The sequence below is a fragment of the Dicentrarchus labrax genome, unplaced genomic scaffold, assembly GCF_905237075.1.
Source record: "Dicentrarchus labrax unplaced genomic scaffold, dlabrax2021, whole genome shotgun sequence".
NCBI lineage: Eukaryota > Metazoa > Chordata > Actinopteri > Moronidae > Dicentrarchus > Dicentrarchus labrax.
The window spans coordinates 14,555,299-14,699,477 of NW_026136713.1; the positions used below are offsets into that span (position 1 = coordinate 14,555,299).

Below are 144,179 nucleotides of genomic sequence, written 5' to 3' on the forward strand. Positions count from 1 at the left end.
AGCTCCAGTTTCACAGGCTCTGAGCACATGTACATGTTGCTTTGTTTGTTTGTAGATCTGTGTGAAAAATGCAATAAAGAGATTTTGGGGGGAAAAGGAAGCTCCAGTTAGAAAATGCTCTGTTTTTTTGTACAGTATGAGCTTAGACTAGACACAAGAAAATCTACCTTTTAGATAGATAGATAACTTTATTAATCCCACAATGGGGAAATTCACTTGTCACAGCAACATTTGAGTGAAATAAATAACAAAAATACAAAATATTATTTACTTAATTAAATAATTAATATTTAATAATTTGTATTATTTACAAAATATAACAAATATTCTGCGCAATACTTGAGTGATTTAGTAAAAGACAAAATATTATTATTGACCTCTTGTCTATTATTTAATAGTTGCTTGAAAATTAAATCTTTAATCTAAATAATTTGTTTGCAGTGAACAAAAAAAAATGCTGTTTTATGGTAGTTAAAGCAAGGTTGGTTTTTGATACATTTTGATAAATTTGGTTATAAATTTTGACATGGCACAGCTGGAAATTCCCCCCACAACGATAAATAATTAAAATCCTTATATATAGATAAAGAGATATTCAATGTGACAATGTGATGCTTTGTATGTTGCCTAATAAGATGAGCCCTGGATCAGACACCAAAGGTTTTGGGGCAGTTTCCTCTGTAGTAACCCAATGACCAAGTGAATTTGCTGCTATCCGGATTAAATTAGCTATTGAATTATCTTTAATCTACCAAAAGCATGTGAACTGACATGAACCTATTCTATACTAAGAGTATAGGCCTCATCTGACCATATGATTTAACATGCACGGCCTCCAAATAACAAACTTCAGGATTTGTTTAGTTCTTTAGACCAACTGTAAAAAAGAAAAGAAAACAAGAAGTACAACCGGTATCCCGGACCACGGTCGTACACTAACTTCATGGAAGCAATAATTAATCCATATATGGGCAAATACAGTGAGCGCCACGCCCAAAACACCTCCTCGTTTTGCGGGCTTGCTGTGTCCTGTGGTCGCCCTTCCCCACTGCCAGGAAGTTCAGGAACTCGGTCACCGCCCCAGCAACCCCCCCCCCGGTCCCCGGTCCGTCTCATCCATTGTTGGGCAATAGTCTGCGACATCGAAACCCTCCTAACCGAAACTTTTCAGGTAACTAAAGCGAGTTGAAGATCTTTTAAAACACCGAAGGTACTTTTCGATTTATATAGTTTATTTCGGGGGGGGGGCGAAGGAAGCGCCGTGTTAGGCCGTCAGCTATAAGGAGGACCTCTAAACTGAGTCGGTGAGAGGAGGAAAAGGGAGGAAAACTTTTCAGACAAGGAACTCCGTAATTCTCATTCCTCCATTTTGAACTTTTAAACTCCAGTTTTTTTTTCCTAGTGGATTGTTTTTCGGTAAGTTTAAAACGTTTTCTTTAACCAACATATAAGCTTAAACCGCTATTAACCTTACATGGGATGTTTAGTTGGACAGCTTGTTTACAGTTTAAAAGGGTTTATTTTTTTTCCTCCGTAGTATTTTCCGCAAGCTAACGGAGCTAACGTTAATGTTTGTTGTGTCGGCTAGCATTAGCGTTAGCAGGTAGGTTTGAGCTATGTTTGCTTAAATGTTTTAAGGTGACCCTTTTTAACCTCGACGACACGGTTTTTAAAGTCTGCATAATGTTAAAGCGTCTGTGAACTTTAATTTAAAAAAATAAAACTACACCTACAACAGGTGCCACTTAAGCTACTTAACTAGTGTTAGCACCTAGGTTATATTTAGCTCACCAGGTGTTAGACGCACCCTGTCTCTCATCCGCTTGTAATTAGAGTTAAATGTGTTATTATTTTAATTTGGATGTTGGGATATGATAGGGTGTTTTTTAATTAGCAGAAAATCCTGTCGTCCCTTTGGCCAAAATAGTTTAACGTGAGTTTACGGAGAGTTATTTCACTTTTAATAACTTTAAAAGTAACGTTATAGTGGTATCTAGCTATGTGTGTCGTTTTGGTTTAATTCGACATGTTTTTTTAAAATGTCTGCGTCTGAGACTTCATCTGCCACACCCATAGTGCAGAGGAGGTAAACGGGATTTCACATCCGCTGTCCCAGGTACTTGGTGTACTCAATAGACCAGTTTTTAATGGAGATAGAAGTAGGTTCAATACACACAGTCCACCACCACAAGTATCTGTGAAAGAGCCTTTCCCTCTGAGGTCTTTAAAAGCAGCTTTTCAATGCATTGCACACCGCAAACAGCTTAATTAATTTATATTGTTTCAGGCTGGCCCCTGATGTTGTAGCAGTAGAGATCTGAAAACCTCAGCAAATGAAACTGAAACTATCTGCATGGTAGGGAAAGTAGTTTTCAGTGTTTGTGTGAAGTGACCTTTTGACATTCTAGTGGATGTGAAACCTCTCAGTGGTTGATAAATAATTGTAGATTAATGCCTCTGTGTGTAGATTAATGCCTCTGTGTGTAGATTTGTGCCTGTGATAAAATAAGTTACAACTGTGACAGACAATCTGCATCCAAATGTAAACATTTGCCAGGATTTTTGAAGGCAAAATTGAAAGCACATGCACCCAATGAATAACAGGTCAATATATAACATTAAGTTGTCATCACTCAAATGTTCCTCTGGCGTTTTCTGATTTTTATTTTAGCCTCTTTTGTTTACAATGTAGGCTAAAAGCTGTCTACGGCATTGTTCTCACAGCTGACCAACTTTTCAGTTGAAGCCCCTCAGCCCCCCGGGCTTGCTGATTATCCCTGCCCCTCCATGTTAGATAGCTAATCAATGGAGTTGCAGTCACTGCTTGAAAGGAGAAATCGAAATTGGACCACAGTGTTGCTGTGCCTTTGGCAATCATTCTGTGAGGGATGGAGCATTGCTGGCTCCAACAAGGACCTTTTATTATTTTGACTGTTGTACAAAAACTTTAGAGACTAACTAGTCTGAAAATCACATAGGAAGCTTAACTTTGTTGTTTACTTTGATAATTGTGTTTTTTTTATCTTGGCCTAACCATCATATAATAACAGGTATTCAGTGTTATTTAGGACAAATATGTTGATACAGTTTAAATTGTATTTCATCATTGCATCTGGACTATGAAATGATTATCTGTTTTAACTTTTTTCCTTGACCACACTTTACACTTTCTACCCCCAGAATTCCAGACACCATGACAAACATCAACACAGCCAACATCAACTTCAAATGGGACCCAAAGAGTCTAGAGATCCGTACTCTGGCAGTGGAGAGGCTGCTGGAGCCCCTGGTCACCCAGGTAATGTAAACACTGTGTGCATTTTAATTTAGAATAATAGGTCAGGTTCAGATAGCCTATGGACTGTGGAATTGGTGCAGAGGTTTTATAAGAAAAAATGCTCGGAAATACAATTTCAATGTGATACTGAAGCAGAGTTAATATTAATAGTATAAAAAGGAGCTTCTAATCAGCTACATATTCTAAAACAGTAGCATGTAGCGTATTATATCATCAAATGAAACATTTTCCTTGCATCAAGTATTAAGCATATATATATTATATATTATTTATTGAGGGAGCTGTTGGCATAACGGTCTTCTGCCATGTACATTTAAGGCCCTGAAGCAGCTAGTTATGTTGTTGAACCATTTTCTATCCCTTCCATAGGTCACCACCTTGGTAAACTCCAGCAACAAAGGCCCATCTAACAAGAAGAAAGGACGCTCCAAGAAGGCTCATGTTTTGGCAGCATCGGTGGAGAATGCTACCCAGAACTTCCTGGAGAAAGGAGAAAAGATTGCAAAGGAAAGTCAGTTCCTTAAGGATGAGCTCACTGCTGCTGTGGAAGATGTCCGCAAGCAAGGTATATTGAAAATACATATTGCAACAGTGTGTGGTTTCTGGCTTGTACAGAGTGCTTCTTAAGATAGGAGGAATGATAAATAAATCATAAGCTATGTACATACTGTATCATCTGCCCCAGTGGAAGAGCTTGAAATAAGAATATGTTTTGAGCCTGATAGATTTCCTTTTGCTGTGGGGTTTTCAGGGAGCCCATTCATAGACTTTTGATTTAAGTATGCAGACGGTTCACACTCATATCATTTGGACTGTCATCGCCTTGCCTTACTGGGATCCAACTAGCCATGTTTCTAAATGGTTTTGATTAGGAATGATCCGATCTCAATGATCCGTATCAGCACCAATCACATAATTTTTTAACTCATAAGTATTGGCTATGTCGAGAGGCTTATTGAGCCGATCTTTTGTTGTTCGTCAGTTGTCACACAGCTCTTTTTACCCATGAAGCGTTCATGCACGGTGCAACCATCGTCAACTCTCTCCTCTACTCTGTGTGTGAGAGCAGGAGCAGCCCTGCCCTCTACAGAGTTTCACCACGGGCGGGGCTGCCTGTGTACAGAGAGAGCGATAGAAATACACGACCACGCTCAACACACCACTGCAAGTGCAACACACGTCCTCCGAACAAAAAGCCAATAAGAGTAATTAATGAATTTAATCTGCTCACACATACAGACAACGGAAATAAACAACAGAATACAGACAGTTTATTCAGACAACTCAGGCTGCACTGAAGCACCAAACACTGGAGAGAGAAACTCCCTCCAGACAGCAATAAGGCCAAAACGGCTACAGGGTTTATTATTTTATACTTTATTATGAAAAAAAATAAACAGTGGCGGTTGCTAAAGAGGTTATTGTAGATATTGCTTACATCAATTATATCAGAACTAGAGAGTATTCATTGAGAAGAGCAAAGAAGGCTTTTTTCAATTGAAAATATGTTTTTGCTTTTCTCCCAGCTTACTTTGGTAAGAGTTTGACTACGGGATTGACGGGTGGTTCATTCCATTACCTGGCCTGTATTTTCTGAAAGTTCCTGCCCGTTTCCAAACAGTCTGTGTAACAAACCATCTGGCGCTGTCAGGTTAATATCGAGAACCAATCCGATACACATGCATTAGTATTATTATTATTATTATTTTTTTTTCTGTAGACTAGTAACCCTTTAAGCTTGCTCTTGTTGTATGACCTGGTTCAGATTAAACCCATTGTAAAATGTCAACAAAAGCATACAGAGAATGAATGGTGCAGAACTTCAGCATTTTATGCTGTATCAGAGGCATAACTAATACTCGCATTAGTATCAGATCAACCCTACGTTTACCCTCAGAAGTGTGTGTGTTCTTCTAGACCAGTGTAAGGTTGCTCAGAAACTATTATCTGGACATGACTGTCTTCTGTGACAAAAAGTGAAAGATGGTTAATCAAAGACTTGCGTTTAGACCATTAGACAGAAATGAGACCATTTTGGTAAATACTGACTTCATCATACGTGTTGCTTTATGTAACTAGAGTTCTACAGTACTTTTAGAACAAAGTGCTTTATCTAGCTGTCTACAAGGATGTATCATTTCATGGCAAACATTTGATGGACCCTTGTTAGGAGCAGGAGCATATAGTCAGCATGATGCACTGTGTTTTGTTGTTCACACCAGTACAAAAATTGGACCTTCCTGGATCTTTGTGTCAGCCTGTAAGATGTATTAGTTTGCCTCAGCAGCCAAAGTTGTCTATATTTATGATGACAAAATGAAAAGTGAATCATCACACACCAGGGGCCCTGTCTTGTCTATGTAGATTATTGAGGGGGCATGGTGTTGGCGATTTGTCTGGCATTCTGTGTAGAACATATCTGCTCAGTTGCTTAGTGGATTACCATTGTTGGATAGAAGAACACACATGCTATTCAACAACTTGTGCATCCCGAGGCAGGAAGCTACCATCTACCAATTATCAGACATTTAAATTACCATTTGTCTTGTGATTCCATCATCTAACAACCACACTTTCAAGTCTCCGTTATTACTTTTTGCTATGGATGTCTGACTGTATTTTGACAGACTAGCAGACCATTGAGACCAGGGAGCTATGACTCGAGGGTGGCTGTTATCACCTTGTGATGCGACATCTGTGTCACTGTGTCTTTTCTCCCCAGATGCCCAGCGAGTTAGATGTCCCCTGCTCTCCCTCTGCTCTGAGTAGTTGGGAGGTAAATGACATGTCGCTAGATAGCCTGTGCAGTGCTCAGTGCCCAGGAATGTTACTGTAGTTGTGGTAAGCTGTCACTGGACTGGAATTCAGTGACTGTTGTTAGCTGGTGCCTAGGCCTGGCTGTCAGCTATGCCATGCTGCTCAGTGGAGCGTGCCTAGACTGATAATACGGCTATTGAGTAGGGTAACACCCCCCCACCCCTCTGGATTCAGAATGCATTTTCCACCCAGCTGTGGCTTACCAGCTGTTTAAAATGAGAGGAAAAAAATCTGACATGATCATTAAGGATGACGGTGCATACAGTGCGTGTTGAAGTGGCTTGCGGACCAAATCTTGTTCTTCCTAAAACTATTCTAAATGATTAATTTAGTGCATGTTTTCCTCCAGTTAACTTGTTCTCTGAATACTTTAAATCATATTTTATTTACCTTAGGCTTCGCTAAAATCATTAGACATTTCTTACCCTTTAAAGACCCTTTCTTTTCTCCGTCTTGCCCTTCCCTCCCTGCCTGTGTCTTTGTTGTCCTGCTGTTTGGAGGGGATTATTGTGTGATATACATTTTAATCACCTCATCATGCACTTGGTGGGCCGCAGGTGAGCGTTAGATAGATGGAAGTTTATTAAAGAAGCACTGATCACTATCTGCCCCCTGAAAATGGCCTTATTGATTTTGTTCACAGGGGGGAATAACAGCCTGAAGGTGCGGGCTGTGTTTGAGATCTGTTTTGTCGATCATTTGCACAAAATGCTTTGGTTCTCTGTTGGAGTAAAATGGTCAGAATCTGTGTGAGACTTTTGTTGTACATGTTTGATATGAAAAGTACCAAAAAACATTTGAATCTTTGTATTCGGTACTCTTTTTCATGTCACTGTAATTCAAATACCATTGTGTCTTTTGACTATTGATGTATTTTAGAGCTGAAGGTTGAAGTTGATTCATCAATTAGTCAGCTATTTTTCCCCCCTATTTTGATTGTCGAGTAATTAGTTCAGTAATTTTTTTAAAGAAAAATCGTTCTTATCTTTGGGTTTTCCACCAATGTTGGTCTGAAACATTCGCAGTTTTAGCGGTAGACTAGCCAGGCAAACTGCTGTATACTGGGTGGAGGTTTCTTTCTTTCTTTCTTTCTTTTGATGATATGATAACCGTTGCTGCTGACGTGGTACTGCTGAAGCCACAGTCACCTCGGCCCTCACACCCGTTTTACAGCTGTCTGATGGACTAGATATGCTTCTTTGTTGCTGAACGAAGATGTCTACACTGGCCCCGTAACAAAGTGTCTTTGTAAGCTTCGAGTCTGTTCTCTTTAAAGTAACAACATCGATTTTGTATTGGGCTTGTGAACGTGCTGCACAGCTGTATTGTGGCTGAACAGATCTGTGACACTTGCAAGAACACCTATGAAAATGGCATTTTACTACATAATGGCCAATCATTACAAAGGTCCAAGAGTTCATTATTTTTCTGATATTGTGATGGCCCCTGAGTTTCAAAAGCTTGTGCAAGTGCAACACTACAACTAAAGATGTTTTTTTCTGTGATTGGTAGTCATGCTGGCGCACATCTAAACTAGGGATGAGCATTTTATCAATGCAAGTACTTGCACTGAAATGTTATTGACTCTTATTTAGAGGTGGCATGAATGCAAGTCATTCAAACACAGATTTGAACATAGACGACCAGAAGCAGATTCACTCTAGATACTGCAAATTACATCTGCTCAAGTTGAAAATGTTTCAACTCTAGTGTAAATATGTAGTTATTCTAAGTTGCCTGACTCAATGAATGAAAAGCAGCAGGGGCAGAAAGGAGATGGTCTGGAGGAAAATAAGAGGAATTGGAGTTCTTGATAAATGTGAAAATCAGTCTGTCTGAGCTGATACACATACAGTTGCCTTTTGTTCTCACAGCAAACATCACTTGGGGAACTCATCCATTGACCGCCTGTGGCCACAACACATTTTAGTGGTCATAGCCAAGAAGTCACTTAACTTTGTATCTAAATACTGCTTGCTCGTTATCTAGGAGTGAGCGAGTATGCTGATGCTTTGACTTTGAACAAAAAAAAAATACACTCAGGCCACACACGGCACTCAGCTCTTACTAGCCAGTTTAAAAGATTTAGTTGATATTACAGTCCATTTTCAGTGTTGCCTTTTTGTTTTTAATGAAATACCATGCCACAACGTTTTGTTACATCCCTACTTAAAAATTATTGTTGTCTTTGAAAATATCCATAATTGTCTCAACTGCTTACCCTGTTTAGATTAGCAGTGGCTGGTGTCAATCCCAGCACACATTGGGTAAAAGGGGAAGTACAACCTCTATCGTAGCAAGGCATTGCAAGCAGTTTTGTCAAAAGAATGGAGCTGCTCTATCCATGACTGTCATGGAACAAGTATTTAGCAAGATGGTAACAATTGATGAGCATGAACCCGCTGCTAAATTAGTTTTGAGTTGTCTTTTCCAGTGAACATGTCATTGGTGTGAGAACATTATTCATGTTGCTGCTTGTCATCTGTTTTAGTCTCAGTCTCTTTAGAGCTGTACACATCATATGAAAGTGGGCAAGTTAAGTACTTGTCTTTTTGTTGGCTTTGGATTTGTAATGCAGACATAACTATTATAAGGCATTTTTTGAGTTTGAATTTGGTTGTGCCTTGACCGAAGTAAACTAATTATGGATTTACTGTCTTGTTCATAATGTGAGCCTACAAAGTCCATTTGTGTGTCCAGTCAACTGTGCAGGCCCATCCAATGTAGGACAAAGCACGGTGCTGGACAAACCAGACAGTGAGCCCTTTGTCGTGGATTTGACCTCTTTCTTTAGAGGGCTATGTGTGCATGTACGTGTCCATTATTACTGGACATTGAAGAGGTGTGTGTGTCTTTGTCACTCTGTGTGACACGTGCTGACCGTAAGCAGGCAGGGAAAATGCGTCAGACTGTTTCCTCTCTTCTGCACACTCCTCTTTGTCTCATATGAAGACTTCTGACGCAATTAACTAGTAGCCTGGAACTGACTGTGACTGCTCTCAGACATCTGCTGTCAGCTCCTGTAGACTACTACTACTACTACTACTACTACTACTACTAATAATAATAATAATAATAATAATAATAATAATAATAATAATGATAAGAAATAGGTTTTACACATGAACATTTGGCTGTTTTAATGGATAACTGAGGAAGGCAGCTCATTGCATTGAAAACAATTATTTTATGTGATACATTGATGTATATTTATGGAATATTTCCATATCAGAACCTGTTGGTGAGGCGTATGTCTAGGAAATTAAACTGTCAACAGCTTGATGGTAGGCTATTTGTTCTTTCTTGATGGCAAAAGAGGATCACAGACAATTAGATATTAAGTACACCGTAAAAGCTAGTTCATCGTGGTTCAAAACAGTGGGTGTTTTTGAACAGTTGCTGGTTCAAAAGTCTGTTTTTCAACGAATTTTCATTTGAAGTTTCAGTTTAAACCTTGGAGTTACAGAATATGTTTTATTTTGTTTTGTCACACATTTTCAGGTGAGTCAATGCGGCAGGCTTCTGGAGAATTTGCAGAAGACCCCTGCTCATCTGTGAAGAGGGGCAATATGGTTCGTGCTGCCAGAGCCCTCCTGTCTGCAGTCACACATCTGTTGGTGCTGGCAGACATGTCTGATGTCTACAAACTTCTACTGCAACTTAAACTGGTGAGATAGTTACATGTGTCTGCATATTATACATTACAAACTAGCTTAATTGGAATTTAAGAAAATATAATTATTCCATTAAGCAAAAAAAAACATACTGTATCTGCTCTATCAAGAACAGTATTGCCAGCAAGACACATTAAGGTATTAATTTGATTTAAAAGTATTTACATGAGTTGGAGTAATCCAGTCCACTCAGTAGTGCAGGTTTACATGCACCGTCTAATATTGTCCAGAAAGATATGTAGTAATGTATTCTGAGTCAAGACTAATCTGGAAGTTGTACATACTTTCTGTCTTTGTGATGCTATAAGTAACTCATTTTTAATAAATAAACAGAAATTAAGAATTCTTCTGGTAAAACCCAATTTAAATGTATCAAAATAAACATTGGTCTTTGGTGTGTCTATTTAATCTTTTATTTAATTCCAAATTGATGTCTTTTTAACCAGCTGGAACTTTTCACCACTTGAAACTCAACGTGACAGGCTACACCTTATTAAAACCACATCAGTTGATTGGCATGACTTGATTGCAATTTTGAAAATTGCTCTTAGAAATCTTGATGGCCTCAGCCTGAGCTCACACCTGACCATGATAAAACAATGCAATACATTTTCCTAATTTGTCTATTTTATGAGTATAGGTTAGTATTGTCCACTTTGATCATTAAATGAGTTAAAATCTGCTAACTTACAGAAATATACTCTAAAATATGCTTTAAGTATTATCTAACTTTCCATCTGCCTGGCTCAGGTGGAGGACAATCTGGTGAAAGTGCGTAATGCAGGAACAGAGCAGGACCTTGGGATCCAGTATAAGGCCTTGAAACCAGAGGTGGACAAGCTGAACATCATGGCTGCCAAGAGACAGCAGGTAATGTACAGATGGCAAAAAAGAGAGACAAGGTCAAATCATGGGAGCAGAGGAGCCTGGTGGATTTAATTGGGTTGGGAGGTTATCAAGTGAATGCGTGTTAGTGGTCTTGTTACTCATAACAAACATGTTCTCCAACCTACATGGCAAACAATAAGTAAAACAATAGGAGGTAGTAAGCAAGAAGAAGTGCCTCATCCTTTAGCTGGACGATTAGATGCAGTAAGCATGAACAATCTTCTTATTACCAGTGAAGTGGGCTGGGAGTGAAGGGAAAGAAAAGCATAAAGGCTCGACTCTAAATGTGACAAAAATCCATTTCCTTGTGATGAGAAATGGCACATCGTTTTTCTCCACTATAGTGTAAGTGGTAGTCAACAGTGAAGTGCATTTCCTGATGCATTTTCCAAATGAAACAACTTCATATGGTTCTTGGTGCATATCCAGGAGATGCACACAATGCTAATTACTGGAAGTGAAGAAAGCTGAGTGAATGGTGTTGTTATTTTGAGAATATTTACCTTTTCTTTTGCGCCTTATTTGTTGAGATTGTCTTCAAACGACTGACAAAGGAAGTAGTATGCATTCACAGCTACGTTCACACTGCAAGCCTTGGCACTCAATTCTGATTTATTGCTCGGATCAAACTTTTTTGTTGTTTTTGTTTGGCTGTTCACATTACTTTTTAAATATGGCCCATATCAGATTCCAGTGTGAACAGTTCACGGTCCTGAACTGACCTGCATGACAAATGTCAGTCTAGAGTGATATAGAAATCCCATGAATTCTCATATGACTGTTCACACTGAGGTCACATTGCAAAGAATCAGACCTGAATCTGATTAGGACCACATATGAATATGACCCAAATCAGAATTGAAAGGATTAGATTCCATAGTCACAAAAATCTGATCTGGGTCACTTTGGCCTGCAGTCTGAATGCGTCCATAGTGATGATTTTCAGCTATTCTTAGCTGGAGGTAAAGGTCATGTATGAATGTTTTACGTTTTTCAAAACACAGCCACAGTGAATGGTGGTAGGACCAAAATGTAGTAGAAGAAGTATTACACAATAGTGCCACCAACATCATGAATTTGGATAATACACGTTTCTAACATTTATGCACCTCTCTATGCTGTGCACACTGTCTAAACCATCAAAATCAAATATTAAGTGTGTAAAAAAGTTTTTAATACTATCACTGATCAGCTACACTGGACATAGAATATCTTTTGTACCGTTTGTACCAATGTACGAGCTTGAAGAAAACACGGATTTAGAGAAGTTAGATGATTGATATAATAAGGCTTTTCACATCACACTGGAAAATGAATGATGCAACCGCATCATGTCAAAAAGTTGTACCACTGAAGCATACTAGCTTTATTTGTCAAAAGTAAATACCATCTCAAAATCCACCCAAATACTAGACAGTTCTTGTTCTCCATATTGCCACCTCTTCAAATGGGAAACTTGCCAAAATGATCACTGATGGTTTTGTGAAGAAATTACTTTTACTTGTAATTGCACTTTCTTATGGATAGCAAAATGTGTTGAACCAATTGAATGCAGGAAGTAATGGGGCTTATAGGCGGTTTTTTTTTTCCAGCATGTCTCAACAATAGTGGGGGGAAAAAGCCCTGGGAGCATTCCATTTGGAGGGGAGGCTTTCGTTTTGTGTATGCAAGCTGTTTTTTCTTATGCCATAAATCTATGCCGCGATCACTATCTCCTCTCCTCCCTCCTATGAAGATGTAATTGCAATATAATGCTGAGGTCTGAATAGCAACGCATTAAATTGCAAAGGCATATTATAATGGCCTGATTATGACTCTGTTGTGTTACTGCAGGGGACAGAAATAAATCTGGGTCATCCAGAACAAACTCTGTCACACTTACTGTCTCCATAAGGGTATGACAGGCCCATTTTGAATCTAATATACATTACCACCTAAACCCCTATTCCATCTTTGAGTTTAACCCTTTTTTCCATCCATTTTTTACGTTCCTTTTCATCTCATTCTGCTAGGAGCTAAAAGATGTTCACCACAAGGACCAAATGGCTGCTGCTCGTGGTGTGCTACAGAGGAACATCCCCATGTTGTACACAGCGTCCCGTGCCTGCCTGCAGCATCCTGACGTGGCAGCCTACAAGGCTAACCGTGACCTGATCTACAAGCAGCTGCAGCATGCAGTCTCCGGCATCTCCAACGCTGCCCAGGCCACTGCCACTGAAGACTCAGCACTCAGTCATCCAGCAGGGGGTGGAGAGCTTGCCTACGCCCTCAACAATTTTGATGTAAGTCAAATGAGTAGTTTACAAGTCACAGCCCACTTGACTTTTCTGATGCATACAGCCAGAGATCCAGGTATCTGCCAAGTTTATAAAAAAAAACATGAACTTCAAGATCATATTTTTCCCTACAACACTAAGTCTCAGTTCCAAAGGTTTCATAAAAAATATGCATTTATTAACAGAGATAGATGAGGGCTTGTTGACAAAGGGTATCGTTAGGTCAGACGTTCAAATTATAGAACTAACCCAACTGAATCATAAAATGACCAAAACCCTTGAAGGGCTCGGGGTCGAGGTGGAAATTAGGATGGGATATGTGGACAAACTGGGACATGGCTTTGGGGTGCATTGAATATGTTCTTGAGTCACAGTCGTTCCTTGAATTGCTTCTGTCTCTAGGTCAAATGAAGAATATTTACACATCTGTAGCATTTTATTTTTGAGTCATCTTTATTAGAAAAGCATGCCTGAAAAAATACCTTGATATCTACATTTGCAGAAGAGGTGAGAACATGCAGCCACAGTCCTTAAGTTGCAAACAAAGGAGTACTTTTAGCACAGGGAGGAACGTTAATCTTCTAAAAACACTTTGCATGTTGCTGTCTAGTCCCTCATATAAATGCTTAAAACCTGTATATCTCTGAAAGTCAGTTACTGTTATCCAGTGTTTACTCAAACTATATCCAGCATGTTCCTAAAATCCACAGCTGACTCAGACAAACTAGTTTATTTATTTCTCTGGAAATGCAGTTGTTCATAGTCAGCCTCTGAAATTTTAAGACCTTATTCAATAAAATATTGCTTAATATTCATTAAAAATAGGAAAATATATATGTCATATATGAATATATGACATACTAGTCATCATAATATTTACATGAAGCAACATCGAGATAACAGCTGGATAAAGCATTGAGCTAATCATCTTAATGCTGCCTGGAGTGATAAATGCAAAGATGATTAACCTGTAATTTTTTCTTCTGTCAGACTTGCAAAGCCCCTTTGATTTTTTCATTCTCAGACAGCTTCCAAAGGCATTGAACAGATCCACAATGACAAATTCAATCTTGTTCATGAGCTTTATAGAAGTACAGGTTTCCATTGTGTCCTGTTTTGCTAGACACATCACTCATCTTGTGTGATCTGTTATTTAGTCATGTAGGAAGAAGCAGTGTGCAACTTGATGTGTTGCTCCTGCAGTGACATTGTTTACCCACGTGATCGATGCAATCTGCATGCTTATGTTTTACATGCCTGTGGCCATATGACGCACTGATTAATTACTCATGGCCTTGTGCAAGAATCACAAGGGTGGTTATTGTCAACCAAGGTTTTCCTGTTGATAGAGCATAGGATGCAGGTATTAGAATAGATGTGTATATAATGATTACGAAATGATAGGATCTCATGCACCCCCACCTTTTTAGATAACCCATTTGAGTCAGCAGCTCTTAGCAAGACAAATGAAAAATTTACTCAAGCTAAGCTTTTTAAGTAGCAAATGTGGTACTTCCTTCATCAAGTGAGCACTGCTTTCCAAAGTAGTCTCAGTACTGTGTATATAAAACCATGCCCTTTCTGCTTTCAACAAATTTGGATTTTTAGGGCAATAGTACCTGATGGCTAGAAGAACAGAAACTTTGTATCACAGTTCACTCACTAGATTTTGATGTGTTGAAACCCCAGTTTTTCACGTTTTTGTGTTCAGGAATAGACTAAATGGACTCTGGGTAAGTGGATTACAGCCATGGGAATTTATGTTAAACTATTACAAAATATAATAGCATTTGTCGCTAATGACAGATGGCATGACAAATGATTAATCTCCATCAAACGAATATCTACAATGCAGTCTCTTAGATCTGTTGCATCAGTGAATATTTTACAGGTAGTCATGCAAAACGTCACTCCCCAAAGAACTGGTTTGCATGCCTTTTCCAGACTACTTTCTGATGCCCAATTTCAAATGAAAGGCAAAATTAGCAAATGAGTCAACACCCCCAATTCTCTCTCTCTCTCTCACTCACTCTCTCTCTCTCTCTCTCTCTCTCTGTTTCCTCCTCCGTGTCTCTCTCGTGTGCCTGTTGCCATGGTGATATGACACGCAAGCAGAGGAGGTCAGATGAGACGGAATGGAGGGGGCTGGAGGTGGCTGTGATAGAGGGCGGGCTGCCTAATAAACCGCAATTCTAACAGCTGAATTGCTGAATATGTTTTAGCAATAAGGTATCTGCGCAAGTGCAGAGTTTGTTTGTCGTTGTGGAAGTTGGCTTTCTTTCTTTAGCCGCCACAAGTGTCATTTGTGATACCTTAACCCTCAGCAGTGTCTCTCCAGCATGTCAACTAGTTGCCTCTCTCAGCAGGCTTGCCCCTGTGAAATCAGACATTTAAGTGTTCTCTCTCATCCTGTAGATATAAAAGAGAGGAGAGTGGGTTACTATGGTACTTCTGTGACTCAAATGTAAGGTAGAAAAATAAAATCCTTTCACAAAAGGGATTATATATTTATATATATGATTACATATTTATAGGCTCATCTGTTGTGTGAAATGGATCTTGTAGTCTACATTGCAGACATTGTACTACAGTTTTTTTGTTTTTTCTTCATTCATTTGGTCCCTAGAAGAACCTTTCTGTTTTGTGTTTTTGCCCTTCCAGATGATTTGTTGTGTCACATGTTGTGACTTGTTTTCTCTGAGAAAGTGCCTTTTTGAAGTTGTATTCATCTCGAAAAAGTCAAAAAACTGTGTCAGCAGAGCAGAGGAGCAGACCTAGTCTTAGAGGATATAGAGAAAAATGCCCTCACCAACTTAATACCTTGTAAAATGGACAGTCCCTGACTAAAGTTTCTGAATAAGTCGTTTTCTTTTTCTGTGTGTGACGCAGATGAGAAGAGGACACTGCTGAGTCCAATTTAGAAAAACCAGGTTTTTGCAAAAGCCAATCAAACAGTTTTTCAGTTGAGTATGTACACCTTGCAAGGCGTTGCATTAAAACTGAGTAATCTTGGAAGCCTAAAGTACTTCTCAGAACTGCATTATTCACGCTTTTCTGACTGGAACTAGAACTTTTGGTGAAATAAGGATGGTCCTTGTTTTGAAATGAACAGAGCACAGTTTCAGTTTTTCCCTTTTTCCAACATTGTGCTCTATTACAGAAAATACCACGAGAATAGGTTGACATGGTTATTCCTCTAACTTTTTTCCATTAAATTTTAAAATTTGAAACTCTTAGTATCAAAATCCTTTTGTATTTCTCTATTATCCACAGTGGACTGGTGTCATCACTTTTTCAAGTGTGGGGAAATTTTTATTGAATTGAAGACAAAAGTGACCTTAACTGGTCACTACTTTATAAGTGATGCAATACCTAGTCAACATATCATTAAGTAAAAATAGGCACATTGCTCAAATCCTGGAACTGGAGAGCAAGTGATGAAAAAGACAGCTTAGCACATTCTTCTCTTTAGGTTTTTCAGTCAGCCTGTCAGTCTGTCACTTGACTGCCAGATTTCTCTCTTTGGGCTCTTGGAGAGGGAGATATCAATGTTAACATGATGACTTTTAGCATTTTTTCTCCCTGTGTAATTTCCCCTCTACCCTTTCCTTACAGAAACAAATCATCGTGGACCCCCTGGCGTTTAGTGAGGAGCGCTTCCGTCCCTCCCTGGAGGAGCGCCTTGAGAGCATTATCAGTGGTGCTGCCCTCATGGCTGACTCTTCTTGCACACGTGATGACCGCAGGGAACGCATTGTGGCTGAATGCAATTCTGTGCGCCAGGCTCTTCAGGACCTTCTTTCTGAGTATATGGGCAATGTAAGTGTCTCATCTACTCATTTCCTTCCTGTTGGCACCACACCACCTTCTAATCATTACCCACAACACAACAGCTCTCAATTTATTTTTGTATTTACATTTTGCCTTTATTGGACAGTGGGAAAATTCATAATGGTTTGATTTGTCATCTACCTAATCACTTTCATTTGCTTTATGTCCTGAAGGAAAATATGAAGTAATCTCACTGAAAACAAATTCAGTCTCTACGCAATATTTACTTGTGTGCTGAGCGACAGAACACCTGCAACTACTTACTGTCCTTACTTTGACTTAACGTGTTGAGAGAGTTAATGTTGTGTTCAAAAACAAATGAAAGTCCTTCTCTCAGGCCATTGTCTTGATGATAGCACCATCCTGCCTATTACATGATTAATCTGTGGAAATTAACACTGACACTGTGGCTAGAGGTAAATTGAATACATGGGCCTGCAATCAACAATGTCTCTTGTTAATCAGGTCCTTGTAGTTAACATATACTCTAAATTGACCTAACTTTTCAGTCATTGTACATTGTAATACAATGCCTGTAATTATGTCTGTGTGTGCTGACCCCTACAAGCTCTACGTATCAAATGCTTTATGCTATGGATTGTTAGGTTAGGGCCATAGCTGGAGAACCTCTGAAGGAAACAAAAGCCCTAGGCACACACACTTACTGCCTCTGTGACTTTGATCAGACTGGTAGGCTATGTGATGTGTGTGCTTTGGTTTTGATGTGGGCAGTTGGATTGCTTCATCAGGTTGGATTTTAAGCTTCAATGTGGTAGTACATCTTAAATTGAATGGCTGCTGCTGTTGTGGTTTTGTACAGTACGTGAATATGTGTCCTGTAAAAGTAAATGACTAGCTAGATACAGGATTTTCAATGGCAAATTTTCCATTACACTTGTCATTTCAAGTGCCTCGTGCTCACATAGAATCCAGATCGTACTAATGACACTTTCATTTACACTTCAGACTTCAGATCAGCCAAACACTACAGCCTCTCGGGGCTCCTTTCATTTGATCATATGTGTAGAAATCATTGGAGCCGGTTTTCCTCATTGCTTTAATGACACAGAGAACAATGGCAAATTTCAGAGCTATTGTAGTGTAGCTGTAGTGGCCATTATCCGAAAGACAGAGGAGACAGATCATGGATGTATTGAGAAAATCAGACAGTGAGTGACAATTTCCATAGACTGCTTACCGACATAGTTCTGGGTAACACAGACTTTGTGTTCAGTAACTGAGCAACTATCCAATAACATAAAATGCTAGGTATCATAGTTTCCCTAGTATAGTACTAAAAAATCATCGTATACTCCTTGTAGCACTACACATTATGCAGAAATGCAAAAGTAAATAGCTATTTTACTTACATTACACTTTAGATTATAAAATGATAACAGATGTTTTAGGAAGTAGATTGTTAGCTTCACTTGTATAAATTGTTTAACAAAAATATTTGATCCAAAATTTACAAGTGATGCAGTCTCAATCCATCCTACACAGTTAAGTCCACTTAGATTCCAGCTAGATTTGTTTTCAGCTGTTGCTGGCTGTGAAGGCAGTAAATTTGTTTTCTTCAAATAATAGCTCCACAAAGTCAATGTTCATTGTTTAATCAGAGGATCAGTGAAGTATCTAGATGTATTATTCTCATATCTCTTTAAAAATACATTCAGTATTGCTTAACAATTTAGTTTCAGCAGCAGAATATGTGATCGTTTGTTGTCACTGTATTTAATTGGGAACTTTATCATGTGGATATTGAGGCATAAACTTGTAACTAGGGATGCACCGATCCACATTTTTTCACTTCCGATCCCGATACCTGAATTTGGATATTTGCCGATACCGATACTCTTCTGATACCAGAGCTCTGTTTGCTTTAATATTATTATTATCATTATTGTTGATTTTATATGAGGCTGAAATAAACTCCTCTCAACAGGCAAGTATGATATGTACGTATGTATGCATGTATGTCCCAAAAGGCAACTTGAGGTAAGTATAAGGTCAGAAAAGGAAGTCAGAAAAACAGGAAATCCTGTTAACAGGAAAATCCCATCCTGAAAACAAATATGCAACTGTTAGGGTTTCAGATTTACTGTCATGTCAATATTTATTAAATTCCCAAAATGTCAAATATTGGAAATATAAGAAAAGTGCAATAAGTGTAAACATCTTACACTCACACACTAATCCCTTTAGTTTTCACGTTGTCTGCCTGGAGTTTACCTTGTTTTTGGAATGACTCCAGAAGTGATTCCTGACAGCTCCTTTCTGCCCCCTGGCTAAAAAATCCTTGTTTTCTTTCGTGTGGTGCTTTTAAATGTTTGATTGCGTTCGTAGTGTTGTACGACGCGAGGGAGCTTCCGCCTCTCTGAATCACAGCTTTGCTAGCTGACTGCCGAATTGATTTCCTGAGCGGGGGCGTGTCTCATAACTCCTTGTCTCCTTGAGCCGCGCCTCCATTCAGGAAATCCATTCCGCAGTTTGCAGCCAGCTAGCAGACTTGCCGGCAGGAATCACCTGTGGAGTCATTTCAGCAGACAACGTTACAGCGCAGACATGGCTCATGGATCGGATATCTCTGCAGGTTGGATCAGGAAATTCCGATCCGTGAATTACGCTGGAATCTCTCCCTATACCGGTACTGGATCGGATCGGCCCCATTCCTACTTGTAACCACCCTAGGTAACAACAGAAAACCCTGGCTTTAGTTCAGAAACTGTGCTGTGCTGGTGGGAAACAAAGTCTTGTTTCCCACCAGCACCAGCCCATGTATTCACTGTAAAACATTCTAATTTATTGTTTGATTATAAATTCATCTTTAATTGAATCATTTCTAGTTTCAGGGGCCTTGAAAGGCAGTGCATCATTTTTTAATTTTATTATTTAAATAATAAGGGCTGTGTCTGTTACTACAACCACCCCAAGAGATAATTTCAGTAGAACACATCTTGTTGTCTGTGCTGTGGTGGGAGCAATGAAAGTGAAAAAATCCTGTCACTTTTCCATTCTACTCTTCAGCTATTCTAATTTTCTTTTACATTACGTTCCTGTCGGATTTTTCTTTTCTATTTTTGGAAACGCTCGGTTTAACCACTCCCAAATATCCTCCTTGTAACAGCAGGATTTCAGTGTGAGCCAGTCACCCTAGAGAGATTTCATTGCTGTGGTAATGCATTGTTTATTACTGTCTATGAGCTTGAACTTTATCTGTTTTCTGCTGTTCTTGCTGACTTCTGGAGTTAAAATCATAAACTCCACAGCTTGCCCATTTCAATTCTCAATTGTTACAGTGGTCCTTTGGCTGTAATGGATGTCTGGTCAGGCAGTGGTACAGATTATAACTCTTATCCACACACACACAAACACAGCAGTAGCTCTGTCAGAGTACACATATCTTAACAGTGCAAATTATGCAAATGGTTTTTCCAATTTGTCCAAGTATTTACTATAGATTTAAAAGCTTCTAATTTTAGCATGCCAGGCTAACTATCTTAATACCTATAGAAATAACCTTCCTGAGCTGAGGTTATCTAACACTTTCTAAATACAATATTTTGTAGGTTACATCATAAATAAGGTCAATTTAGGACTGGCACATCTGCTGCATGGCTGCCGGGCCAGGGTATTTACCATAACAGAGAATTGGGTAATGGCCTAAGCCCGCCTGCTTAATAAGTGGGTAAATGGGCGTTCTATCTGCACCCAACAGTAATCTGTGTTGTCTTGGCATTTGGCCCAACTCTGCATGCAGTATCACTGAAATCGTTGATGTAGTTTTTGAGGGAAACAACCTTAAAAATACAGAAATGATAACTGCATATCAACGTGGTACTTTATACTTGAAAGTGCTGCTGTTTCAGTATGGTAAAGTAGTTATCTGTAGTAGTACAGTGGAAGTTCAGTTCAGTGCGATGAACCTTGAGCACAAGTAGCTGTTACTAAAAGGAGGCACAATGACTAAATTCCCCTTTTTTTTGTCCATATCCTTTCCCTCAGTACTGATATTTTGTGATTGGAATTCATGGGATACATTGGGCACAAGAAGTGGAATAATGTAGTTATACAGACTTTTAATGTCTGTTTTCTATACTATGTTCCAAAAAGGGTTGTGGAGAATTATCACATAAGCCAGCCTTGAAATACTTTTTTTAAAACATTGAAGGGTTAGTGGATATTACATTGGCAACCTGACAATTGGCACAAAAAATAATTGATTTGGGGCTCAGTTTCAAAACCCTTTTTCGTGTGTGTTTTGAATAGGTTTTCAGTTGACAGACAAAATGATAAGCAGTCATATGTCAACTAAGTTTACGTGTCATTTTCTCTCAATACTGTCCTGTCCATCCTCAGGCATTACAGCTATGGTTTGCTCTCATGGCTCATCCAGTAGACTGCCAGTTTATTTTAAGGTTCAGGCCATTCATGCAGCATTTCTGGTTTGCTTCAAAACAAGTTTTCTACTTCACTGGACTCCTCCATGCCACTCATGTTGCCCTGTATGACTTGAGAACTTTGGTTTGCAGAGGTAAACATCTCATCACTGCAGTGATGATGAGTGGACATGACAGCGATTTGGCTACTCATTTGGCCAGATGAAGGAAACTGATGAGAAACATAATATGTCATTGTCCTTCTTGTGCGTTTAATGGCCCAGCATAGCCTCTGAGAACTGTGGCTGACAAGTAGTTAGCGCAGTGAGATAGCCAGTGTCTCGACCTGATGTCTTAAACCAATGGCAAACAGTTTGACAGGTAACCTGACTGCCTCTGTTAATAAGCTTGGCAGACTAAACAAACCTCACAATGGCTTGATGACGATGTGTGTGCTGTCATTCTAAAGCAGAGTTGTAGAGGTGCTATGATATATGTAATCAATGCAGAAAAGGAAATACCCGCCTTGAGAAGATTATACACTATAAACTTATACTTAACGCTGATTTTGCTGGGGTCCATGATTTTGTCCGCATATTATTCTGATTGTAGATAGGGCAGTGCAAGTCATTAAACCGCATGTTACCATTACAGCATATGGGTTTACACTCACAGCTGAGGCTGTTGGATGGACTCCTAACTCATTCTCTTTTTCTCTCCCTTCCCTTCTGCTTCTTCATTCCCTCTAGCTACAAGTTTGTTTACACCCCCTTCTCAATTTTTCTTCTCCTACAGACTCTTTGACAAAAAGTCTGGCGGACGTTCTTACCTCACCATCTTCTAGTAAGAAATATCAAGGGAACTTGGAGTTGTTCAAAATCATTCACGAGCAACTGTATAGTCTGCCTTTTAGCATATGTGCCATAATTAAATTTTTTTGTTTTTTTTTTTATAGATAAGAGTACTCTATACAGTGAACTCATACAGTAACTTCAAGTACACTAAAGCAAAATAATTTTTTTAACTATTAAGCAAGCAGTGGTCACCATCCAAGTGCCAACTACCATCATCTATCATATGAATGCAAAAAAACATTAAATTAAGATTTCCATGCCAGAATTTAGGCTATGTCAAGACCACGAACAGATAAGGAAATTTTCTGCACAGAAAACAATCACACAGCGGACGAAAAGATGTAATTTTCTTGTCATGCATGTCAAAAAATATTATTTTTTCATTGACTTATGTGGTTTTTTTTTTAATTAGGCATACTACAAAGGCTTAAACCCTTATACCAGTCTAGGAATAAGCAGCTCTGTAGACATGTTAAAACAAGTATTACATTGATTATTAAAATAAGTTCTCTCTGCACTGAAATACAGTTCTCTGTGATTTTACACAGAACAGGGATTACAATAATAAAGGCAATTAGCATAGTGGCTAAAAAGCTTAATTTAAGTCTAACACACTGTGGAACCTTGTTCCATTTTGTTTCAGAGCTCAGATGTCGTGGTTTTTATTAACACAATTGTTTTAAATTTAACGTCACCTTTATTTGTGATTTGTTCTTTTGAACTTCCAAAGTGGTGTGTTAATGCATTCCACAGCAGCTAATTTACTTCACTGTCAGTTTGTGTCAGTACAGCTATAACAGCAGTTTAAGCAGAAGTAGAATGCATTAGTTAATTTAAAAAAAACAATAACCAAGCAGGTGTTTAATGGCATTGCAATTTATGTTCATGCAAGTTTTAGTTAACAACATCCCTGGGTAAACGGTAGATACATTTTTGGAAAACGTATGCAACCTATTCAAGTCATTTTTATGAAAGCAGCTAAAACTTTTATACAGCACATTGATTGGAAAAGCAGCAGTAACCTTGGGGTAAACCTCTTATGAGGGAAAGGAAGACTGCCTTTGAGATTTGGGAAACAGAAATGTGGCGAATGTATTTACACAATACAATATGTGGTTGGATTACTAGTGTTTTTTTCTCTCTGTTCTTGTAGCAGAAATTGTGTACAGTGTTATGAGGATTATTTAACAAGACTAGAGCTTGTCTACTCAGCCAGTGAAGGGGAAAGGCGGGTGGGGGTAATGTTGCCCCAGCACTGCCACATAGTGTGACCTCAATTATTCTATATTGTCATGACAGTTTGGCATGGCACATGTTGAGTGTAACTGTTTCTGCCACTTTTTATTAATAATGCATCTCTAGGTCCCAGCATCTGTCAGTGTTTTGTTTCACATAAGAGAGTGATGCTAGGTTGCTTTGACATATTAAGCTACTGACATTTAAATGTTCCTTCAACTTGAAGTGATACATCATCATTGGACCTGTATAAAAAGGACATGCCTGGCCACTGCAGTGCGACTCGTGCCTCTCCCTCAATATAATCTTCCCACTCTGCACTCTTAAACATTTCTCTTACACGTTCTCCTTGCTGAATCCTCTTTTCCGGTTTCTTTGTCTTTGTGGTGCTTCTCTCCCTGTTTGGGTCCCTTTCTCTCTCGACAGCTCACTCTTTCCCTGACTCTCTTTTTGCCTTGGGCATCTACAGTGAGTGGCAGAATTTTGCTTTATCCCTGTTCCTCTGTGCCTGCATAGTTGCCTTTCATTTTAAACACATTTTAGGTTGAGTGAGTCTTGGACCATCTACGCTGTCTAACTGATCCTATTATGGTCTATGTGTCACTGAACAGAGACAATTATGATAGGTTTCAAGTTAAAATCAACTGCACACCATTAATGGGAATACCTGTCTGCATTTTATATGACTTTTTATCATTGCTGAGAATATAATGTACTTCCAGAGCAAGGGAACCAATGGACAATATAGTGAAATGGTCCAAAATGTTTTTTCCCCCATTATTTTGAAAAAAGTAGAAGGTTCAAAGGGGCTAGACCTAATGGACAACCACTGTGAAAGCATTTCAATTTATCTAGTTGTAATCTCATCTAAATGCATAATTAAACCAAATTACACTCCATACAATGTAACAGGGAAAAGATTTAGTGTCCCCAAGGCTTTTCGTATATTTACAGCCTCCATAAAACACTGGTCTGTCAGTAACAGGCTGTCAGGCAATGTTTCCCAGACCTGGCCCTTGATCTTTTGCTGGTGAATTCTAGGCTTTTTGATTGGCTTTACTGACAGGTAGATGTGATGCACCCTTTTTTCCACAACAATTAAGCAGGATAAAGAATGCCATGGCCTCAAATTTTGTAATGCTATGACTGAAGTCTAAGTTTCCTCTTTTTCAAAATTACATGGGTTAAAAAACTTAACCCATAGGAAACATTCTTGCTGTTTTCAGAAACTCAGTTGCAGCTTTTGGTAGTAGATGATTTCGTTGGTAAATAAAACAACCTTTGTCACTAAAGGTTATAGCATATTTATTTTATGCAGATGAATATTTAATTTTTTGCCTGTCCAATCTTTTTTTCTTTAGTAAAGGCACAATGTGTTGTCACCGCATAAAGCTGCAGTGTAAAATTTGCCTTTTACCCTAAAACACTCTTTTGGCCATTGGGATTACTTATTTAATCAGAATATCACTTTTGTGCACGCATGGCAGATGCTGCAGAAGAGTCTTATCTAAAATTCTTGTTTTGAGTTGGGAGTTTTGTTGCTCCCAAGAGCATCGAAACAAACTTGTTACTCAATGACATTGGCACTGTAAAGCAACAGTGAACACACCATCTGTGTGTATTGTCATTACAAGTGCGCACTCGTTTGCCTCACACATACTGACATACAAAGGTGGCAGCTAATAATGCACAACTTTTGAGTTAGATAGGCAGGGAAAAGTCTGAATAATTTGTTTTGGCACGGAAGTTTTTTCGGAAATTGTTAATATAAAAGTATTAATATAGTCACTTTAAATAAAGAGAGAGAGAGAGAGAGGTGTGCTTTTTGTTCTACCGTCTTAGCAACATTGTAATACATTTATTTAATTATGACATGCACAAATAAAAATCAATAAAACATTTTTATGCTTAATGTTATAACACCGTTTGAGTCTGATAAGCAGTTGTCCTCTAGCCAGTGCATAAATGTGGTGACAAGTGACAAGAAAACCAGAATTAGAATCTGCTGTTTGCAGGTGTGTTTAGCCACATAATTACATTGGCTTGAAGGTGAGAGAGCTAAATTGAAGTGAATTGAGCTGTGATAAATGTATCTCAGTGGGATGCAAACTACATCTATGCATGTTTTAACATGTGCACACACATTCGCAGAGATGGTCAGCTGTAGCAAGTCCCTTTGTTTTTGCCAGACATGCCACTGACCTTAGCAACAGGAAATTACTGTTCACAACTCTGATATTAAATGACAAAGGCGAATAGAGATTACTATACTTTATTACATTTTTAAGCACAACAAAAACCTCATTTTAGAAAGTATGCACATTTGCTTTCCCGAATGAGTACGTTCAACACATACTCTATTAATATAACTATTTGTTAAAGCATTTTACAATATCCATCCATCCATCCATTATCTTCACCTTATTTGCTATTCAGGACCCAGGGGACTGGAGCCTATTCAAGCACACATTCAGTGAGATGTAGTGTACACCATGGACAGGTCACCACTGTATCACAGGACTAACGTACATGAGCACAGACAAACACTTTCGCACCTGCAGGTAGTAGGTGTTTCCAGTTCACCTGACCTGCATGTCTTTGAACTATGGTAGAACTGAAGCACCTGGTGGAAACCCCACCGGACATGGGCGGAATATTCAGAATTCCCATAGAAGCACATCTACTCTTTCTTGGAAACAAGAAACAAGAAAATTCAGCCATACCCTACACATTGAGCCTCGCTCAGTATTCGACTCAGATAAGGAGTCTGTTGCGCACCAAAATCAGCAGCTAGCATTTGTTCTATTTGTTTATATTTTTTGTTGTCGCTGTTATGAAACATGTAATATCTACTACAATGTTACAGTGTGCTCACATTGCCACATTGTTATTATGTAGTAGATAGTGGAAGTGAATCGTCTGCTCTGTCCTGGGGGTTTCAAGTTTCTGTGCTGGTGGCATTTGCGATTGGCTTTTGAATTTATTAAGTACCAGCTCTATGATCTGGAGTATGATTGAATCTCAATACAGACTTGATACTTACAGGAATGTGAAAAGACCTCTCTAATGACAATCTTTTGCTTTAATGATGTAACACATTTTGAACAACTATAAGGACCAGTGAGTAGGATTTAGTGACGTCTAGTGGTGAAGTTTGAGATTGCAACTAAACTGAACACCTCTCGTGTCTGTATTTGATGACCTGGGGATAAGACCAGGCTGTGAAGTGTGAAAGAGAAACAATGTTGGCCATGGAACTTCTGAAAAAAGCAAAAGGTCCTATCTACAGCCAGTGGTTAGTATGTCTGTTGTGGGCTAAACATGGCTGTTCAACATGGCAGACGTCTGTCAATAAAAGCTACTCTCTCTCTCACTCTCACTCAAGATCATCAAAAGGGAACGATTCCTATTTTCAGGTGATTCTACACTAATTAAAACATACCTGTGAACATAATATTCCATTTCTGACAATGGATCCACCTAAATGTTACACACTGGACCTTTAAGAGCAATCCTTTCTAGTTTGGGGGCAGCAATAGACGACTTGCCATCTGGAGTGCCTGCTTTGTTCTTATTTGGCTGCTTTCTAACTGAGCCAATGCATCACAAACGGGGAATAAAAACATTGAATAAATCCAAATAATTGGTGTCTGTGGCTCTGACAGCTGACCTGAGTGAGCGAGCCACTGGCTGATGCTGTGAGTTACAGATGCCTTCAGTATGGCTGCAAAGTGAGAGCAATACAGTTCTGCAATTGGCTCATTAGGTTTTGTTTTCGAATGTTTATATTTAGAAGATTGTTCGCTTAATATCTGCAATTTGCAGCATTAATATTTAAAGTTGTATCAATATGGCCTTGCTTGAAAGACTGTGAAGCTTGTAAATGTCACTTCTATTGGTCCTTAGCTTAACAGTACTTGCATCAACACCTTTTTGTATTTTCTGTAATTCTGTAGAGTTTCTTAAAATTATGTATAGTGGTGTTCAAGAATAGTTTTGTGGCGCGGTCTGTGGCAGACGTAATGAAGATGTAGATGACCAAAATGCTCTTTTGTTTTGTGTATGAAGCAAGTTGCCTTCTTCTCCAAGAAGATCAACAGGAAAGTCTTGTCCACAGACACTGAAAGGACTTTTAGGTTGCTTTGCTGTTGTTTTCACTTGGAACCCCCAAATGATAATGTTGAGGAATTGCTTTAAATGTGTTAAGCAATAAATATATTAAGGATGTATTTGCTGATGAGAGGCCAGATCAATATGTCCTTCCTAGTAAGCATTTTCTAGATTTATTGGAGGTCTCATAATGAATACAAGAAGCATACATGGGCTCTGAGTCCTTGAACCTGCAGATTACTGAGGCCATGCAGTCAGACTCATCAGTTTAGTGCCTCCCCCAACTGGGTACACTCTGTACGTTAATTACTGACGCCTGCTTTCTGTAGACATCATCAAAATAGAGCAAGTAAAATTGAAGCAGTTCGTATGGTCCGATAGCCATGTCAGCCTGTATTCGTCACAATGTTCTTTCAAAACCCCAAACTGCTACATAATCACAGTAAGTTGCATTCAGATAAAATATACATCTCAGTGAACTTGTCTTCCTGAAAATGTCTATCTTAAGCCTCAAAGGGATTTTTTTTTACTCTTTCTGTAAAATTGGAAAAACTTTAATCAAAGATTTCCTGATATTTTTGGTCCCCAATCTGATCAGTCATTAAGTATCTGTATCTGTACCAAGACCTGATCTGATATAAACCATAAACCATACATTATACATCTTCACCGTATACATTAAAAGTCCTGAAGCCAATTCAATTCAAAAATGTTCAACAGAAGAACGACTCTGCTGTAAGAAAAAAGTGGGCTGGATCACAACTTTTAGAGGTTTCTTATTACATTTTTTATACTACTATCCTATTGGGGGGGGTGTAAACTAAATATTGCACCATAATATTTCTTAGTATGACATTGTGTCTCCACAGCTACTAATTGTTTTTGGTTGTCTGTAGAAGTAGTGCGGTGTTTGTGAACAGCACCACCAACATTGGGGATGGGTTCAGTCCTACAGCATCCCCTTCAACACCCAAACTCCCACTTCAATAAGTTGTTGGTTGAATGCTTTACTTTTAACTTCTGCATATAGCTTTGTTATTGTAGAACACATTCTCTGATAGTATGTGTTATGCATTTTTGTTTAAAACAAAAACAGAAATAACATTATATAAAAGTTTAAAAGATTTCCTCTGATGTACATTGAACTCAGATTTGAACCAGTTTTGCAAGGTTTATCACTCATTTCCTCACATAGTTTTAGTTCACTAATATTAATAGATTGTCCAGTGAGCATCATGGAATCGTACATAATCTGCTCTTAGTCTTCATTAGATGTCTTAATCTATGAATTGTGTATTCTGAAAAAATATGTCACTTGGTAAAAGATATCTGAAGAGTTACTTTGACTTACCAGATAACGTGGGCACAGTCCAAATCCTAAGTAGGCGAATAAAATAAATGAGGTCAGCTGGTATTGGTGGGTTGCTGAAATTGGCAATGCAATGTGCAACCATCAGTAATTGTATCGCAGTTCACTGATTGACCCTCACTGATTTTCTCGGTTATCTAGCTAACTCAGTTTATCCATTGGTAGGACTAAAAAATGTCGTAGACGCCATAGTAAATGCATGAACAGGAACTTTGTATTTCTCTTCTGTGACAGTGGATACAAAAACAACTTTCAGTAACTATTATGCTTATCTAGCCACACTACAGCCAATTGGAGTAACTTAACTACCCCTTATAGCATGCACTTCACTGTACTTCTTTTTGTTAAAAACATTGTAACTATATAAATTTATATAATAGTGTTGTCTTGATAGAGTAAAAGTATCCACTTGAAAACGAGATTGTTAATCTCAAGGGGTTGTTACTAATAAAAATAGTAAGTGCTCATAGCCTTAAGTAAAAGTAGTAATACTACACTGTAAAAATACTCTGTTACAAGTAAAAGTCCAGCATTAAAAATGTTACTTAAATAAAACATAAGTACAATCGGAAAAATGTGCTTAAAAATATGCATTAATGTAAAAGCAGTGTTTTACTCTTGTAGTTGGTTGAGGTGAAGCTGATTTTTAACTATTGTGCATCAAACTGCCACTAATGATCATTTTTAGAACATTTATAAATAGTAAGAAATGGCATCAAAGTGACACCTTCACAATGCTTGTTTTGTCCAACCAATAGTGCAAACCTCAGAATTATTAAAAAATAAATTAAAATTATTAAAGTAATTAAAAAGAAAAGCAGCGGATCCTCACATTTTTGAAGCGAGAACTATTAATTTTTAAAGTAGTTGCAGGTTAATCCCCTATCAGATTCAGTGTGTGGGTAAGATAAAATTCATGCTGTGGTTAAGAATATATCCACACCTGTATGGCAAAATACTGGACTTCTATGACATTCCTGGTGGATATCATAAAGCTTCCAGCTGCTTTTAAAATATCCTTTGCGCCTTCATAGCTCCGAAAACTCAATGGGCAATGAATGTGTTATCTCTTGCTCTGGGTCATTTTTGGTCTTACTGGGTTGCTGAGATTATTTGCTTGTCTGTATTTATTACTGGACTGACATTTGCCTCCCAATACTTTAATTGAGTAAATCAGGTTTCATTTTGCTAAAACTTTAAAATGTCAGTGAAACAACTAAGAAGAAATATAACTGACCAGTATTGATGTTAAATGGCCAATTTGTCTAAGATGCTATTGTTAATATTATTCTTCAACACCTCGGCATTCCAGATCCTATACAAGGGAACAAAGTCTTATTTTGATTGTACCCGAATTTATATAAACACAATGTTCTCACACAACAACAAACAAACAAAAATATGTAATGTGTATCTGAAGCTTGATGTGTCTGTGGCAACACTCCAAATATAGTTTCTTTTTCCTGCATGACAAACTCTGTTTGATTGTTCAATACAGTCCTTTATCCAGCAGAAATGCCTAAAACATTAGCTGCTTCCATCTTCTCAAATGTGAGGATTTAATTCTTCTGTTTAAATATCTTTTTAAACATTGTGGACCCTGGAATGACGAGTTTTGAATGAATGGGTTTTTATCTTTATCAACTACATGTTCTAATTATTATGTTGACATGCTTGATGGAAGGGAATTGGATTTGAATGAAACCCTCAACCTTAAGTGCTTAAAGTTTCTCGCAAACATTACATTTGAAATTGTATTATAATTGACATTTTCAGGATTTTCACAATATACTGGTGCATATCGACTTCATCGAGAGTTGGTTTTTGTTTGGTTTGCACAACCAAAATGTAATGAAAGACCAAACCAAGTTATGAGCATCCATCAGTTAGCAAACACTGTAAATTATAACCATTTTATTTAAAAAATATATGTTTTGAGGGGAAAATGTTTTTTTTTTTTTTCCAGTTTGGCACATCTTATCCACTATACAGATATGAAATTGTACATAATACAATACAAAAGGAAAATGGGAAGAGAAAAGCATTCATTTTGCACAAAGAGGTTGGGTAAGAGAGAGGGGATTGGTTCACTTGTTTTTTTTTTTTGTTTTTTTATTTTTAGGCAGGGTGGGGACCAGGGCTAGAGGATGACAAGAGGAAACAAAAACAGTTTACAAAGAGCCAGAGTGCAAAGGGATGCATATTTCTACAAATTTTGTGGATTTCCAGTCACTTAGTACAACCGTAGTCTTAAACAGTGAAATGTCAAATGATTGGCAAAACTTTATAGGAATTCCACATACGTCCCCATTCTTGGTGTAATCAAAAATGAGGTGTCTCCATAATGTTTGCTGAATGACATTAAGAAATATTCAACTCAATTTTGACTTTTGAACATGCAAGACAGATTAGAAGGGCAATAGTAAAAGCAGTGCGAAGCTGGAAGAAAACAAAATTAGAAACAAAGTGGAGGTGCTTGGCTTTGGAAATTGGTATGATCAGTGAATGCAATGTTTTTCTTTAAATTCAAACGTGAAGTGTAACAATTTTTGGTTTACACAAACACTTTCTTAGAAGTTGTTGTAGGCATCCTATGAGCATGTGCAGAGAGACATTGACACAAGCATCCATTTAGAAGTTCAAAGCCAATTTTTGACAGGCTCAGTAGAGAAACAAAGCCACAAATGGTACCTCCTGGTTACCACTAGGGGCAATATCCATCGAACTGCATCCTAATTTCTCCAAACCATATATCTTGCTATGCTATGCTATCAGAAGTGTCTTGTTGTTTAATTGCTGAACATAGCCTAAAGTTGAACTGTCAAAAAAATTGCCATATATTGATTTCCTTTATGATTATTCCCTCATTCCATTATGGTTTCCAGTGTTAAAAATTTGAGAAATTGACACTCTGATTTCCAACTTAAAGGATTTTACTTCAGTTATTCACTGGTCAAAGACTGATTAGCCCATCAGTAGACATGTAATGAAATTGTTGCTGCTGTGTGGTTAGTGTGCATTTAAAACCCAAGGTGCTGTCAGTCAGTATTTATTTTTCCATTATCTACTACCGTTACTTGGCCTGAAAGATTGGTTGGTTGGTTTTAATAAAAACATTACCCCGTAGTTGCCCCTTTCCATCGTCCCATCAATTCCTCTCAATCCCTCTCTCTTTCACCCTGCCCCCACCACCAAACTGAACACAAAGAAGTGCGGAGCTGCGGCAGCAGCTTTAGTCTGATGCTAATGCACATCCTCTCCCTGCTGCATACAAATGTCTCCTGACCCAGGCTTGCTGTTTGCTTATCACTGGATCTCCATTTGCTTTCAGGGTATTGACCGCAGTTTAACTTGACACTTGTGACTGCTAACCAAGGAACTGTTGTTATAATAATTATTACTGACTGTAACCCTGTTTTTAAGACTGCAAATGACAACTCTGTATCCCTAACAAGAACAATGTCTTAAAGTAAGAGGTTCAATGATGTTTTTGTGTGGTGCAGAGGATGATTTTGCTAGAAATATTTTTGAGTGGCTGAACAAGCTAAATGTTGCTGGATCACTGGTGTGGGTGACAGAATATTAGATTCTTTTTGCCTTGCCTTAATTGGTTCAATCTTGAGCCTGTCAGTCCTGATTAGTGTGTAAGCAGTAAAGAGCCTAGGCTACTGGGAAAGGTTTTATTTTCAGAATGAAATGCTCTCCTGTCTGGCATTTGCGCTGTTCATTACCCTTTTACTTGCTACCCTCACACTAGCTCGTCTGTGTATTGATCCTGGTATATAATGGCAAATCAGCAAACTGTACTTACTAGGTTTAAGCTGTTGGAAATATTATGGTCACAGTGTGAATGGCATTTGGGTGCTAGAAAATCCATGTACAGGTCATTGTACATTTGAAGGGTCTAATAATTTTGTTCTTGATGTCCAAGTGAGGACGACATCTATGTGGTTTTGCTAATCAGTGCAGTATATTTGAGATTAACCACAGATAAACAATGCTTAGTGTTTCCCACAGGTTGAGAATTTATTTATGGCGTTCGGCCCTTGTGGGTGGGAGCTCTAACATCCAACAACTTGGGTCTGCTGCAAACAGCATTGCATTTACGTGCTAAGTTCTGATTAAAGAGGTAATTTTTTCAATATATAAATTAACATAAATTCACTCTTTTGGCAGTTAGTAGTATTTCCAGAAATCCAAATTTCCCAAAACAGAAAACAATCCCTTTTTTGCTAAGGAAAGGACAGCTGTTTTTGGGGTGGGCTGCCCAAATAAATTCTGTAAACAGGAAACGCAGAGTGTTTTGATCTGATGGAAGGCTGTAGACTTTCCTAATTGACTAATGTTTGATTTGGTAAAAGTGATATCATTAGTGTATACTGAACAGGATTTCAGGGTTTTTCTCTCCTCAACAGAGAACTCATTTTTAGTTGTAAAATAATAACAATAATGACATTTATTTTTATTTATAATTCGGAGTTAGATTTTGGTCTTGGTGGCCATATTGAAAACAATGAAACTATAAATCAAAAACATTCTGATAATTGATCCAGTTAATTTGCCCCAGTGATTAAGTGATTGGCTTGAACTGCCTGTGGTGCAGATAGAAACATGATTTCAAATATTTACTTTTTAAAAGAAATAAGACATAAATCACATTTCTCCACATAATGTATTCCGTTAGCAGAGGGCCATTTGGCTAAATATTTTCTCTGTGCTGCAGAATATAGAGACAATGTGGAGACAAATCTCACAGTTTACAATTTTCTTGTTTAAAATGATTGCCCTTGCCTGATATGAACAACCTTGCATTCATAGAAAAATAAATTTGTGACTATCTCATCATCATCCCTAAACTGTCATGTCCAACCCCTGTCATTGTTGCATTCATCATTTCTCACATATTCTCAAATCTCACTTGTAGAAATTATGCTTTTTACATAAACTGGAGGGGAAAAAAAGCAAAAAAGCAAACCCTGTATCATCTGAAATGGTCAAATGGCAAAACCATATGCTCTAGGAATAAATAAGAGTTCATACTTCACACTCTTTGTAAGGCAGTTGCTGACACTTGCACTGCCCATAGCCATTGATGATCACGAGTGCCCCTTCTTCATGGCTGGGCTCATACTCATTATAGGGTACCTGTGTAGCTAGATCTGCCATTGGCTGCCGCTGCTGGGTCCTCATCTGTCTGCGGTTCTGAATAGCCGAACAGTGGCGTATCCGGCGCAGGGTGGGAGGGCAGCACTTCCGTGAGATATACACAACGAAAATGATGAAAAAGAATGAAAATAGAAGGGCCATAGTTCCAATGATAACCCTATGAGTCATAACAGTGTTGTCCATTGCCGTGGAGTCATCCGTTACAGCTGCCTCTTCAAATGTAGCAGTAGTTGCTTGAGCAGTGCGTGGTGTTTGTGTTGTGGTTGTTGTGGTAGTGACTGTGGTAAAGCTCCCAAAATCCTCTGCATAGTCCTGTGTGGGGGTCGGCTGCATAATTCCAAACAAGGAGCTTGTTATCTCTGCAGCTATAGTAGCGTCTGTGGTTGTACTAATGGTCTGAACAACAGGCGCTGAAAAATTCTGGCAAAGCTGGAATCCATAAACAGCATCAAGTATCTCCTCACCTTGGGCATATTCAGGACTATGGCAGAGAATGGAATGTTCCCACCTTCCCTTAAAGGTGCTTAGCCAAGTGGCCAGAGAGCAAATCCTTTTGGTACATTCCCAAAGGTTGCTAGACAGCCCAATGGTACCCAGAGACTGCCACATATCCATGACTTGAGGATCCAGACTGCTTAGTTTGTTGTTATCCAGCAACAAAATCTTTAAATTTGGCAGCGTTTGAAACACATCAGGTGTCAGGACACGAATTTCATTTCCTGTGAGGTCCAGTTTCTCTAAAGTGGTCCAGGTCCACTCCATGCCACATGTTAGGTTGCTGATCTTATTCCACTGCAGATACAGAAACTGGAGGGCAACAAGGCGAGGGAAATGGGCCAAGTTGATCTTGGTTAGCTGATTGTGCTCCAAGTGGAGCTCTTTAAGCTTAATGAGCCCAGCAAATCCATTCCGAGCCAGGCTCCGTAGGCGGTTGCTGCTTAGGCCCAGATATTCCAGGCTGCGGCAGTCCCAGAATGCTCGAACAGGTGTGGTGCGAAGTAAATTGGAGCGGAGGTGGAGTATCTGGAGCTTCCTTAGTCCATGAAACAGCTCTGGTTCCAATGCAGTCATCTGATTGAAGGACAGGTCCAGTATCTGGAGATTGATGAGGTGGATGAAGGTTGTGTTGGGCAACTTGGTGATACGATTGGAACTCAGATTGAGGTCCTTCAGCTTGTAGAGACCTTGAAAGGCATCCTCTTGTACTGTGGTAATCTGGTTGTGGTCTAGATGTAGCCAGGTGAGCTGGCTGAAGCCATAGAATTGATCAGGACTGAGCTCAGTGATGCTATTGTGGCGTAGTGACAACCCCAGGGCCCCCTTGTCCACACCATCTGGGGGTGCCTGAAGCCCCTGGGTGTCGCAGTAGAACTGCAGGTCCTCACAGCGGCATTTTTGAGGGCAGGTTGTGCACGATGCAGGAGGCAGCAGGCACACTAGGAGCATGCTTATCACACACAGACACAGAGCCGCTGGTGCAGGTCCCACCAATGGCCACCTTGAATGGAAACCTGGGTGGGTTCAAAGATAAGAAAATGAACTGTGGGGCGGGAAAGCTTATCTCTGCAGAGCACTTATTACTAATTCATGGTGACGATTGTGCTTTTTCTGTATGCTATCGTTCTTTCCCATGCATATATCAGTTGATATTTTACATTGACAACTTTCACTGTGTGTATAAACATGATTTCTTTGAGCTTAGGTTTAATGGAGATGTCCTTTATTTAGGCATCTAATAATCAGTTACATACATGAGCTGGAGTTTGTTTCCACTCCCCTGCTATTTATATTTAGCCCATTTTGGGCTTAAATTCAGATTTTCTGCTGATTATTGTCATTCATTTACCAATCATTACTGTATGTTTTTTTCATTTTTGAGCAGCTCAAATATGGTGTGACCATTTGAATTCTTAGCTTTTTTAACCGAGTTTTTTCCAAAGTCTTCCTAATCACTTAAGAGGTCTGCTATACAATACAAATGGTATTTAAAATGAGTATATGCCCTACGCGTGTGTCGTGTGGTGAAGAAGGAAAAATGAAGGACAATTGCAGTAAATAGACTAGGCTGAAGAGCTTTTAGTCTCTAGCCTCCCTCGCTCTTACTTGTATTCCCTATTCATGTCCAGACCTGCCATATAAAGGGGCTAACTTACCCATTCTTTTGTGCACATCGGAGGCTGCATTCAACTGTCCTTTTCCGCAGACTCTTGGAGCAACCAGATGGAAGAAAAATCCAAAGGGAAAAAACCCTTTTGAGTAAGCACAAAAGGAATCAGCCTCTTTGGAAATAAAGCAATTCTGAGCCCACCCAATTGAAACAAAATAAGAAATTCCATGTCACAAGATGATGTTTATTTCCGTTATTTTGCTTAGAGTCCTTTTTAAAATCCAAGCTCAAAGAGAGGGTTGAATCTTTTCCTTCATCCCAAAAATCCTTGAAATAAATATTTATATATTTTTTTTAAGTTGATCAGTTGCATCCAGAGCGACTCCGGTGAACAGATCCCCCCCTCCTCTCTTTTTTCTTTTTCTTTTTTTTACCCTTTTGTTTCCCTTCCACCGCAATGATGTCAGCTCAGATGGTTAATTGAAGATCAAGCGTTCCTCTTTCATGGCTGTGGTCTTCCAACCCTAACTTGTTGATGGCAGCCAGAGATCCTGCTTCCAACGCCGGCTCAGTCTCAGCATAGCCTCTGCAGAGCTGTGAGCGGAGCCCTCGTCTGCTAGCTGAGACGCAGGGAGAGAGAAAAAAGCAGAGCAGGGAGTCAGGGATGTTATTCTGTGCTTTTTGTTGCAGCCACTCACTGCTACAGAGTGGTGGCAGCCTGGCGTCGATCATCACTACTGTTTCTCTCTCTCTTTTTCTCTCCCACACTCACAAACACCCTCTCACTCTCTTGCTCAGTCACTTGCTCTCTGCCTCATACACACTGCTTGTGCACCTCAGTCTTCCTCCACCTCCCTCTCGCATCCCCCCTTCCCTCCCACTGGCTCGTCACCATCAGAATATTGATATCTTGAACGTGTTGCGGCAGCTTGCTGTTGAAATTAACCACAGCTGTAAATCTCAGCCTCGCCTTGCTGCTGTTCTGCATGCACTATGTATGAATGTATATCAGAGACATAAACAAAATAACACAACAAAGCAAAATATAGTTTGTAACGTGTGGCTCTAGACAACATAAACATCAGCATGGGTGAGCAAAGGTGTGCTGCATTGCCAAATCTCTGTGCAGGAGCAAGTATGCTATAGCAATGGTAACATTGGGTGTCTGGCTTATATTCATAATTTACATATCCTGAGTGCAGTGCTTTAATTTTTGAGCACTTGCATGTGATGTATGGCCAGCTGCTCTGAAGTTAAATTAGGCTAGCTTTTAACATGTAATTGACAGGGCCGGGATACTTGTTTGATGGTGTGAACCACAAGGTGATATCAAAGTAACTAAATTGCTGTTAACATGATTTTTTTTTTTATATTGAGCAAATGGATTTGATTAATGGTTTTGTCGAAAGAAAAAGGCTATATTTCAGAACCATTTTGAGTGCTTAACAGAATGTGATGTCTGTAGTTGTATGAAAATGCAGACTTTTCCTTGTGACCAATGTGGGTGGAGATGGATGTTAGGGTAATTGCAATGAACCAGATTTGAAGCAGCCATAAACAAGGTACAAGAGACAGTTTAAAGCTGTTGTCTTTAACTTTGTCAACCTTGTATTTCACTTAAGTATCTTTTACTTAAACATGACCTCAGATTGCTGGAACCCGCCACAACCCTCTGATTTTTAATATTTATAAATACTATTTATAATGTATTACTTCAATTACCTTACTGTGAAGTTATTTGATATGCATTTTAACTGTTGTTGCACCTTGTTACAAACAATAAATTTTACTGTAAAGCAGCAGATTAATAATCCTGGGGGAAATTACTTAAAGTATTTCTGATTCTGATTAATATATTTTTTTTATCATTTGAATTTGTATGAAAAGCTTTAAAATGATTATTGTATACTCCTTAATTAATTTTATTACATAATTCTCCAGTCTTAAGACAACACATATATCTGGCTGTGATTATCCAGGTCACTTGACCAGCATTCTGCTGCTGTTCTCCAAATGTTTTATTGTAGACTATATCTCCTGCTGGGACTCTTCTGCAGGATGTGAGAGTGGAAAACATGGAGATAAAATGCTTAAATCTCAAGGGGCATGGTGGATATTTCCTGTATTTGATGTGTGCTAGCTTTCCATTTGGAGTTCATGATGTTTAAAAAGCTTTTTTAAAAGAAAAAGTGGGAAATTGTGAATGGGCGTCCAATTAAGTGAACTTGCTGACATATCAAAAAACAATATTGTAGAACTCTGTGATCATTTGATACTTGGAGCATACTTTTTCCATTGAATTTTTCCGTAATCCAGCGGACTAGTGGTTTTGTAGAAAAGGGATGTTCCTAAATCTGTCCTAAAGGAGATGGATAGAGACTCACTTGAGTATCATAAAAGATGCCGCAGAGAAACTGCCTCCATAATAAGCACCTGAAGAAGTGCTTTAGAACCCTCTGGCGTGGAAATGAAATATAGGCTAGGCGTGAATGAAATAGGATTGAGAGAGTAGGGGCACAGCAGATTAAAGCCCTACCGCACCACTGCATCCAGCCGGCACAAAATCACAGGGGATTAGTGCCGTTGGAGCTCCTTGGCCCCAAACTATGTAAACAACCCCCCAATGGGCAAAGGGCAGTGGGGGATGGGGCAGGTCAATGCCACCACCGTCCATGGTGTTATGTCGCAGTTGATTTGAGCATTACAAGGGGGATGAACAGCCCAGAGTCCAACTGGTTCTTTGCCTTTTCTCTGTTGCCCTTTCCTGTTCATTTAATTTTGCTCTAATTTTGTTATTCTCCAGTATCTGTCCCTTTATCTACATTTCTCCCTCACTTGTTCTCTCTCTCCATCTATCCATCCTTCCAGAAAGTTTTTAGGTTTTCCCTATTTTCGCTTGAGTGGTTTGCAGAATGTGACTGAACATCTCTCTGCTCTCAGTGGGGACTGGTGGTTAGGGCTTTGAAGACAGCGTAGCACTTAGCTGTGTGACTACTGCCAGTGGTGTTGCCATATTACTGTACATAATTTACACAGTTAGTCATGTATAGTGAATTGTAACCTTTTAATCAACAACATTTCTCATTGAAGATGAGAAAAAATACACATGTGGAGGAAGAGATTATTTTCGGTGTACCGAAGTTATCAGCGATTAACATTTTTACCGCTGCAACAATAGACCATATACATTTGAGTACATATTTCTTCCTCTTAGTTGTGTGTCCCCCCCAAAAAAAAAAGAGCAGAGCTTTTTGAAAATGCTGATGTGATTGTCAACGTTTCCCAAACGTGGTCTAAGTGCTTTTGCTTAGCAACAATGTTAGGAAATCTACTCTTTCACACAAGCCAAGACAGTCCTTGCTCTGTTGAACTGTGTTTCTAGGGTTTCTATTGGGAGCCATATTTAATGGGGGAAAAAAAGGAAAACGCCCCAAAAAAACTATTCCAAATTAGGGATGCCCAAACCAGTTCTATTTGTCCCTTACCCTTATGTGAGCGCTTAAAGATTCAGACCTGCCAATACTATGTCCAGTTTTCTTATTTCTACATGTTTGACATCTCAATAGCTGTGCATTAAGAAACCAAAGCCTGCACCCCAGGATGACTTTAAATGGTTTACTGTAATATATTGTATTGTGTTCTGTATGATACCCATGAAGAGAAATGTGGTGGAAGGAAGGTTTGGACAGGATTTGGATAGCCCCTCTTGATCCCTGCATTAATAAAAATTTGGATTTCAATGCAGTTTTGCTACAGTAGCACTTAAGGGTGTGGTGCCCATGAATTATAGCACTGATATAGATGCAAATCAGCTGTTTTTTAACCCAAAGCAGCAGTTCCTTTTATTGATGCATGCTTTCAGTTTGTGTATATTATTAATTGAAACTGTTGGCCCACTGTTTGTTTGTGTGCTTCATGATTCACTTGCAATGCTATGTTAGGAAATGGTTCCAATGTTTTAAGAGAGGGCAGTGGGTCGCTTTTGACAGCTGGTCTACCCAGAGCACAATGGTTTACGATAAATAAAAGGATCAGGAATGGATCTGGCTGGATATCTGAACACCAGCTGCACTACAATTTGAAGATCACTTTCACTCTCGCTAGAATGTGTTACATATAAATGAATAGATGAATGAATACTAGTCATATTTTTGTGTCTTGTCATTTACATAATATATAGATGAGAGCAGCCATACCTCACTTGTCTGTCTTCAGAACAACACGCCCCCTTTTGGGTGAAACAAGCACTGTAAAAGTACCTAGTGGTACTATGCCTAGAATCTGCTGCGTCGGATTTTGCACATAAAACAATTAAAAAAGCCATTTTATGATGTTCTTTACTTTTTTAATCAACGAAGCAAAATAAAAAGATCTGTGGCTTTAGGCAATCCACAAAGAAAAATGGTAAACTGTGGAACCAAGACAGTCAATATGCGTCTGTCTGTGAAAAACATTTCATCACAGGTTAATTAAAGATGTTACTGAGTAAATGACATGTGGTGATTGTAACTGTAGATTGAAGAGAATCAGAAAAGAGGCTTAGTGATGGTGTAACTTAATTTTTTACTGTGAAAAAAAATATGAACCATAAAACACCTGCTTTTAGATTTAGCTTGGTTTGACAGTGTGGATCAGAGGGTATTTTAACCTCAATAATTCACACAAACTGAGCTGACCTACCTTCTATTAATGAACCTTGTAAGCAGCAAAAAGTAATGTAGGAAGTGGAGATAAATTTGACCTCTTTTCTACTTCTGTCGGCTCGTAGATCGATTAATAAACATAAATGGTGGTTCTGCTTCGCCACAACAATGTAATTTGTTCACAGTAACGTCACATTGGACACAAGAAAGCAAATGCAAGTGGGCTTAATAGGAAGCAAAGGAGAGAGATACATGACTGTGTCTGCAGACATTCTGATTGACAGAATGTATTCAATTCTGGTCCTTACACTCGTCAGAGTTATGTGAGCATCCACAACAATTATGTTAAAAACATAATTGTCACTGCACCATACTACTCACTAATTCCTCTCCTATGTTCATCTTTCAGGCTGGAAGGAAGGACCGGAGTGATGCTCTGAACACAGCCATCGACAGGATGACCAAGAAGACCAGAGACCTTCGCAGACAGGTTTGTTTTTTCCCATCCTGATTTATTTATTTTTTGATCAGTCTCTATCTTGCACATAACTTCTGTGTTCATGTTGAGCTTTTAATGTATCAAAAAGTTTTCTTTCATCGAACATTTCTATATTTTGGCTGATATAGTTGACTACCTATCCTCTATGGCTGGTGTCTGTCTTGACTATAGAGGGAAGATGTACTATTACGTCGGATCAACAAGCTGTACTGAAGATGTCCGTGCATATGCACAAGTTGATACATGGTTTTAACACCGCCTTTTCTTTTGTTTTAATTTCTTACTTCACAGCTGCGTAAAGCTGTAATGGACCATGTCTCTGACTCTTTCCTGGAGACCAATGTTCCCCTCCTGGTCCTGATTGAAGCTGCCAAGAATGGCAACGAGAAGGAAGTCAAAGAATATGCACAGGTGTTCCGTGAGCACGCCAACAAGCTGATCGAGGTAATGTTGGATTTTGAATGCTTTCACACTCAAAACCTGATGTGACCCAAATACAGCACATTCACATTTTTTCTTCCTGTCTGTTATGGACATTTCAGCTTAGTTTATAGTAAAAACCAGTCTTCATCCAGTTTCTCTGTTCATTCTCTGTGGCTCTGTTCTCAGCGATTCCCTCATGATACAACTTTAGGATTACGCTACAAAAACAGCAATCTGGGATTTTTTTTTTTCCCCAATAAAAACAAAGCCGTAAACATTGAAATTATTTTTTGAGGTCGCTGTCTTTGTCTTTCATTTGTGTGTGTTTGTCACTCTCTCACATACACACACGCTCTAAAAGCGTTTTCTAAACTGAAGGCAATGCTGATTCTAATCTGATGCTGTGATGTTACAGCCGACAAACAGAACATTGCTGTGGTTGTAGCAATAGATCACATTTTTAAGCAGAACCAAAGGAGTGGAACAACCACAACTCAAGGATAAGTCAACATGCTAACACACACATCAGCTGTACTCATTAGTAATAATGCCTGTGTCAGAGCATCATATTCTGACATTTGAGGTGACTTCTCCCCATGGGCAGATGATCAAGAATGTAGCTGGTTTGGTTGGTCCAGTAAAAGCAGGGCAGCCTAAGCAGTTACTGGTAAATCGCTGCAGCATCAGAGAGAAAATGGGAGCACACTGGGGAGTAGACCCTGAAGTAGCTCCTGAAGGCATGAGTGTCAGAAGTGGCATTAGAGCATGACATTGGTTGACTCCCCTAATGCTCCGTAACTACATCTGCTTATAACACACAAAGAAACACAATTTGTTTAAAAAACAACTTGTTACGGATGAATGACAAAACATTTTTTTTAGTTGTCAGATGCAGTTGGATGTGATGAACTTGAAATGAACTTGAAGACATTAGCATTGAAATAGGCAGTGTTGTGTGGTGTCCATCTAAGCGTATAGTAGATTAAGGCCTAGAAATTGTTTTTAGCTGCAAAAGTGACAAATGGAACAAACTGTCTGCAAAAAACAACATAAAGTTCCAGTTTACACTAGTGTGTCTTTTAGCTCATATATTTTATAACCTTCCCAATCCTCATGTGTGTGAAGTGGAACTAAAGTGCTAACTCAGCCTAAATCTTACTAAAATAGTCATCAGCAAAATAATATTTTGTCACACATAAATTAGGAATGGTACTGACATATCTGAGGAGCACCACTGAATAGCTGAAAGTGCTGTGCTGTGTCATTAGAATTGACCAAACTTGAGTTCTGATATTCAAATATAATGCAAGGTGTTTTGCTTTGTTAATTTGTCACTAAAGCTAGGAGAGACAAAATATTTTGTAACACGCTGATTAAGAAAAACAGAATGTATTTCAGACATTAGTGGTGTAAACACGAGTCAATTGAAAACAGTAAAATCAAGATAACAGAACACAGTATGGACACAGGCTTATAGAGATTATAAAAAAAATCCCCCACATAATGTTGATAGATATGTCTTACGCATTGGGCAAATTTGGTTAAGTCCAAATCTGCCCGGTGGCTCAATCTAGTTGTAATTACAGTGCAAGTGCAGAAACACACATTGAACTGTATACAGCAGATAGTTTAAAAACTGTACAGGAATCTCCTGTTTTATAGTTATTTGGAAGGTTGTATTTCCCCGTGCGTGCGTGCGTGCGTGCACACTCATGAATATATTTTAATGGCATTTCAAGACAATGCACACACAAGAAAAGATATAAATGTAGACAGCTGAATTAATCATAAGGCGGATGCTAAGTGAATTCTAGAGGTGGTGTGATTACATCCACTGGCAATGTGGAGACAGGAACAGATGCAACCAAGCAGTCGTTCAGTTTTGCTGCGTTAAACTGAGGCAATGATGGGCCTGTGTTGAGTGTAGTGATGATGTCATCAGTAAATTGACTATTGATTCAATCTGTTGAAATTGTAGGGTTTCAAATCTACAAATCTGTACAAATCTCAGCTCACCACATGTTGAGTAACTGATGAAGTTATTCTAATTACTTGGAAATTCTATTTTAGTGTTTGTAATGAAATAAGGAGAAGTTGCATATATGCCTTTCATTGTGGCAAAGATTTGCAACCCATTCAGGTGCAGTCAGTGTTTAATTTTATCATTTCATTGCTAAAAAAGCTAAAAATTAACCTTAGCTTTTTTAGCACTGGCTAATATCATTGCCAAAAGTACACAGTCAAGCGTTGTATAATTTTTCAGGGAAACATTCCAGTAAAGCAAGCCAACATCAGTGCAGTTGACTGAGCAAAGTGGGTATTAAACCGTACTGGAAGTTGCTCTGGAAAAGAGACCCTTCCAAACGCAATAGATGTAAATGATGCAGTTGCAATGTCCAAAGTGACAAGTAACAAAACGTTTGGTTCCTTATCACATAAGGAATGAATGTGCTGTAAATGCATTATGTCCCCTATTCAGAGGTAGGAACAGCAAAGTGCCACCAATCTCTGGCTCTGTTTGTATGACATCATGAGTTGTGCAAGTGTAGGCTGCCTCAAGGCAAATGGTGCATTAGTTCACACACATTTGTTTGGAAGAAACATTATGACTGACCCACATTCATTTGTAGGCCCTTTTAAGCAGCTCTCTACCCTTGTTTGTCAGAACATCATTCTTCTGAAAGCTAGTATTTATATCATTAAATTAAGCAAAATTAGAGATCTTACTTGCTACAAGGTTTCATTTACAAGTGTCAAATCCTGCTGATAGACTTTGTGCAAGCTGTCAAACAACAACCTGTAATTGTATGACAACAAAATTCTCTTAATCTTTTTTTGACGTGTCATTGCCACCACTAGAGCCCTTTGCTCTTGGAGTTAGGCTGAAATATTCTACGGATATTTGTTGCCGAATCCGATGGTTAGGCAGTTTTCCCCATGTAATTAAGCAATTTTAAGCCGTGAAATTAATCATCTGAAGAGCAGGGAGAAACATAAACTGAACTTACTGTTATTGCGTCAAGGCCATGTTCTTTATAGGTCCAGCATGCTAATGATGGTGTAGATGCAGGTCAAGATTTTAGCACTTAACAAGTTAACAGAGGAATAATGTAGCCCAAAAAACAGCTGAATATACAGCATCTGTAATGCCGTCATCAAATCCATTTGAATTTTTATAATTAGGATTAAAAAAGTGTCCTAATGAGAAGATGAAATGAAAATATTGCTACAGCTGTATAACGGAGGGAATGGAGAAATTGATTCAATTTGGCATGCACCGATCTTTTAGGCTCTAAACCAGAGGGGTGGTAGTGACATTAGATAGCAGCTTAGTTTACATTATTTAGATAAGTTGATGTTTGTTTTGAGTGCATGTTACGTTTTAACTATGAGCTTTGGAGTGAAAAATATAAATTTCCAACCTCTTAAGAGAACTGCTTAAAAAGAAATGTAGCTACAGATTTTTACCTCTGATTTTATTTAGTGCAATGATGACATTGCATATTTAGCTTCCAAAACACATTCTCTTCTTTTCCTGGCCTCTCCCTCCTCCTGTCTTCTCTCCTGGCAGCTAAGGGGAAATATTTACGATCTGGTATCTACCCTTGTTTGGCTATATTTCCTTGAGCTTTCTGTTTGCATTTTCTTACCATTTAAAAGTCAGTTCATTAAGATGGATACATATTATTTTGCATGAACTTTGTGAGACAGTGTGATGCATTGAACATGCTATTCTTGCATAATGTTAGAATAATGAGAATAGTAGTGGTACATGTACACAACAAGCTCTTTTTGTCATCTCATCTAGTCAGATCTGCATAATATCCATCACATTATATATCGACTCACACACAGCATTTCTTCCAAGCCAGTGTGCGCTGAATGTTAGTTAAAGAGATAGGGTGCAGTAAAAAAGGTACACCGTGATAAAGCCATAAGAATAAAGTTTATAGGATTGTCCTTCGTGTGCAGTATCTGCCTAGGCAGCATAATTGAATTATTGGTCCTTACTCATTTCAAGTGATTTGACATGTTCATTGTCATTGAATGAAATGCACATTGTAGCCTGATGAATCAGTTATTGTGTTTTTATGTGCACAAAAGTAAGAATTAAAACTGGTGCATTTTGGTATATGTTTGCAAAGGCTTAGAAAACTCTGGCTCCCCTGACACTCAAAATAGAATTGTATAGCATGGCAAGTGGAATAGTGTTAGTTGACTTGAGGGTTGAATTTCCTAGTTTGCCTTCCCCCACCTCCTCCCTTTATGCTGAAATGGCTGTTTTCCCAGTGGTATCACCGTGTAAGTAAGAGAAAGCTTATGTGAAAGATCATGAAAGTCAAAACACAGGTCTCCCCATAAAGTGCCAATTTTCCTTTATGTACCCACTCTCTCCCCTCCTCTCGGGTTACTGAATGTTTTCCCTGTGGTCCCTGCATGTGTTTGCATAGTGATGTACAGGGCTTTTTCCAGAGAAGTTTTTAGGCACGGTGGCTCAGCCGTACGGGGGAAGAGGTGCTCACTGGCTGCATAAACGTTGACTCTATGGAGCAGTCTCTTTTTCATTGCCATCATTTCTAGTATTTGTCCATCTGAAAACTGTCTGCCTTTTTTTTTATTTTAACTTTTTACACCTTAAGATCCCTAAATGTCACAAAGGACATATCTGTGACTATTTTGCTAGCTAATTAGCAAAGGTTGCTAGATAACATTAGCTTGTGATGGTCAAAGCTTGAAGTGTTAAATGTCACTCTATGCACAACTACTGTAACTGTAGTTAAAAAGTCGTCTTAAAGATACAAAAAATGCATTGGACCAGCGGGCCTGCAATGCACTGGCGGAAACCCTGAATGTAGGATGTGTTTATATCATGGTTTCCGTGCTTTGCCAGCGCAGTGGAATAAGTGCTTCTCATCAGCAAAATTGCTCAGGAATTTTAAGGTGGGGGTGGGTTATCTTCTTGTAGTCATGACACTGAGGAGGAGAGGATCTTTTACACTCTGCCACTCTTGCAGCCGGTGAAGCATTCCAACACCATTGCTTTAATGGATTTTTTTTATGCAACCTGAGTCATATTTTCATAGATTTGCTTCACATTTCTATGCTTCTATAATACCATTTCATCACCCAGCTTAAATCTTAAGATCCCAGAACACAGTAGAGATCATTATGGCAAACATTAGCAACCAGATCACACAGACTGAAAATAAACCTGTTTTCCCTTCTTGTTTTGAAGACAAAATAATTGGCAATATTACATTTTATAACCAAGTTGTCCAATATAAAAATGTATTTCATTTTCATATGTAACATTCTGCTTTGGCTTTGTTTAGTCTGCCTTACAAAGTTCAGCTCAGCCTTCCAAGTGTGTAGGAGAATCTATGGTGGCCACAAAAAAACCTATCTATAGCCAATGTTTGGTTTGTCTGTTCTGGGCTACTGTAGAAACATGACTGCATGGAAGAGAACTTGCTCCCTCTGTAGATAAAAATGTCTCATTCTAACATAGCAATTTATAATATATTCCATTTCTGCCAGTAGATCATCCAAAATGTTACACATTGGACCTTTTTAAATGCAGTTTATGATCAGAATTGACAGTTGTGTTGCACCCAATCTTTGATATTATGGTAAAACTGGGGTTTGTTTACCATGTATGTGATAGTGTCACTGCTTATATTGCTGTGTGACCCAGATCTCAGTAGTTGAATTAGTGGGTAAAATGTAACGGATTGATGATAGCTAAAACTGGGGGGGAGAGAAAAAAAACCTCTCAGTCTTTGTTGCTATAGTGCAATCACGAGTTGTCTTTGTAATTGATTATGTTTCAGCACATTTTTTATCCATTGGATAATCCCGCTTTGGCACAGTTCCTCACATCCCAGGCATTCTGTTTCCGCATTGTTGCCAGCACATAGCAACTAGCAAATGGGAATCTTGAAAGTCTCTGACCTATATTTTTTTTCAAAATGAGTAGATGCATGATGTTACTCCAAAAGATGCAAACATATTTTGAAATAATTGTGGGGGAGCTTGATTTGCTGGTCAATACAAGAAAATATACTCTCAAACCATAAATGTTGGCAGCCGCAACCAAAACTTGCTGAGCTCAGCACTCCAGTTCTCACTCGTTTTTGAAAGTGTCAGGGATTTTTGCCTCTCTTATTCCAGTAGGGCAATGGCAAACTGGCAACCTTGTAAAATGTTCACTTAAAATAGCCACGTCATTACTAGCTACAACTTATATATGCTTTTGGAGAAATAAAAAAAACAATAACACTTTTTTTGGGAAACAAATACAAAACTTTTATTCTTTTATATCTATTCATTCAAAAGCTTTGCTTTTGTTTTCCGTCCTACTTCTCATTTTTCCCTCGGTGCCATCATATTGTATCATTTTAGCAGCTTTATAAATTAATCCTTAGCAGTGGGTTTGTATTCCACAGGGGATTACTTGTATTGCAGCACTGTTCCATTTCTGATACCATAATGAACTTATCCAAGTTTAATTATGTATCTATGTATTGCTCTTTCTTTGTTTCTCTCAAAATAAGACTGTCAGAGTTCTTGTCTGTGGCTAAAAAGTAGATGTGTGTGTGTTTTCTGTTTTAGGTGGCCAACCTGGCATGCTCCATCTCCAACAATGAAGAGGGAGTGAAGCTGGTCCGCATGGCAGCATCTCAGCTGGAAAGTCTCTGCCCCCAGGTATTTGGCTATGTTCCCCAAAATATGTACCCGGCTCACTGATTGCACACCTCTTCGAGAGGTGTGACAGTCTTTTAATACTATTACTAGAAAGTGCCAATATGTGCATATACATAGTGGCTTCAGTAATTGCAGACTGTAGTTAAAATTGCAGCATTTGTTTCTGTTTTTGATGATTTTGTTATAAAGACATGCAGTGAGGTATTCTATAAGCAGATTAGGACAATATCACATTTTGTACCATGTACGCACCTCAGTTGGCTTATCAAATTAATGTCATTGTCAGAATGGACATAATGCAAATAACAGACCTGGCGTATGGCTCAATCAGTTGAACTTAAGTGGTATGGATAAATGGTAGTCTAACTGTTTTTCAGTGTTAATTCTGCATTTGTGCCAGAAAGGTGGTGGATTGGGCTCACAATGTGTGTGGGTGTTGTCTTTATTCCCACAGTCTATTCATTTTAACAACAATGAAATGAAATAAAATATGGAAAATAGTCACAGACATGCTACATAAAAAGTGGCATAGCTAGTGGAATGATGATGGGGGAAACAAACAAAAATAATAGCTAGTTGTTTTTGCCAGTGCAGTGACAAGGACATAATCCCCTGCTGGTTTCCCACCTGCAAACACTGGTTTTTGTTGTTTGTTGGAACATACATCAATGCTAAAGGTAACACTACCTGGAATTGAATTCCAGGACTATGTGCTGGCAAAGTAGAAATTTTCCCTAGTGCAACATGTGTACTTCCAGATATGGAGATGTTCTGTAGAGGAATAAAAGAGTACCTGAAAAACTGACAGTGAAAATCTTTCTAAAGGCAATTTATATTCTTATAAAGGTAAACATACACAAAAAATGGGGTATCAGACAAGTCAAGGGTGTTCTAGCGTTCTGTTTACATGAACCAAAGCACTTTGTTAAACTGTGAGTCAAAGACAGTAGATAAAAACAAATAAATAAAAAGTACGGTTGAAAGACTGCAACTATTTTCTAAATTGTATTTTATAATTTGTACTAACAGTGTTTTTGTGTTATTGATTTACTCACCTTCTGTGCCCCGACCTCACCTCTCTGACCTGTGCTGTACTCTCTGAACACTATTGGGACTGTAATGCATAGTCCCCACCCCCATTTCCAAAACTTCCTTCCAGCCATGTACAAAAAACTGCAGTTCCACATTGAACAGTTTAGATACATGATTTTTAATATCAACGCTGCAAATGGTTTAACCCAACTCTGTGGTTGTAATTTCCGACATACTGTTATGAATATTGTTGACAAGTTGGATAAGGAATGAGGAATAACATCAATACCTCAGGTCTTTTTGTCCATGTGTCCACCACTGAGCCCATCTTTTCATACCCCTTACCATGCTAACTACTAGTCCCTCATTTGTACCTCTAAGCCTTGCCAGCTCTCTCCACTTTGCTGCCACTGCTCCTTTTAATCTCATCTAATGACTCCTATTCACCCTGAGCTTTGATATTCACAGATGTTTCTTCCCCCAAAACAAGCAGCTATTAGTTTTATTTCATTCAATCCTTCAAAACACCTCGTGTCTATAATCATTCCCAGGAATGAATAGGCGGCATGCTGCAGTCCCAACATTTGGGTGGGAGAGATGGGGGCTTCGCACAATCAACCTATGTTAATGTTGTGGCTGAGGGCTATGCTGTAATGGAGCTTTAATGGTGGTAATTGGGTGATTACAGGTGATTAATGCGGCGTTAGCCCTTGCTGCCAAGCCCAACAGTAAGGTGGCCCAGGACAATATGGATTTGTTCAAGGAGCAATGGGAGAAGCAGGTCCGCGTCCTCACTGATGCTGTTGATGACATAACATCCATTGATGACTTCCTTTGTGTGTCCGGTGAGTGGTACTCATTTGCATGTCATAGCCATGCATGGGCAAAAGAAATGTTTCATACTATTGAAATGATCATTGATGATTTGTGATGTTTTTTTTAAATGTGCAAACAGATTGTGTACTGCTGATTAGTAGACAGTGCTTTTGGTCAGTATTAAGATAGATTTGTTCAAGCAGGTAGGACTATTCTTAAAATGAGGTAAAATAGCCGTAAATGATCTGTGGTGTTTGTCTTTTCTGATGTGAGCCATACATATCAAGGCTGATTGGGCTCTACAGAAGAAAGTACTGAAGCATTAGCAGCACTACGTCTGAAATTGACATCCTGTCACGTGTGTTAAAGCACACAAATGGTTTGTCAGGCATACCCTTAAAGAGTTCTCGTTAAGCATTAGGCAGAGTGACTTCTCTCACCTCTAGCCAAGGACAGACTGTAATTTACACAGTGGACATTTGCATTTTACAGGCTCGCCATTAATAAGCAGTCTGAGAATTTGTCTTCAGCCCTCCCCATTCTATACTCAAGCTTCCCAGTGGCCCTCTTAATTTCAGGACTATGCAAACACACAATGAAGGCTGAGAATTTCCTGACCATTTGTATTTTCTCATTATTACTCATGATGTTCCAGTTTAGATTAAAGCATGCCTTGGATGAAAAAGATACTGTTTTCAGTTTATCTTCTGCACTAACCTCTTTGCATCCAGGCTGGCTGATGGCATGTATTCAGTAATACAAAGTATACACTACTAACTACATCATTGTTTTATGTCTCCAGAGAACCACATCCTGGAGGATGTGAATAAGTGTGTCATCGCTCTGCAGGAGAAAGATGTTGACGGTTTGGATCGCACTGCTGGGGCTATTCGAGGCCGTGCTGCCAGAGTTGTCCATGTGGTCACTTCTGAAATGGACAATTATGAACCTGGAGTCTACACAGAGAAGGTCTTGGAGGCCACCAAGCTCCTCACTAACACAGGTACCACAGAAACATAATTATGTAATAAGCCAAAGAGAAGTAATGTTTATTTCCCCAGTTATTTCTCAGAAGTCTGCTCTTAAAAAGCTTGTTTAATGTCTTAACTGCAGATGCTGTTTCAAAAAAATGCAATTTTCCGTTTACAGCCTTCCCCATACTTATTATGAATGCAGCATTGTAGGATACAACCACTTCCAACTCAACTGACACTACTAATCTGCACAGCAGGCACTCTAGAGTTGTCCGATATCCCTGAATATCTTAATCCAAGTTATATCATAGAAGTTGTTTTTGTCCATATGCTATGCTATGTCATTATCAGGCAGTAACTGCGAGCTGTGTTAGCTTGCACTACTAGCAAGCTAACAAGATGGCAGAATGATTTGTCGGTTGTCAGATTTGGAAACAGCTTGGGCCTCTCGCGGGTGGACCCATTAACAGTAAGAAAATGCAGGCTGTAGTTCAAGCTGAATTTCTGCTGTGGCTGAGAGAGGTGGTAAGCTCTGGAGACCTAAACTGATTTTCTCATGTCCTCTCCACAATGAAGTGATGGGTTTCATTTTAAAACTGAAAATCTTTCTCTTAATTAGGTGGCTGAATAGTTACAAAACATTGAATGCAGTGAAAAAAATCACAAGGTCTCTACATCAGCACATATTAAACTTTATGCATGATGCTGTTTGTATATTGTGATGGTTTGGTAGTAGGGTTGTGCCACTGAGAAAAAAGGTGTGACCGAAACCCTAGAGTTCATTAGCTGTACATTAGACACGAATGACAATGCATTTTTGCTGCTTTTTGTCTTTTTAATGTGAAAAGATTTGATAGACTAATCAGTAATAGGTTAGGAGACGAGATTGCAGTGAGTGTAACACACAATACTACCAGATTTTCAATTTTCTTTTTGAACATCATTTTTATACAGAAGCCTGCAGGTTATAAATGGTCTGTAAGCACAAAACCAAATCCCCCTTTTTTTTTCTCTCTCTTGCTCCTGCTGCTCTCTGCCTCCACATCTGCATCCTGCCTCTCCCATGAAGGCCTAGCTGAATCCTTAATACTGAATTTGAAATATTATTAATGCAGATGTGCTGGAGAGCCCTCGGGAGCTGTTTTTTATATCATCAGTGGGGCACAATACATGCCCGCAGGGACAGCTTTGTGAGACCTTCTAGTGGAAAACTGTTATGCCAAGTCTGGGATCTATTCTCTTCAGCATTTTGTTCCCTATTTGCCATTCAACCATAGAACACACTACAATGAGTAACTAGACCAACAGTGCAAAATTCCATCTGTCAAAGTTGAATGTACTTTTTAATTTGTCATTCAGAGGTGAACTTCACTGGCACAGTAAGATGTTGTTGTTTTTCCCCCAACAGAACAGAATTAGACCCATACTAGTATCTTTAAGGGGATCATTTATAATAATCTCAAATATAATTTCCTCAGTCAGCAGACTGTGTTAATGCTTTATGTCAAGTAGCTTTTGATAACCTGCAATCTCAGGAGGAATGTCTTTCACACATGCACTGCTACCCAATATGGATAGATGTGGAATAATAAGGAAGCTAGTAAGGCACACTGCTCTGGTAAAATCTCACCTTAGTGCTTTCACAGTGAACTCGGTGGCTCTGTGTTTGAGGTGATGGCTGGACAGTTTTACAACGTGTAGTTCTGTTTATGTACATTATTTAACAAATATTAATGTGGTAAAATAACACATACCAACTCAAGGTATGGGTTTGTTGTCTGTTCTTTTACGCTGTGCTAACGTGTGTGTACCTTCTTTCTCTTTGTGGTTTTTGGAGTGAATCTTCATCAATATCAATATTGTTTTTCTTGTTTTCTTTTTCCTTCCCACCCTTCATCTTGCCTTCTTCAGTCATGCCACGGTTCACAGAGCAAGTGGAGTCTGCAGTAGAGGCCTTAAGTGCAAACCCCTCACTACCTGTGGATGAGAATGAGTTCATTGACGCATCCCGTCTGGTATATGATGGCATTCGCGACATTCGCAAGGCTGTCCTGATGATCAGAGTAAGTCACGCTGTTTTTTTGTACCTCTGCAACATGAGATTTGACTTCCACCCTGCCATGAGCTTAAAACAAATATTTCTTATCTTAAATGATAGCACGTTCTTTTCCCTGTTCTGTATTAAATCTGGACAGTGTGAGTTACATTTTCTACCTTTTCCTCCCTAGAGCATGGGTAGAGTTGAAACAGGAGTAAATATATTCTTTATCACTTAAGATATATTCAATTGGATAGAAAGGTTTGCCGTTGGCCACATTAAGAAGCGGTAACTCCTGCACACACACACACACACACACACACACACACACACACACACACACACACAAACACAAACACAAACACAAACAAACATATATATACATATACATATATGGCCTGTGGCGTGGGCACCAGATGCTGTTTTTAATGGTACGTGAGAAGCTGTATGTGCGTGTGTGTAGTCCAATCATTAACTTGTCTCATGCAAGAGCAGACCTAATTGACCAGACTTGCAATCTAGTGTAACAGCAGCCTTGGTTGTCAGTGGGTTAATGGCCTTTGCTTGAGTAGAACTATAACTGAGACAGATGGTAGTTGGGCACCTAATTGACTGACAATGCGCCGACAACAAAACCCACTGCAGCTGTAAAGAGAAATAGATAGTTCTTAAGGCTTTATTGTATAACTAGTTTGACTACTTAACAATGCCATTTTATATCTTTATATATATATTATTTTTTATATATATATATGTTATTTTTATTTTACCTGCTTCTGTATTTACTACGTTAAATTACAATGTGCTGGTTGGTTGTATTATGCCATCTTCTATTATTTTCAACACTTTAATGTTTTGAGTTGGACTCATTAGTCTTGACAGCACAGTTTGTGTCGACAGTGGTGCTCCAAAGCTGTGCCTTGGCTCCCATGAATAATGCTGCTCAGACATAGACAAAAAACAAATGAGAGGGGGACTATTATGCAGTATTTGCATTATAATAAGCAATTGATTTAAGATGGAGTTTTTAATTAGCATTCTTTCGTTGGTCTGCGAGCCAGAGTACTACATTCAATTTCCATCTGCCCCAGCTCCACTCTTGTTATCCAGATTGATTAAGCTGTTAACATTGGGCCTGTGAGGCGGGCTGAGCACTACCTGGTGGGTGTATGTGTGTAGGTGTGCATGTGTGTAAAAAATAACAGAGGATTTATGAAAAACCGTTCTTACTTATAATTAATCCGTCAGATTTTTTTCTGCCATTCTTAACTGAACTCATTATCTTACAAGGAAAATTATGCAGTTCCCCATAGGTTTGCGAGGATTTTTTTGATCAGGTGTGTGAGGTAATAATCACAGGTTTGGTGGTAATAATTCAGCAGGAAATGGCTCAGCTGCATTTCTAACAGAATCTGTACAGCAGTCTCCTTTAACGTTCCAGTGTGTAACATTTAGGAGGATCTATTTGCAGAAATGAAATATAGTATTCATAGGTATGTTTTCATTAGTGTCTAATTCCCTGAAAATAAGAATTGTAGTGTTTTTATTACCCTAGAATAAGGTGTTATTTTCTACAGAGGGAGCAAGTCCTCTTCCACAGAGGTGGCAATGTTGAACCGTCATGTTTGTACAGTAGCCCAGAACGAACAAACCAAACGCAAGTTTACACAAGTTTCTCCTAAGGAAAAAACCTACTACCTTTAAACCTACTTTTAATTGCTGTTGTTTCTAATGAGATTAGACAAGTGTATCAAAAACATTAATTTCTATCTTTGCTTGGCTGAATTGCCCTTCAGTGGCACAGTTTACACCTGAAACTAGACATTTTCAGCTCTGAGTCAGATCAGCTGAGTTGAGCACTGTAAGACAACTTCTCTAGAGGGCATGTCTGTACACACAAGTGCGCTCTCCAGCCATCTTTCTATAAACCTTCACATGCACGCGCTGCACAGTGGCCTACTCTTAAATCAGAACAGACAAGTGTGTGGTTGGGGCTACTTAAGATAGACAAGTCTTTAACCTCTGTAAGTGGTGCACAGGCAGCCTACGTTGGCCGTCCCTTGGATATTTGACATGCGGACAGAACCCTCTCCCCACCTACACTGACATCAGTGAATATGCCTCCCAGACATCAAACTGTCTCGAAGTCAGGGAGCTGCTGACAGCGAGATACAGGGGGCAGCTGTCGTTACCTTATGATTTGTGCAGTGCACCACGGCCCAAGGTGATTTTGCTGGCTCTGTCCTTTAAAAAAAATAAAAAATCAGCCCTGCTCTCAGAGGCTATAAGCAGAATGTCACGAAAAGAATAACAATGGGGATTTTACTTGTGGACTGCGCTGTCTATATCTACAGCAGCAGACAAAAATACTAGATGAGACTAAGGCCTACTTTCTAGCATTGTCACGATACAGTAATTTCAGCTCTCTCCTTGTCTTCTATTGCACTTCTGTACCATCTGGTCACATGTGCTATATAGAGGTGATACAGATGGGACTTGAATATTTCAACTTTCAGACACACAGTGGAGATGCTGGACATTAAACAATTAAATATTGATTAACATATTTTGCCACAGCATGAACAATAGTAACAATAGTAATACATTTTCATTTATTATGACAACAGTACTACATTGACAAAACCTTTTTTTAAATTTCACTGCAGGCTATTGTCACATCCCTGCAGTAGTGTCCCATTGGGTGCTCATCATGAGCTATCATTTCTGAGCCTCCCACATTCACAGGTTATCTGTTGCACAGGCCACAGCAGGTGATATCTCTGCCCCACTGAACAGCATTGTCTGGGTTGAAAGAGATGCCTATGAGTCACTACAGCTTTGTATCTGAAACCATACCCCTATTCCCTTGAGAACAAGAGCATCCCTGCATTCCGTAAAGCAGTGTAAGGTTGTTCAGAGACCTTCAGCTATTTTTAGATGTGAGGGCTCCAAATCCATTACAGAAGGGAGGTATTGAGACAGCTGGATAAGCACAAGTAGCGGCACAGGCGTGATAATGCACCTTTATCTGTCCACATCATCTTCCCTGTGCCCGTATCGCCACCAAATACATTTTCATGTCACTCAGTATTGTATTTTGCCTTAAGCATGACCTGTTGAGATAGAAATTCTTTTGAATATTAATATTTTCTGATAGAATACTTGTGGCTTATTTTGCATTCAAAGCTAGGGAAGAGGTGAAGGATCAGAGATGGAGTAGCAACACTCAAGAAGAACACAACTCATGCCTCACCCGCCTTTCTACAGATAGCAGCGACAGATGGGACTGAAGCATTTTGCTCCCATTATGTTTCAAACCAGCTTGTACCTTCATTTTCCCTCTCAAAATGCACAGGCAGCACATTACACTTGATTTACAAATTCATTTAGAGTTTACAGTTTCTTGTACCAAGCTATGGGGAAGAAGACATTTATCTGATGCTGCCCTTGCTGGCAGCACCAAGACATTTCTCATAGATAGTAAGCAGGTTGGTTATTTAAAAGTGCTCAAAAGGCTGTAGTATGCCAATATTATTTTATGTCCTCCACTTACAACTAACTGCTTTTCTTACTCTTTTCTCCATTTTCTACCCTTTCTCTTGTTTTTTCTCCCTTACCCCATTCATTTGGCTGTTTTGATCTCTCCTCCCTTACCCCTTACTTGCCTCTTTTTCCCCTTTCTGTTGTCCCTTACAGACTCCAGAGGAGTTGGACGACTCTGACTTTGAGACCGAAGACTTTGATGTTCGCAGCAGGACCAGTGTGCAGACAGAGGATGACCAGCTTATTGCCGGCCAGAGTGCACGGGTAAGTTGTCAAGTAATGGCTTCTCGTAGTATTTAGACATTCCTGAGTCTGATCTCCTGCCTTTAAAATCTTTAGTTGTTGGATGGAATCAATGGGAGATGTGTGCAAAGGGAAAAAAACCCACTCACATATTGAGTGCACACATTTATATTAATATTTTCCGTGTAGGAGATTGTATTCACAGTGCCCCACAGAATAGAACAGAGGCGTGCTTGAAGACAGTTGAATATTGACTTTACAAGCTTGTGTTATATCAGTTAATGAGTTGAATATTGCCATCCAACTTGAGTTAATTCATGTGGCATGTTTAACAGTGCATTAGAAGGAAATGTTATCACTTGCCTGGTATGTACAATGAAACATATTTTAGAATACTACATAGTCAGAAGAGCTATTCGATATTTATTATTGCTGTAGTTATAGAAAATAGAAGTACGTGTTGTATTATTAATTTGTAACGATACAGATTTATTTATGGTCCTTTGTAACAGTATGCTTGTGTGAATGTTGTTTAAGCCACTGTTGTTCTTTCAAATATTCCACCCCCATACTTGCTGTTAATTGGTTACGCACAGTTGGCTTGGCGCCACCATAACAAATGTGATCCAAGTATTTGTAGAAAGTTTCGCCTCATACAATTATTGGTTACAACTGGTTCTCATTTGTTGTGCTAAGTAGTTATTACCAACAAATATTTTAAAAAAATGCATGTTGAGATCAAGTCTAAAGAAGATTTAGGTGTAGTGTTCTTCAGCTTTTATCCATGCCATCATTTTTTTTTTTTTTGTCCCGGTCTGAATTGGTGTTGGTGGTTGAGTTTTCAGGTTAGACTTCCCAAAATCCCAATAGGCTACCTAAAAAGACTCTTAGCAGATAATACACCTGCTATCACTCACAAGAGCATGGATTGCTGCTCTGTATTTCCTTCTCTCTGTAGTTGTTACGCTATACAATAGTCAACTTGATAAGCCAGTATTACAGTTGTTTCTGTGTTTTTATCTGCCCTCCTACTAAACAGCTTTTCTCTATTTTAAGCTCACGCTTAATTGTAACTTAAGAGGCTAACTGCATTAATGTTTTAAAGAATACAGGGTAATAAATTAATCAAAAACCCCCAATGGCAGAGTGATCCATCAGTACTTTTCCACGCTGTTTGTCTAATTCCCTAAAGATTATTTCACTGTTTTGTTGGAGCATCTCAGCTTTGCACTGCCCTAAACAGCTTTGTTCAAGCTTAGGTGACTCTAGAGAGAGAGTCCTATTTACCAGTAATGGAATGAACGCTCTTGCGATGATATTCGATTTCCTGCTCTTAAGTGTCTGCCCACTTCGGCCTGACAAGCTCATTCATTGAATGTCTGATTGCCCGTTTGGAAGCTGCCCTTTAACCGTCCAGCGTAAGAAGATGGATAGAAATGCTGCTAAACACATTTGCACATGATATTAAGTACCGCTAAACAAATGCCCTTATATTGATCTTCTTCGGTGGCTAGAGGCATAGAGTTCAGTAAATGTATATTTTTTCCACAAGATGGCACATAATATTACTTGGTGGCTGTGAACCCGGTCCCCATGTGAAATCTGTCCTTGAGCACCGGTCTTGATGACATTTATTTACAGAAAAGACATACCCAATCATTAAGCCATTTTCAGTCTTAAGACTTCAGGCCAACATTGCTATTATTCATTTTGTTGATGCAGCAATAAGAGTAAGAATAAGAGTTAAAAAAGTGTGTTAATGATGGTGGTGGCACTTTACCAACGCTGAGTCCTTGCTGCAGTGGCCATGGGTTTGACTCCAACCTGTGACCCTTTGCTGCAGGTTTTTCTCTCTCTTTCTCCCCCCTTTCCTGTCACTCTTCACCTATTGATTAAAAGGCAATAAAAGCAATAAAAAAGAGAGAGGTATAAAGTGAACCTTGATACAATATAATGCAGTTCAGTACAACACCACCACTAACTACAACCTCAGTAGTAAACATATAGTTGAATTAACACCTCTCTAAAGAAAGAATTTGTGCAGATGGTAATAAAGCGACCAGGTAGTACAGCCGTCACATCACAAGAATGTATAAAAGAAGTTAAACTTGGATCACAGTAGTGTAGTGCATCATAGTACCGCAGTGGTTCTGTGCTTTGATGTCAAGCAGCACCATGGTACTTCCTGGAAACCATAGAGGATGTTGTAAAACAAAATGCCCTAGAGACAGAAACGGCCTCAGTAACAGTATGTTGAGGTCTGATGTTCTAACCCTCTACGCTTTCCATAAATCCTCCTTCAGGCTATCATGGCCCAGTTGCCCCAGGAGCAGAAGGCAAAGATTGCAGAACAGGTGGCTAGCTTCCAGGAAGAGAAGAGCAAGCTGGATGCTGAGGTATCCAAGTGGGATGACAGCGGCAATGACATCATTGTGTTGGCTAAGCAGATGTGCATGATCATGATGGAGATGACAGACTTCACCAGGTGAGTTTGCACAACAGCTTGGCTCACACAGCCATTTTTGTCCCCTAGCAAATTATTGGCAATTTTGTAATTGTTTTTCTGACCTCAGACATCTGAATGAGTGGTTTGTAGTATGACTGGCCATTTTAAGTTTGTAGTCTGTGTATTTGTCTTTGATTCTTTGCCATCCTCACATTAATATTTCAATATTTGTACAATTCAAGCAAAATGTCTCAGAGACCGAATGCATGTTTAAGTTAAGCCAAATACAATTACCCAATAAGCCTACCTTTGTTTCCCAACATTTGCTCATATCTGCACAATACTATTCAGCTAGTTTAACACTAGTGTTCATGCATCAACGCTCTTCATTTTCCTTAAGCAGCACTGTAGGTAGGATTTTCTTCTTGATTATTTTTCATCCTCCCCTAATCTTAATATGCACAACCATAAGCACTGTGTCAAATCTTGCTCTCTCTGGTACACGAATAAAGCTGGGTGTGCACTGTAAATCTTAAATGGACAGTCTCACTCAGCAAAGCTGCTACAGGGTGGTCATATTCACCCCTGTCAGTGGTTTGTTGAGACAATAAAGATGGTAGAGAAATGGTTGTCGGGGGTGGGGGGCATCTTTGCAGTAAATATGGCTTCAAAATATGCCACTACTAAGAACTGTACGCATGTCTGAAAGTTTCTGTGGTTACAAGCAGGGTATTTTTACTGAAAACTTCCAAACTTGGATCATGCTTAATACATCAGTATGACGACAGAAAAGCTTGTTGTTGTTACTACATGGTACATCTAGCCATTGTAGCCAACTACTTAAGAGAGATGAAAAATGTATTTGAATTTAAACAGTGAAATCGCTGATCCAATGTAAATAAAGGATTGGAAACAGACAAAACAGAGGATTGCAACCTATTTGTCACTCCCCTCCACTCAAGCAAATGTGTTGGGCCCCTTCCCATTCAGAAAGATTTCCACCCAACCTGGAGCTGGTCGGACCAATCACAACTGTTAATCTAATACGGAGGCAGGTTAGATACAATGACTTTACAGAGGACTGTGACGATATTGATTGTTGAAGCATTTTCATAAATAACCAAGATGGCTGTCGAAGATATGTTATATATATATATATATATATATATATATATATATATATATATATATATCATATATATATATTTATATATATATTCATATATATATTTATATATATATTCATATATATATATATATATATATATCATATATATATATTTATATATATATTTTATATATATATATATATATATATATATATATATATATATATATATATATATATATATATATATATATATATAACACATATATATATATATATATATATATATATATGTGTTATATATATATATATATATATATATATATATATATATATATATGTTATATATATGAACTGTTTCGCATCAGTATTAAACAACCTGGATGGTATATTTTTTTATAAAAGAAGAACAAACAACTGAGCTTAAAGCATTTCTTGATAAGGAAGATGTGTTTGCAGTACTAGGATATAGTAAATTTTTGGACTAGACCATTTTGGTCTGCGCCATTGATAATAATAACCCTTGGAAATTGAAAATGAACTGAGAGTTGGATTGATAAAGTATAATGAAACTTGAACCATGGCACTTTATGCACTGTATGCTCGAATACTACAATACTTTTTCAAAGTCTGTTTTATTCACCATAGTTATGCATCCTACTACCCTGTGCCACGAGCTAAGCTGCAATTAAGTGTTTTTGTTTCCTTTGGCCTTTTCCAAGGGATACGACATTGATAAACATGACGTTAAGGGACTTTTAAGGAAATTTATTTAGGAAAAAATTACAGTAATGAAATTGTGTTTGGCAAAGAAACCTTTTTGTATTTAAATGTGAAGAGAAGCTACTGTAGCCTCACTGGCAGATAATTTGAGAATCCCTGCCATATTTTGTGTGTATGATAGTGTGCGTGCATGTGTGAAGATGACATTGAAATTTGTGGCTAGGTGTGGCAATATTTATTGACACTTTGTGATTATTGTTGGGCAAGATTTCTATCTCTGTGTGATCGTCTAGCTCACACGGTGCGAGTGCGTTTGTGTGTTGGTGTGTGTGTAGGATGTGAGGAGACATTCTGAGTGGCTGACTCTATTTGCGCCTGACTGTATTTGTATGACTGTGCCTTTTTAAATTTTCAAGTGAATTACTCAGAGGACATTTTGTGCCTAACTCTGAGTCACATCCGTAATGACTATGAAATGCTGCCTCTCTATCTTCATCTTCTGAATGGCTCAAAGATCCTGTCTCCTTGGCCGAAGAAGTACAATACTGGAAAGCTGTAGCAGAGTTCAAAATACTAATATAGCCAGTAATGTGACTGAGGTTACACAGAACCCTGCAATTTTCTATTTGCTTCTTATTTTTTAAAATAATTGCTGCCTCTTTGCATTTCTTCCATCTGTAAGTGCTATATGCACATGTCAATTCAGATGTTCCTGCTTCCATCTTGGAGTGCAATCTTAGGGGTTATGGATTGCAATGACATCTTTATGTCAGGCTCCTTCTCTCAGTTTCACAATATAAAGTTTACCTAATGAATTTAAATGGAAAAAGAAAATGTCCAATTCAGGCCTACCATGACTGACTGAGTATTACTCTTTAAATGTATTCATTTAGTTTAATTCTAAATGTTTATAATTAGTTTTGTTGGACTTCTCTAATCAAAAACAACAAAGCTAGATAGGCAAAATGGCAAACAAACACACAAACACATATGAGCTCAATAGTGAATTAGTACAGCATCGTTTCACCACACTTTGAGTACTAAGATGTCCAGATCAAACTGTCAAGCACTGAATGCTAGATGTGAATGTTTGATCAGATTTTAGCTGTTTATACCAAAGTATCAAAAACAAAATGTATATGCCTGACGAGGCATTTTTCGTCAGAATTTTAAACAATAAAAAATCCCACGCCTCTTATCCTCTGCATATTTAATTTAGGAGTTAACGACCACCTTAAATCGTCTTGAATAACAAGATGTTTGTCATTTGGAATACCGTCCCATAGTTGAATCTTACCAATGGCTAAGGTTTTCCAAGTGAAATGTGTTTAATATTTAAATATTTACCATGGCTAACTGTTTGATGTCCTGAGCTCATATGCTGCATTTACATGGTTCTTCTAAATGAATGTGCACGGTCTAGCATCTGGATTTGCAGCTTGGAAAGATGGCAATTAATAACAATTACTATTTGTTCTGTAAATGTTTAAATCATTAATTAAAAATAAAATATACAATTCATACATCGTACATTTCTAGCTCAGGTGCCTGAACCAGTAAAAACAGTATTGTCATTGGCATTAAAAATACAAAATATAAAAGAAAGCTGTGGGAATGGCTTGTGTGCCTGTGTTGTTCATAGTGCAGAGTGTTAATTAAAAAAACAAAAACTGCATCTTGGTGTTGTGTAACTTTTCTCATTTGGCACTCGGGCTTTGTGATGCTGTGTATGCCAGTGTGTGAACACACATGGATGTTTGTCAGGCTGGATATATCTCTTCACATTATATCTTGACTCTTGTATGCGGCAGTAGCACATGGAAGGTCAGTAGCTGGCTAATTCAGCCCGCGCCCAAATTATTGCCCCCTCGACCTTGAGCTGGCACAAAGCCCTGCCAAGGTTAATGCTGTATGAGGTAATTGTTCAGGACCTCTCTCCTGACAAATCTGCAGAGAGTGAGAGATTCTTGTTGACTCCTGAATCGCTTTTGGCTGTATGGCAGCTCTCATGAATAAGGCATGTGTAGCTTGCAAACATGCAACATATTTGGGAGCCACCTATCTTGGAGCATTCTGTGCTGTGGAGTGCTCAGGCCAATGTAGCTTACATCTGGAGGCCTGCAGCTGTCACCAGACCTGAATTCTCCATGTATAAATCCATTACAAGGATGGCCTCTTGTCAGGACTTCTCTTGTGTATCTCCATGGCTTCTGTTTCTTTTTCCCTATGATTATTTGGCCAACTAGGCTTAGCAGCTAGTCCTTTTTTTCTTAGGACTACAGCAAGAGATATTTATAAGAAGAAAATTAGGTTATGGAGAATTTAGTGGTTGCTGTATTTATGCATTGGGGTGAAAAACTACAACAGTATACTAGCAACACTTTATTAAACAGTCCATGCAGGCTTTTTTTCCCCCCAGAACCCATCACAATGCCTCCAGCGTTGTCTCCAGGGGTTGACTTGTCCCCGGAGAGCTGCCAGTCTGTGCTCTGACGCGTGGCCTCTTCCACTAGGACCCTGACTTGCTTTACAGCAGAGCAGCAGAGGGAGAGCAAAAGAGGGGAAGGGTTGGAGACGGGAGCAGAGGGAAGAGGAAGCGAGAGAACAGAACACAAAATTCCATCTGTTCTGGGTTGGATGGCTCATTTTTTAGCCTGGAGAGAGCAGCTTTGAATCCAATTTGTGCCTCTTGCCAACTGTGTCCCAGAGTCCCTTGTGGGGGCAGAAGTAACGGCAAATTGCTGACACGCTTACAGTGGGTCAGGTCATGGCTGGATTGACCTGTGTTGGGACCGGCTTTGTTTGGCTTAAGAAGGGTCAAGAATAGATGTTTAACATTAGGACAATGACCAAATTGAATTGTACTTTCATCTCTGTACTTTCAGTTATGTGTGTGTCTGTGTAGTATTTTTGAGGGCAGCCAATATTTCTCCTCCAATAGACATAAAACCAGTCTGATGTGTTTCTTAGCCTTCTAATAAAGCTTTCATAGGTGCTTAAATAAAAGGGGCCAAATACAGTAGATTAAACTGAGAAGTTCTGTTGTGTTGGAAAGCATATGGCACTGGTGCGGTCATAGTAATATAATCTTGAATAAGGGTTTCCTTATGATTCCAGAGTATGATAGTGCTGCCAGTTTCTTAAACGCCTATGACCAATATATTTTGTGTAAACTACAGGGGAAGATGAGTTTAACACCATATTTTGTTGAGTGATAGTGCTAGCAAAAGTGATAGTGCTACAAAAGAGTGTGATAGTACATCGTCATGGTCCCATTCTTTAAGCACAGCTCTCAAAATGAAGGCTACCCGTCTGCATTTAATGGATTATAAAACGTTTTCAGTTCTGAATGAACAATGGGATGCCAGAGTGCGTTAGTGTTTTTTCTGTGACGTTTTCCTGAACAATTCCCATAAGTTACGCTTCTCTATCCATACTTGCCTCTGACCGATAAAACCAAAAACACAAACACAACCCTGCTCCATGACTGAGATGCTGCTCCTGCATATTGAATGAGGCTGCAGTGGATCAGAAACAGTCACTGATCTTTCAACTTTTTTTTCTCCACAGGGGCAAAGGGCCACTGAAGAATACGTCTGATGTCATCAGCGCTGCCAAGAAAATTGCAGAGGCGGGATCAAGAATGGACAAGCTGGGCCGCACCATAGCTGACAATGTAAGTCGTTAATGAAATCCATCCCAAAGGGTTTGATGTAGACTACACCTTTGTGCTTGCAACCTCAATATATAATTAGAATTGTATCATTGTGCCACATCGACACTGTCGGGGCCCAATAAATTAGCAACAAGCGCAGCAGACTCTAAGGACAAATAAAGGAAAATTACTTGCTTGTGTAGAAAAATTGTAGCACAAACTTTGTGACAGTGCTAATTTATGTTGCAGGCAGCAGGACTACATGAAAGATGATATTAAAATGAGAAGCTACAAATTAAGTCATTTCCTTCACGTCCTTGTTGTGAATTGGCAATGTAAAACATCAGAATGTGCTCAGGGCATCTGAACTTTGTTTAATTGGTCTGTATAGAAGACAAGGGCACATATGTAAATGGTATGTGGACCTGTACTTGTATAGCGCCTTTCAAAGCGCTTTTACACTACGTGCCACATCACCCTTTCACACACATTCACTCAGTGATGGCAAAGTCCATCGAACAGAAACTAACATTCATACACATTCACACAATTTGGGGTTCAGTATCTTGCTCAAGGATACTTCGACATGTGGCACCAGGAGCTGGGGATCGAACCCACACCCTTCCGATTAAGGAACAACCGCTCTGCCTCTGAGCCACAGCCGCCTGTCACTAAACCTAAGGAATAGTACTTCTAGCAAGCATCAGTAATGTATCGATAAGGGTTCCATTTCATCATTGTGACCCTAACTACTTTACTTCAGAGTTAAATTTACTATCTACTAAGTCATGAATGTTCAGACATGGTACAAGTTGACACCATGGTGTTAGAATGGAGTAAAGTTTCTCATTACCCAAATGCACAACTCGTTCTCAGCTCCTGTGTTGCTGAAGGGACTGACATTGCTGTGTGCTGTGGTGCTCACACTGAGCTTGGAAAAACAAAGCTTTCATAGTTATTGCATCTTGACACCCCTTCCTTTTGTTTTTAAATGTTGTCATTAACTTTGCTTCATGCAAACCAGATTTTAAAGACAGAGAATAAGAGCAAAATTTTTCTTTTGGAATATTCTGTGTCGAACCATGCCTGCTAAAAAAAACAACTTTTAGTACATGAAATTTCTTTTTGCAGAAATGCTTTTTATTTCATTATGTAATTTTTTCTCATTTGCACATTATGGAGAAAATCAAAGTAAAAAGCTCACACGGCACAGCCCTGCAGATGTTAACAACCGCTATGATTTGTGTTATTCATGAGACACCCTTACCAGTCTTTACCAATTTCTTTCAGGATCGAACACTCCCTCCCTGTCTCTCATTTTCCCATCTCCCGCTCCCCAATTCCCGATTCCATCATCTCTCCACGACTATCCCTTACCCCTGAGAATATGGTCCTTGACATAGGGAAACACACATTCAATTATCCATGGCCTCATATTTCACTTAAATACTTGCACTGTACCACACCTCAGGGAGACACTGTACATGATTTATCTTCCAACTTATTCATGGGCCATCTCTTAGGCAGAGACTTATTGCCTCTGTGACTGCAATATGTATACATTTTGTTGTTAAATCATGGAAGAGTTTAGTTGTGATGTGTGCAACCAGTCATGGTTGTCAGATTGAGGTCTTTTCCCGTAAAGCCATTTCTTGCTTTTGTGGTTTAGATCCACCAGCTGTGGGTTTCTTCCATTCTCTCCAAGAACACACGCTTGTGAAGGCACACAATGGCTTTAGATGTTTGCTATGAGATTTCCATTTTGATAACATTGGAGGTGTTTGGCAGTCTCTCCCTTACTCTGCTTTTGTTGACAACACTACTGATATGTTGGCAAAATGTTGTAACAGCAGAGAAGCCTCTTTGTTAAGTAATGAGATCATTCAAATTTAATGTTTCAGGGCTGACTACAACACATGGATTTTATTGCTATGCATCCGCCATTAACAAATCTGTTTGAATCTATTTTGCAAGTAAATATTTGTCTCTAAACACACCTAGTTAAGGCAGTGGTAAATAGTTGATTACATAGTTTAGTCATAGCTTTTTTCTACCAGTTGTTATGTAATGAGGAGAGATGTGGTGGGGCTACTGGGGCACTTATGAAATATATTATATGTACTGAAATTAGTAAAAAATAACATTTGCTCACATTCAGAGGGGATTTAAGAAGTATATCAAGTACCTTTGTCCTAGTGGTGCTCAATCAGGGGTTTCAATTATGCCAACACATGCTGGAAACATCTGCATTTAGCTTTCAGCATAGATCTCTCCCTCATAGTTTGACTTAATGAGCTGCTGGCGTCCAAGAGCCCTTCACATCTGATATTTTATTTAAGGTGCCCTTAGATCCTTAATATTACAGGCCCACATATATCACAAAGTACAAGACTGATCTATTCTGACCCAATTGCATCGGAATTATCTGAATAGGGAATAAGCCGTTCTGGAAAGTGACTTTTATGCCTCACTGCCGCTTTTGAAGATGCTTATTCACTTTAATGAAAACAGTGTTATCCCCCAAAGAAAACAGATGGGCAACTGTGCAGGTGTGTGTGTGGGTGGGTGTGTGAGTGTGTGTGTCTGTGTTTGTGTGTGCCGACATACAAGCACGTCTGTTGACTGGCCTGCCTCTCTGCAAGCACATGTGTATGGATGTGTTAGATTACTCCCATCCTCAATTATTTGTAAGTACTCTTTATCTTTTCTTCTGTGTATGTTTGTGTATGTACACTATTAGGGGATTTTGGGGTTTGAAGCACTCAAAGTATGAATAAATGAAGAGCTTTGTCGGTTGGAACAGAAGTCTTTGCCAAGAGTGAGGACCCCTCCAGCCTCTGAACCCATCCAGCTGTCCCTCTTAGCCTTTCTCTCTCAGCAGAGACCATAACACTAGCAGACCAGGCGACACTCACCCGTAACACATCAGCCAGGGCTCCCAGGGATGGACATGGGGTAGAGGGGAAAAGAATGATGGAGAGATGGGAGAGGTAGAAAGAAGGGGGGAGTGCATTTGTGTGGAGAGAGGAACATCCCTCCTGAGAGATGAATCCATTAAGAGTGCTTCGCCTTTTAATTAGCAGTATAATTGCCAGGTGGCAGGTTTTTTAAATTTATTTATTTACAGGCAGTTTATATTTAGGGACGTATCTCTAACAAAGCAGGAGATGCCACAGGCCTGTTTAAAGCAAAAGCAAGGCACGTTGGGATGGTCTACATATTCCAGAAGCAATAGTTAAGTGAATCACCACGAGATGCACACATACTGACAGAGTTGGAGGAGCAAAGGCAATGCCGGGACTGCTCATTAACCTAGGCATATTAATCACTTGTGCTCTGTGCCTCTGGCCTGGAGGCCCTATGTGGGTTTACTCCTCATATAAAACACATCGGCAGATGGTCCCAGACTGATAGCACAGCATCTTACCTCACATTTTCCTTTGCAAGACTGTGTCATGGCATGTTTTGATACATGCATATTGTGTTCAACAGAGATGTGCAGGTGGACATGGTCTAGTTTGGGGTTTCTGAAAAACAGTTAAATATGTGTAATAGAACCATATTAAAGTTTAAAGAAATGAGTGTAGTGCAGAGATGAGCTGCAGGATTTAGGTCAGTGCTGTACAAAGGTCTGCACTGCAGTTTATTAAGAATTTATGACCCTCCTCTGCAGGGCACCTTATGAGAATTCCATCTGAGCTGGCTGGTAAACAAATAATGCTATGTAATTGAGATTTATAATGCAAATGTGTTAGCCACTATGTAGCCCATAAATTTGTGGGGCTTGCCTGCTCACCACATAAACACTTGCATGTACACATACAAACACATGCACATAAAATAAGGCTTGCATATTTAGAGAATGGGCATGTGCTAGCTGTGTGTGTATGTGTTGCGTAAGCTTTATTCTCATGATGTATACTGACATACATAGTGTACTTTTCCAATTTGCATTCAATCAGTGGAGATTTATGGTGATCCATGGGCTCTGTTGCTGGTCACAGTCTAATCCCGGCTCTGGCCCTAGACGCTTTACAGCAGACAGGGTTGTAAATTACCTACTGCAGTGGTGGAGAAGCAAAATCACCCAGAGAGCCCACAAATTCTCAGCTCAGCAGTTCAAGGGTCAGCCCTCAGCCAACTGCAGTTCAGCCCAACCAAGTGAAGCCCACCTTATTTGCTGGTTGAGAAAATATATCAACTCCGAATTGATTGTTTTGAAAGCCAGGCATTTACCCACGATAATTCAATATTAATGTTTTTTTTGTTAATCCTGAAGGCCCAGGAATAAGAGGTTGGCCTTGAAAGAGCCACCTTTGGTAACCAAAGAGCTCTAAGAAGCAGAGAACCTGCTTGGAATGGCAAAATATTTATTGAGATGGTTATGTAAAGTTGTTAATTCCTCACCTGTGGACATACGCTTGATACCTCAGGATGGATAATGGTTTGGGCTAGTTAAACAGTGTATAGCTATTTAATATATTTTCTGAAAGCTTTAAGTCCTTAGGTATAGTCTTTGAGGCAGTCAGGTATTAAGTGACCCAAAAAGGAGTAAAGGGTTTGAATGTCAAAGTTAAAAGTATAAATGTTTTAACATGCGTGTTTGTACTTACCTATTTTGTAGCAGCGGTGTTAAGTTATCAGCTTTGCTTACAAGTACTACAGTGAAATGCCTGACTGACAGGTGCAGCCTGAACATTAAACATTGATGAGGGCCATTTAATTGGTCCCTGTGGTTACCTCTAAAGACGGTCTTTTTGGCTTGCCTCCAGCTTGATTTTCTCCTGTCATACCCAGACTCCCTGTCTGCTTCAATGTCACATTAACATTCCCAAGTGCCAGTGTGATTGAATCGGCCCCACGCAAATATGGAGCATCTTTTTAGCAGATGCAATGAGGAGAGGAGATCTGGCTATCATCATTCTGTTTGATATTGATCTTGATTGATATTGGTAGACCATGGCAGATTTATATTTAGCCATCAACAGTAACAGAATCAGCACCAGGCGGAAGAAATCTAATGTACAGCACATTAACTGTAAGGCCCATTAACTAGGCTGTGTACAGAAAACACCAGCATACTCAACTTCATCAGTGGTTGTAGCCTCCTCATTTGTCTTCACTTATACTTTTTTTGTATATTTTCAACTTTGTATTCACCACCACCATTTTCAAGTTTTAAATTATATTTAATATGTTAAACAATTTTTATATTGCAGTGTAGTCCTCTTGAACTGTCTACAGAATGCAGCTCGAATCGATCATATCCCTCCGTAGCCCTATCTTCGACTTCACTTTCTGTCTAAAGTAACAGAACGGTCTTTCCAGTGCTTTGTCTCCTGTATCTCCTTAAACTATGCCATGGATCTCAGTTGCACGGTTTCCCCAATGGCAGTCAGCACACTGACGTATATCTCTGTATCCCTGCAAGCCCGGTGGCAGTTTTGAGGTGTAATGGCAGATTGAGGTTCCCGGAGGCTTCTTGTCCTGAAGGTCTTTCCTCAGGTTAGGCACCGTTAATTATCCACAACCCTGTACCACACACGTATGTCTGATTTATTTTTATTTTTCCTCCCCCGATAGATGTTTTATATGTCCGAGCAGTAAAGCCGCATGGTGAAATGCGCTGGCTTGGTCTACGGTTTTGGATTTGTTTTCTTCCCTTTTGAGCTATGAAAATCCAACCCCAGCACTACACAGTGAAGCTCGCCTGAATCAAGGTTTTTGTTTTTGTTTGAGCTTGTCTTTTAACTCTGGCAGGTCAGTTGGGCTGTCAGTACTTCAGATATGGGATGATTTATAGGGTTGAGGCATAGTTATCCGTATACATTTGGAAATAAAAACGTATTCTTTTTAGCTGTTTAGCTGTAGCTCTGGCTGTCCGATAACCAGATCAAAGTCTAGAGTAGCGTGCCTCAACAGTGGCGGTAGAAGCAATATTTTGGAAAGGGGTGCGTTGAGGAACTCTTGCGGAACATTTTGTTTAAGGCGAGTTTACACCGAACAAGACAAGTTTAAACTTTCAACTAGCTAAATTTATTCTGCCATGAGGACCTCTTGAACCTGGATGTTCCCCTCTGGGTGGATCAGCCCTTTCAGACGGACATGGCCGAATACAAGACCTCTGGCTGGGGCAGTATGTGGGTCCAATATGCCCAGCATTACCAGCTCTCAGGGAAAAGACCAGGCTTCTTACTTTCCAACAACATATTTACAGCAGTTGAGCAGTATTCAAGCCTTCTTCAGTCCTTCACATGCAGCTCTTGTCTTTCATTGGAACAATAATAAAATTTCTTATCTTATTGTTTGACATTTCTGATTGGCTGCTGTTTAATTAAAATTTGAATTTCAGATTTCAAACCGTTTCTGACTTGCTGCTGTTTGTGATACCTAATTAAAGTTTGAATGTCGAATAACTAACCTATGCATTTGTAAACACTCAAATATAATTTATATAATTTAGTCTAGAGGATGAAGCAATAAGTAAAGTCCCCCCAATGAAGAGTCTAAGCAACACTCAAAATCACCTTACTTGGATCTGAGACAGTGGGAGCATCAATTTTCACATGACTGAAAAACAAAAGGTATCAGAAAACACCGCTCTGTAGCTTTCCTCAACAGGTTACCGCCAGCAACACATTAGAATGCTGCAGTGTCAGTAAATATTGGAAATTGGCATTTCCTCTGGGTGATACGTCCTGAAAGGTCATTGCTGGGCGGCAGCAGCACAGTGGCTCTGCCTCTGTCTCTACTCCATATAATGGAATTCAGTGGAACTGCATGGCATTTCCAATGATGAGACCTGACCTTCCTGATCATCATTTATATCATGGACATTACCCAACACGTAGCACAGTGAAATCCTTTTGTTCAACATCCTGCTCTGTCATTCTTATAGTCTCATTTCCTTTTCTTATTTTGTGCGAGTTGTGTTGTCAAGGGGAAAAAAAAGACAGCTATGATGAACCTTGTATAGAGTAACAGCTTAAATGCTAAGGAATGCAAAATAAAGGAAGAGCTACCCACACACTTATGAAGTTAGTCCCTCATGAATATGGAATATACTAAAAGTATTGTAAGCTTTGTTACTAAAGCACTTCAATTAGCAAATTAGAATAACGATCCGCTACCCCTTGACCCAATTTTGATGTTTCACCTTTTTTTTCTGAGACAGCACTTAAAGGCAGCAGTGAGAAGACAAGAACAACTCCACAAAAATTGTTGACATTTCTACATGTACTGCTGGCTCCCTTTGAAAGATTGTGACTCACCTTTTTCTATTAGTTTGCCTTGAAAAGATATCCAGACTTGTGTGATGAAATCTCTAGTGGCCCTCCTTCTGCTTTGCCATCTTTCAATAGTAGCTGACCAAGCAAGGTTAACTGTCCCAGTCCATAACTGGCCACACAGCATGTGGAAAAACCAAGAGGCTATGTCATCAGGAACATTTTACAGAAGCACTCAGACAAGAAGAAAAAAATTACAATGATTGGCTCTAATGGTTGAAGTCACAATTAGAGGAGAGAATTACTCAGTGGGAACAAGAGTGATGATCCCTTTCTTTTTCACACTAGAGCAAATTTTGTTTTGTGAGATGGAAGTGAATTGTTTAAACAGTGAGGCTAGATGTGATTTTCAACATGACTGCTGGGTTATGTTTGCACAACCTGCAGATACATTAACATATAAGTTGAACAAATACACCTACTATATATGCCCCATTTCCTGTTTGTTATTTGCACCATTAATAATTCATACCATTAAGTTTAAAAGCTGAGACCTAAGGTTTCCTGGTGAAATGTGAATTACCTACTGATACATCTGCTTCCTGGAAGCATTAATATAGGACAGTGAAGGTAGTCTGTGTGGTACTTTAGTTTCTGAAACGTTGATCAGCTTGTGAACACTGCTTGAGTTAATCGCACACAGTGCTTCTATTTGCATTACCAAAACAATCCAAGGTGTTCTTGTCTCTTCTCTGTGCAACTTATGTATTCACATGTCACAGTCAGAGCAGCCTTGCAGAGTTTCCTGAGTGCTGAGTGAAGCCAGCAGCTGAGCTGAGTATGAGCACAAGTGATGCTTTCACAGTGCCCTGCTCTCAGCCGTCTGAATACTTCCCCAAGCCCTCATTAGCATGGCTGCTGCATTCAGCCTCATCCCAGGTCTTTGCTCTAACACACATACACACACGATCTCTCTCTCTCTCTCTCTCTCTCTCTCTCTCTCTCTCTCTCTCTCTCTCTCTCTCTCTCTCTCTCTCTCTCTCTCTCTCTCTCTCTCTCTCTCTCTCTCTCTCTCTCTCTCTCTCAATCTCTTACTTACACCCCCACCCCCAACTACAGTTGAATCCTCCTGTCTGCATCCCGATTCCCCAGTTGGATTTCTCCCCCTTATTTACTCCTCCATACTGTTCCCCCTCTGGCTCACTCTTCATCCTAGTCTTTTCGCCAACTACTTATTTTTCTCTGGTTCTTGTCTCTTTTTTTAACCTTCCTCCCTCTTGTATATTCTCCAATCTCTCAGCCATGTATTAAGTCCTCTCCTGTATGATGATCATCCCCTCCAGCCCTCTTTCCCCTCATCTCATCTTGCATACCTTTCTTTAATAGAATGTCAACTCTTACATTTCCCTCCTCTCTACTTAGCCCATCCTTCTATTAATCAAGAGTGGATGGTAGTGATAGAGAAGACTTTTATTCATATTGTCTCAGGACATCTATGGAGCTCTCAATAAGGAAAGACATCATGGTAATGGATTTAGTAGTTTTTGTGACCTTTTTATGTATGTCCATTGGCTGGGTTTCATTAAGTATGATAAAAGAATGTGTTGAATAGACTTTTATTAGTTAGTTTTTTTATTTTACTTAGTTATTTTGTTTTTGTGTCCCCATCTCTCTGATGTATGCTGTGTATGAATGAGGCAGTTGTGATGGATGCATGCATCTACATGTCTGGGAGTGAGGGTGCTATATTCAGTGGAGCTCTCTACACTCACACCAGGGATACTGACGCGCTCAGCAGGATTAGACACATAAGTCCTAGTCTGTTTGAAGTGTCCAAAAACGGGGATTTCCTCACCTTCTGTGGATAACTTCACTTAAATAGTGATAATTGCCATTATTAAGCGAAGCCCACTCTGTGTCATTTGCTCATTTATTGCTGGGCAAAACACTTCCTCATTTTGTCTAGACACATGCAACACTTCTTCTTTAGTAGTGACCTGCAGCTCCTTCCTGCAGAGATACCATCAATTAAAAGATTGGCTGCTTTTACCTCCCATTCACCTTTTCCCTGCACTCAGAATCAACAGCTGCCAAAGGACTCCTCCTTCAGACCTGCAAATACAGCTGTTTTTGCCAGTTTTTTTCTTGTGGCTAGCTCGCTCACATGGTCACCCCGGGGCTGTTCACTGGTATAGTTAGTTTAGTAGGTGATGTGAAAAGCTGTCAGCCTTAGATTATCTTTAACCACTCACCATGTCATGATCATTGCTGACATACCGCTTGTGTGTCAGGTCTGCTGACATCTACTATCTGATTTAAAGCATCAGAGCCCCATCAGGATGTTTACATCTCTCACTAGATGAGCAGCTAAGAAGATTCTGTGGCCTAATTACTATGCTGGCAGGGTGCTTGTTTAACTGGAACTGGAAATGGTGTTCCAAGGTAAAACCTGAGTCTAATTATGATGAGATGAAATAATTCAAAAAGATTGCCAATGCTAAATGAGATGCATTTGTGGGGCTTTTCAGATATTGCAACTTTCATGTGGGGTTTATGGTAATTTATTGGATTTCGTATAGTTCATGATTTCTTTATGGCCCCGATGTATTTTGTTACGTGTTCCTAGCTGACTTTTGACAATATTGTTAATGCTTAGTTGGAAACAAGAACAAGAGGCTTTTCCAAGTTTGTATTGAACATATGTCTCAAATTTTAAACATCCTCTCATCCATTGCATGTTTCCTCTGAGAATGAATAGAATTTCTGTCTGTTTGAGTTCTTTTCCAACCCCGAGCAGTTAATTCACACCTAAAGTTATTGTTCAGGTTATTGGGATGAAGAGTTCTCAAACTTTTTTTTCTTGCAAGGACCCAGATAACATACAGCTAGAATGATGACTTAGTTTAATTTTGAAAACATTTCTACATGCTGGGCGGCTGTTCACTTGAGATCAAGTATTTTTGTTTCCAATAAGACTTCACTCAAGATCACCACCGCCTAAAAGTAATTGACTGACAGCAGTGTCTGCCTCTTAATAGAATTTGCATTCTGTGTGACTTGATCACACTTAACCCTGTGAAGATGAGTTATCAATCTACCAGGTTGTAGGCGTGCATTTGTCATTTTGGCTCTGAGCACGTCCCTAATGTGGGTGTCTACCTTACCTGTCACACTGCTACTAACTCATCTTGATAAAGTGTGAAATCATTGCGTCTGTAGAATCACATGAATATTCAGATTGAGAAGTACCAGTAAATAACATAAGTGACATAAATTGATTCATTGCTCAACTTGCAAGCAGGTAATGTTATAACCACAAACCAGTTTTGCTTATATGCTAACTGATGTGAGCATTAGTTGACACATGTTGTCCTTCTCTCTCGCAGTGCCCCGACTCTACCTGTAAGCAGGATCTGCTCGCCTACCTGCAGCGTATTGCCTTGTACTGCCACCAGCTCAACATCTGCAGCAAAGTCAAGGCTGAGGTGCAGAACCTGGGAGGAGAGCTGGTTGTCTCCGGGGTAAGTTCAACATCATTTTAACCTTGGACACATTGTCTACACTTTACAGTCTTCATTGTGCCAAAGGCCCCACAGTAACTAACGCTGACGCAAACTATGCATGTTTCAAAACATTCACAAGACAGGGTAAACATGTAAAGTCAGGCAGGAAATGTTCTTTTGCCTTAAGGATACACATAATGTGTTTTAGTGAGAAACAATGAATGTAAACAGAACTGTCTACAAGGAAATCTCCACAGGGTACCTTTTAATTCCTAGCTACAAAGATAATTAAATCAATACAATGCATTGGCTACTTTATAAAGTTTTATTATCTGGTGTTGCCCAAATAAAAAAAAATACAAGACTCACTGGTATTGACTGTTGTTTGTGATTAGTTTATGATTCATTCTCTGCACTGTAATTTGCAGCTTATATTTTATATCAAATAAACAGATAACAGAAATAATGGCTTTCTCTGTGCTAGAAAGCACTAATGTTGAGCAAATGTTTCCTAACCTTTTTACTACTTAAGATAAGACTGTGCCAGACCACTGTTTACAGACCCTTTTAAACATTAATTAACCACTTAGTTGCCAGTGAAATTAATTAAAACAGGTTGCTTCTGAGTGCAGGATGTAATGAATTCCTCCCTCCTTTCTGTAGAGCTGAAATGAGCCCATGCTTCCAACACTTCCAGTCAAGTGTCACCAGTGTCTCTGAGGCTATTAAATTGTGGAGATTAAATTAGTGTGACCTTTTTCCATATTCTCAAATTTCTCATATCTGTTTCTATGCCAGACAAACTCGGAAAGGTCGTTAATTCTTCGATACAAACACAAGTCTGGGTTCATCCCTTGGTAAACTTACCACACAATACTGGAAGACATTAGAAAGACTGGAAGAGTTTACTTTCACTCGACATGAATTCAAAACAGATGGATATTTGGAATAACTTTTTCTCCCGTCTCTTCCATGTATTCAGCTGGACAGCGCCATGTCCCTTATTCAGGCCGCAAAGAACCTGATGAACACCGTGGTGTCAACTGTCAAGGCATCCTACGTTGCATCTACCAAGTACCAGAAGAACAAGAACATGGAGGCCCTCAATATGCCGGCTATCTCCTGGAGGATGAAAGCGCCTGAGAAGAAACCTCTGGTGAAGAGAGAGAAGCAGGATGATGGCCAAACCAACAGAGTCAAGAGATCTTCTCACAAGAAGCATATCAACCCTGTGCAGGCTCTCAGCGAGTTTAAAGCCATGGATAGCATCTAGAGGCCCCTGTTTTTTGATTCAAGAGAACATAAAATATTGACCAATGAGTTTATATATAGATAGAGCTCGTCATTCTATCAAAAAGAAAAGGTTTTATCATATTTGTTCTGCCTTTGCATAGACGGCTTGTCTGTTTGACCTATTATTATATTCCTACTCAGCCTAATTTCTATTCAATAAGTTCACATTTGCTCTAGTGTGTAGAATTAACTGTCTCTTCCCTGGAAAATACAGTTAGAGGGAAAGCAACTGGATTAAAGGCATTTTGTACATTTCTTCTTTCCTGTGTACAGGAGGAAGTGGAGTGGATTTCATAGCGATAACTAATTCCAAGAGGCTTTTGATTATTTTGTATTCTAACCAGTTTTATAGTAATACTGTGGGGTCTCTGGTGTTTCTACTATAATTATGGCAAAATACCTTCTGTACTGCAAATATCAGCTATGCAAAATCTCAACTGCCTTGTTTTAACAGGAGCAATAACTGTAGTTCATTTGGATGTGCTGGGCTAACTGGTAAGATTTTAAATATGTTTTGGTTCAGAACCAAAGTCAATATATTTCCACGTGTGCCTGCATTTTTATAACTTTATACATACTTTGTTATGCCACTATAAACCGTATCCAATAAGTTTAAACTGACTAAAGACTTTGTATCCCCTTTAGCATTTGGATGGGTAAATGTCATTTCTTTATAATTTAAGCATCTCAAGTTTTATTTTCTTGATGTTTTTTTCATGTTCACATCATGCAGCAAACCAGAGGTAACACAACCTCTCTTTCCCCCTATGTGCTCGTTCCTACACTTAAGGCACACAGATCCACCCAGTTCAGGCAAACTTTGTAAATAAGCCTCAACTCCTTAGAGTCTGGGAGAACCCAGTGGGCTAAACAATGAGTAGACCCTGTGTCGGTGCTCTCCAAAGCCGACAAGCTTCATTAACTGTCAATGAGACCAAACACCTCCACAATCCACGAGCGTGTCCAAATTGAGGGATCAATATGTTTTCTCTCCACAGCTTAGGCGAAGAGAGGAGGGGATTTCACCGACTTTAAACTCTTGCTTATTGTTTGTATTCCTTGTCCTTAAGCTTGAACACTAATCAAGATGTCATGCACAGTCTTTATACGAAAATAGAGGAAGAAATACGTTCCCAGGTGTTGGAGCTTTAAAATTAAACAGGAAAAACATTTTTTAATTTTTTTTTTTTTACTTCAGGTAACAACTGTGGGATGAGTAGCTCTGTGCAGCTTGTTTTCTGGTCGTACGTAGTATTTTCCTGCATAGTGGTGCATTGGTGCACAGTGAGGTTTTGAAATCCTGCTGCTTTAGTCTTGGGGCTGAATCTTTGTTTTGCTCGTTTGACATCTGTGAACTATAGCAGGATGGGTATGTATGGTTATTTGACAGGTGGAACTGTAGAACCAAGCATATTGAGTGTTTTTCAGTACGTTTTTCCTCACAGTTTGTCTTTTGCTGTATTTGAGTTTGGATTTGAATCTTGAGTGGTATCAAACTACTTTGCTGTGGATTTTTTGTTATTGAGAGCTGACTTACTAGTGCACACGTTTCTTGTATTCATGTGCCCGCTTTATATCTTAATAAACAATGGAAATTAAATGCTGTTTTTTTCTTTTTATTTATCTGTACTGCATAGTGAATTAATGGTCCTCTGTCCTCCCTCGTACCCTTACGTTTTGCCATAATACCAGATTCAAGATGCAGTACTAAAGTTTAGTACTCTGAGAATGCAAGCCCAAAAGAATAATTTTCTCATTTAGTAAAATGAGTTTTAGCACACCCCCAAATATGCTGCTGTGCATAATTAAGCCATTATATCACATATACATACCTCCTGTATAGTCTGCATTACCGACTTGAGGGCTATGTACAGTATGCTTTTGTAACCTCTGTAATTGGGTTGCTCTGCTGTTGTGGGTTATATTCTCTTTAGAAGCTAAATAAGTGCAGCTTTTAACATCAAACACATTGTCCTGGTGTTGTTTCTTAAACAAAAGCCTGCAAAGAAAATGCACAATGTGAAGATAAATACATCTGAAGTAACACAGTTATGTAGTGTTGTACACAGTTATTGTAATGAACTGTCTATTTTTTCCCAAAGTGCTGTTGTAATCACACATCATAGTCAGTTTGAGTCATCACTGAGGACAAATCCAGTTTTTTATAATCTTACTCATGCAGGTCAGTTTAAGTATCAGTATGGGTTCAGTTTTTATGATTATTTATTTAGTTGGTTAGTTAGCCCACTTATATTACCTCGTCTTCATCCACTTACTGTAAGATGTCCAATTTATTAGTATTAAATTTGAACAACCCAGAGAAAATGGATGTGAAATAAATGGAGAGAACCATAGTGGCAGTAGAGTGAGAAGAAATCCATACCACGGCCTGATAACTTAAGCAATCAAACTGTTCTTGAATGCTGCATTACTTTAGGATGTATTTTACAGATTGTTTTATCACGTCAGATGTAGATATAAATAAGGATATTCATTACAAAGCCAGGGATGGGAAAACACAAAGAACATTGGCTCAAACAGTATGCTGTAGTGCAAAATTAGATATCTAGGAAATACATGGCAACAGTACTGCTCGTAGACTCACTTGAAAATGAAAACTTGAATTATTCTTGGGAGGTATATAACTTTATAAATAGAGTATATCTCACTCCTGTCAAATTATATAATATGGGTACAGTTGACTTGATGGCACCATTTTCCACATGGACTGGGATTATGCAATAATAAAGGGTCTTTTGGGAAAATGTTACAACATCCTTGGGTAAGATTATAGGTCATAATATCCCTTGTGACCCAGTGTTTAAACTACAAATAAAGCATTTTATCAGACTTCAGCAAACAAGAACTACTGTGTGTACTCGTGGAAAAACATGAAAGTGAGCAGTGAATTGCACCCAACAAACACTGTGAGTACGTTTCTAAATGGAGGGGGCTTTGGCGGGAGTTGTGGAATGACATGGAAGAACTGAATGGCAGACCTTTTTCACAGCAACCATTTTAAAAATGAAATAGTAGGGTAAACACAGGTGTTTCCAATCATACTAATTAAAGTTCTGTTCAATTCAGGTCCAACAGACTCAGGGTGCTGCTATTGTGTTTGTTGGCTCACCGAAAAGACTCTATGCTACACTAAATGGAACAGAGCCTTAATTAGTATCTTTGCTAACACCTGTGTTTACCCTACTATTTCATGTCTAAACAATAAAACCTGTTATTCAAGCAAAGTACTCTAAGGAGGCAACAGCAAGTTGCTGGGGAAAATGTGGCGAGGTAGAAGCCAACCGCAATCATTTCTTTTCCTGTCCAGTTTGCAGCAATATTGGACTGAAATGAGCAAAGTTATGGATTCAATTTTTCAGCGTGAACTCCATTTGGGGCTCGAGCTATTATTACTTTGTAGAATACCACAGCCGCTCTCTCAACAAAATGATAATTATCTCTTTAGAATTTTAAGAACAGCAGCACTTAAGTAGATAACAAAAACCTGGCTGAAACCAGAGCCACCACAAGTGAGCAAATGGAAAGACACAATTACCAAAACTATAAAATGGAGACCATAAATCACAGGATTAAGAATATAGGAATAACTTGTTTGATGTGAGATGAAAGAGGAAACATAAAAACCAATGTTATACGAAAATTAAAAGATATATACTTTAAGATATTCTCTGAGCCATTTTTCTTTTACATAATACTTACCTTCATTAATATTATTATTACTTATTATTGTGGGATGGGATGGGGTGGTGGGGATTTACAATACCCTATAAAGTTGTTTGTTCATCCCATATTTTCTACTGTAAAGGATCACAATTAAACAAATAAAGAATATTAAATACAAAAAACTATTTGATATCAAAATGGCTTCTGTGAAAAAAGTCTGTTGGTAATAAATATATATAGATATTTTTGGTTATATATTTGTAGCTATCTTATACAACACTGTGCATATACAACTTTAAAAAACTGAAACTATGCTTTACATCCTTTGTAATCATACAGTATCGTCAATATATTATATTATAACATACGTTATTTTATGTTTTCATCCTAAATACTGTATGTTTTTAGCCCTGTTGTGTTGTTATGAATGGAAGAAAAGCTGGAGCAAACTTAAATTTGATTCACTGGAGAGATGAGGTCTAATAAATAGACCCTTTTCATGGCAGACATTTTGACTATATCTATCCCTTCTGGACATGTATTAAGACATAAATACAAAATCGTCTGCTTAGAACAATAATGTGTGTCTGATGTGTTTTTTTCCACCAGAAAAAGAATTTCCACATTAAAATCCTTTAAAATACATCTTCTCCTTCTACCTCACTAAATAATTCCAGATTCTGTGAATATGCAAATTTAATGCATTTCTAAAGTTTTCCTGCTGGAGACAAGATGTCTCCTGCTTCACTGTAAAGTCCATTCTCAGTGTTTGTGAACTGGACGCTTCAACTTTCATCACACCTGTATAAGCTGCAAATTGGACCAGTATAGATGACAGCAGCCCGCCCAGGTACTTTGGCCTTGCATTAAGGGCCCCCACCCCCTTCTAGAAAAAGCACCTCCTCTGATTTGACTGGCGATGAATGCGAATTATGATCGTTTTAACCGTAAAATAAGAATACAATTTTGCTTTTTAGACCAGAACTCCTTTGGCCAGCCATGCAAACAACTATTTCTGCCTCCATCAAAGTGGACAGACCTGACATATACAACTACCTTACTGAATGTCATACTTCTGACATTTGACACCGTTTCTGTTGTTAATAAACTTTATTTTTCTGTTTTGGTCGTCTGTCCAATGTGACATTACTGTAAACAAATTATATTGCTGTGGCGAAGCAGAACTGCCGTTTGTGTTTATTAAGTGACCTTTTACTAGGGAAGAGAAGTAGAACACGTCAGTTTTAGCTTTCACTTCCTTCGTTAGTTTATGCTGCTTACAAGGTTCATTATTAGAAGGTAGGTCAGCTCAGTTTATGTGAATTATTGAGGTCAAAATACCCTCTGCTCCACACTGTCAAACTAAATCTAATCTAAAAGCGGGTGTTTTATAGTAGGGCCATATTTCTTCACAGTAAAAACTAAAGTTACACCATCACTAAGACTCTCCTCTGATTCAGTTCAATCCACAGTTACAATCGGCACACACATCATTTACTCAGTAACATCATTAACTAACCTGTGATGAAGTGTTTGCCACAGACATACACATATTGACTGTCCAGGTCCCTCAGTTTACCCTTTTTATCCTCTCTGCGGATGGCCCAAAGCCACAGATGCTTCTTTTACTGTCCATCATTCTTTGGGGAAGTAAAGAAAAGTCGTAAACTTGACTTTTTTGAACTTTTTATCGTTTGACGTGCAGAATGCAACGCAGAAGCTTTTAGGCATAGTGCCACTAGACACTTTTACAGCGCTTCTTCTGGGGGGGTCGGTGTGAGGACAAGAAATGACGTATGCCTGTTCTGATCTATTGACTTCCAAACTATTTGTAATGTCACAAATCATGCTTGTGTAGGCCCCGCCCCTTAAAAATCAGCTTTTCAGCCAGCACAGAGAAACTTTCCACTTTCAGCAGATGAATGTGAAGACCTCTTACTACTGTCAAACTCTTCAAATATTTTATTCTGCACAGTGAAAGCTCAAACATCCAACTGTAGGAACAAGGGGAAAAACTTTTTGTGACTGGAGGGGGACTTCAACAAAGGCTGCACAAAGTGTCCCACTATGTCACGGTAGCGAGTGAGCATGCGTAATGCCAAAATGTTTGGCACGAAAAGCTGTCTTGATGAGAGAGAAGCCGCCAACAGTGAGTTGAGAGCTAACAGACTTAAAAATAGTCGTTTAAATGTTTCTGTGAAGTCTGAACCCACAGGGAGGCGAGTTGCTGCACCACCCAAGGAAAACAGTCGAGGCAGAGAGCCGAGAGCAACACCTCTCGTCCTCCACACCAACCACACCACGTCTGGTTACACATATATGTGGTTAAATTAGGCTCCTGTGTGAGGACAGAGCCTGGCTGGAGTGTTGTGGAATGTTTTCACTGGTCACTGGTTCAGTTTACACCAAAAATGACCCAACTTTGAACGTTTCCAATTCTTTCTATGAAATCTTTAAACGTTTTTACTGAACATCAATAAGTCATGCTTTACACACTGAAGGACCAGTCAGTTGCGTAGCCAGGGGTCCAGCTGACCTTTTGAGAGAAACATTACCTACAAGTGCTGTAATGACTGGAAGGATGTTATCCACACATGCTTCAACTCCCACACTCACTGCCTTCAGCACTTTCAGTGGTAAGTGAAACTTTATTTTTATTTTCACCACTGGTATTATTGTGCTTCTATTGTGTTAGTAGATAATGTAACTCATTGCAGACATGTGCTATGGTCTGCATTTGCATGTGTTATCTGCTGTTGATGGATGTGAGACATAGATCATTGCTTACACCTGAGTCTCTCATTCTGTGCTGTGTTGGTGCTTGATGTGGTTGTCAGTATGTATCTCTGATTTGGGGTGCGGATGGCCTTGAAGTCTGGTTGTGCCTCCTTGTTCACCAGCCTCGAAGCTTATCTGTAAATCTAGTTGCTCATGCAGTTGTGAGACAGAGTGGGATGCTCATGTCTGGTGCATGTGCTATCCAGTTTTTTGGTCATTTTAGTTTAGTAGCTTCAAGGTTCAAGCTAAAACTTTGAACATCAGACTTGTAATTCGCAAGTTTCTGAACATTTTCTGAACACCACTCGCACCACCACACAAAGTTGGAACTATCCTCCTCCCTCCAGAGGTGTCACTGACACCGGGCCCTGACATCTTTACTGAACTTGTACTTTATAAAATGAATCAGTATGTGGTACCATGCACACACTGTTGACTGAAAAAAGAAAGAAAGGGGAGGAAAAAACTGCTTGGGCAGACCTAGTCAGCCCATGCCATACATTTCTCAGTGGTATTTAGGCTTGTGCCCTAAATTCATTGTAGGACTACAGTCTCATAATGATGACCCATTTCATATTACCCATATTCATTATCATGAATACATTTAATATAAGTCTTCCCCTCTCTCTCTGTGTAAAGTGGACCCTCACTGACTTTTACGAGTGGCCACATTAGGATTAAATCTGCTCCCTACTATATTAATATATCCTGGGGTGGTTTGAATTGGTATGCGCCCTGTAGAAAGAAGCAGTAAAGTTTGAAACTGTAACCCAACACAAAAGTTAATGGCAACAATAAATCTCCAGTAAATGTCTGTGAGTCCTGTGTGTTGATGTAGCCTTTAACATAAGACAAAAACAAGTCAGTGAGTAACCCGATCTTTCAAAAGTTGAAATCATGTTCCCTCGACTTTGCACAGGTTGACTCCAGGTAACAAACTTTGTAGGACAATGACAACCATGCTGAAAAAAAAGAGCTGTAAAGCAATTATACCCAGAAATGTGATATATTTCTGTCACACTTAAACAGTCTTTGCTGTTGTGGTCTGCTCCATCAGCACCAGCCTTATCCACAATCAATCTCTCCATAAAGTCAAGTGTTTAACAGGATTTTAATAGGATTTTACATAATTTCATTGCATTAACTTTAAACTTTTCTTGCATTACTGAGTTACACGTATTATACTTTGCCATACTGCCCTTGTTTTATGGAGTCCCTCTAGGGCCATAGGAAATCTTCTTCTAATTTCTGCAGCCCTTTGCAACAGTTTCTGCTTTCCCCTGAAAGACTGCTAATTATTTTCCCTGTAGCTGCCTGTCTCTCTTTAAAATTGTGTAATTTCATACCAGTACAACATACAGTCCAAGCCCTTATATCAGATTACATCCTGTTGGTTATTTCACATTTAAACACAGGCTACTTTCAATAGCAGGTGAATGTAGCCCCATATGTTATATGTTTAACGCATTGGTTTGCTGGAGGTGGAGCTGTCCGGTCTGCTGTGGTGCTGATTACTATTTGGACAGAGTAGCTTGTTTTCCTTTCTCAAAGTCTGAATTCATCAGAGTCGAATGCACTGCATTGCTGCAGCTGAAATTTTAAGTGAGGTCAGTCAATGATCAACTTAATTGATTAATCAAGGATATCAAATTAGTCAACAACTATTTTGAATATTTTCTGGTTGTTATAGTCCTCTACAGTAAACTAAATATCTTTGGGTTGTAGACAAAACAATACATTTGAGGACATCTAATCATTGTGCCAAATGATCCCCAATATGTTTATACAGCTGCAGCTTGCAGATGTCACCATGTAAACTACTGAATGTTTAGAAGCAAAGACACAAATAAACAAACACAGCAAAGCCCATCTAGTGGGAACGGGCATACATATTGACAAGACCTGGCGTTACACTTATTATTTGAATCAGTTTTTTTAACAACAGGACACATTTTCGGGGAAGTGCCTCAGATTGATTTAGTGCTTCATTTCTCCCATCGCAACTGTTCAGAAAAATTCATGCTCTATTGGGCAAAACTTCCTGGCATGATATACAAAACACGATTAGTCAAAACTGTATGCATAGTGATATGTGGCTAGGCTTATAGATTCTTAGCCGCACTTCATGTTTAAGCCAGAACCCACTGCAGACACAATCACGTCTCTGTAAATATGGCTTGTCCCCAGGGACTAGTTGAGCCTTGACAGATAATAAGAGTACAGGTTCTCCTCTGATGTGAAACAGGAGACCTAAATCTTCCACAGCCTTGTAAGTAAAACAATACAGTGCGGCAGCATGAGGCATTTGAATGCAGATATGATGCAAAGGTGACAGCACAGAACAGCCCCTCATGTCAAAACCCCCCGCCGCTAGTTTCCTCCCATTTGTCTTTTGCTGTGTCACTCAAACTGCTGTCGTCGCGTGACATGTTTGAATGAAGTTTTATCAATCACAGTGGTCAAGTGTGACAGTTTAATCAATAAGGTAAGTTTTCCCTGAGATTCCCATTATTTTAAAATTAGAGGACCCGGGCTGGGGGATGTGAAAAGGGGTGGGGGGCAGGAAGGGGTGGGGCGGGCTTATAGCTGTCAAGCTATGCTGTACATAAACACAGGAATAGAGAGGCTTCTGAAGTATAAGCTGTGAACCAAGTGAGAGAGAATTGGCAATAAACACAGGCTGCTGGACTGACAATCTGTCAGTGCCAAGGTGGACGTCTCAGATAGATAGACTTGGTTCTGTTGGAGTATAAATGTTAAATATGACTGGTTGAAAGGACCAGTGAACCACACCATACAGATGCCAGGATGCCATAATGCCAAATAAGGAAGTCACGAAAATGTCAATAGCTGCACCGGATCCAAGAGTCCAGTGAGTCCAGCAGGACATGCAGGGAGACATCATTTATTTTGGAGTTTTAATGCTCTCCAGTGCCTACAAACACACCAGAGCGTGTTTTATTTGTTGTGCTGAGCTACTTTGTAGTGGAATCATTTGACAGGTGAAGGTTTCAGAGGTACAATATCAAACCAAACGACGTATTGGATGATGGAGTCTGTTTAGTCAGATGGGATACTTAACAGTCACAGCACAGACAATGAAATGTCCTTTCTGTTTAACAAACATCACAGGTAACTGGGACGAGTAGAAACTTAGAAGTAAATGGGATGTATTAAGGTCTTCCATCAGTTCCCCTGACCTTATATGTTTAACCTTTCCAGGCCGTCATTAATAATGATACATTCACATTAATAAAAAAATTTTGCCAGCGGCAGTCTGGAGGAAAAAGGTTCCAGAAGTCCCCTAAAGCCACAGCTACAGGCCAAGAGCTGGGAATTTGGGAGAACATTAATTACTTCCAGTAGGAGAAATGGCAACTGTTGTAAGGTACTGAACTGTATATTGGCCGGCCTGTGTCAGGTTTATAGTGGCACAGTAACCCACTTATCATGTTTAATGGAAGTATTGTCCTTTGGGGGATTTCATTTTGCTTTTCTTCATGGAAGTGTAATTAGTGATGAGGTATGGGGCTTTCAATCTCCTCAACGTTCATCTCATAAAGTGTAAAATTCCTCCCCTGTTGGCTGGTCAGAGATTTTTATTGTGACTGTGACTTAGTCTTTTTATAGGCACAAGTCTGCCAATGGCAAGCTATGGTTTGCACAGGATGAGAAGGAGTTCAGCATTATGCAGCACCACTACCTCTCTGGACTGGTTATGGTGGTAAACCAGTGACTCAATGCAAGACTAATTAAATTACATTCAAATTAGACAGTGTGTTTGAAAATGTATATTTCTGATGATTATGAAAAATGAAATATTGATTCCAGGTTGAAAATCATGGCTTTATAGTAAAGTACAGGTAGAAATATCAAATCTAGCTATAAAATCCATTGTTGTCCTATAAAGGGCCGCACACACACGGCTGTCTCACTGAACACTTTCATTTCATACCATCCCCTTTTCATGGCATGGCTTCTGAGACCAGTTACATAAAATCTATATCCCAAAATCACCTCTTTCTAATGTGAGTGCAGGCCCAGGGTACTTATCCCTGGGGTGGTGAGTCTGAAAACACTGTGGAGTTGGTGCTATGTAATCCAGTGAAATGGTGCCAGCATTAAAAGGAGCACTATCTTTTCATTTAAAGTCACTTTTATAATCAGCTCCTAAGGAATCACAAAAAAGGCAGTAAAAAGTAATAGAATCAGCAGTGGCACAGACATACGTAATTATGTTAAAATCTTCTTTCACAACGCAAGCATGAAAAAAAAAACCTTAATACCGTAAGCCTTGCTGTAAGGGCTGCTGTCATTGTATTGAAAATAAATGGCTGTGGTGAACATGTGTGTGCTGTCTGGGACGATTTGTGTGATGTAATTAGATGTAAAATGCTTTTTAGCTGGCTCTTTAATTGACTTTTGGCTAGAGTGATTTGTGGCTATCAGGTTTTCCCTCGTGGCACGGTGTTGTCTTCAGTCAAGGCCAGTGGATTATTTGCAATCACCTAAATCCAGTTTCTTGAGCCGGACTTGTTCGATCAGCTCTTCAGCTCTCTCTTGTGTGGAAGTGATTTCTACAACCCTGAGGAAGAAATGCTTTGAATATATATAAATATAGATTCCTTATTCTAGGTCTTAAGATTCCCTCAATGATGCTCTCAGTCGCAGTTACATTCTAGGAGCTATTTAAACAGACTCAGATATTAAACATTCATTTGAACACCTTTGCATAAGGTAATCCAGTAGTGTCATACAGCATTGCTGACTACCAATCATCTCATATGTATTCCGGGTACTCTGCACTGTATTTTAATGGCTGACATCTCAGGGCTGCAATTCAAGTGTGATTTATATCTTCTCAAGTCATCAGTTACAATCAGATCCAAGGATCTGACTTTGTGCTTGCAGGACAAGCATAGCTAATACATTGGGGAGGAAAAAGAAAAAGAGCTGTGTCACATTCCCAATTTTTTGTGAAAATTTGAATCAAAGGTGCCGCAGTAGGGGTGGAGAAGGTTAGATAGAGAGCGTAAGAGAAGGGTGACAGGGCTCTGCATTGGTAGGCAAGCCTGTGTCTCATCCTTAAACCAATTTCCTTCCTCAATACTCTGGGGAGTGGTCTGATTTGCACCGTTTCCTTTCTCCAAGTAAGTGTTTATCCTGCTTTTACAATTAGATCTCGCTCCCAGCTGCAGCATTAATCAAATAGCCAGACATATTCTCTGCATTTGAAGATTGAGGGAATGTATCCTACATGTCTTCCTCTGTGGTAACAGGCTGTGAAGCAGCACAGTTATTTGTTAAGTAAGCGTCTCACACATACTCTACACAGATTTAACAGGTCAAGGGGATTTCAGAGAGCTCTGAAAGGGAGCCAGAATGAAGGGTATTTTGATATATGGTGCTGGAAAACATGCTTTGCGACCTATTGATTGTATTGATATTGCTCTTATTTATCTTGGTTGGGTATTTTGCTGTGTGTTCAGACTGTACTGAAAAGTAGGGCTGTGTGATATGACAATATATATTGTGTGATGACACAAAAACATCTGTTGTTTCATATTATGCGCCATCGTTTATATGGTTGTGTCGCAAATCACACCCTTTATGGCAGTATTTGTCGTCACATCACAGATGCAGGCAGGAAATTTGCATGAACAAGACACGGAGGAGAGTGCACAAGATAAAGAACTGGGTAATTCTGAGCTCGTATCTAAAAGCATAGATGTGTCTTTGGCATGAAAAGTCTGACAGGGATCAGAAAACTGTATTTCAAAAATTATGCCACAGACACAACTAACCTCTTTCACCAAATACTCGAGAATCATGTCAAACAGTACAGACAGAGTCTACAGATGAAAGCCACAAAAGAACAGTCGGGTGCTCAAAACAACCCCCAGACTGAAGTGTTGCAAGAGGCTTTTGCCCACGACATGCCATATGGCAAAGAATCCCGAAGATGGAAAGAGATAACGCCTGCCGTTGCAACTTACATCTGCAAAGATTGTTGTATGTGTAAAAGTTAATTGGAAATAGGCCTTTCTATGTTGTCATTTTATATAAACTATTTATAATAAGATTTGACATTTGGCTCAGGCTACACAAAGCTGTCATCAACTTAAATACAGTACAGTACACGCAACGATAAAGTACATACAACATATTAAAATATTGCACAGGCCTTGTGAGACAAGATATAAACTCACTGAATTTACAGAAAATGTGCTATATCACTTAACTTTATCTGCATATGAAATTACCTTTATCAGGATATTTTGGTCATATTACAAAGCCCTACTAAAAAACAGTGTTCAGAAACACATTATAAAAATGATTGAGGGTGATATTAATGTGTATCAGTCGTGTTATCAAGGCGCAGCAACATCAGTTCACTCACCAAAGGAAATACGCATTGTTTTGCACAGTTTATACCCTACCTCAGAAACAAAAAAAGGATTGTCAGAGAAAATCTTTTTCAGTCAAAATTTGTCTCATTTTATGAAATAAAATTATGAGAAAAAGTGTATTGTGAGCCCAGTATGGTGAATTGTATCAAATCGTGAGTTTGGTGTATGGTTACATCCCCTAGTTTTGAACGGTATTTGGTCCTTAAAGTTGAGATGATTTTCTGGACCTTGAAAAGTAAAAAGGAAGGAAAAAGAATACTTTGACTGAGAGTTATTTTTTCAGAGGCAAAGAACCCAGCAATACATAATGGAGTAATTTAGCAAAGAAACCATGGACCTCATAGTTCATGGTTGCAGTATTGTGTGGGTGTGTGTGCATTTCTCTCTCTTCATAGCATAATGTCAATAGAAATCCAGTACAATCACTTAATGTACTCTACTGCCCCACTCTACATATGGGCTTTAAATGCTTTAATCGAAGACCTGCTCATTTTTATTGGTGTTCTTTATAGGTAAGGTTAGTGATGATTTTCAAATGCACTCAGTGATTTGTGGCTAATTAGGGCGAGAGTTAGTTAGACCACAAAAATGTATGTTTGCTCAGGGGCAGTGAGTAGGCCGGTGGTGAAACAAAGGCCACAATACACAGTGGGACTGAATCTTCTTTGTAGACAGGGAGTGAAGGCTATCTAATATAGTGCAGAGTGCAGATAAAAAGACCAGCATGTAGTGTAGTTATTACTATACCAAAGGGGGACAGCAGCATTGTGGCATTTCTCAGAAAAGGATGATTTACCAATTGAGCGGGTTGCCTCTGTCACCATGGTTACCTGTGAAAGTTGTAACATTCAGCCAGGAACATGCATGACAACCAATTTATATGTCTAGAATTGTTTTTGATAGAGCCAGAATAGAGGAGTGTGGGATAGTGAAGATATATATCATTAATTGGTCTGTTTCATTCCCTATGATGCAGTGTTCTGCCGGTGTCACATGTTAATTATAATAAGCAAGACCTGCAACAATAACTCCAGCAGCAAAGCACACAGCTTATTGTTCACTTAATAATCCCTTCTCAGTTTTCAACTTTTATCTGCTGTGAAACCTGTCCCTCTACACTGGTGGAATTGTTTATTCTGTATTTTTCCCCCGCTAAGAGTGCTTTCTCTGCCAACTATATGAGCAGCTATTTTGCTGTGTTGGCCTAAATGATCTGCATCCAAATGCGAGTGGCTAATGCAGCCCCTTAGGTGGGGAGTTACCACGTTATGTGTATTTCAATATTTAATGAGCTAAATGCCAGTGCCTCCAAAAGAGTCATAAAATTGTGAAATTGTGAGATGAGCACAAACTCTTTAAAGCAAATTAGTTCTCATGGGCGGGACTTCTGTGAAGATGTTGTTCCTCCGCCACAAATTCAGCGCAGCATTAGTTCAGACAGGCCCCAAGTCAAGCTCAGCTCGCAGTCCCAGCTACATCAACGGATCACAGCTGATCGAAAGCAACCCACATCAGCTGATGGCTCAGCTGATTCCCTTCAAACATCCGATTGGCAAATGTCATTCAGAGCGCCTTATTTAAGCTGCTTTAGCCAGCCTATCTGTGCCGCTTCCTCTGCAAGCCGCTTTGCAACCCGCCTTCACCCCAGTTCCTCCTTTTCATGCTGTGTCTAATATAATTAATGTCATTTTTGTTGACATTGAGGCCTGCTCTGTTCTGTACCCTGGGGGCGGCCAGGTCTTTGCTGCTGCTCTCCTCGCCTTAAGCTTTCCACATATGCACATGGAAGGGCAGGGAGGTCTCAGAACCGAGCCATACCACGAAATATAACATACTGTATTTAGAATTAAAGTTTTCTTTTGACAAAAGTGATCCTGACTGAAATCTGACTGTGGCAACAACAGAAATTTATTTCCCATCTGCGCCTCATATGGAAGCATTAGCTCATGGTCAAGTGTTGGCAACCAGAACAACTGTGGTTATGGTGACTGTTTGGTTGGTGCCAGTAAACTCTAATCAAAGAATAATGGCTCCACAGGCATAGTTGTTAGTATTGATTAGACTTGGGTGGTTTGTGTTTGTCCATACCTTCATGGCCTCCTGACATTTCACCAGGGTATACAGTATATGATGGGAAAAGCTGACCTGCTGATGATCAAATCACTGTAGCATGCTGATGTGTTTCTATTTTAACCGGCACAGTTTTTGTAGCCTTTATGGCACTAGTTTAGCGACCTAGAATCATCCCACTTGATGCTACTCAGCCAATCAAATCTGTACATTGCAACTCGACTCATTGAGTGGGACACACACACACAGCCTGTGTGACACAAGGGAGATGAGATGAGACACAGGCGGAGAAATTAGCAAATCAGAAAATAGTAATTTCACATTGCTTGCTCTAAAAAGAGATACGTATACAACAAAAAAAAGCTTTATTCCAGAATTGACAAACTCTTACATATCTATTCTTCCCATAGGCAGACTGTGGTGATAACTAAAGGCTACAATATGAAGCGCCACTAAAGCACAGAACATATTTGAACAAACATATCCACTCCAATCCAAACTGAGCTGGATGGATGATTTAATATTCCCTTGCTCTGACCTAACCAAATGTTAACAAAACAACAAACAACAGTTCTGACTCTTTAAATGTTAACTTATTTTCTAGTAAAGTTTATAAATCGTAAAGAATTCAAAATAAATTATTATTATTTTAGACCGATAATTTATTGGTTGTAATTTAATTATCCCAATAAATCATAATGATATCATTTTCCCATTATAGGCCAATAATTTATCTGCCCTGATGATTATCGTGCATCCTTGCTTTGTCTGTTCTCTTCGCCCCTCTCTATTTTCTTCATCCTGAGCACGTTGTGCGACAGTAATAGTCATCTGTGCAAAACACAGTGTGCTGTATGGCTGTGATACTTATATGGATTTACCAAAGCTTTGATACAAAGTAATGAGTTACGTGTAATACATTACTTTTTTTGAGTAGTGAGCCCAACGCTGAATTTGACTAAGGTAAATGTCAGGTTTTGGTCTGCGTTGAATGAATAAATAAAAAGATTCAGCCTCAGGTATAATAAAATACTTATGGTACAAGCTGGGAGTTGAACCCAGGTTGTGAAGCTGAAGATAAAAAAGCAGTGATTCATTTCTCCAACCACAACACCCTTGCTTTTGCACTTCCAGTGTCAAACCAGGTCCTTTTTTCTTCATGCTGAAAAACTTATGCACTTTACCCCCTACTCACCCTTACCCACCAACATTATGGAGGATCACTCTGGTGCATTAAGAATGAATTAATTCCATGAAGGGCAAGTTAAACCTTAAGAAAATGCCTTTATGCTGCCTTTACTTGGTATCTCTTTGGAGGTCATTTACACTAATTAATCAAAAGACCAGTGCTATACTTATTCTGCAGTCAGTTCCCATATTACCGCTGTCATGTATGTTGTAATGTTCATGCAGTGAATAAGCATGGAGCCTGAATGGACACAGACACTGGCAGAAAAGCCACTGTACTGAACTGAGCTTGAAATACACTGAGTAAATCAACCTTCCATTGTAATGAGCTGCTCTGTAGGCTGACTTAATTAAAAGTGATGTTAAATAATTTCTCTGTGGTGATGGTGCCATGAACTCGGCTCAGCCTCACAGCGCGACCTGGTACTTTTCTCCACGCCTGATTTCAGTCATCATGCACAATTGAGAAGCTGTATTTATCAGAAGGGGAATATTTATCTCTCCAAAGAAAACCATCCATAACGTTAAATTTGGACTTGTACATTTACCTCCCCCACCTCGCTTTATTAACCCTCTACAGGGGTGAATCAGGGTGATTGTCCATCTGTATATCTGATTAAGCAGGGGGCAGGAAAACAAACAGGAAAAAAATTAGACTCTGCTTTGGAACAGTGCCTCAGGAGTGTCTGCTTTCTTGCCTTGATTGCTCCGTGTTCCTCGAAGGCTGTGTAATATGAACGACGGTTCAATATGAAAGTAGAGGGAGGGAGTACTATTAAATTTGTCTAAAGGTTGAATGAACTTGTCACAACATCACTCACACACACACACACACACACAGACACACACACACACACACACACACACACACACACACACAGACACACCCTGACACACTGACACATCGACAGTCCTATCCTGTTTTTCCTGGAGATTGATTCCATCGCACAGAAATAGGCTGAGGATGAAGTCATATATTACAAGATGATTCAGCCTCATTAGAACTACTTCACACTGGTTCATGGACGATGCTGCAGACACATCTTCAATTTAAAAGCAACCAATGAGATTTTCTTGAGCATGATCTAAAAGACATGATGATATCATGTCGGCCTGTCATTCAGGAGGATCAGTAAATGCGATATGGATATGGATTGTTTTTATTTTGTTCTTAAACTATAAAGTAGCACACACACACACAAAAAAATCACATTTAGAGATGTTGTAATTACCATGTCAAAAGAGAGAAAAGAAGGATAAGTTGTCCCAAGAGAATCATTAAAAATTAACCAATCTCCCTTAATACGTAGATGCTTAATTTAAAAAGTAATTATTGTTGGAAGTATGTAATTTAATATTCTTTATCTTGTCATATCCTCAGTCAGCCAGTTCTCAAACAGCCCCCAGCCTCCATCAGCCAGTAGAACAGCAGAGTGCTGACAATGCAGCCGCCGTCACACTGCTTTTATAATAGCATACATCAAGCCTTAAACGCTTCGGAGAAACACTCAAACATCTACGTGCGGGTAATTTTTGTTGCCCTATAGATTCTGCCCAGACAGACAGAGTGCAAAGTAATATGTGTGCAGCAAAATGAAGAGCACACACTGTTTCTAGCAGTAGCAGTGATTTTTGGACTTTTGGTAATCAGTGAGTTGGTGGCATCTGCAGAGGCCTCCTGCTTCTGCTCTTGCCCCAGGCGGTGCAACTAACTTGAAGTGCTTCACTATGTAATGCTTTACAAAGGGTCTTAATGTAAATACTGCATAGCATGCTGAGTGGTCCCATGAATATATGATAAGGATACAGGCACCAATTTGAATTAAACGTTACACGGAGCAATCATTTACACAAATATGTACTTAGACATAAAGTCACGCCCCTGACGGTATGTGAATAACAGCAAATGCCTGGCTTCATCTTTGAATGCATCTTCTTTTATGCCATCTGGTTTTATCTATTTTAAATTACTTTTCAGCGAGGTGTGATAGTGTTGTTTGTAAAATGTGTTTTATAGCAGCCAGCCATGGCCGGCCAGTGGCCACCTGAACTGCACTGGTGTTCAGTGTGACAGCTGCACTGGCAGCCGTCACTGCACATCATAACTGATGTTGTGCTGAACTCAATGCCCATGACTGCAAATATCACTGGTTAATTGACCTGCCGTAACTCCGGTCAGTGGCCCATCGTTGCCTCCTTGCATGGTCAAACAAGTTCAGATATATTCTGAAAAGCTGGCGTTGTATCCGTTTTTTAATAACACACACACACACACACACACACACACACACACACACACACACACACACACACACACACACACACACACATTGTCCTTTTGTCTTCGTAATACTTGTTCTATTCCAGGCAAAACAGCCTAAAAAACAGACCTCTACTGGGGAACAGTAATACAGTACCCAAAAGCTTATTAGTTTGTCCCTCGCTAAGTGTCCGCCTGAAAAGTGATATGAATGTATTCTTTTCAGTTTCTGTTCGTTGACATGACAACCGTGCACTGAAATATGAATACAACATCTGGTCAGTCAATAATTGGACCTGAACTCCTTGTTAAAATGTCTCACTATGCTGAAGGTTGGCTGTTCTATCTCTACAACCAAACCTGTACAAGTATCAGGTAATTCAAATCTCCTGCAAGACAAAATTCAGTCTGTACTTGTGTATTTATTTATTTATTTTTTTTAAGTAATACACCCTTTTAAAATGTACCAACACCCAAAATTAAGTTTTTGTTGCTCAGAGGATGGCGGTTGAGTTGTTTTCCTGCTGCAGCAAACAATGTTCTTTATCACTAAGTATTTCATAAATGAGGTCCATTGTGGGCTAAGTACATAATTTCATTGTAGTTTCTTATGGCTGCAGAGGATACATACAAACAAGCAATTAATGAATGAGTTAAATCAGACTAGACTTAAAACACACTGCTGGCCAATTAGCTTCTCTACCAGTGTGTAATCTGAGGCTTTGCACCACACTGCCTCTGGCAGTTCTCTCCCATCCTGCTCAGAGAGTTTTGTGAAGTCCAGCGCCTCACCCCATGTGACCTGGAACTGGCTGAGTCTTACTCTTTTGTATCCTTCCAGTTGCAGACTGACAGTGACGCATTGGTTGCTGCTGGCAGAATTAGATAGATAAATACAAAGAAATCTGTAACACCCCAACCGAGAGTCCGTGTCTCACTTATTGATCGGGTCATGCACCAGTAGATCTCCATTTTCCTCTACTAAAGTACATTGTGCTTTTCTTGAGGATGACCCTGAGGATTTACAGATATGAACAAAACTACCTCAAACCACAGAGATTGTGCCATTTACATGACAGGAACAAAGAGGAAAGATGCAACAAAACTTTCAAATATCATCTCCTGAAAAACCAGCCATGAAATGTTTATATATTTTCAGCGCTTATTCAGATTTATCCCTCTTGTGCTGAGCTCTCACAGAAAGACTATTGTAGACAGGGAATCATGTGACAATGCACAATGTCAAGTTGCTCTTATAGCACCTTTCGCTGCCAAAGCCCAGTAGTGTTAAAACTGGATCATAGCAGAGCAGGGAATGATAGATATTTGAAGCAGCTTTTTCAATGTGCAGTTATTACATAGCCATAGTGTGAAAAACCCTTAGAGACATACATTCTCACATACCATTAAGTGAAATGTAATATTATAGAAGATATTCATCCAAAAAATGGAAAGGGTAAATTGCAGAGAATGTAGCTCAGGAAATGGAGGTCTGCTTCCATATACACGACACGCATAATGAGACTGTAATGCTCATCCTAAAGTGTAAAATAGAAAAGCAGAGGGAATAGGTAACGTGAAGAGAGAATCTTGACATAGAAAAGTGTTGAATGAGTCATCTTTTAATGTTACCTGCCACTGTGTAGAATCGACTTGTCCTCTTTTAAATGAATTGCACACTGAACCACACAAAATCACAAAACAGAAAGTGCATCTTTCAACCATTTGTGTTGCTGTTGCATCACATGGTTCTTAATCTCTGCTAAATATATCAACGCTGTGAACAGATCACTGCATTCTCCCAACTCAAACACAAACCCCTGCATCTTATCTGGAGGGTGTACTCACTTTTTCACAGATTTAAGGACTCTGGACTTCTCATCTGCATTTATATAAGCATCCATAAAAGCTGGTTTCTGGTCTTTTGCTTCCCTCTTCCTTGGACAGTCTTGAAGAACAGGAATAGAATTGAGATTCTGGCATAGGCTACTTACTCGACGGAGGCAGCAGCTGCATAAACAATGCTTTATTTCACATCCTCTTAATGTTTATTCACTGGCTCCTATTCGTACACTGATAGTGCTGAGTCACACCCTCATGTGCATGCTCTCTAATTATCCTGTACCATAGCAACCGTAACTTAGCAATTGCTAAACCTCTTCCATTTGAGAGGTTTTGAAAAATGTCATTATTTTTCTCTATTTATCCTTTCAAACTCAGGAAAGTGTGAAGTAAAACCAGCAGTGGCTACATTATGAATTTCTATCTAATCATCTCTCCATGAACCCTAACCCCCAAAATCCCTTTTGTGATGTGCTGATTTAAGATCTTTAGAGATGAAGTTAAGTCATTAAAATTGACTTGGCTGACTTGTAAATGAGTTGTAATTTCATGTAAAATATAGAAAGTACATTGTTTCGTTAAGGTGTAGGCTATTAAAATGTAGTAAGTGATATCTGATGTCCTTCCTGCACAACCATGCAGCACTGTCTGGAGGAGAGCCATGAATTCTGGGCTCTCTGACAACTAGTGACATACATATATATACCACACTTACACACAAAACTGTGAATTGCACTGGGTTTTAGACACTCATTCACAAACAAAGATATGGTAATAGGCGCCAGGATATCGTGATTCAGATCCTTGTCTTTAGCTGTAGTTCATTAATTCCACTGTTACGCAACTGAGTGATTATACACAGCCTTGTGCAATGTGCCCAACAGTGCTGTCATGTTGGTATGTAAATAAGGTAAAAATCAACATGGTGGAAAGTGTGGATCATCTGGTGTAATTTGATAAGATTTATACCAATACCGATACATTGATGCATCCCTGATATTTACTATAAAGATGTGAATTTGATATGTTTGATGTTTATACAACTAGTATAACCCAGCCCAGCCAGAGGATATACAGATTTGGCTTTGTTTTGTTCATATTTTATTGCAGCTACTTACTAAAGCATTATAAATACAGAAAAACACTCTCTCTCACTAGCACTGAAGTGTGGGGCTCACACAGATAACAGCAGCCCAGCTGCCATCGCTGGGGTTATTGATGGGCTGTCACTGTCACTGCACAAGCCAATCATTGCTAACCTGGACACGGCTCATTTACAAAGCTTTTTTTCCCCCCCCTTTTGAAGTTGACTCTCACAGTGCCAACTTGGCAGCTGAAAGTGCCCATTTCTAATTTATAATACTAATTGCTATTACTATTGTAACCAGTGTTGATCCTTTCATTAGGACTCTGAAGTGTGCTGTGAGAGGTGAAAAGTTAACTTTGTAGCATTTTTACATGTGGTTGATTCCCATGAACCACACTCCACTGAGTCAGTAATACAGTTGTGGCAGATTCCTCTTGTCTGTGATTTATTCTTTTTGGTTTTTCTCGTTTTTTGACATTTAATTTTTGCAACAAGACAAATCTTCTTGATCTATGACTGGTTGACATGCAGCATAAGATTTACATACATTTCATTTAACGTATCATTCAGATGAACTCCTATGCAGGAGAGTAGCGTACAGAGTTTGTATTACAAGCAAGACAGAGCAAAGAGAAGTTACACTGACTCATAGAAGGCTCCTTCATTAGACTCAACATTGGTGACCTGTCAGAATACGCTGTCAGAATACGGCATTAATTTACGTGGTGGAGGGTAAACTACTTTAAACATCTATAGTTTTAGTTAAAAGTGGACTGCTGTCTGAGTGTCAATTTACCTTCTGTGGTTCATATCAAATAGAAACACATTTAGAAACAACTGAAAATGAATGGACATAAGTTTATACTGTGTTCATTTTAGTATATTCAGCTTTCCCAGGTTAAAAAACTGAATGTCAAGATCCCTATACTCCTGGCATTAAGTAGTTTGCAGTTGTTTTTGTGCAGGCAGTTTGGTTCAGATATTCTGACTGGTAATGAAATACACCACAGTAGACACAGATTTTCAGGCAAAGCTAGTACAGGTATTTGGTGCATACCAAATAATGGTTATCACCTGCTTGATTAAAAGGCCAACAGGCACAAAAGTGCTTGGTGCGAACATCCCCTTATGCCTTATGGCTTAAGGCTCGTGTGTACTCGCCATTCCCGACCTGTCGTGCGTCAACGTGACGTCAAAATGACGTAGATCTCACTGGCGTGCAAGGATTTTGGCCTGGTCACGCCAGGTTGCGCACCACTATTTTTTTCCGACAAACCGGAAACAGGAAGATGGACGATCTGTACGATCCTTCAATGAAGGAACACAGAGATGCCCAGAGGTGCCAGAATTCATGGCGAGAAATCGTAATGAATGTTGGAAAAGAGGAGGCCATATGCTGGAAAATTTGGAAGAACCTCCGCAACCGATTTTGAAAAAAAAAAAAGTTCTAGTTCTAGTTCTTCTAGTGCCTAGAAATAGCAAAGTCGGTAGCCTTTCCTCAGTAGCAACACCTCTGTTCAGGAGAAGACTGCAACTAGTGTCGCGACCACCACGCGCAAGTATAAATAGTTACGGCGCTCCTGTGACGTCACATTGTCGCGCGACAGGTCGGCAACGGCGAGTATGCCGAGCGCTTTAGAGTGTCACCTTGTCTGTCTCAAGAACTTCCTCTTGATCTTCCTCCTGGTTGAAGAATCCACTGAAAATGTCTCCTCTTTTCCTTCACTGACTGTCTTATCGTGTTTGTTACTGCCCGGGCTCAAAGTTCGACTGTGCTGAATGCATTCTACACATGCACACACACACATATAGATACAGACTCGGAGCAAGTCACATAACACCACGCACACATACACTTTTTCTTTCCTGCCCTCGCCTAAGGGTTTGGTTTGATTCATGCCCTTTGTCAGAGTTTGAGTGGGTCTCAAAGAAATAATGGTGTGACTTCCCTGGGAGTGTAGCGCCTTCCTTAATTGGTGTCTTTTCTCGCATGTACATCACATTCGCCCTTGTTCACTCGAAATCACACATCAAAGCATCTAAAAACTCCTCTCCTGCAGTGTCAACTTGAAGTTCATAGCACCGAGGTCCGGATAGGAGCTACACATCAAAAATTCTGAGAAAAAGGAAAAGAGAAACTATCAAATTAGAGCCAGACAGCATTGTACCTACAATACACATCTAGTATAAACAGTATTAATCAAGCATTCCTTTGAGATCGCCTCTAAAACATTACATTAAACGCATTCACTGTCGTTAAAATATCAAATAACTGCGCTGCAGTGAAATGAAAACAATAGTTTGTTGGTAAATTTTAAATAGAAGGAGTTTAAAAGAGATTTAACGCATTAAGAATGATTCAGACCCTCTCTTTAAACACAGCGGTGCCAGTTGTTATTTCAATGAGACTTGACACATGCCCTTTATTCTTAAGGAAACCAGATTTTCCTGGATCACTTAATGCAAATTATGTATAGTGCAACAAGCTATGTATATGTAGTAAAGCATAGCCACAGCACCTAAAAAAATCACAATTCAACACAATTCATAACTGCTTTCTTTAAAATGTTAAACAGTTCTTATCTAATCCTAAAGTAAAAAACACCACACTTAACATACTTTATATTTTGTTTACAATTGCTGTTTAAGTACAATCATGAATGAGGGATCCCTCTGAAATGCTGTTGTTTTGTTTTTCACCAACCCACACATAGAACAGGGCCAATTTGAGTTAGTCATACAAAAAATGTCATGTGATCACACTAAACTGTGAAATGATATCTAAACACCAGAAGATGATTGTAAGACAAATCATTTGAGAAAGTAATTCAATAGGTAATTATAATGAAATAAATGCAGTGTCCTCCCCAGCTGCTGCAAACTCTCTTGAATGATGAGGAACATATGTCTCATACACGATGGTTGAATTTAAGCCGTGAGGTTTCCCCTGACACCAGCAAAAATGAATGGTCATGTTTTTATCCACTCAGGTGTGAAATTGCTGCTGTATTTGGCAGATCGGTGTGGGTTAATGTACTCTCTGAGGTCCTACTTCCTATCCCTTTGCACCGGCCTGGCTAGCATGAGCAGTCCGTATCACACATGGTGTAGTGGTTTCACAGCGGCCACTTTGGTGATAACAAAAGATTTGTGAGGATGCTTGTGTGCAGGAATGTGTTCAAATGTGGGAACATGGCCGCAAAATGCTCTGATTGATCTGCCCAAATGGCCGTAACTCCTCAATGGTCATGCTGGCTCATTTACTGGTTCTCCCAAATGAGGACAAGACTGGAGTTTTTCCCCCCACAGATAGAAGGATGGAAGTGGCTGTTTAATAGCTGGTTGTTTTAGGGGAAAGGGGGCAGGGAGCCATTAAAATAGCCCTGCACCTGCCCATTCTGCAGCGCTCACGTCTCCTTCTGCTGTGCACTCAAACACCCAGGTTGGAGTCGTTGGGTAGCCGGTCTCATCTGTGCATTGATCGCTCTGTTTTGGATCCTCTTTCATCTATAAATAATGTAGTCATCTGCAGAGTGTACTCCCTCTGAAACCCCCCTGTTACCAGCACAGAGGAGGCAATCAGCCCTACAAGGCATGTCACGCCTGTCTATGATAATTATTTTATGGATGCCACTCTCACTTTCTCTCTTCTCCCCCAGTGTTTAATTCTCTCTCTCTCTCTTTTTGTGGCAGGTGATTGCACATTTCAGGTATACCTACTGTTAAGGGCTCTTTTTCCCAGCCCTCCTCCATCTGAAATCCCCTCACACATACCCCATGACGGTCATTCATAAGATCACTAACACTGCATCAAAGGGCTAAAGCACACAGGCCACTGCTGATAGCCGACTCCTCTAGAGGGGTGAATGAAAACAAGAGTTGACTCTCTCCTTGTATTTGCCTGCAAATATTGCCTAAGTAACACATTCTCACTCTCTCCCTCATTATCAATGCTTCGTTGGGTGTCTTAACCAGTGTACTGTAAATGTGTGTGCTTTCAATAGCAATCTGGGAGGGCTGAGAGGGTTGTGATTTCCATTCTGTTGCACATTTCTCTCTGCTGGTCTCCATAGAAAGTCAGGGGATTGCCAGGGCTCCCCTGAGGTTGGACACCAAGCCCCAGGCAGTGTGAACAGATTAAGTCCAAGATGGAAACTAGATAAAATCCATACTGTTGTTTGTAGGCCATGGGGCAGGATGGGCGTTTGGTATGTCATATTACAGCACATTGTAAATAACTGTAAATAGAAATGCTGTCATTCATGGTATGTGTTCATATGTGATGTGTTGTGCAGTTCTTGAGAATGTTATATAATCGTAAAGAGCAGTTTGTTTTTTTCTTCTTACACAGACACTATTTCACATTAATGTATGCAAATGATGCAAAAGTTTTAGAGCTGACATGGGCACTCAGAGATGCTGCAGCTATTCTTTGTCATACAAGCTGTGGTGAACCTTTCCAAAGGACCTGGCAAGCGTGGGATACCACAGTTGATTTTATTCCTTATAGCCAACACTCTTATTCCAGTTTAATCTGGTTGTTAGAGTATTCACAAGCCAAAGAACTGTGTGAATCAAATATCTGCATTTATCCTTTAATCTTTCCCTTCATTGTAGAGCCACTTGACGTGGGCCATTTCCTATTACGTGGCTTTGTTGTTAGGATTAGGGGCAGGGTTCTTTCTAATAAAATGTGATATCTTAAGTAAGAATGAAAAAAAGAAGAATAATGAATGAAGCAATAGGAAAAATAGCTTGGAGTCACGTGTTGGTATCAGCAAGTATAGATTGACTCTGTTACTACCCAACCCACCACCAGCTTACATGTTATTGCCAGAAAAGAAATTAGAATATTTTCCCACAAAAACTGGATGGGGCTGAATTCCCAGTGTTGCACACAGAATGACCAGACTAGATATCTCTAATCTCTTGACATTTCTCCTGCCAGCTCCACAGTTTCTTTGCTCTGGAGCGTATCTCTATGAGAAACTGCTGCATACTCCAAGCTGATAAAATTATTCTGTCGAGGTTTTGAAGACACGCTTGGCTAAATGGCTGCCAATAAACAAGACTCTGTGGATCCAAATCACCCTCACAGTCATCCTGCTGCTGTCACAGTTCTTGAAGTCAGGTACGAATCAGTGTAGCATTTGCTTCCCCGCAGAGCTGAATAGGAAAACTAGTGAGAAGAAACAACTGTAAATGCCAGGGGTGCTTTCTAACAACGAAGTCTGTGGATGTGGCACTGCTGAAACATTTTGTGCTTACAAGTGGCTTTATGTTGTTGTTGTTTCACCAAAACACACAAGACAGAACGCAAGAGATTGGACAGATAATATATATCCTATTTTGACATGCCTATGTGCACTGGTGGCAAATCCCATTTTCGTTCATGGTGGTTTTGATGTGACACTTAAACATTGGTCTCTACTTCGAGGTTTGTAGCATTCAACTTTATAGACACCACTAATGATGGTTGGCACACAGCTGCTAAACCTTCAAATTGGATCATTTTCAGTATATTGTTTCAGAAAGGGTCAGTTCACCCCTAGAGGTATCTGGCCTTGCAGATAGTTTTGGTTTTATGTGCTGAGAATTTGAGATATTTGCCTCTCTTAAAGTTATATTCAGAATATTTTTTTTGGTCCCTCTGAAAATACACAATATGATCATGCAAAAAAAGGTTCAAATAGTTTATGTCAGTAACTGGCCAATGTCCAACAAAAAGTGCAGGTATATGCATCAATCTAAGCACAAAGGAAACTGACCATCCCTTGTATTGTTAAGTCTTGTTATAAGTCTTATGAGTTTTGGAATAAAGCAAAACCTCCTTCTGTTGTTTCACATAAGGGCGCATGCGAGGTGGCGCTAGCTTAAAGAAGTCATAAAGGACATTTGTGGGGTCATTGATAATCTTAGGACTTGTATTGAGCTGTGCAAGGGATCTGTGTTTTTCCAGTCCACCACTTTGAAATCAATTCTTGTCCTTTTGGCAAAGGGATATAAACTTACAAATAACAGAAAAAGATAAAGAATAAATAAAGAAACAGGTCAAACACAGTTCCCAAGTGTATTTGTAGGTCTGGACAGTTTCTCCATCATTACAGTCAGGATCTTCACAATTATCCCACATCACAATCATCCCAATAATGGAAATGATCACTTCATAATTTCTTTAGTTTTGGATACATTCAATCTAAAAACAATCTGTTCCACTAGTTAACAAAGTCTGGCATTATTGGTCCATGTGACTATTATTGCTTGCTGAGAAAATCTTTTATAAAACGGTGGTTTTTATATTTACACTGACAGACTGTATTTGAAATAAAAGAGAAATGAAACAACCCTGCATTGAATCAGTTTGAAGTACAAAGGGATTCAAATGCAAGACCATTTATATTGTCTGAGTTGTGTTAAAAGACTTATGATCCATCTGATGATTTATGATCTAAATGGAAAGAAAAAAATTGTTTTTCTACATGCAATGAATTTTGAATTTATTTTGTTCCGCTAAAAGCAGCAAAGAACTAATAGAAATATAAAAATCATATTTTGAATATTTGATAATGTTCTCTTTGGCAAACCCTCCTTTAAAATCTCTTTAAAAGTCTAGCCAATGGAATGCATTGTTTACATATAGCAACAAAAGGAAATGAACCTTTTATTGTTTTAAAGACGTGAAAGTGTTTACACCCAGAAAGGCTGTTCAGTTTTATCACAGAAATATGTTTATGATTACACTCATTATGATAATTATCATAATGAGGAGGAGCTGTAGTGGTAGCAGCAGTAGTGGTGGTGCTTCCAGCCACAACATAAAAATGACAGAAAATGCAGCTGTACTCCGCTGCAGAAGGACCGGGTCGACAAATAGGAGTTTTGCTAGTGCAACAAAAATATCAAAGAGGAACAAGAAAGAGAGAGGGAAGGATGTAATAGCTGCTGGATACATTGTGCTTAATAGTGTAAAAACCTTTAAAATTAATTGAGCAGCCAAATGTTACTTCATTCTTCTCATGCATGCTTGCAGCTATGGAGAAATCCCACTCCAAATGGAAATGGCTTTGTCCTTTGTCTCAGAGCACGGTGAATGTGTGGACATCTTATTCATCACATTATTCTTTTTTATTAGAGCCTGTGATATTAATGTTGTGAAATGCACTTGCCCCTGTATGTGATTGCACAGAGGTGGTAGGTTATGGTAGACAATAAATGGACTGCTGCAGTATTTTACTGTGATCATGTTTAACACCAACAATCAGTAATAGCACAGCAATCAGCAGCTATTAACTGGATGTGGATTTGCATAAACAGCAGATAATTTACATGATCAGACTATTCCTCAATTCATCATCAAAGGCAGGAGGTTCTGGCCCTTTTAAACCATGAGCTGTTTAAGCAATGCAAAGACATGCGTGACAAAGCCTTTTTAAGTGACACTGCAGCTTCCTGTTAAAAAATATGATTGTAAAAGGAAATTTAACCTTTATGTACATTGAAAGCCAATGAGAGGACAACTTAGAGGTCAGTTTTGGAGCCAAAGAAAGCCTCAGTCCAGTGTTTTCAATTATATCTCATCTCACTTTGCCGGACAGTAGGTTAGGGCCAATATGAAACTCGGGCCGTTGTATCTATGTGGTCTGAGATTGTTAGCTGACCCAGTATTCAGCCAGGGCTTCATGCTTCAGAGAGCCTCTCTGCAATCTACTCTACTGTAGCACCCGAGAAATTAGGAGTGGGAGGGAGCCGCAGAACCATTGATACATTTCATCTTTGCTCAGAAGACTGTCTTTCTCAGGCAATAAAAAAAAGCTGGGGCCCAGCAGCCAGAGTGTCCTGCAAAAAAGAGCTATGAATCCTTGCTAAGCCATTGGGGTTTTATAGGCTATTCCCTAGGAAGCAACAATTATTTCATTGTAATGAATGCATGCGCAACTGTGGTGTGGCGTACCACATGACAATCTTCCAGATTATGAACACATCTGATGCCGATGGCAAACATTTCAATCTCTCTAAAAATGATTGTCTGCGCTGCTGTCAGAATGGCCCTGCTGCAGCCATTACCTCACCTTATAATATCTGACGAAAATGGCCTGAAAGCACCCTGGAAAAAAAATCAGCTGAAATGAAACATTCACTGCCCCAAAGCTCATGTGTATTTGTCAGTGACAAGAAAGAAACCGCAGCGTTGTGCAGTGACTATGACTACAGCAAATCTACATGTTCTGTTCCCAGGGGCTCACAGTTCATCCTCTTCCATCTTCACTCAACGAGTGGGTAACGTGGATCCAGCCTAAGATAAATCATATTGGTTTAAATTGAGCAATGATCTAATTTTTGAAGTGCTGAGGGACAAGAGAGAAAGGGAAAAAACTGATCCTACAAAATGCAATTTTATGACTCCTCCTGTCACATGTACTTGCTTTATCAATTTAGCGCTAACACTACTGCCTTGGGGCCTCAGCATGGAGACTTGGTGTGTAGCTGTACCAGTCCCGGTTGCCTAGACCGCTGAAGCATGCAAGAGTCCACTTCACATCTCTTATATTATAATATACAGTTAGTTCAAAAGGTCAGGTATAGGAGAAAAACAATTCAGTGCATTATTTATTTTAAACTAAACTTTGTTTATTGGGTTTTATTGTTATAAGAAACATTTATAAAAAGTGTATTCCCTTTGTACAAAGACATCATAAAAACGTCTTTTTCTACTTTACGCAGCACTGATGTTGGATCGTCAGGCATTTCTTCCAATGGTCATCCGCTTGCTCGACTGCTCTGTTCCAGAATTGTTCAAAAATAAATACAACCTCACATTGTGCCAATCATGCCAACTCAAAAACTTTCGTTTTCAGAACAGGTTCAATTTTCTTTCTTTCCTTTTTTTTTGCACCAGTCAGATGACGGCAGCACACAGACAGGAGGGAGGAGAGCTCAGTCTTTTGTAGCGACGGTGCCAAATACAAGTTGCGAGCATAGAATGGCGACAGTCTGCGGAGGAACCTCCAGTGCAGGGATTCAAGATAGGAAATGAGAGAGAAAGAGTGAGAGACAGAGTGACAGCAGCGAGCAGACAGCTCCTTTATCAGCAGGTGAAACTTTCCTTGTTCTCGACACCTTGGATCCAATTTCCCCCTTTTTCTACTTTCAAGTGAGAGGACCACAAAATCATCCTCATTGTGTGATTACTCCATCTTGTATTGTGAATTTCCCAACGAATAGAATAATAAAACGCTTCGGACTCAGTGTGCAGGGTTTCTGTGCCTAACTATATTAACCAGACGACAGATTAAATAGTTGCATACGAAAAATACAGACATGGTTTGTATGCACAGGCTATGAAAGGGTTTCTTCGGTTATGAAACAAAGTTATATATTTTCTGGTTTTCCTACTGATGTCCTGTGGGTTCTCTGCTTCAACTCTTGTTTACTGATGGACATATAGCTTTATTTATTGATATTAGCTGGCCACTAACTGCCGCTTACTCCTAATGGACTGGAAGCTCGATGCACCAGTGGCCCTGGTGGTCCAAAACTCCTATAATAGAGATTTAACCTTTAACACCGACACTGCCCCGGTGCTCTGAGCTCCCAGTGCGGGTAGACAACACATAAAAAGATGGCTAAGTTAGTTGGGGGCTAACCAGCTAACAGCAGCTACATTTAGTGGCTAAAGTAGCTAACCGCTAACAAGAAAGCAACAACATTTAAGCAATCTGTTCATCAGAAAACTGTAAACTGCTTAAAGCTGGAGAACTTAAAATATAATCCAGTTTCCCAAAATCTGTGAAAAAGTTATACAATGTATGTTCTTTTGTACAATAATTAGTGAGGCCTGGGCCCCAGTAACACTCCACTCTGGTGGTGGCCTGCTAAATAGTAAATTCATCAAATTCGATGCCCCATATCACTATTGTCCAAGCTAAGGTACTGAAGCTGTCGGTGTTCACAAGGACTAGGTGTTGCCTCTTGGCAGGCTTCCATGAAGTTTGCCAATCACGACAAAGTGGGCTTTTAATAAGGAGTGTGGGGGCTTAAAGAGACAGCTTGTTTCCGACAGAGGATGAACTGAGGGGCTACATGAAGGGCCAGTATGAGATAAATAAGGATGTTTTTGAAGAGTGAATTATGCAAACCTGCTCTAGTGGAGCCTCGGACTGAGAATATTGATCTGGAAATGAGCATAATCAGAAATTAAGAAATTGTAAGGTAACGTGACATTTTAAGAGTTTTAAGCAAATCGGTAATGAGTAAGACATTTATCCTCTTAACAAATTAGAAGAATGACCCCATTTTCCAAATCTATTGGAGGAGCCACTTCATGAAAGTCTTTTTCAAATCTAATAAAATAAGGGATGTATTTTATCCCAGTGGGTATGAGAGGGAGATAGTGTTGATTTACATTGGTCACTATTAGTCTTCTAGCTTTTTTTGTATGTAGAGAGGAATGCAATGAGGGGAAGATAAATAATGCATTGAGAACATTGTTTGGGGTGATAGATAGGTAGATAGATAGATAGATAGATAGATAGATAGATAGATAGATAGATCATAAAACATGCATTTGATACAAGTATCCCTGTAATATTGGGGGTTAGAATGTGTTCAGTGGAGATCACAAATACAGATTGACTACAAGGAGAACCCTACCGTGTTGAACAGGCCTTTGATTGATAAATGTGAAGGCCTGAAAGATCAAAGTACAATGTCAACAATCTGGGACGGATCTTTTTTTGCCACAGTGAAAAGGAATGTCTTTGGTCCAATATTTTCCAATTGTGGTCACTCGGTTGCTCAGTCTGAGACATGTGCGTAACTGACAGTGTGTGAAAATACTGTGTTTAGCAGCTGCCAGGCTGCACTTCGCTGAATCATTTGCATCTCTTGGCAGAGCAAGCTCTTTACTTTGTATATAGCCATTTTACTACAGTGTTACTGATATTGAAGCTGTTGCCTGGTAACATAAAAATCAAAACTGCTACAACACCAATGTTGTGTCCAAGCAGCATAGAGTTGAGATCTCCCAGATAGATAGGTATATGTAAAAGAAACACATTAGCTTGTGTGTTTATGATCTTAAACTGCTGGACAATCAAAATTAGTTTTTGCAGAAGAGACCCTGTCAATGCAGAAATATCCTCCGTTTCCAACATTTGCCAACAAAATGCAGTGCACCTAAAGTTGTCAGTATTTGTACTAAATTTGCTTTTGTTTTTGAGTGTGCTGCTGATGGACACTATTGTCCCACAGTGTTATTCACAAAGGAAATTGAGTTTCTGCTTGCAGTTAGAAAGAAAAAAAATTAATAGATGACAGTGGTAAGACAGCTCTAAGCGCATCTCTGGGGGGAAAAAAGCTTTGGAAAAACATTTTACTTTCACCTTGTTAAGTTGAATTGGCGGCAGCATTTCATTGCGTCGTGGGTGTTTTGCATTGGTGCTTCTCACTGGAAAATCTATACACTTTAGTACTGTTTTGTTTTCTGTTTGCCCTGTAAACCTGCAAAAGGGTCTTTGACTGAAAAATTGTACCAACACTGTTATTTTTTATCATTGTAAAAGATACTCTAAATGGTTTCTGACTAAGAAGATACAGCTTATCGAAGACACCCTGTTTTATGCATTTGAACCTTGACACACACTTAATACTCCATACTGTCCACACTGCTGATGGTAGATTGCCGCCTTTACACAGGATCAATATATAGTGTAACAAAGAGACTTTAAATGTAATTAAATTATCTAAAAAAAAATGTATTTAGTGTGAATTACAACAGAAAGTAATGGTACAGTAACATACATCTCGTACTTGATGCTGAAGTAAGTCAAACAGCGTCTCGGTTGTCTTTGTGTCTGTGTCTTCCCTTCTGCTATCTCTGCCCATCTCATGTTGCTGCTATTTAGTATGTGAAGTGAATTGGAGGTGCTGTTCCTCATGGCCAGAGTCTATTAATGTGATAAAGATGGTTACTGCGATAGTCTAAACCTGTGGCGGTGTGATATCCAGTAATGCCTGGGTCTGCCCGAGCTCCAGGCTTGATGTCACAGAGTGTCTCCACAGGATTCGGTGTCGGGCACTGAATAGGTTTCCATTTAATATTGACTGTGACATTTTAACCTTTGTGATGAATTTTCCAGATTAACATTACTTGCCATTTGTGTTTGTGTATTGGTGGGAGCTCAACAAGCGCACAGGAGTTCAATACAGGGGAGAAATAATCTGCTTAGAAATGACGGGAGAGAAGCGTCAGCCTTCATCTTCTCAGCGCTCTGTGGAGGTGTCTGTGGCCTTGACAACAACATTACATGCTCACCAGGCGAGGTGTATGACCCCCACTGCCACTACCTCCTTCTCCTCCCCGAAACACACACACATACACACACTATACATATCCCGCCATGCAAAGGCTTATCCTCACAAGTGTTATCTTTACTGAAGCCCTTAGAGAATCTAATCATGAGAGCTCTGTGTGGAAACCTGAGTGCAGTTTATTCTGCTGAGCTGTACTCCTAGATAGCACTCCACCACACTCCTGTACACACAGGCCACATGCCACACATGCCGACATTAAGTCCTCACTTCAAACAGATGATGCCCGTCAAATAGAGAACACAACATGAGGCTGCAGACACCCACAGACAACATAGTATTGTCAAACTTTGTGTAATAGAATCACTGCTCCTGTGGCTCTGACTGTAAATGGGCTATAGTGTGATTGTGGCCTCACAGAGCAGAGATTCTCCAATGGGCAAGTATTCGTACAGCAGCAGGAGGGGCCTCATATCCCCGGAGGACAGGCAGAGCCTAGCCATGCCTACAGATTGGAACCCTCTGGGAGGCAGAGAGGCTAGGAAAACTCTCAGGGGAGGAATGTACAGGGGGTCACATCCCCCACAGACATCGTTTTTGACCATGATTGCGTCTATCTACGTTCCTGAGAGTGATACTTGGCTATCGTCTCTATCTCTCTCTGCCTCCGTCCTCACTAGAAGGAGTCTGAGACATGATGTCTGCATGCTAAATTAGTTGCTTGTTGGTGACGATGACATTTGAGCTGCTAATTATTATGTTCTCTCATGCACTGCTCCTCCACTGGCTCTAAATCTCTCTTTGAACGTCTCAGGTCAGGAGTGGATCTTTTCTCAGAATGAGAAAAAATTGGAGTCTATTATGAATCAGAATGCAGTGTAGTAATTCTGAACATGTTATTAACTGCCCATTGTATCACCAGACATGTAATTTGGGAACTTGGATCTTTAATTTTCACTTTAGACTTTTTTATTTGAGTCTAAAAGTGTTGCCTTTTAATTTAGATATGACAATTTTGTACCGGAAATTAAGTTTTCTTTATCTTTTGACAGTGCTCAACCCTACAGCTGAATAAAACTCGTAGGGGAATTTCAGATATTGCCAGCAGTAATGTACCCACAGTTCACCCTCACTTCGAGCCTCACATCTCGCTTGCCATTCCAGTAAATAAAACATGACGAGACAAGTGTACACCTTGGGATGTATGATGGCCTAGAGGAAAAAGAGGCTGGCCGGTTGCTGGTTCGATCCAAGGCACTGAGCGGAGGATGTGTTCCAGCTCTGAGCTCGGGACTGAATGGTGGCTGGTATCATATCTATGATGCCCACAGCTTAAGTGCCTTGGAGCAACGCACTCAACCACAAAACTGCGGGTGACCTCTGTGCTCTGACCTCTCTGATGTAATACATATGTGTGGGGGTGCTGTGTAACGAAGAGAGATATGCGTAAAGACAAATCTGAATTGCTTTGTTGAAGTTGACAATTAAAGCAATGATCATCTTCAAATGACCTCTTTACCCTCAGAAGCATATGTGGTCATGTCGGTGGAGCAGGAAACAGGTCTATGCTATCCAGCTGGAAAAACTGTTCCTATCATAGCTTTCATCTTGTTTTCATTTGGAGGCCATTGCATCTGAAACTAGTTCAATTAGGGCGCAATCCGATCGAGAAGTTTCCAGCCTCCCTGTCAGGCGATAACTCTGCCTGCCTCTGAAGCGAAATCTTCAATCACCGACATCCATCTGTTCAATTGGCCTGCATCGTAACATGTTCTCCTTCGACCCTGTAATCATTATCCACTTTTAGAGCAGATTCTGTGTGTACCTGTTTGACCTAGTGTTGCTGTCTGACCAGGGGGAATCACTGTACTGCACCGCACCACGCAGTTCCCACTGGGACACATCTTTCAAATGTAAGAGGATTGTTTTTTTCATCTTCAAAGGATGCTGATTTGAAATTCAAATTCTGCAGACATGTTTCACTGCATGCCATAAAGGGCTTGCTTGAAAATATTCTATTCAAAATAACTAACTACAAAAACAATGTTTATTTGATATCTTTCAGAAATCTCATTTAGGTGCAGTGAGAGGTGTGGAGGACAGATTCACTACATCAGCTATCCCTCACACAAGGACTCTCCCTTTGTGTCCATTATGTAGAGAATTTGCATGAATTCTTCAAGAACTTCAGCATTTGTACAATGTGACACAATCAGGAGAATGAGGGGCATTGTGCTTCTTTCATAAATGGGCTAATGTGCTTTCTCTCTCGCTTTTTCAGGGGAATTACTGACAAGAATCCCTTATCATTTTTTATTATTATAATGATTTCTAAAACTGAGCTTATTCAGGATTTGAAAAAGATAATGAAATAAAATGTATTCAGATATTTTATCAAAGTTAACTTTACTAGCCACAGTCAAATACAGTCAGAAATGAACAAAAGATCACTAGTTTCTCAAATGATGTCAGACTAATTACTTCAACTATAAAAATAACAGTAGGAGTTATATAGTTCATGCAGTTATATATTACACAGTGATACAGTGTAAATTTTAAAATAATTAAGACTAAGTGAAGGTAGAAACTGACTTTATATACCAAAGTTTACTTTAATATAGAGTATTTTTAAATGAAATAGGAAAGGATATGAAAGATGATTGACTCCAGCCCTTTGATGGATTCCTGCAGGATTTGTCACAGGAATGCTTCACCTCCTTCATGTCCGTCAGGACTGTAGGTGTACTTCAAAGTCCAATCTCCATCTTAGTTTCAGCTTCTGGCACTGGCCAGTGAATTCCCAGCTTGGTTGCTGCCTTTTTTTAACCATTTCATGGTTGCTTAAATAAGGGATCTTCCTTATTTACATAATTAACTTTTAAATTCTGGTAGTTCGATCATGGGACTCCAGTGATGTGAATATTGGCTGGTTGGTTGACTGGCCAGTTTAAACCACTTTGCTGGTAAGCAGTATAATGGCACATGGATTTAGGGGCCATGAAGAGGGCTTTTAGACTTTAATGCTTTTTTGGAAGATTGGACGCTTTATTATCTATCAACTGGTGAACCTGAGGTGGGGAAATCAGCTGCTCTCTTGCCATCATTTCTCTCATTGTCTGACCTACATTCCACATTATCCATGAGCCAATTTTAATTAATTAATAGTTTTGCATATTATTAACTAAGGCTCTGCTCAGAAAATATATAAATGATTCAGAATCACATTACACTATTCATACACTTGTAAGAACTAAACATCCGTTAACTTGACTGTTTACTTGATACGAAATAAATGTTTATTATTCTAAATGGTCCATTGCTATTTACAGAGTCTGATTTTAATACAAACTATGTTGCTCTTATTGTGCACATTAATTCAAATCCACAGTTTAAAACACAGTTGAAATATTTAACCTTCTGGGCTGTACCACAGGAGCGTGGTGCCATATTTCAGGGTGTTTCCTGACTCAGAATGGGCTTTTTGTGGTGGCTACACAACGACAGTAAGCCTGATCGATCTGCTGGGTGATATCTATAATATCTTATGTGACTATAATTATACTTACTAACATATACTATATATATATATATATCATGATATTGACATTTTCTAGAATAACAACAGTATATGTAAGGCACAATACCCATTATCAGACATGTGTATTCAACTAAAAAGAGTTATCAATTGCTCTTGGTAGTATATTTGAGCTGCTGTTTTCATATTTAAAACTCTGTAGTCAACAACAAGTTTCCTATAAAGAAAACTCTCTACAGGACAAAATCTGTATATTTTGTATTAATTAGCAGTAGCTGAGCTTGTTGTTTACATATCCTAGATAATATGGATCACATTGCTTATCATTCTGTAATATTATGTCCATGCTAGTTTCAGAATGAAGTACAGAAAATGTACAACATCTGTCAGCTGTTTATTCTAAATATTAATGTACGTGTGCACGTAAACTGTCGCATGCAGTCCAGGGCAGCCCCTCCCCTTCTAAAATACATTTGCATAAACTGAGATTGGACATCAAAGAGTGTAATTATGCACTATTACTTTATAGTCAATATGTTTGTTAGGTTTTAAAGCTCACTTGGGTCCTGTAAACTATAATGTGGCTTTAAATTACATGACACTTACTTTACACTGAAAAGTGATTTAGATGGGTCACAAGTCACAGAGGGTTGAGACATAAGATTAAATATCTCATTTGTTTTAAACACCTCCCAATCAAGCTAGTTGTCAACCACAAATCAAAGAGTAGTCATCAGTCTGAAATAGTATGATAACCAAATACTGGCCCACCAGGGAATTGCTTATAATTGCCCACCCATGTGTTTCCATGGTCGGTCTTAATATATTTAGAATAAACATTAACATGTCTGTGTTTTTCATTTGCCTTAATTTATTCAAGAGTGTGTCATTGAACTATAAATGTGATTTGCAAGGTCAGCTCATGCATAAAGAATTACATACAGGAACATACATGTACAGTAAAGGTGGGCTGTAAAACCAGGTCACTTGTTTTCAAGGCTTCTGTCCTAACCACAACTCTCAAATGAAAAATAAATGTATAATTGCAATTTACAACTTTTTTTTCAAATAACTTCACAAACTTTTCCCCAAACCAAACCCCTGATGATGTAGCAAAACCTTTGTACATTTCATTGGCTTGAACATGTAGTGCACACTCTCCTTCTTGTCCCTCATTTTGACATGTCAGTAGCAAAAGCGCAGGTGTAAATAATATACTAAAATAAATGTATTTATTTATGAATGATTGCTCCATTTAGCTGCCTCATTTTAAGAGTCCTGGTACTGTGCATACTGGCTCACTGTCACACTGTTGTGGCTTACTGGGACGGTTGAATAGAACAGAGTCATTGTTAATGTTATTAGTAACACCTGTGCTTCCCTACAATGACATGTCAAAATGTCTGCTGTGTGCTCCAAAGGCCCATGTTGCTTTTTTCCATTTCAAAGTTCAAGTTGCTTTTTAATATGCAGTTGCATCAATTTAGCATGGCCATCATACTCACACCAGCTAGGTCATTAAAGTACACCAAACAGAAGTGCAACCTGCTTAGCCTTAAATATTTGTTCATATTTTGTAATGGGTTTCTTTCTTTTCCACCATATTCTATATCAGCCCTTCTATCCTAGCTGGAAGCCCTAATTTATTCCTCAACATGGGAGGTGTATATAGGCAACTGGGTTCCCCAGGATATATGGAGGAGCACTGCAGAGATATAGAGTCAAATACATATTTGACCTTAGATCATGTAAAGAGGTGGGCTGCTGCACTAACCCCCTTTCATACCAACTGAGCCTGATTGACCTTACACAGCACCATAAGCAGGCCTTAACCCCCACCAGTAGGGAGGAGTGCATTATAAATCATCCTGTTCCTGATGCGGTGTGTTGGCCAGGCCTTGCCAACTGCTGGTCATAGTTCAATACGTTTGCCAAGACACTCCATTGATATTGGTTTGTGCCACAGCTCAACATTTAGTTGTCGCAATATAACAAAAATCCAATGCACAATTGCATGGCTCTCAAGATTTATTACAGAACGTCATATATGTAAGTCACTATGGCAGGAATCAACACTATCTTGCATCCTTGCTTGACTCAGTCAGTCTCCACACGGCCCAAAACCTGAACTAATAAAGTTAGTAGCTTTAAATATAAGATCATTCATAAGAGTAGAGATAAGAGATTTTCCGAATGATTTGATCTCCCTGCACGGCCTGCATTTCAAACTCAACACTGCTTTTCTTTAACTTCCTCAGTCACGTTGCCATTCTTTTGTGTAGCTTTTTATGCTCCAATAGACAAGATATAAAAAAAAGATGAGGTGGAATTGCCACTATTTTTTTTTAGAAATACACATAATGCAACTCTTCCTGTAATATTTAGCTCTGGTCATTAGAGCACAGTTTGTACTCAATGTGACTGTATTTTTGTGTGTGTTTTAACTTGATTTTATTTTTACATCACATGACCTTGAATATGAAGCTAAGGCTACATTTTCATATGTGGTGAATACACCTCCACCTGACTCACACTGACTCAGTGGATGGCCTTCTCAGAAGATACAGACCCCGGACGAATGAAAAAAGGCAATTAAACTCAAAATAGGATAGAAAAATGCTATTTGCCCTTTTAAAAGAAATTGCTGCAAAGCCAAGAGTTAAAGTAGGAAACATTTAGGTTAATATCTAGCATTGTAAAGCATAAGATAATAATTTACAAAAATGCTTCCAGAAAAATAATTCTGTTATGTCCCTAAAAGATTATTCCAGAAAACAGATACTCCTAAAGCATTTTTCTTCCACAAACACTAGTCCTTTAAATATCTTGCTTTCAGTCTCAATCATCATCAGATGTTAAATTCATTCAGATTATTAAAATTTCTTCAATGAAGAAATGGTCACAATAAGAGCCAGTGATGCTAATGTAGATGTAACAGCGCCCTGGTATTCCCCTGTCTATGAACCTCCACCTAGAGTGTTATTCTATAATACGATGACAGAAGATGCAATCAGTGTTGCAATTAGCAGGATGAAGTCATCCACTTGTGTTCTTGACCCTATTCCAGCCATGCTGTTTAAAGCCAGCTTCCAGTGCCTCTCCTAGGAAACAACCATTATCATAAAGTGTTCTCTGAGTTCAGCCTGCTTCCCCAAAGCTTTCAAAACAGCTATAGTAAAACCTCTGCTTAAGAAATAGTAGCACAGACAGACACATCTCTAATCCTCCTGTTCTTGGTAAACTCTTTTTGGAAAATTGTTTCAAACCGACTACTTATTCACCTGTATATATATGACATATTAGAATAGAAAAGAAAACTCTGCATAGTCTTGCTATTTAAAAAGAGATGTTTCTAATGTTTCCTGCAATAGTACTGCTAAGGCATTTAATTTAAAGTAATGTCACATCCATCCATCACTTTTGTATGCCAGAATATTATTTTATTATTATTTATTATGAGTTAATGTACTTTAGAGAAGCATTCATTGATATCTGGATCCACTATGTTCACCAGCTAGTTTATGTTGTTATGTCCAAGTTTTTGTTTGGTGCTAGGCACGTACCGTTCAATGGATTTATCTGAGATGTTTGTTTAGTTTTTTCTTTGCTGCTGGAAATAAAGAGTGATGAGTGAGATTGAAACATATCAGTAAAGATGTGGGTCATAAAACCAAAACATGAGTTGAAAGACACTAAAAAGGGGAACTGCAGAGTCAGATGATGATTCTCTGTAGGTGTTTCACTGAGCCACCCCTTTCACATTAAATATAGTAACTGGATTTAAAAAATATTGATTAGTGCAGCTTTAATATATCATACTGCATGAAGATAAATACAAATTTAGTGCCATTTCAAGCAAATATTGTGAAATAAATAAAAAGATGTAATGTTGACAATATTGTTAAAGCCAGTTTCAAAAGCAAATGTTTATGCCTTTGTGTATATGTGTCAAAGAAACACATGTTTATAACGGTACAGAATGTAAGTGTGGGTTGAGCGGTGCTCGAGGAATAGTCCTCTAGATGAAGTACAAGATCCATCATGCTATAACAGTTCAGTTTGTCTTGTAAGAGGGAAAGTGCTATGCTTTTCAATATGTCACCATTACTATAGCATCCAATTCCCCTCTGGGACTTCAGTCTTTAGGTCTCTGATTATAGGTTGGCATAAATACAGCACTCCATGGTTCATAAGAATGAAATATTTTTGGCTCGCACTGAATTTAATCTTTTTATTGAAGTAAAGTCCCTACAAAAATATTTCTCTTTCCCACTGTCTTGGTTTTGCACTCATGCCAGTGTCTCTAACAGTGATCATAAATTCTAGGCAGGCACAACCCATTCCCTAAAATCTGGAATTTGATATATGTAGTGTGGAAACAGCTAAAAGACAAATTGATCATGCTTTGGCCTAGACCTTGATTGTGCAAACATTTCCAAGTGGATATTACGGATGAGTTTGCTAGATATGAATATTTGGCCTGTTGCTACTGTATGAAGTGATGATATCCACAAAACGACCTACCTGATGACATGCATGGGTTTTTAGACATGGGCAGTCAATCAAAAGGTACCAATACAATTTCATTTACCAATTAATGTGGAGTTCTTGGCATTGGTTTGTTTTTGCCACATTTCCCAAAGCTACATTTTGTTGTGATACTCAATCTAATTAGCTTTGAATTCCAGTGATCATCAGACTCATTAAAATGTGTTTATATTGCAATCAATTTCCCCATGCCTCAGTAAAAAGGCTGCTGCACAGTCTTAGTTATGTGCAGCCAATATTCCATCCCTCTGAAGTTTGAACAGACTTCTTATTAGGAAACAGTTCTACGCAAGCCCTGGCACATAATTTACTTTTACTTGATACTTGTTGAGTACTTAATAGTACAGTATTTTATGTAGCCCATGTTAGTTTGCCATTGTAATTTAATGGCCAGCCCTTTGAAAGTCCTCCACGCTTTGAGATACTATATAAAATAAAAACTCTTGATAGATTTATATGCTTAGTGCAAATAATAAATCTAAAGCAGATATGTAATTCAATAAATCTGGATTACATTAAGAGAAATGCATCTCAGAGATTCAATTTAGGACTTATGAGGCTTGAATTATGAAAGACGATTACTGTCTGCCTTCTGCCATGACTGCATGAGAACTGAAACTGAGAAGAGCATTCTATCAAAACCCTCCGACAGTTATTATAATTCACTGTAAACTGGAGTAATAAACTACAGTTAAGATAACTATTAGGGGAGATGAGCATTTTGGGAAGATGATGGTTTGCTTTAAAGACTTAAAAGCCAATTGAGGTCAGCATCATGGGGTATATATTTTCATCTGCTATGCAATTGCGGAACAGTTGCAGCTGTTCTGTAGCGATTAGCTTGACACATGTGGTCTGTACAAAGTGCTACCAGGCTAACAGCTGAGTCAAAAGTAGAGGGCCAGACCCTTCTAATGGGATTTTTAGAGGAAGACTTTTCCCCTTTTTTGATTTCCTGCTCCTGTCTCAGTTGGTGTAAGTGAAAAGTAAAGTATCCTCCCTTAAAAGTCTCAACGGAAAGTGATTTGCATTGTATTATTCAAATTGCAGTTAAGTGCATAATACGCTCTAATTACACGGTACAGTACTGAGTGTGTTTTGAATTCATGCATTTAATTTTTCAGGCAGACTAACACAGAATGAATCACACAAAATGAATAATGGAGGGTGGCTATTGTACAGATGTAAAATAGTTCTCAGTACTCCTTCATTTTTACAGGGAGAGTGGGGAGAAAATGCTCGTTTCTGTGTGCAAGTGAATATTTGAGCATATGTGCTCCTGTTTCTGCCTGTTTGTTAAGTCTGTATGTGTGTAGTGTATACACCAGGGGAAACCTATGTCTGTGTGTGAGACCCTGGTCAAGTAGCATTTGCAAATTAATTCTAAGCACTTGTTTAAAGGCAAATGCAGACTTGATGGACATTGTTTGTCTATAGGGCATTGAGGAAGGTACTTGATTTTCAATGATCTACATTTCAGTTAACTATGGTCTTAATTGCCTTGATATGGTAATTCCCATTCATTTGGTATGCTAAACACAAAAAAAAGCCCTAAGTGTTATATTTTAAGCCACCTTTGTCTGTGTGTGTGTGTGTGTGTGTGTGTGTGTGTGTGGCAGGGGCAGCACCTCAAATAGCTACAGTTAAAGGTGCAGTATGTAAAATGTTTACTGTCACATTTCACAGAATGACCATAATATACCTGTAAGTGATGTAAATTTTATAAGGATGTTGCTCAAAATCAATAAGTCAGTTATCATTTACTGTGTGTTTGGACTGAAAACAGCCCTTGGTTAGCAAAACACAAGGGACCATGTTGGTGGGGGCCTGTAGTTTCAGTGAGATGATGAAATATATTCCAGGAAAGCTGGTTTGGGAATTAGATTCATGAGTTTGAAGATGCCATGTACATATTTAACTGGCCAATGCAGCAGCTTGCCAGATGATGTAGCATTGCAGCAAAAGTTAAACTTTTTTTGTGCTGTGTTGGAAATGAGTGAAATGTCTGTGTTTTTCCATTCTTTACTCCTGTTTGTCTTGGCCAGGTGGGGAGACTTATAAAAACGTTCTTTCCAGCCACTACTTTTGTCAGTTTTTGTGAATATGAAATGTAATCATCTGCACAGGAATTAAAATAAATATTTTGAACATATAACTGTAAAACACTAACAAATGAAACTTTAGTAGAAATAATCACAGTTGAGGATTAACAGCATGATCTGACTAGATAAAAACTGTGGTGAGGCTACGGGGACCTTTTTAAATTGTTCATTTTGTGTGATTAACTGAACTTTCATTATGACTGGTAACTTCTGTGACCTCTCGCTTCCTGTTATAATAACTGCATACCCCCTGATGACATGCGGGCCAGGTTAACAAGCTACAGGTCATCCCTTTGTTCACTCTCTTCTTTTGCTCTCTTGCACATACCGGGGCATTACTCTCTGGACCTCGCCAGACAAGAATTACAGTGCAACATGCAAGCCTGCCTTTGTCTTTAGATTCCTAGTTAGCACACTGCTAACGAGAGTAAGCAAGCAGAAGTTAGCATCCGTAGCTACCGACACTCAGCCTGCCAGGTGATTTTATAGGAGTGACTAACACATTAGCACAGAGCTCCTAATTGCTAACTCTGCAAGGAAACAATGGAGCGAACCAACTTCCTCCAAGCTGCACAAGCGGACATTGCACAGCAAAGACTTTTTTGACAACTTTTCAGCCTACTTTATCCACAACAGGCGGATACCAGGTGACAAGCAGCACATCAGCAACTCCCCCACCCTGCTTTTTATTTATTATCTTTGGTAATTGTTAATTGTGATAGTCAAAATGTATTGGATTGCACCAACACACTTTAGATAACCACTGTCATCCCCAACACTGTTAGTAAGGGTGCTCCAATCAGGGTTTTTGAGGCCGATCACTGATCACTGGAAGCAGTATCGGCTGATTCGGATCACCGATCACTGGGTTTATTTAAAGCCTTATGTTTATAGTGTACGCACACACCTACACCTCTGTCTCACACACACCAGCTTGCCCCACCCCGCCTCCTTCTGCAACTCTCTCCATATACATGCTTTATGTGTCTGCTCTTTTACTTTGTTGGTTGGCAGTAAGGTTTATAAAGTCGCCCAAGAAACACAACTCACGTTTTGAATGTTTTCACCCACAGTTCTGTTTTCACAACAGCAGGTGAGCCGCGTATTCATGAAGAGGGATCGAAAACTAAACTGTTGATTTACCTGCTCCGTCCTTGTTAAACATCCACCAAATAACGTCTCTCTCTCTCTGTTTTTCTACAAAATGCTAAAATGAGTCCCTGATCATTAATATACAGCCCAAGTTAATCTATGTGTGTCAAAGACTGAATAACCTTCCTGTGGAATAAAATAAATACATCAAGTGATCAGCTATTCTGATCAGCGTTTATAGAGATGGTCGATCAAACTAATTAGAACGAATATCGGCTGATTACGATTGGTAACTGCTCAAACGGAGCACCCTTAACTATTAGAACCAACCAATAGTACCAACAACTGCAAAACAATGCATATAAAAAGCAGGAAATCCTAAAATGCCCAAAAGAGCTGATAGCTTCATACTTTGTAGTGTATTATTCATCAGATTATTATTGATGCATCATGTTTTGAATACAGTCAGATGTAAGATCTGTCTGGCCCACAGAATCAGCACCGGTGGGTGCTTTTTGCTGCACAGCAAGTTTGTTTTTTATCTCCCCCTAGCTAGAGTGGGAGTTGGGTTATGGCTGCTCTGTGCTCACATGTGGACACGCTCCGATTCAGATGAGACAAAACGGGCACACACAGGATTTACAAGAGAAAGTGTGAAACATCACACATACCAGTGTTAACTCTGCATGCCACTGTTAACCAGCTTCCTACACTATGAGCAGAGGTGGTGGCATGACACAATGACGTCAAGATACTGAGGTGGAATCCAATACAGATTAATTCATCAAATTTTCCATTTTTTTCATACTTGAACCACAACAGAATAATGCTTCCACAAACATAATAGGAAAAGCAAAGGTGTTACTAATAACATTAACAATGGCTGTTTTTTATTTTCTTTTATTCAAGTATCAGTAAACCACGACAGTGTCACAGTGACCCCAGCATGCTCAATACAAAGACCCTGAAACAGGGGCAGCTATATTGAATTCAGCTATCATTAGTTTTCTCATTTGCACCTATGCTTTTCTTGCCGTGACATGTCAAAATGTCCTCTATAAAAAGGTCAAATGTTTAAATGCTCTTTTTCTCAGAGATATATAAAAGTTAAGCAATTATAATAATACAATATTTCCACTGTGTTACACTCTTAACCAACAACTCTAGTGGTGTAGATATGTTCTGATCACCAATTATTTATGTTATGTTTTTATGCCGTGTTGATGATCTTGTCATTAACTCATAAGAGGTCATTAACAATGGCTTGCAAAGCATGATTGACAAGTTCATTAATTAGATGGCGACACTTGAGATTTGTGATTTGCCTTCAGTTAGACAAAAATAATATTTTGTTCATAGACTCATGTCTATAAGCAGCAAGTGGAGTTTTTAACAAATAACCTGCATGCCTCTGGTGTAGGCAAAATTATATTTACAATATATGCATAATTATTATTTGGTGACATGTTTTGCTGAATGCTCAACTGGTTTAAATGCTAACTCACAAGAAAAGACTGTGTACCAATGCTATCAGCCACTGTCATCCTGCAAAATTCACCCATATGTTTTTGTGTGATGTCTTGTTTGCATTACTGACATAGCCTTCTTGATTTAATTTGCATTATAAAAGAATTCCACCGTCTTCGTTGTAAACCTCTTGCTGCTGCAGAGAATGACATTCAACATTCAAAAAGTTATACATCTCAGCTTTAAGCCCAAATAGACAGCCTCTTTAGTGCACTAGCATATTGCCAGGAAAATGAGACTCATTTGGAGTAATGGCTTCCTAGAACTCCCCTTACATCAGCATGAGTGTGAAGGAGGGTGAGTGGCAAGTAACCAGAATGTCACAGTGCTTTTTTCACAGCTTTACAGGAATCACCACCTATTCGACAGGCATGTAACCACACACAAACATGGACCCCAACTGTGGATAGAGAAACAAAGATATCACCAGACACATCCACAGGGTCTTAAAGTGCACATGCACAACTACACGCGCGCTCACTTAACTCTTAATTATCATGGATGCTCCATTCATCAATTATTAAGCACACTCTAGGCGTTGCTAATGGTATTTTTGGAGAGGAAGTTTTATCTACTGTAAGAAGGTAGATGTCTAGTTTGGAAGTCTGTGAAATAATTTATTGTGGCGCCACAGGCAGTTTAAATGCTGTCTGTTTTTAAATCAACTGCAACGTCTCAGCAAGTTTAGGTGGTTTTGTCTGACCCTAATTTTGTATCCATTCAGTCGATTTGTTTTTAGCTGGCAAGCAAGACCTTTTTGATCAGACAAACATTTCAGATACACTGCAGTGCAGGCACTAATCTGCACAGTGTACTGCATTACACCTTGATTTCATCAGTACTTTAATCATTTTGTTTCCCAAAGGAAATTGCGATATTCTGTAGCATGAGTTATGTAAATGGCTTAACATGCAGACAGGACATCTTAGCATTTATATTCGTACTGTATGACTAGTTGTAATGATGGCAGTTTGATTGACAGAAATTCATATTATAGCAGATGGCTGGAGGATCTGAGGCCAGTGGCGGACATTTCGGGGAAAGAGAATATCTGTTAGGATATACTGTAAGACATCGTCTCTAGTGGCTTAAAACAAAATAAAACACCTCAATATCACGGCACCGTGACAAGGCTTGAAATTCACCTCTCAGCTTTAAAACAAATGCTTTCAATTTGGGACAATCCAAGCATCACCAAAGTGAGACATTGCGCTGGGTGAAGTAGGGATACTGTAGTTCAGAGGGACAAAGAGAGACAGTGAAAGGCTTTGGCGGTGAAATCAGCAGTGTTGCTTGTCAGCTCCTCCGTAATGGAAAATGTATTTAAAATGGGGTCTACTGGATCTCATTTTACGAATCATTAATAATAAATTGGTGCCATCAATCCTAATGATGACGGGTGCCCTATTATCAGGCCAGCGTTTGGGAAATTTCTGTTAGCTTGGATCAATTAATTCCCCTTTTCCCTATACATAAAACATCTGTTTGATTTCTGGAAAAACAGTGTTGCATAAAACAAAGGACCTTGGGGTCTGTAGCCTCGCTGGTTGGATTGATGACCTACTTAACCTCTGTTTGCTGTTGGCGTTGACTGCTGATATCAAGAGACAGAGGAGACTGAGAGCAGAGAATGCTAAGCTCAAGGCAATGGCCACATACAGTAGAAGGGGGAAAAAAGCTAAACCTACAATAGCTGAGTTAAAGATCCATGACTGTACATACTCCAGCCATATGACCACACTAATAGAAGAGATTATTTGGAGTACTGGGGGCATTATGGTTAGATGATCATGGATATGTCCTTGAACAACATCCATCACTCATATTTTCTCCCCTCGCTTCTTGCCATGTTTATGAGCATGCCTTGATATGCAGTCATTATGAGGATTTACTTTCACATTCACAGCATGCAGGTAGGTCACTGCACATAAGCACAGGTTATCAGAGGGACATATAAAACAGGGTGTCATTTATTAACTTAAAACCGTCTTCACAACAGTGTTATTTTCATTTCTCATTGCAAACATGGGCTGGATTCCAAAACCGGGAATGGTGAATAAGGTGCACATCAAAACATTTGTCCAGTAGGATAGTTCATAGGAATGTTTATGGGCCTCTGTGGGACTAATGATGTATTACAAAGCTCTTACTCTGAAAAGAAAGAGACTGAAAGAGTGTTGATTTAATTACATTAAAGCTGTGATTAAATAGCAACCCTGTCCACAGCCAAAACATTTTGGGTGTGTTGAACGCTTGTTTTACATTAGGATTGGACAGAAGAATACAAATGATGTGGACTGGAATCATGATATCTATTTGTTTATTTAATTAACAGTGGACTTAATTTCCCATTACTTCTGTGCAACATCAAAAGTCAGAGTGCAGAATTGATTTGAATTCAACCAGGAGTTACTCTATGCTGGATGATTGAGATATTTATATATATATATATATATATATATATAAATAAGAGGCTGCTTTAGCTGAGGCAGAACTCACACTTTCATAGCTTGTGTCAGCTCAGCAGTCTACAAGACTAACAGCAGGATCATGGAAAACACCGGTGGCACCACACACACCTTGCTACCAATCAATGCTGCCTGTTTGTGAATTGATCCTAAAGTTACCACCAGAAGCAGTTAACCTGAGACGAGTAAGGCTAGCATTGCCTGCTAACGCTACATCCACTACCTTGACCCCCAGCTTCTCCCCATTTAAGACAATAACTGTAAACAACATACAAGGATACAAGGTTATTTAACTATCATTTTACAACGCAGGGTTGTGTAATGAAATTCAGATTGTAGTTTCCTAATGCTACTAGTAAAAAAATCCCCCAAAAATACAAAAAGTATATACAGTAAAATTGATTATTATGCCATAAAAAAACAAAAAATAAATAAAAAAACTACTTTAAACTACTTTACATAATGGAGTGCTGAGGATGAATTAAGCAGTCTCGCAGCCTGAGGGAAGATGCTATTCTTAAGCCTGGTGGTACTTGGAAGCTTCTGTACCTCTTTCCATATGGCAGCAGGGTGAGCAGGCTGTGATTGGGGTGGGTACTGTCTTTTAGTATCCGTTGGGCCCTGCGCAGGCGCCTCACCTTGTAGAGCTTATAGAGACACTGGTGCACTGCTGAAGAGAGCCAATGGAAAGCTGGCTCAAAGATGGTTCAGAAAGTTATTATATAGTCTAGAGTTAGAGGGCATAACACCTGCGTAGACACTCTGCATCTCAATATGGACACGTTAATACCAGGAGAAATGTAATCCAGTAAAAATCATACTTGGATACAATCTGAATATGAGGCCGGTGTAAAGGGAATGTGTTGAAGCTTTGTTTACGTTTTATGTATGTTTACAGCTTTTAGGTTCTCCTGAGTAATGTGTCCATTTGGCCAGCTGTGGTCTTTCTCAGCTGATCAGTGTACTCACCTTATTGTTTTAGCAACATAAGCTGTGTGTCGACTTCAGGAAGCATTATCTTCAAAAAGAGCTTAAAAAGAATGCCCCTTATCTCATTTGTTAACTTGCTCTTACTCTCAGGCAAAGTGAGACAGGAAACTTTGAAATTCATATTGTTATTTTGAGCATTAAGCATGATGAAAGATTATGTTTTGTTGCTGTACATTCAGGTTATCTACACTCAAGAGGTGTTGAAGGGGTCAGCCAAGATACTGTATGTCAGACACCAAACTGCAGCATGAGACACGCCTTCCATTACTCATAGTGTCAGTTTACAAATGTAGAAACCTGCAGGCTTTTAGAAACATGGTCAAACCTTTCAGTTCCTGACATTTTATCAGATTATTTATATGGTTTCTGGGAAACAGGGTTGAACCAAATCTGAAGGGCCCATATAGGAACAGTGATCCTGATCAGCGTATTTGCTTATCATCATCTATGTTTTGTGACTCTTGGCCACTAAATGCAGGTAAAGTAAAAGAGCTCTGCCTATATCTCATCATACCCATGTTTCCCACAGGTAGATAGATTCCCTTTGTAGATAGATGATTCCCAATGCTGTACAAACAGCAAACAATTAATTGATTGTTTTCAAATGTACAATGACAATTTTTCATTACACTAGAGACTGTTGTGCTGCCTGGCTGATCAGTGATAATAAGGGCCTGCCAATTAAACAGACTGGTAATGTGTGTCATGGTACAATCAAAATGAGCCACTTCATTTTCATATTTATTCGTTTTTAAAGCCACTTTCAACCCCAGTCAGACTGGACCCCAGAAAATCTGAGGTGCCGGCGCTTTTAAAATGTTTCTCAGAAAAAAGGTAATTACCTCTATTCATCGTAGCCCATGGTAAATTAATGTTTTCTGGCATGCAATAAGTTCTTGAGAGTTAATACTGTGGTGGTGTCCGCTAAGCCACCAAAGGATGTGCTGCTTACCATACTGTTGTGATGCATACTGAATAGACACATTGTAACTGGAAATATATGCTTAAATTCTAGTTAGAAATTGTATTTCCACATCGGCAAAGAGGCTTTCGTTCTCAGGAACATTCTCAGTCTGACACTACTGATTGTTAAGGCGTAGACTGACTACAGCTTCTCCTCGTGCCTTCCTTGTCATGCCACTGCTCAACTCATGTGGCAGATCTAACGCCTCAAGCAACAAATGAGTCACGTCTGCATGCATGCAACCAGGTCTCACAACCAGGTCTCACTGAAACCGCGTTAGCCCTATAGCCTGCAGGCAATCCGTGACCATTCCCATAAAATTCATCTATCAATACTGACAACAGCCACAACATACACATTATGATGAATGTTGCAAAAAGTGTTTTGGTCGCCTCAGGTTGGGTTGAGCTTTGATTCTGTTGCTGTCCATAACACACAAACGCACATGTGTGTGGGGGGTCTCAAGAACTGAATTAATAACTTGACCTTTGAACTCCAGAAGAACAGTTACATTAGTATTTGCAAGGACATTTTCATTGCTTTGAGAGAATGTAATCAAGCAAACAGCGCGTTGCATGAATGACTGTATGTAGTTATTACAGTATACTAAGCGAAGAATAAATGCCATAACATATTGAAAACCAGTGCTGGGTCAATTTTTCATGTCATAACATCCACTTGTCATCAAAGTCTACAGCATGCAGCATGAGTACAATGTCAATATATTGTTGTTTAAAATGTCTTTTGTCATGTTATCTATATTTTCAGAAATAGAAATTGAATATTAAGCCGAGTGTCTCGTTCTGGGGTTACATTAAACTGTCAACCTATGGTATCGCCATTCGTGAGGAATGCCTCATAAAAAAGTAGAGCTGTGATTTAAAAACATTTGCCTCTTGGGCAGAACATTCTTATCTGAATTATGTCAAGGCTTGCCAATGATGTGGAGCAGTCTGTTTGGAGAAGCTGTGCTGTTATCTGAGGAAAGCATACGAAAATAGGTCTTTATTGTCTGATGTGGCTGTTTTCATGCCACGTCTTTTCCCTCACACACAAACAAACAAGAGACAGCTATACAGATTGCACTTGGCGAGCAGCCACTCAGGCTAAGCAGACAGAAGTCATACTGAAATGAAGGGCACCTCAGGTAAGAGGCGGTGTCCGAGGCATTTCTTCAACTAGATTGGCTTAGATAAAGACAAACAAGGCCATTTCCCTCCCAACTACAAGCCCAGTTGTGACATTTGCACCCATTTAGGTGATTGTAAGTGACAGCTACCATGTTTCGGCCTTTACTTAGCGGAATGCTGTGGCTTTCTTCTACTTTAATTATTCAGGTCTTTGTTGGACAGAGTATTGCACCTCTCTCCCAGACTTTTCAACAACATCTGATTTGTTACAAGCCTCTCTCTTAAGGCAAAAACACCTGCTTAACACTTGACTAGTTATATTTTGAAGTTCAGAATGATCCGGAGCTCATAGGGCTTTCACTACACTGATTCTCTGTTGCACAATGGGCAACTTGATGCTATTCATATCCTGGAAACACATGCTGTGTCTAATAGTGATAAAAGCATATTCCACATTGGGCGACAATAACATTGCCATATAATCTGTTGTTGGACACTGCAGTGTATTTCAAGGTCTGGATGAGTATGGAAAAATATTTTTCTGCAGTGGCTAAAGGGTTTGTATTAACACACCAAAGTCACACAATAACACAAACAAACTAACTGATTGAGGCAGTGGTTTGCCAGCAACTCTTGTGTTCTGTGAGGAAAATTACTGTTTTTGTCAATTTGGTCTGGTGGCTTTGAACAGCAATGAGCAATGTAACGGCTGTTTCTGGTTCAACAAAAAGGACCTTTCTCTTTAATAAAAAGTCTATCTCTGTAGGGATCCTTTCCACAATGTTGCCAGACACTCATAATAACAATTTTGGCCTGTCAGTGACAAAAACAAGCACTTTTAGTGGACATACGATGACCGTGTGCAATCCCGAAGGATTACATTGCAGCCAGTTTTGCGGCTGCCGGTTGCAGCGCTCTCGTTCAATACTGACCCGATTTCTAAAATTGTTGTCCATTGGTGTAGCACAAAATTCTGGGTCCTAAGCAGTGTATGTGAGCCCTATTCCTCTATTGAATCATGTTTTTTACACATCTTTCGAGTTTTCCTTTTTTTTTTTTTTTTTTTACAAATAATTGAAGCAACAGCTGTACATATAAATCGGTAGTGGTTATTAGAGTAGTCACTAATGAACAGTTCATATTACATTAAAGTAAAAATAATCTGTGATATGTAGTTAAGTCCGCACAGTTTCAAATGTCACTGCATTTCAGATACAGGAAGACAAAAAGAATCAGCTTTCCATTCAGAGCTTGCACTATACATTTATTCCCCAGTCATGTTTAATTAGCTGAAATAAAAAGAAGTTCTTGGTTTACTTGGCCTAGTTTTAACCCTCTGCAATGATTCTGGATCATCTGGCACACACACACACACACACACACACACACACACACACATATATATATATATTCCCACCCCTCTACGCCCCACCATATTGCCACCATATTATCATGGTGCAATACTGAATGTTTGTCCATGCATACATTGCATCATTTTAATGATCAGTAGTTCAGTGTAATAAACACTATGCGAGTATCCCATATACAGTATCTAAAGACAAATTGCAAAAAATACTGCTTTTAAGACATATACTGTAAGTCAAGTTAACCATAGCAGGTAGACTCCACGATTGAAGCTGCATAATAGAGACAGAATTACACTTCAAGTTGTTAAATCCGTCAGACTACTGCATTAATTATTGTGTGTAATTTGATCCAATAAGCTGTTCCACACAGATTCCAAGTTAGCTCGTGCTCCATCAAAGATGTTGGGATATTTTTACTTAAAGTAACATTAAAAAAAAACCTCCAGACAGCATTTCCTGGGGATAATCAAAGTATTTTTCTATCTTGTCTACGGGATTATTTTAGGTAGGTTTTTTTCTGTTAACAAATTAAGTCTCCTTTGGGTACAGTTCTCTATGCCTCAAGCTTCTCTACAGAATCAGGCCAGTGTTGCTGCATGTTTTTGCCTACTCCACACCACATGCATTTCATGATCTGTTTTTATACTACATGTGAAACATGTTTTTTCATGACTACTAATTTCCATGTTGTATGAAAATCCACTTGCTAGAGATGCATGATCAGTCAACCGTGATACATTGTGTCTGCTTTTAGTATTTTCAACGTTATGTTATCGTTGTATGTTAATGCGGTGCAGACTTTTCAATCCAATCTGTATTTTCAATTGCATTAGCATGGAAAGATGCCAAAGACTGCACTTTATTCTCAGTGATTTTGTGTACAATTCATACAGACATACTTGAATCATGAAGTGGACAATTTAACAACATCACTGACAGTACAATAATGTTTTCTTGTGGTTGGACAAAGGGTGTTTAAAATGGACAAAGCTGGTGGGGATAAAGTTAGAACAAAAGAACTAATTTGCAAGTTAATAGTGCTTAATCAGTTTGTCGCATTAGTGCCTGTTATAACAAAGGGATATGGGCAGAGGGATTTGGACAAAGAGGGTTTAGAGCTGGTGAAAAGGCCAAGGCCCAGATTTGATAACATTACAGTGAGTTTAACATTGTGCTGGTTGAAGGTGAACGAGTATAGACTCTTTAGCCCATAATGTGGATAATTATGCTTAAATATACAGTAGTTAAATAATCAAACAGCTGAACCTACACACATGCACACACGCTGTAAATGTTCACCTGATCAGCCATCCAGTAAATAGTCCCTGCTTGTGTTCAGACTAAAATGTATTATAACGCTTATATAGCCATTCACAAGAGGATTATTTAAATAAAGCCCTTTCCCCCTCACAGGCTGACTAAGCGTTTCCAAAATCTGGAATCTGGAGAGAGAGATTTACAACCTGTAGCTAATATCTGAATGAATTCCCAACTTTTGTGGGATACAGGCTAGACTCTCGACTTATTAAGGTGATGAATATTCAATTTGCAAAGATATGATCTTATTCTGAAAAAGAGCAATATTAATAGGGCTGGGTTACATGCTCTTATCCAAACACACATAAATTAATCGTAACTCCCCCGTGTAGGCAGAGTGTTCTGCAGCAAACATCTGTAGCATACATTACTTCATTGCAATCACATCATGTCTACCCATAGACAAACAGGGCATTTAATGATTCTCTGTTTGCATGTTTAGCAGGGGAAACGTAGCTGTTGTCCCTGAACCTGGGTAAAGAAAAAACTTAACTGCAGCAAAACTGTATGGACTTCCATAACATTTTATAGGAGTTGTTACTTTGTTATAGGATTGTTATTTCCCAGATGTAATGTGATATAGATTGGGTTTTCATTTATCTAAAGGCTTTAATTACACCAACCTATCCTACATAGAAAATCAGCATATGTTCTTGGAATATCTGTTTCACCCCAATAAAACAAGGTGATCCAATATTGTAGTGCTTCCAACAAATTGCAGAATGTCAAAAAAGTGATAATGGTCAGTTTTTAAATGCTGTAGCTTCACCTTTAACTCGGGTAATACGATTACAATCTGGTGAGGCTGTCATATATTTTATAAGACATAAACTCTTGTATGAGATATCACTTTCAATATAGCTGCGTGAGCTCTAGTGGCAACAGGCAAACTGTAGTGTTGGTTCAAAACAGAAGCATCAAACAGATGGCATTTTGTACAACCTGCAATCATTTTCTTTTATGGCATTCAAGATCCAGTACAACTTAGATCTCAATTGGCGCCATTCATGGCAAGTGCAGATGGTGTTTTTGACTGTTCATTGATAATAGTCTCGAAACCAGGTAAAACTGCTTTGGCTGGGTCGTTCACTCACAAATATCAATTGCTTAATAAATCAGTTAAAGACAAATGTTAGATTTCTTTCTTTGGTCTTTTATGTAGTGTTAGCTTTTAGAGTTTTTAGTATTTTTTTCTCTCTCCAGAAAGCACTTAACTCATTATTTCCAGGTTTGCATAGTATTTTCTTTTTTGACATTCCCTACATTACAGCACATGTAGCTGTCAAAATGAGATTTGACCTTCGGTGCCAGTGAATTATCCTGTGATCATGCATTGCAGCTGCAGGTTTCTACTGAGGTAATTAGGAGTGTGGAGCAATACGCCTCGTGCTTTATCAAAGCCATAGAGAGTAGTCTTGTGGGATAAATATTCTATCAGGCATGGGTCATTCTCAAAGAAACCTATATTTACTGCTGAGAGTCAGAGCCCAGCCTTTCATGACCTACAGTACCAGGGAGTTATGTATTTTATCAGAGCTAAGCATAGAAATTAATTTTTCCGAAGTAATTATCCATCAATTCCTTACAGCTTCTGTCTGACATCACAGAAACATGTTACATCTTACTCACGGATTGCTAGACATGCAGGCTACAAGTAATTGTTGAATAATGTAAAGCAGGCTGTTTTCTCAAGTCTTATTACTAGTCTTGAGTAACTTCACTTTTCTCTGCTGCTTGCTTGTTGTTGCTTGGTTTACATTGAATTGGAAATCCAACTATGCCCACATTTTTTATGAAAATGATAAGAAATGTGAAGATCAAAATGTTATCATGTTACACCATGGTTTAATGAGCAGTGTTGGACATGTTACTGAAAAATAGTAAGAGCATGTAATTCGTTACATTACTAGAGACCGCCAAAAATAGTGGAATTAATGTAACATGTTACTTTATATCATGTTACGCTGATCATGAGTGTTTAAAGCAGAAAATGTCTTCACTTGGTTTAAAAAAGAAAATGTCTTCACTTGGTTTAAGTTAAGTTTTTTTCTTTTTCTTTTCATTTTTGCACATATTTTCTCATCCTCTCTGTCAAATAGAGTACATCTGTAATAGTGGTCGCTCTGTGTCTGCTGAACTATCATATTGTAAATTGGTCCTAGACTTCTCAAATAACAGGCATATCAAGGGTTTTTTACTCAACAGTCTGACTTGGTGCCCATACCCTGCCATTCCAGGCACACCATCACTACAGATGTTTGAGTCTTCATTTACCATGACAACAGGGCAGAGGATAGAGCATGACACATCTTTGACAGACTGGGGAGTAAAATAGGCTTGTATGTGTTGTTTTCCTGTCACTCTCAGCTTTATGTAACAAACATCTATAAAAGCCAGTGCTGCTTCTTCTTGCGCAATCCAAATTGCTTTGCAGAGCTGATAATGGTATTTTATCATGCGTCTGCAGACATCCAGAGAACATTAATAGATCCTCTCTGGCTTGGTGTAACAGGATGCACCAAGCCAAATGGTCAAGCCACAGGCTGGAAATTAAACCTTTTTCCAACAGGATGTGATGGGGATAAATGCATTTCCCCAGTTGTAGTTATTGTGGTGTAAGTTGCAGCGCCTTACATACTCGGTTGGCCTAATTATGGGAGATCAACCCAAGTTGTGCATTGTAAAAACCTGCAATTATTCATGAAAGTCTAGTCTTTAAATCCTTTGACTCAATTTAGATCTCAGCCTAAAACAATGAAAAAGAAAGAGGCTCTTCAGCAGCCTACTGTTCTGCCATAATCACCATGATATATTAAACATAACCAGTTATGATAACGAGGTCATTAATTAAGCTAATTAATGCATGAATTGGAACATTTTCTGTGTCAACATTCCTGTTTTTGCATAACCCAAGTGGTATTAATATGATCTCTGTATTGTAAAGCATAAAGTAGTAACACAGGGATTTAAAGACAATCACTTTTTTGGCAATTAATATTCAAATTTATGCAGAGAGGTACTCTAAAATCAAATTGTCTACTTTGTAGAGGAATCCTGTGGTGTAAGACTTCAAGTTATTGAGTGATTGTGTTCACACAGACAGACATCTGTCACCACAACAACATAATGCCCAAAATGTTATGTACTGTGGTGGCCTGAGAATAGAAGACAGAATTATAGAGGCATGAGGTTAGAAAATAGAGCCGCTGGTCAAACAACCTGATGCCAGAGCATGCAGCAGCAGTGATGGCTGATGGCCATACCTCAGCTTGGCCTGGCTCAATATTTACACAGCTGTGTCTGGTCTGGAGCACATCAACGCAGGTCGGCCACCTCGCTGACCACAGTGGGTCACCACAACATGCCGACACCAAAAACAAACTAGCACAATCTGCTTTGACCCAGGAACTTGTGGGTGGGCTCTCATGAACATGGCTAACAGTAAACACAGCACTTGTTTCCAACTGCTAAATATAATCGGTCTTAGCTGTGAACCTTTATGTACAGGAGGAAGGTTTTTGTTTCCACTTATTGCAATCACCTTCTGACAGAGTTCAGCTGTTATGAGCCAGCTGCTGTTATTTTAAGTACAATATAATTAGATTATTTATAATTAAGTAATAGCATCTAATCAGGACGGAGGAAAAATATTGTTAAGAGAAGAGCTTACCCAGCTTAGGGTTAGTATTAGAGATGGGTACAGAGTTTCAACTTGTTTCCTGATCAGAACCGTAATACTGATAAGTTCTTGCAGCATTGAGTACTGCTGTTGGTATCTGAAAATCAATTTTTCATTCATTCAATGTTTGGAATTTCCAATTTCCCTAGTTGAATTAAGTTTTTCCCAACACATGGCTTTCCATTAGTGATACTTTTATTAGCACTGCATGACTGTGCCATGGATTTATTTTTGTGGTGCAACGGATCATAGTTGATCCATGATCAGTACGGATAAAACGCCAAAAATTTGCAGTGATTTTTGGAGCAAAATGACCTCATGGTCAGTGCAGATCTCAAACTCTAATACTCTCTCGCTCCTGGTGTAGGTGCTATGAGGGCACCATTTGTTGGTGCAACAATGGTTTAAAGAGGCACCAAACTGTGTTGGAGCAATCAAGTTATTTTGGCTATCAAAATTGATCAAATATAAAACGATAATAAATAGTACCTTAATTAACATTAAAGTTCCTTGGGCCACCACCCTTAAAAAAGGGTTAATAATTAAAATAATAACAATAACCAAAATTACTTTTATTAGCTTAAGTGGAAGGATTTTGAATTCTGCATAGAAGAGGCCGGTATCACCCACTCTTGTGCGAAATTAAATAGACCAACATGTATAAAAACTTATTAAAATTATATTAAAAGCCAAATAGAGAAAACACACAATATGAAATCAAACTAAAGGGAACTAAAAGAAAAAGGTGTGTGTGTGCAGGGGGGGTTGCACACCAGAAAAGGTGTTTCTGACCATGTGTTTCAGCTATGCATGAAACACATGTTGGTTAGAGACAAAGGGACATGTGAGGAGCGAGGTTTGATTTTCCTCTCCTCCTGTGTGTGCAGAGGTTTAAGCCGAATTTAGGTGTATGTGTGCGATCTTAGATTAACGGTGCCAAGATAGGTTAGTGGCATGCAAAGACAGTGTCTGTGTGATCTTAACATGAACTAACATCTCCTTAGTGGTGTCTCAAAAACTACAGCCGTAACCTACGTTAATCATATCAACATCACAACAACAAACACATCAGTACATTAACATTAACATTACCCAGCACTGGTGAACTGAAATTAACAGTAGCTGTGATCCCTCTGCAAACAAAAAAACCCATTAAATGCATTGATACAATTAAAATTAAGGAGTATTGATATGTAGTATGAAGAAGCAAGTCAGACATGAAATTGTATTAAAAGTTTGGAAAGTGTTTCAAGATATTCAAACCATGTGTAGGCACAAAAGCCATGCATACCCTGTTTCCAACACATAAATTAGTATTTATAAAAGAGGACTGTGCAGAGTGGGCACACCACATGCATATTTCAGACCAGATGTACTCACGGTTTTAGCTGAGATATCTGGGGGTGATGTGATAAAGAGGACATTAAATATAAGGTGAGAGATGTAACCTTAGAATAAAATTTTGCCAATTTCCCTGATTGTGTTATTTTTGCAGCCTACACAGCATCATGTGAAATGCCACTGAAAGACACATTTATAAACTTAATTTAAACTATTTATGAGTAGTGAATGTTTTTTTTTTTTTTTTTTTTTTTTTTAGGAAGTATGATATGAGATTTAACATGCAACAAAGGACACCAGTTGGTATCAAACCAGCGACGGCTGTGACCATGTGGCATGTGCTATAACCATTTGGCTATCAAGGCGTGAGGAATTTTACCATTTCACCATTATGTGCCTGTCCTAATGATTTTCTCATTTTCTCCCAGATTGTGAAGCACTTGGTAAAGTCTGTTTCAATATCAGCGCTGTTAATTAATCATTGATCATCCAATGATGATTGATATCACGACGATTATGGTTTACAGGTATGTGATGAATTAGTGATGCAGGAACTATAAATAGCCACATGACATTTTCTATAATAATTGAGATTTAGAAAACAACCACGAGTACATGGGGCTTTATAAATCTGATTAATTAATGTGTATATAACTTCTATGTGTACACATAGTTTTTGTCAGGAATCGGCTCTATTTTTATGCAACTGGCCCCAGGACTACAGTAAAATTAACGCTTGTGGTTCATTTAACTTAATTTAAATTCTGACAATCTGTCTTTTAATCATGTAACATTATTATATTCTTGATTTTTGGTTGGAAGGACATTATATAAGGCAGGCGGAGGTGGCAAACTGCAATCATACTGCCAACGCCACTCAAAATAAAGTTCGACGTTTAATATAAAATTTTTCCTTGGACTTAAATAAACTGGCATTAACAAGAAGAGAAGAAAGAGCAGAGAGAGAGAGAGAGAGAGAGCGAGAGAGAGAGAGAGACAGACAGAGATTTCTAGCTCTTACAGTTAATGCTTTGTGAGAAATGTTTAATTTAATGTCAGAAGAAATATCCTACATGGTATGAAGTTGTGCATTTACAGAGGAGTGAGAGAGTTCTTAATATTTAAAGAGCATAAAGTACTTATATCTTTCCTTGATGGATTCAAGGCTTCATTTGAGTAAACACAGTAAAGTATGGAGCGCTCCGGGGCTGAGAAACCAAGTCGCTGCTGTGATCATTTACTCTCTCTCCATGGCATCTGTCATGCTTGGACGTCTAACCTCACACATTAGTTTCTAAACTTAGATTCTTGTAGACGCTGGCTCGGCTGTTCTTTGAATGTTCTTTAAATTCTTTGAATTTGCATCATATATTTGATTTGTTTCAGGCACTGTGAGGCAGATATTCAAGACAGAGTCCTCAGTTGTAGGCTCCGCTCTGTAACCATTGTAGTAAAGAGTTGTTGACTGTTATTTGCAGATGGGTTTAAGCCTGTACAGAACTTGAACACAATAACTTAAGTGGATAATGGGGATTTCTCGTCAGGACTTCCTGATATATTCTACTGTGTGCTTTGAGCTGAGGTGTAGTCTGTGCTGCCCAGTGAAGACCTCTTCTGTCTAAACAATAAAGCCATAAATTGCTACATCATTATGAGCTATTTAGATGTTCCCCACTTGATGTGCATATTTTAGAAGCCAGAGGGCCATCAAAGTCAAACATAAAATACAAATGAGATCTTTATGAACCCATATTCATTTACAGTCTGCTGCTGTGTTCTGTTTAATTTTCCCTATCTCACTCTTTATCCCAATCATGCTTCTCCAATCTGTTCAAAGCTTAACATTATACAAAATTCAACAAACACAATGCCTTTTATCAGGTAATTAATCTGTGATTATGTTAGCTCTGCGCATACTGTACATACAGAATATATAAATTCCTCTAAATTACTTCAGGATTTAACTGCGGCATCTTTAACTCTGCTATAATTCTTCATTTATTTACAGAAAGTTCTGAACTAAAAAATACTCTGACCCTAACAACTCCCTGCGGGAGTGGCCACTAAAGTAGACGCCTCAGGCATGATCAGAAGTTTCTGGCCAGACGACGTCATTATTTCTCAGGCCATCTGATATAGCCTCGCCAACAGTCATAACTCACACACCTCAATTCACCTGCCAAGGGCAAGTGCCCAAGGTCACATTTAGCCTCAGGTTAACACAGTGCAGTCCAATACCACGATGAGGTACCACTGTTAGGCATAAAACCTTTTTGCTGCACAGTTGTTGAAGTAGTTAAAGTTAACTTTCACCACACAGACATATAAATATGTATGAATAGTTAGCTTTAATAATTTTTCCTTATAAGGTCTTATTTTGCTCAGCATTTGTTTCAAAGTCTTTAATTTGATTCCAGTTGAGTGGGTTTAGAAGAAGATCCTCCCTGTCAGATAGTGTCACCTTTAATTTTTGTGAATTTGGATAACCTTTTCTGAAAGGTTAAATCTCTGAAACTTAGAGACTCTTTGAGGTGCTTGCTGAAAAATGAAAACCTGACCAAACTTTTTCTTCTGGTCACTAAGTGAAATCATTTTGAGAAAAAAATCTCACCACAAAGTCCAGTTAATAGCTGTTCTGTAGCTTTGATTATGTGATATGTCACAAATCTACATTGATAGGGTAAACGTTCACACAATTACATCACATATTGAAATCCATTGCATTACACTGCATAAAGAAAGAGATGAACTGGCTTGTATTAATCCATCAGATATATACCTGGATGGATCTCATTGCTGCCGGTGTATTCAGACGTTGATCAAAATGGAGACAAACACAATGCTATCATGCAAGCTGGTGACACAATCATAATTTTCTACCCAAACAAATTACTCTGTTTTGTTTGTTGTCCATGTCGGCTTTACTGTATTTTTCTGCTGTCAACACACTGAAATTAGCAAAAAAACCAAAACAAAAAACAGCTTCATAATGTACACAGGTATTAGAATGACTTTTTCTCTCTCTCTCTCTCTCTCTCTCTCTCTCTCTCTCTCTCTCGTGTCTTAAAGACATGCTGATGCTCACAAATCCAGACTGACCTTGTTCAATGTCAGAGGATGTGCACAGGGCTGCCCGAAATATGCTCTAGTTTACCGGGTGTACAGCAACCCAATATTGCACAATGACTATTTGCAATGACAGGGGGAAGCTACAAGGCACGAGGGAGAGTCAAAACGTTTCTACAACAGAGTGGGGATGGAAATAAATGGGCGGATGGAGGGGTAAGAATTAGGCTGAATCTCCCATTGATTCTCTGAGGTACTGTATAGTACACAGCATCTTGCAGAGTAAGGATAGTGGAGAGACACCATCACAGGGAAAGCTGTTTATCTTTGATTTTCTTCAATCAGTAATCAGGGCCCTGGTTTTGTCAATTATTTGTAATTTGTCCCTGTTTGACAGCTCATAAGCCCATAAGATCCAACACAATGCTGAGCCTCATAAAGAAAGGCAAATCCAGACTTTATAGGATTACTGACTCCCTCATAAACTAAGAACTCAACACCCTCCTGAGCGAATATTCCATTTATAGGATTTATTTTGTAGATCCCAAACAGAGTTCACTGCTTTGCTCAACCTAAGGAGATCAAATGCTAGAGCCCTGATGTCAACAGTGTGCTAAGCTTTATGCAATATACATCACCTCAACTGACACTGTGAGAGGTAAATCTGTTGGGCCATCAACACCGAGAGAGGGAATTGAACATGATCCAAAATACAATAGATGATAGATCTCTGAGTGAGGGTTAAAGGGAATAGGACTGCTTGCTGCAGAACTGATGCAAATAATGCTTGTTAATGTAATGGTAATATAAGCATTGGATTAAAAATATAGATCAGGATTGTCAGGGTTTATTTCTGTGGTTGCCAGGGGGGACATGGAAAGATTGTAGAGTAGCTAAATCCACATATATTTGTAGGACAATAACCCCACAAATACAGTAGGATCACAAAGTGGTGTGTTGCAGATCTTTAGTAAATTTGTAATGTCACAATAACCCATAATCTACAGTAGCCTGACTGTACAGTGCATACCTCCCACTAATGTGAGTCAGTTATAACACCTTAAAGTGGGAATGAAAAGCCAAATATACACACATATATAAGTTCAGTGAATTAATTAGACGTACCACAAAAAATACATTATAAAAGTAAGCCATTGCATTGAAAAATGGATAGAAAATCGATGTATTAATATATCTTTATGCTGTATTTGGAACCTAGTGTTACATACAATGGAGTTTTGATGAGATGGAAATAACTACTGACAATGTCGTAAACACAACTGCCCATTATTTTGAGTGATTAAGAGCAAGTATAGCAGCAACAAGACCAGTTCCCATGACCACAGTCATATTGTTCAGTGTTTAATCTCCACTTTAAAGTCACGTTAGTCAGTTAGTTAGTCGCAAGTTAGTAGTGGCAAGCTTGCAGACAAGGTGTAATAGTTTCACCTTTCATCTCTAATTAAAAAAGAAGTATTATAGTTATATCATGTTTATGTTGTCATATATATCATAGTTATATCATGTTTATGTTGTGTGTTTATGTTGTCATATGAGCTCATATGACAGGAATGTGGACATTTGTCAGATGAAAAAAACAACAACTGATACAGAGGAACCACTCTATTAACTTCAAGCTAAACTGCATACGTCACTTGTTCATCTTGTTTCTTTTTTGTTTCAGTAACAATTCACAATAATCTTTATAAAATGATTTTGATAAGCACATTCTGTGGCAGTAAAAGACTAAAAACAGTTGTCTTCACTACAATGAAAAGAGATTGACATTTGTTCATCATTACATTAAGCCCACTCATTCCACAAACCCTAGAGTTTGTGAAATTAGTAAAATGCAAAATAGATGGAAACTTTTATGTGCGGCAACAAAACAACACAGCAAAACAGAAAAAAGACAACTACAAAAACAAAGGCACCATTCAAGTTAAAAACAAACAGTTTGCAATTTAACTATTTTATTCTTCTTGTTTGGAAAAAATTCAAGACATACTGTAATGGCACTGATTTTTACTGAAGCGTTAACTTCAAAATCATATTTAGAGATGAGCCACACAAGGAAAAAAATCCCTTTAACTCTGTTCCATTTTCTTCACTGTATTTGAAAGTTGAAATGAGCCCATATAACAGACTCACACAGTTTCTTCCCTCTCTACAAATTCCTCTTTTCATCTTAAATCAAATCAAACGAGATGTCCCATAGCAGCACAAAGACAGACTGACTGATTTATGTTTCCATGCTTCTTTTTCTAAGTGCATACTGTTTACATTATATAGTGTATTAATTTATAAGTAAGAGACATTTCATGCTACACATGGCATTGTTTATGTATAAGGTTGTGGAGCCAGATGTAAGAACTGTTTGTGTTTCCCAGGAGTAGAGGTAATTGCCGTTGCTGAGAGTGATGTGAGCTTTCTTCTCCTCTACTTCCATATTTAATATGCCCCCATGTATGGTTATCAACACACAAGAAAATATGTACAATGTGTTGGAATGACACACATTAGGCTTATGGCTTTGTGCCTCAGAATGACATGTGTGGGCTGTGCTAAAGCAGGATATTTCCAAGTGTATGAATAATTTTAAGCTCAGAATGATAACATCTAATTAAATGAGTCAGTGGGATGGTCTGCTTTACTCATTTGTCTGGTTGCCTTTAATGCCAGCGCCTATTATTTCACACTAACAGGACATTTTCCTTTTCTTTGATAATATATCTAATGATAGGTATGTAGCCTATATGTACCTACTATATATTCCCTTTTGCTTGTTATAATGGTTTGTTTTGCTGTCATAAAACAGTTTATTTCTATATAGGCCACAGTGCAGCCTGTTTATTAGATGACAGAGTACCAGAGGGTATTACAAGTACTATCTCAAATGTCAGAATATGCACCAACATACTTGCCATGAGTCTTTCTCTTCAAGTCAATAACATTCTCAGTGCATTGAAGAAAAATCAATGTGTGCGTGCCATGATGGTATTGTGAATTCTAGACACACCAATCTCTATTGCAGAAATGTCTCCTGATGATTCAGGACGGTTGCTGTGTGTGAAAATTGCACATCATCCAGCAGTCAGAGAGTGAAAGATGCAAAGGAAATAAGTCAAGGTGAAATCAAGCTTTTTTGACACTATCATGTGTGAAAGAGATGTGCCTCTTCTTCCTTCCCACTTGAGACGCACACGTGCCAAACATGAAAAAGCCAGGAGATGAAAAAAGAAAAAACATATCAAGTATTCTCTGTGCTTTTTCTACAGTTGTGTCAATATGAGGGTAAGTGACTGTTCAATATTCTCCACCGACCACCAAAATGATGAGAGAGGGGTGATGTAAGAGTTACAACTGCTGCAGTGTATTAGAGAGAGAGTTGGCGCAGAGAGGAGGGAAGGGAGGAGCTAAAAAGGAAAGAGGCTAAAGACAAACCGACAGACGGATTTAGAGACAAAGAGCAGAGAAAATATTTAGTGGAAGCCTAAGAGAAGACTCTTTACACGACTATTGCACTTTAATTTTGCTTCTAATGCATTCCCATCTTAAAGCTTGATAAATTATTTACACAACATTTTCCTTTTATACTTAAGTCGTGCTATTTAGCGAGATGAAAAAAATCTAAACATTAATCGTCTTTGGTTTATTCAACCTCTTCAATTGGCTTCATGATGTATTCAGGCTTATCAGACATACTCTGCCCACACTGGTTGTTTTGAGTATCAGATCACAATCCATAGTCAATGGCCTTTGCCGCTACCTTTATATCTACACGTTCCCTGGGGAACACTCCTACACACTTATTCAGTTTCACAGCGGTGTGAAGACGCGTGTTGCGTTAGATGGCTGAGGTGACCATTTGATAAAGTGCCGCTCTTGTACAAAACTCGTTAACAGAATGCAATGTTGCTGTGTAGGAGGACATATGGAGTGTATTGTGAATGGTGAGCTTTACAGGAGACAATAACAGGATGGTGTGAGCTCTAATATAGTCATTATAAGAGAGAGTGAAAAAAAGATTTTCAATTTCATTTTGTTCAAGTGTGTCAATTAGGACCCAGGTTACAGTTGAAATTGTAAAGGTTCAAGGCAGTCAGACAGTAACAATTCTGTTTCGAGGAACAACTTTCATTTGAAATAAATAATAAAAAAACAACTTTGACACCAGTGGGGATCATTTTGAGTTTGCCTCCTCATTTGTGCTATGGCTCAGCAGTTGAAGGTACTTCTGAAATGTCTCAGGAGCTGTTTTCCAAGTGAAAAAGTAAGATTGAATTACAATGAAACTGAACTCCAGACAGAATAAAGTCTATGGGGAAAAGGGACACAAAAAGAGAATAAATCAAAATGCCACAATAAATGTTGAATGTTTGCTCTATACCCAGAGAAGTGTAGCTTAGTGGCTACCACAGGTCAGAGTGATACCTCTTCAGGGACCCGTAAAGAGATTTGTCAAGTCCTTGTGTCTCGATGTCAAGTATGCGTTTAAATGGATCGAGCTTGCTCCCTGACCTGGCATACTTGTCTTGTCAACCTACCTC

General features: G+C 39.0%; 2 protein-coding genes across 5 annotated transcripts; one reads left to right on the top strand and one right to left on the bottom strand.

The window, feature by feature from the left end:
* The first annotated feature begins 1,024 nt into the window (after positions 1–1,024).
* ctnna1 (catenin (cadherin-associated protein), alpha 1) lies at positions 1,025–78,475 on the top strand. Of its 3 annotated transcripts, none has more exons than XM_051419180.1 (18): positions 1,025–1,171; positions 3,181–3,298; positions 3,668–3,863; positions 9,617–9,783; positions 10,540–10,659; positions 12,690–12,959; positions 16,569–16,772; positions 41,058–41,138; positions 41,439–41,591; positions 48,183–48,275; positions 49,996–50,152; positions 50,926–51,126; positions 53,009–53,160; positions 56,832–56,942; positions 59,225–59,406; positions 64,769–64,874; positions 75,466–75,600; positions 76,565–78,475. In XM_051419180.1, exons 2-18 carry the CDS (start codon positions 3,194–3,196, stop codon positions 76,853–76,855), a joined length of 2,724 nt encoding a protein of 907 aa, XP_051275140.1. In that variant the 5' UTR covers positions 1,025–1,171; positions 3,181–3,193; the 3' UTR covers positions 76,856–78,475. The 3 variants fall into 3 exon arrangements, with proteins under 3 accessions (XP_051275140.1, XP_051275139.1, XP_051275141.1); XM_051419179.1 differs by having other exon boundaries at positions 1,068–1,416; XM_051419181.1 differs by lacking the exon at positions 1,025–1,171 and adding an exon at positions 2,310–2,356.
* lrrtm2 (leucine rich repeat transmembrane neuronal 2) lies at positions 33,007–97,313 on the bottom strand. 2 transcript variants are annotated; one of them, XM_051419202.1, is made up of 4 exons: positions 97,114–97,313; positions 58,702–58,806; positions 36,052–36,625; positions 33,007–35,409 (listed from the first exon to the last, which is right to left on the bottom strand). In XM_051419202.1, exons 3-4 carry the CDS (start codon positions 36,053–36,055, stop codon positions 33,767–33,769), a joined length of 1,647 nt encoding a protein of 548 aa, XP_051275162.1. In that variant the 5' UTR covers positions 36,056–36,625; positions 58,702–58,806; positions 97,114–97,313; the 3' UTR covers positions 33,007–33,766. The 2 variants fall into 2 exon arrangements, with proteins under 2 accessions (XP_051275162.1, XP_051275163.1); XM_051419203.1 differs by lacking the exon at positions 58,702–58,806.
* Positions 97,314–144,179: the final 46,866 nt, after the last annotated feature.

Bases quoted from the DNA above. Each gene is read 5' to 3' on its own strand.
- ctnna1 (XM_051419180.1), top strand. From the start codon at position 3,194: ATGACAAACATCAACACAGCCAACATCAACTTCAAATGGGACCCAAAG. The intron at 50,153-50,925 runs GTGAGTGGTACT...TTATGTCTCCAG, and splicing joins TGACTTCCTTTGTGTGTCCG to AGAACCACATCCTGGAGGAT. The intron at 53,161-56,831 runs GTAAGTCACGCT...TGTCCCTTACAG, and splicing joins AGGCTGTCCTGATGATCAGA to ACTCCAGAGGAGTTGGACGA.